At 38.3% G+C, this 144,179-nt stretch overlaps 2 protein-coding genes across 2 annotated transcripts; one reads left to right on the top strand and one right to left on the bottom strand.

The window, feature by feature from the left end:
- Positions 1–69,451: 69,451 nt before the first annotated feature.
- LRIG3 (leucine rich repeats and immunoglobulin like domains 3) lies at positions 69,452–113,069 on the bottom strand. The gene is made up of 19 exons (XM_054085287.1): positions 112,716–113,069; positions 105,066–105,137; positions 104,708–104,782; positions 91,254–91,388; positions 90,474–90,617; positions 88,514–88,657; positions 88,071–88,214; positions 87,509–87,652; positions 86,093–86,173; positions 85,365–85,436; positions 84,918–84,989; positions 82,204–82,367; positions 78,486–78,806; positions 77,657–77,938; positions 76,679–77,131; positions 76,311–76,469; positions 75,014–75,157; positions 74,652–74,927; positions 69,452–71,893 (listed from the first exon to the last, which is right to left on the bottom strand). The coding sequence occupies exons 1-19, from the start codon at positions 112,883–112,885 to the stop codon at positions 71,649–71,651; spliced, it is 3,297 nt and encodes a 1,098-aa protein (XP_053941262.1). The 5' UTR covers positions 112,886–113,069; the 3' UTR covers positions 69,452–71,648.
- A 121-nt stretch (positions 113,070–113,190) lies between these two features.
- On the top strand, positions 113,191–114,840 carry LOC128854189 (uncharacterized). Its single transcript, XM_054085295.1, has 3 exons — positions 113,191–113,367; positions 113,450–113,508; positions 113,661–114,840. Exons 2-3 carry the CDS (start codon positions 113,474–113,476, stop codon positions 114,298–114,300), a joined length of 675 nt encoding a protein of 224 aa, XP_053941270.1. The 5' UTR covers positions 113,191–113,367; positions 113,450–113,473; the 3' UTR covers positions 114,301–114,840.
- Positions 114,841–144,179: the final 29,339 nt, after the last annotated feature.

Below are 144,179 nucleotides of genomic sequence, written 5' to 3'. Positions count from 1 at the left end.
AAGAGTGACATCCTAAATTAGTGCTATCCTCCATATCTTCAGGCAACTGACCTAACCGAACTCTTCCCTAAGAGTTATGATGTTGGGTGAAAGGGTTAACAAGCATGAAACCAACACCTATACTTCCCCTCCTCTTCAGGTAATGTCTGTCATGCCGAGTAAGTCTGAAACACTTTAGGTGTCAAGTTCTGTCCTCCTGCAGTTCACAATTAGCAGCAAGCAATCTGTTAATTAAACCTTTAAAGCTATAAACTACAGTGGCTCAGAAGCAGCTCCTTTTTCTATACATTGCTGCTCTTCCAGACCCACTTCATCCACTCCAGGTCAGTTCACAAAAGGATATCAGCAGACACTTTGCTCTAAGCATGGTCTAAGATTCCTTTCCAACGAATGAAATAACAATACTCTCTTCTGCTCATTAATAAAATGATGAAAAATGTAAAATAATAGCTGATTTGTCACAAATAGCATGCATTTCTTAAAAGATATTTTGGAAATAGAATATTAAAATCTTTGCAGTAAGTGCTGCTAGCAGCTTGCGTTTCGTTAATGTTTTCATTTTACAACACTGGAAGTACTGTAGCTATGTACAAGGTCCAAAATAAAAAATGGGATTAACCCTATAGCTCAGGAACCAAGAGTGGGAGGGGAGAGACAAAGAGATGATTATAGAACGTATCATAACCTGTTACAGTGAGACAAAGCTCAACTTCGTTTCTTCCTTCAGTACGAGTGGATGCATATTCAAATGTCAGTTATATATATAGAACATAGAATGGTGTGCAAGAGTTAACAGCAAGTTAACATCAAGTTTCTTGTGAAACTAAAGATATCCAGGATGGAAACTTTTCAGTTATTAACTAAGGCTTATGGTTAAGAGATCCCAAAGATCAAGTTGGTGCTCAAAGGAACCCATTTTTTCATCAGTAGAAGATGTGAAAGCAAAACCGAAGCAGTCTCAAGATAGCAATAAAGCCATCAAGAAAAAAGAAATTAAGTTTTACTCTAGTACTGTGTGTTCAATGTATAGGATGGGGTTTTGGGAAGCAGGTATGGTTGTAGACTTTCTCTTGTTACCACCACCTGGTATATGGTGTATATCTTGAGGGGTTATATGATGAGGGAGTTACCATTGCCTTGAGCAACTTCTTCCTCATCCATATCATACCTGCCATAAGTGATGTTATTGGAATTACAGCTGCTTCCTGACCATGCCTGGCAAACATAATTTGAAGAAATAAAATAAACACTATGATGAGTAGCTCCTTTCAGGAGCAAGAAGCACATTTCAAATTGTAAAAGATGAGGTGTTATTTTGTTCAGGATATAAAAATCAATACCTGTGTTGTTTGCATCACAATGTCCATTAAGAGATCCCTGCAGAGATCAGAACTGCGGCATGTGTGGAGGACTGTGCATACGAAGGCAAGATCCATTTAACAAACACATAAAAACATGGGGTAGGTAAAATCCACATTCTCATGAAGGTGGGATTCATGTCCTCTAACCTCATGTCCTCTTAGCTGTGCAAGAATTAGGTGTCTCCTCCGAGGCAGTTACATGAATTTTCTTTATGGTCACCCCAAGAGTGATTTAGTCTGTTGTTAAATGAACCTCCAGTGCAGATGGAATGTTTTGCCTTATGGAGGAACCTGCTCTCTTCATTGCTTCTGAAGAAAGTCTAGTTTGCTAGCTTAAACTAGGCAAATTGCAATGCTCTAGTGCTGATTCACAGGATGGATGAAGATACAGGCAGGTTTGACTTGAGGCTGCCGTGAGAATCCTGCAATGAAATTGTTGTAGACAAAACCTTCTGACTGTTATTTCGTCAAATAAAACTATGTGATTGACTGGCCTTTGATTCACTATCTTCCTGAAAAATCTAAAAATCCCGCAAGGTTTGTTGAAGTAGCTGAAATCCATAGCAACAGCTCACTGAACTGAAAACTAAAGGAAAAAAAAATATCCCACATTTCTAGACTGGACCAAGTATTTTAATGGCCTCAAGATTCCTAACTTTTTTAACTAAAGATGGCAGGAGAAAGGGAAGGCCACAGGAAAAATGCTGAATTTGCACTCTTATTGGTGAAAGTGTTTCCAGAGAGAAAGCTGTGTTCCTATCTTCCTGCAAGCTCCCTTGAGCTGTGGAGTGCAGCACTGGAGACTGCACATCCTTTACCTTAACTATGTGTGCTCGGTATTTAGTAACAAAATGCATTACTGTTGTCCAGCAAATGTACTGCACTGAGTTAATCCTTACCCAACAAAAGAGTATGGAGCCAATATCTTTCCTTGCAAGAATTATTACGTTGCTTTCTAGAAGGAGGTAAAATAAGTACTATAGGTCTCCAGTCAAAACTCAGCCTAAAGCCACTGATCTATAAAAGGGCATCTTTGAAGGTGTTCGAGGTTTTAAACTAAGTAGACAGAGGACTGTCTCAGGAAAAGAGTGAAAAATTACTGTTTCTCTCACACAATAAAGCCTCAAAATCCCAGCAGTGAAAAAGAGACAAAAAGGCTGCAAAATAAACAAGAATCTGTGTGGAGACAAGACAAAAACCTTAGAGTTTAAGTGCCAACAGAACTAGGGTAGGAACTGTGAAGAAATATATGTTATCCTCTGTCACAATTTCCTCTTGGCTTCTAGAGAACATAATTTGTGCGTTCTTAGTAAATAAAGAAAGATTATGCCCCAAAGAAATAACTATCAATTTTTCCTGCTAAAGGAAATAGCCCATAGTAACCTAAATTCTGGCTAACCACATGGGTTAGACAAACTAAAGAGAAAAACCTCTAAAGACCTCAAATAATAAAGAATGAATTATTATTGTTCTTATATATATATAACGTAGTAATAATATAGATCTGTACATTTGGCCGTCCTCACTAAAAGACAAGCTGTCTATGAACTGAAGTGTAAGACATCAAGTGAAGAGGATTTAGAAATTTGCCTGCTTTAAGCTTCCCCGGCACCAAAAAATAGGTAACCACAGTTCTAGAGGACAAAATCCACTTGCTGCAGAAGATAATGGTTTAAGCAGGAACACTGTGAGGCTCTAAAAGCACTGACAGACATATCACTGGAAAACACATTTGAAAAACCACCAAAACCTGCAAGAGCAAAACCACTATCCCACCAGAAAGCTAAACAGAAATTGTTAGTCACGCAAAATATGGCACACTGTTTCAAAACAGGCTATTTTCATTATCATAAGACAAAAAGGAATTGAGACCATGACAATGTTATTTCTGATAGCCCTAAAAGTAAAAGAAGCATGACCAATTGAACCTTGGTTATCCAGGGAAAATGCACATCTGGGCTATCAAACTGTAGAACATGTTTCAATGACTCTATCATAAAAATTAATCTCTGTATGATCAACTAAGTCTGAGTAATTTTTCCTGTTGCATCTGTATTTTAACTCCTTGCAGTATGGGCATGAAATGAGAGGATGCACAATAATTAACCACTGTAATTTGTGTGCCTCTCTCTAATAAGACAGAAAAATCGTTCTCTGTTTCACAGCAGCTTTGAATATCAATCCAATATTTCTGTGAAAACTTTTCCGGGAGATGGGAATCATTTAACAAAGCTTCAGCCCAGAGTCCTTTATTTTGGTTATGAACATACGTGCCGCTAGTCTTCTCCAGCACATATTGCTTTCAAGCTTGTTTGCAGGAAGGCTTTATAGTCAATAAAGCAATGTTCTTCTCATTATAGTGAGGTTTGTAGGGCGCCTGTCCTTGGTAAGATCTCTTATGGGATAAAGCTGCAAAAAAGGGCCATCTGCCTTCAACAGTCTTTCTGATGATAGTGCTGGTAAAGTATGCTGTTACCATTAGTGGCCAGCTGGCCTCTTACATAGTTATATGTTACAAACGCTTTACAGCAAGACAGTGTAACATCAAATGAATTGTTTAAAAAAAACATAGCATGCTTTGAATTGTAAAAGTATCCTTAGAGAGCAGAATAAGCTACGATCCTCAAGGCAGCCCATCCAGGTTAGTATTTGTTAATGCGAGCCTTTTAATCCTAACTTTGAGTGTATTTCCCTTTTCCAAAAATGTAATGGTTACTTTTGTGTATCAAAAAAAAAGCTGATGAAAGAAAAATGTCTAACAGAAGTTATATTTTATGTTAGAATATAAGAATCACTGCTCACAGAGTTTGGCCCTTTGGGTCTTATTTTTGCTTAATGAAATCTGACTCTCTGTTTATGTGCCTTCATATGATACACCTGTATACAATGAAAAAAAGTAATCCTCACAATATTAGACGTTGACAGACACTGTGTTCCACTACCTACTAAAAAAAAATTACATCTGCCTCAAAGAGAAAATATTCTGTCTTTTCAATTACATGAATATAGCAAATATGCTATATTTTCAGTTACATTAAAGGTTTATCAGATAAGCAGTAGAAAAAAAGCTTTTGCAAAATTCAATATGAAAGTTTTAAGTAATAAAAAAAATACAAGGAATATTCTAAGTTCCCCCCAAAACAGAAAAAACAAAACTAAATAATGTTCAAGAAGAAAAGTCTTTGAAATCAACTGATCTTCAGCCATGCCAAAAAAAAGTGGCAAAAACAAAACTCTGTAAAATCAGAAAGAAAATTTCCCTCCAAAAGTGCAAGGAGAAAGTTGTTTTACATTGTTTTGCAAGAAATTAATAATTAATCTTGAGATATTATAGTGACTTTCAAATTATAGTACTGCTGCCCTCAAGAGAAAACAAGACAATTGTTAAGGAGAAAAGGAAGATAATTGAACTTATTTAACTTATTTTGTAACTTAATGAATTCATTTTGTAATTGTTGTCAAAACAGAAGAAATTTCGTGATTCCAGAAAAAAATCCTGTTTGGCAAACCAACTAAGATTTTCTTAATATTCAGGAAAAGTAATCCTACTTTGCACTGAAGAAATGTTGGAATTGTGCTGAAAGATGTGGGCTTAATATTTTAGCAGAGTCCTGTTTATGTTCTGGATAGCTGTTTCTGCACAATGTCTGTGATCAATAGTATTTTTTAATAAAAGACACCCATTTGTGGCTACTCAAACAGCTGAGCCATTCTTGAGCGTCCTGTAAGTACACAAGCGTATATGTTACTGTTTACTTTGGATATTGGAGGCTGCTCTCTATTTTTAAATAACACTGAAGTGCCTTTAGGAACAATATTTCCAACTAAGGCATTCATGAGCAGATATATTCAGCCACTTTACTCCACTGTGGTGAATTTTAGAGGTCATTGTTATTTATTTATCTTCAGAAGAGCTTATAATGCAGCAGGTACCATTCAGATATTTTAAAAAGCACATTTACAGCTTTTCTCTTTTGTTATTCTAAAAATTTCTACAGTTCTATGTCTGGAAATAATAGCAAGTGTAACAAAGACAATTTCTTTTTGAAAAAATATCATGGCTGGGAAGAAATTTCATTTTATTGTTATTTTTGCTCTGTTGTTTAAATAGTACTCTTTCTTCTAAAAAAAGAATATAGAGGTTGAAGTGGAAGGAGGAATACCTCTGAGAAGCAGAAAGCTTCCAAGAAATGCTAGTATCCCTTAGTTTCCTTACAAAGGAAACAAAACCCAACTTACAGGGGCACAGAAGAATATAGCCCCTTGAAAGTCAAACAATCAATTAGAACCAAATTGTCCTGGAAATGCTATGAAATGATGTCAGGGGGGTTTCTTTTTTTTTTTTTTTTTTACAGTATAGCTGATAAGAAATTCAGGGGGTTGAACAATAATTGTCCCCTGTATGCCTTTGTCTTCAAAAAAAGCCCAATTCATTTTCTTTAGAGTACATGCGACTAGTGATTCAATGTCATAATACATACACCATGAAAAACCCTTCCTCCTCTGAGTTTTTCTAATCCTACTCTTCATAATTTTATTTTGTTTCTTTTCTAGTTTATTTGTTGTAGTGAACTGAATCAGCACACATACAGGGATCAAACAAGGTTCAGTGCTGTATGTGAGGAAGCAGTGGCAATGAATGGGTATGAGGCTATGGGATCATTTCTCTTATTTCCCTTATTTCTTTTATTAATATTCATCATTCTACTATTCTCTGGATTTCTAGGCTTTTAATCAAATAGGAACATGGCCTTCCTTCTGCATCACACAATCCACAGATCACAGAAACTGACACAGAATTTTCTGAATCAAGTGTAAGTTTCTTATTGATTTGCTGCATGTGCAACTGAAAGATATACTAAAAATAACTAGTATTGATTAATACATGTCAAGTGTTAACATGAAATTATTCTGGCATTAAGTGCATATTCCCTATTCCTGGTGCAAACTCACCATCAGCTTTCAGCATTAGACTTCTGGGTTTTTGGATTGTAATAATCTATACTTTTCATAAAACATTACACAGGGATGCAAATTTATCTGTAAAATGGACCTGCCATTGTGAGTATCCAACAGTCTGTGGAAAGAGAATCCTCTTCCCATATTTTACAAGGGTAATTTTGATATTTCACTACCTTTAACAAAAATATTGATTAAATTTGAACCAGTTATAGATCCAAATGCAGTTCATTAGAAAGCTTCCTTATTGGTGATTACTTTTTATGATATATCGGATCAGTATAATTTGTATAAGTGGGATTTTTTCACATTAATACTCAATGGAAAGCTCTGTTGTGATGAAATTTCTCACAAGTGCCTACTATTTCAAAGCAGTTGTCTGGCAACCAAACTCATAATCCCATAAACATGTATTTAAAAGCTAATTGTAACAGAAACATAAAGAATCCTAATATTTATCTGACTTGATTTCGTAAGGTATTCATCAAATTTATGAGCATGCTAATAAAAAATCCTTGAATGCTTTCAATTCCTAGGGATACAGTTATTCATTTCATATCAGAAGCATTTAGAAAGTGTTTGCTTATGCTGGCATACGAGTCTTCTTGCAAACTTTTGTGCTGAAAACCGACTTTTAGCTTAAATAGTGCATGTTCTTGCTATAACAAAAGGCAAAAGATTTCAGTTTTTTTATTCTAATGAAAATCTTGCAATTAAATCCAATGTACCTCCAGCAGCTCATAAACGGATCAGAGTACATTTCTGCTATGTGAAATATCTCTGCAACATAACACTACTGAAAAGATGGAGAAGGAAATATTTGGTAAGATACTTCTCTTGAAAGTTTGAATAACTTCAGCACTGCTTTTTGCTAAACTTTGGGTTTAGTTTCATTTTCAATGACAACATTGCACTTCAAAATGTGTGTGTTCCTTTTATACTTGTACCCCTTTATGGCATACAAGAGAAGAGACTGACACAACTCAACGCAATGACTTGCAACCCCTAACATAAACTGGCAATTTTTAATTAAGAAAAACAAAACCGAAGCAGAATGCTCATGAAATTTAAGAAAAAAATAAAAATAAAAAAGTAAAAATATTTACATCACTACCCACTGCAAATAACAGATATTCATTAGCTGAAACTTTTTAGATGTAAGTTTGCAACAAGTCATATACCCACAAAAATCCTGTCTTGAAACATTTGTAGTTGATATGAACATATTGATACCATATGAAAAATAGCTAGACAGTTAACTAGAATATGAAAAGCTACACCCTCCAAATTCAGGATGTTGTTCTTCCCAGGAGGTACGGGTCATCCATTGAAAGTACAGAACAGTAAACACTGCAAAGCCTCTAAGTAGGCAATGGTCTCTTTTACCTCTGGGAAAAAGCATGGCTTGCAAATCACCCAGTTTTTCAGAACACATTGAAATTAGTTGACACTCAAAAAATTGTCAGAAGGAAGAGAGGAACATGTACAAGACAGAAGACATAGAGAAGCATCTGTTGAGAGGAACAAGGAAAAGTAGACCATGAAGAGCAATGGCAAACATAGCTGGAGCCTTAAGATTTGGGAGAGGGACAGAAATTAAAAGATCTTTTCTTTTTCTTTCTTCAGGACATGCTTTTCCAAAGATAGAAAAGCATCTAGGATCTTTCACGTGAGCTCTGCAAAGCTCTGGGTTGTAGTCTTCTGCTTTTTCCTCTTACTTTTCACCATAAACAAACAAACAAACAAACAAGCAAACCTTTGCAGGATGGAAAGTAAGGTAATCCCTCAAACACCTTCCAGACCATTTGCATCTCAAAGTAGTTCCAGGTTATCACCCACATACAGTGCATCACACCATATTTCTCATTCCACACAGGTGTGATATCTTTGTAATGATATTAATGCACTTTTCTACAAGTTATAATGCACTGTTCAAGGTAGATAACTCCTTTATGTGACAGCTTCAGGTACACAGACACAACCCATATTTCTGAGTAGATGCATGAGGAAATTATGGCTGATGTTTATGCTAGTAAATCAAACAAACTGAGGCTAATTATTCTGCCCTGATGACAACAGCTTCTGCAGGGCTGTAGCCACACAGTCACAATCTCTTACATTTCCCTTGGAAAACTGTAGGCATCCAAATGGCCCCCAGTGTTCTAAACCCAATGTTGTGCTCAAAAAGTGCTCACTCCAAACTGTGCCAAGGTTTATGTTAACTGTGTCACTGTAAGGATGGTTTGGGGCCAGTACGCAGTCCTAATCCTTGTGCTGTTTAGATTACCAGAGAAAATATGACTGTAGGATACTTTGAGACCACTTGGGAGAATTCATAGCCAAATTTTAAAATCAAGTCATCACAATATTAAAGTGAAAATAAACATATAAATGATGAGACTACCTGTGAGGGAAGAAGAGAGATTTGTACATATCACTTAGTCTGGCTGGTAACACCACAATTTTAGATCAATAAAATCTATTCTCTTATTACATCTGTAGCTAGCCTTACGTCTTCCCTTTCCAGAGAAAAAAAAAAACCAGCCCCTAGGCTGGTTTTCTTTGCCTTGCAGATCTCTGAAGATCCATTACTTAACTACTCATGTCAGCATTTTCCCATGATGTTTGAGTCTGTGGCTCCTCTGCAGCCATTTCTTCCCATCTGCTTCTAGAGGATGTCTATTATTTTTTCTGCAGCCTGGCCCTCACTGAGTCACAACTTTCCAGGAAATATGCAGAAAATATGTGAATCTTCACTAGAGATGAGAATTTTGGTGCATGTGCTCTGTCACTATGCTTATAGATATTGTCTTGTGGCCAGGAAGGCACTGAAGTTGTGTGATTCTTTATCAGAATATAAACTTTACACTTGCTGTCTCAATTTTTTTACATCAATATACACGTGCTGTTTCCAGCGTGGTATGCTTGGTCCAGAGTCAGTCCAACTTTCAGTCTCTACTGCTAGAACCTTCCCTTATCTAATTCTACTTTTGGCACTTGCCTAATCATGATATTTTAAGTCAGTTTATTAATTTGGTAAGATATTATCTCTGGTTTCCTACATTAGATTAGTTTTCCAATCAGATGAATGCCAGGTCAGGCACAACGGCTGTGGCAGGAGTGCAGGTCAGCCAAGAATGGGGATGGGGATGGGAAGGAGAATTAAGAAAGATGAGGCATGGGAAATAGGAAAAATATGTTTTTGTTTCCTGGTAATTGTTAATTTATTATTATGTGTTACAGAATCATGGAATCCTTAGACTGGAAAAGACCTTTAAGGTCATTCAGTCCAACTGTTAACCTAGCACTGCCAAGTTCACCACTAAACCATCTCCCTAAGTGCCACATCTACACATCCAGGGATGATGACTCAACCACTTCCCTTATGCAGTGTTATGAAATTGCTTTTGTAGGTTCAAGAGAGGAATGCTGTTTCTTGCCTATTATGTTATTATTGAAAATGTCAACACCTTTTTTCAGAATACTAAAAGATTTTGTGTGCCTTAGGTTCTACATAAATGTGTCTAAATCATAGAGGTTTTCAGAGTATTTAATCTAGTGGAAGTATAATTCTAACCCTTTACCTGTCATTATCATAGCAAGGATGTCATATCTCACAAATACAGATCTTATGAGATTATATGTCAGAGAGTCATTTTCTTTGATGATGATGTTTCTTGATGGTGAGAATAAGAAGCTAAAAACAGTATGAATTTTATCTGACGTATATAAAAACAAATGTGTACCAGTCCTGGAGAGGAGAGCCACAGTTTCATTAAACTTACCTACCTGCATAATATCGGGCTAGTAATTTTTTGCCATTTCATTCACATTCTTTAGCAATACCAATGTTTTTAGCTCACCATTTTCTATACGTCACTTTCATCTTTGAAGAATTTATCTTTTCCTTGCTATGTTTTCATTTCTTTTGCTTTAATTTCCATTTATCTACATTTTTCTTTTTGTCTTCAGGAGCTTTTCTATCTTACACATGGCATCTCTTTCAGTGACTTCTGTGAGGTAAGCTCACTTTGCCTCACTGTATCCCCAATATTGACATTTTAATCTGAACTGGTCCTCTAGGACATAGTTATTGTTAATGGAGAGAAACAGGCATATCCATTAATATAACCTTAACGATTGTTATATCTGCAGTGCAGTTATCTCAAAAGAAATCAAGATTTCAATTGTGTTCCAGTTTAAATCACTAATGATAACGATAGGTATTCTTACTTATATTTTGCTAATGATAGTTGTTCTTACATATGTTTTCTGTTCTTTTACAGATTTGTCCAAGGTCTGGAGAATGCTTAGTATATGTTTTCTTCCACACCTTCTGCTGTCTTCCATGTTGCCTGCCTTTGTAGTCTTCTCTTTTGTTTTGCTGACTGTTCCTATGATTTTGCTCTTTGGTAGCATAGCTGTGTCACACAATCTGGTCTGCCTCTGCTCTACAGTCTGGCAAATTGATAGGACCAGAGAGAATGGCAGGAATATGTGCCAGAGGTGTTTTAGGTTGAATATTAGGAAAAGATTCTTTAAACAGAGGGTAGTGGAGAACCGGAATAGGGTTCCAGTGAAGCAGTCATGGTGCCAAGCCTAACACTATTCAAGAAACAACACACTCGGATGCATGATGTGAATTTGGAGGTTGCCCTATACAGCAACAGGAGTTGGACTCAGATCATTCTATGATTCTAAACTTTCAAGAGGTTTCTGTATTTAATTCACTATTTTCTAATAGTATTTTTTCAGTTACTGGTCCTGATTTTACCTGATATCAGATTCCACAATACACTACAGACTGCACGTTTCATTTTACAGACTGAAGTCTTTTATAAATGTCTTCAGGTCTGCTCCATCATCCCTTTCTTTCACAGAAAGCTAACAACTTCCAAAGGTTCATTGCTGTAAGTGTGCAATATTTTTTAGATGATATGGCATTTAATGCCATCCTACCTTGCTATTTGCATGTACTTTATTATTAAAGAAGTCTGGAGTCTCTGCATCAGCAATATTAAAATAAAAATCTGCTGTCAGCATTCACTTTCATGAAGGGACAGAACTCTCTTTTGAACCTCTTCCAATTTTTGCGGAAGAAAGAGTTTTGTTCTTCCTACCAGATGTTCTTGCGTCTGCCTAAAGAATGATCTAGATTAGCATTAAAACTCTGAGGCATCTTCCTAGCAATAGAAGGTAAACAAAGCAGAGATGAAGGGGACAGAGGCAGAGAGAGTGACCTGTGTGTTGCTTATCACCTTCCAGCTTGAAATGCAGTTACTTCAAACCAGTATTTTCCATTTCCCTCGAAGAAATTGCCCAGGCTATATTTACCAAAGTGTCATTTCTTATACCAGTTTGGCTGCTCTATGAAATGATAAATAAAAAGATATGAAAAAGGTACGATCTCTATCCCATCTCCAATTCAGTGTTCAAATCACAATGGTGTTGAAATGCTAGACTGAGACAGAATTTAACCAGCCATCCTCCTGGAGACACCAACGGCTGTGCTGGGCATTGTGTCTTCAGCCCTGTCCTAAATCCCTGTTTTGTGAGCATATTGTATGTATATCATGAAAAGCTCACAGTTTTGGGTGATAATAAAGATTTTAGAACCCTGACCAGAATATCCCCCAGGGTATCACTGCCACCTTTGTTTTGCAACAAGAAAATTACAACTCAAATATCGTGGTTGACTTAGGTGAAGGTCATGTTTCTGACAGGAGCTAGGAAGAGTAAAACTCTTGCCAGCTAACACCATGCATTGGACCTTCCCTATCCCCTACCCATTAGTCTTTCATCATTCATTATTTTTCAGCTTTGGAATGATATTAGAGGGATGTGGCCCCTCAGAAGGCCCGGTTTCAGACACTGTATCATAGCGTGCACTAAATTAAATGTGTTCTCTCAATTTGTGTCCTTTCTATGCTACAGTGTCCCTGCCTGCCTTGCTGTCCTTGAAATGAAATGTGAAATTAGCTCTCGATAGTGCAGCGTGACAGAAATCAATAACCGAATTATGCCGGAGCGTAGGACAGGCTGCTAAACCTGGCAGCCCCAGCAGCATCTCAATGCATGTCATGAAGAACGCTGAACTCTGGAAAAGAGAGGTGTCTTTCTTGTTAACTGCTGTGGTTCTGGTTGATGCATTCCCAGAATGGCAGAGATATTGGAAAAGTACTGAAATACATCACCTGGTGATTTCTAGCTTCTGTAAGTACATTTCCTGACTATGTAAGCAGACTTTAACTCACAGAGAATACAAGCCTCTGCTTTATTACAACACTGAAAATGATCAGATAAAAGCTTCTAGAGATAAATATTTTGGAGCAAATATGTGTGTTCCTCCAAGGAAGCAGAATAATCTGTCACAGTAGATTGAACTTCAATCAAATTTGATGGTTTTTACATCAGTTTACTAAGTAATCTGATTAAAGCCTCAAAGTCTTCTCACTGTGATACTTAATGACTTGTGATGGAAAGAATGTAATACCGACTAAAAAGATGTGATTAGGACTTGTGGTTCTTTCTGGCTTCAAAATCCTCAAAGTGCAAGAATGAAGATGAATTTTAGTGATATAGAAAACAGAAGGTAATAATGAAATTATTTGATACTACTGTGTTATTGTAGCTACAGAAAGATATAAACTTAGCAGAACAGGTTGTTTCCAGGGGAATGAATTCTATAAAAAAGAAATAAATGTTTTAATTGTAATGCAGTGGGCTAAATTCTATCCTGGCAAGAATCCTTTGAGACAGAATCCCTGACCCTTCTCCAGTAATTTTGTGCCATGAAAAATGCACAAGTCATTTTAACAGGCCTAAGAGAATTTCAAACTACTGCAGAGATTGCAAAAGTAGATTACAATTTTTTTAACAAAATATTCATTCGCTGGAAGACATAATAAACTGAAGAATAAACTCTCAGAGGGAAATAATTGCTTTGGACAAATTACTTCAGTGCATTATATTATCTAAGTATAGAAGTCGCACAACTTTAGCGATGTTTGTTTCCTGATCTAGTCCTGTCTTCAAGGTAGGCACTTGTATTTCTCCATTTCTGCTTTCATCAAGGATTGCAGCCTGATATTCAGGGAATTTATTTGCAGGTGATTGTGTAGCTTAGGATGACATTTGGAGTGTAGTTATAATAAAACCCAAGGGTATCTGCAGGAACCTCATTTGTTGAAGTCTTAAACAGCCAAAGTATGAAAAGGAAAAGGAAAGGATTTCTTCTCTTGTTCCCCTGTCTCTTTTCCACCCTCTATTCCTACATGCAGCCCAATGCCATCCTTTGGTTGATTCAGTATAGCCCTACTTTGTAACTCAGCTTATAGAGGAAAACACAAGAAATTAAGGAAATGGACCGGTGAATGTCTCCTGAGGCAGGCAGGAGGCCACTTCAACGGCCTGACTTCTGCAGCTGCCAGGTTTTGAAGACTTCATCAAGTGGCATGTCCTGTAAAAGGAAAAGACACGAGCAACCTTGTCGGGATCAGGCACTGGTCAGAAATCCTCTCCAGGAAAAGTATAAGGCTACACTTACCCTATTACAACACCAGATTTTTGGTTGCCTTCTTTGAATCCTGTCATGCTGAACTGAGCCCTCCAATGAAAGGATCAACTTTTCTTATTTCTCCTCCCATTTTCTTTCTTTTTCCTGACCTAATTGCTATGAGGCACCCTGAAGTGACTCCTGATGGGTCTCTCTTCCCTGTTGGCTCCCTCCTGCCGAGTCAGTCTGTGGGTGAGAAGGAGTTGAGGTAAAGAGGCAGTGCTCCCATTCCTGTAGCCCTACTGTGCTAGGGCAGCTGTGGCAAGAATTCTGCTTGCCTCCGAGACCTCCACTTGCACACACCCCTTCCCCATAGGGCTGCCAAAAATGCTTCAGTGCAGAACAAACATCCCGGAGAGGAGGCAGGGATTCATCTAAATTATTTCCCTCAGAAAATACTCAAGATATTTAACTGTAGCAAATCAGTTGTGCTTACCACCAGGTGGACTTTAGATGGAAATTTACTTTGCTTTCTGCCAGCATATCCACCTCCCAGATCCCAAGGAAATTCTGCCAGAAACTCCCATCTCCTGGGAAGTCTACGAGGCACATGGCTAAAGAAGTCCTTTCGACTCTGGCTTCTAAGTTCTCCTGTTCTCCAATTCCCCAGACATTAAGGCTCCTGAGTCGCCCACCAGGAAAGCTTTCAGTGGCACAAGGGATTCACAGTCCTGTTGGTGGACTGCCAGGGAGATGAAATTACTAAATACATTGCAATTTGCACTTTTCCAAATATTTCTTTTTCCTTCTCCCCTCAATCTTCTTGGTTGAATTTGAACTAAAATGTAGTTGGAAATGCAAATTTCCCAGGGCTTGGAGATTCCAGTTTTTGCATAGACTAAGTTAAAAGCTTAGTTTTGGGATGCCATTTCAAGACACACATTAGGTTAGCTGCTGATTAGTTTGGCAGATGGAATGGTGTGAAATCCCCAGCACTGAGATTTTCCAGGGGAAGGAAATGCTGTAGAAAGACTAGGGAGACAGCCAAGAAAAATGTAGAGAATCAGAGACAGGAGTACAAGGAGTTAGAAGGCAAAGGAAAAATTCAGAGTGTGAGGGGGACATAGTTTTTGAACAGTATTATAAACTATAAATCTTTGATTTTGTTATTCTTTTCTGTTCCTACTATAAAACTTGGGGGTTTTTTTCATTTAGAAAAAAAATCTGGAAAAGAACCCTAAATGTATTTAAGACCGATTTGAAAAAGTTTTACTATTTAAACCAACTCTAATTAATGTCCCAAGGTGAGTCTGAATGAGTAAATAAAGTGTGAACAATAAAAATTAAAAAACTAGAAGTTCAGCTGCTGTTCAAAGACAATGGCCTCGATTACTATACAAGCCTCCTTTTGCTCTCAGTTGGAGAGATATGGTGGTAGATTCCTTTTATTCTAACATGTTGGGTTTATACCCCACTCCCAGATACAAATTGAGAAGAGAATCCTGCCTTTTTATAGAGTATTTTTGACTTCACTTACATAATTTAGTCAAAAGGAAGAAAAGGCTTTTAAACAGAGACTTTGTTTGTGCTTGAAAATTAAGGTGTGAAAAATGACGCCACACTTTAAAAATCTGTCTTTGTGCAGTCTTGGAGCCAAATTACAAATTGTTTTACATTCTCTCTTAACCTTGTGTCAGGAAACCACTTACAATTCGTGCAAATCTTTTTTTCTCTCTGAACAGTTCCAAGTGCTGTCTCTGATGATGTCACCCCGATTCCATTTCTCCAGCTGCAGATTTCCAGGGAGAAAGAAGCAGATTCAAAATAAATACAAGGGGAAAAGAAAGCGTTCAAGCTTTCTTCATTCATCAAAAATCGAGGTAGAGGAGGCTGCAGTGGGCCAAGGGATGCAAGTATAAACTGGGGGGGAGGGAGGGGTTGTGTGTTTCTCATTGACTATATTTTAAATATTTTTATTAAGTGTTTTCTGGTATATTCTATCTAAACACTCTTTAAATGTTTAAATGCACACCTTTAAGCCAAATGAAGATTTGACCTATACTTCCTAATAAGTTTTCTGAAAAGCAAAGAAAGATCTATATTTCTCTAAGTAACTGTTCCTTTTTCGTGGCTTAATATTGCACACATGTTTTCTCATTTAAACTTTGCCTCAATTGGCTTTGGATTTTTATGTAGCGTTTGAAACTATTTCTAATGGGAAAATGCAGCTGTTAGCAAGATTTACTAAAATGTACATGTAACTAATTTTCCAAACATTTCTCTCGAGGACTCTGACGTATCTACAGAAGAACTTATGCCAAAAGGATTTTTAATGTAACAAAATGAAGAAGGAGGGGGAAAAAAAAGAAGAAGAAAAAAAAAAGAAAAGAAGAGAGAGAAATCATCTACTTGCAAGGCTAACAAGAAGGAAAAATTGAATTTTAATAGTTCACATTTGCATACTTCCTTTAAAGTAAATCTTGAGATTCTCCACAATGACCAGCAAGGTTATTTTGCAGAAAATCAGTGAATCTTCTGTGTGAATTAAAATAACCTGAGATAAAAGCAGTAATGTGATGTGGTCTAGAATGGTATAAATGACTTCACCATGGAATGTGATTTTATATTTCGTTTCTACATCATGTTTTCGAAGGCACAAATGAGGAAGACTATACAGTCTTCAGCACATCACTCACTAAGAATAAGCAAGTACATTGTGAAGTGTCATGTTCTCAGCCTGTCTGGTAGCACAAGGCAAGGGGAGTCAAGAAATTCAGTCTGGGACAGAATAAGTTTTCAAGACAAGAGGAAGAAAGATTCAGCTCATGTATCCTTCCTGTCTCAGCCTCTTCTCTAAGACATCAATGCTGCAAATTTATCCATGCCTACCTCCACACAAATTGCAATATGAACTCAGTTATCACAGATTAAGTTAAACTGAATTGTTGGGGGAAATAGACACATTTTTAAATAACCCCATTAGAAAGAGATAGATGTGCAGTTAAATTTTAAAACCTTGGTCCACTCTTGGCTCTGAACTGGCTCACTACAACTTGGGAATGTGTCTAAATTTCTCTGGAACAGATCCTTTTTTGTCCTTGTTCTTCATTGTAGTTTACAGTTGTTAAAATTTCAAGCAACAGAACAGAAGTTAAACTGGAAAGCTCTAGTCCCTTCCTTAGATAAACTAGAAGATGCACCAGGAAGTAAAAAGTTGTAGAGAATCATAATTTCAGTTCTTTATTATCCCAGCAATAAAATATATTTAAGACACTGTCTGGTCTCTGTAACTGATACACATGAACACATCATGAATTTTAATATGTTTATCTTCATAACAACACAGAAAGGAAAGTGTTATTATTCCCATTCTATTGATAAGTAGTTGAGAGCATAGTTTCATGTTAACGGAAAACCAATTTGATCTTCAGTTGCTGTCAGAAGGTGTGGTCTTATTCTACCTTTTGCACCAGCTTGCTGTTTCTGATTCTGCTATGCAAGTCTAAGCATATAAGTCCCTTACACAGCTAAAGCTGCTGGAAGATTATCCAGCTGCAGGAACACTGAAGAAATTCTCCTTTCAGCATCATCTAGTCATTAGATCAGTTTAGCACTTTCATAAATGTACTGCACCCACTGCCAAGAAACCATTTTAGAATTAAGGAGCCAAATTCAGCTTGTCTCCAAATAAGTGGGACAAGAATGACACAGCAAAAAATTAAGCTTGAGATCTCACCACCTGTGCCACTTTTCTAATTACTTGGTTTTTCTGTATCTACTGGAGGAATGATATGATGAGATTAAAGGGAAGAGAAAACACGACAGTGAAAATCAGAATTATGAAGCTTAATGTGCTTTGTTACAAGAAGGAACAATTCCACTTATCTAAGGAATTAGACTCAAATAAATGAAATCAGTTCATGGATTTCGTGCTTTCTTCCTCCCTCTGGTGGCCTCCATTCAATAGCTCTTCACTATTATGTTTTACCACTGCAACTATTTGCAGGATCAAGTAGTAAATGGAATCAATGAAATGATCCAGGTTAAAGAAAAACCTTTTTCTATTTTTGAGGTCAGAAAAAGGTTACTTTTAAATTACCACATTTGCTGCATAATCCATAGTCATCTGTGTCAAAATAACCTGGAGGGAAGAAGAATAGCAGTGCTGATCAGGTTGGGAGTTGGAAAGCAATAGGATGGAAATTGTGTAAGTCGTATTTCCATTAAAATCAGAATATTGTCAAATGGTAGCTTTATACTATCAGAAGCAAAGGTGGCAAGTAGTATTTTTTTGGATTGTTTTAGAAGACTGAAAGCCTAAATATCAAAACAGATGTTAGATGCATATTATGTGTGAGTGCATATAGTAATAAATCTGAATGATTGCTGGCAATAATGGTTATTTCAGAATATAAAAATAAAACATAGAGAGAATGTCTAAAAGAGTATTGAAAAAATAAAAATGACATAATAATCGAAAAACATAGACAGAGTAAAATATTTGCTGCTAAGTGGTGACTACATGTTTATCGTGGCTTCTCAGTCATACACTTACCATTCTCTACGCATTCTCTATTCTAAATGACAACAGCTGGATGACTCCCTAAATACAACAGAGAACAAGTCATAGCATGGTGCTCTCTTTGAAACATATACAGTGAACCCAGGTAGTTAAAATACCAATAAATACTAAGTATGTTTGAGGAAAAGTCTGTACTAATAGTTTTAATGAGTTAAAGATACAATTATTGCAAACTAATTATCCAAGATTATGGAAATAAAATAGAATCAATTAAAATGTATTAAAGTACAAGCAATTACATTCATCAGTAATTAATATGAGTTTGACTGAACAATGAAAACTTTTAAGAAGCTCTGTTCATTGAATATTGATACATGCATTTACTATGCTTAGTACAAACTTAAGCAAAGAAAGCCGTTGTTCAAGGATTCTGTCATTCCATCAGAAGTGGGTTAGAAGCATTTCATGACTACATCAGCTCTATAAACAAATATTACTTTATGTTACCACAGAAAAAACAATACAGACTGTATGGCATGGGTGGGAACAAGTACTGGGTGTGGGAAGTAACATAAAACTCGTTATTGCCAAAAAGTAAATATTTCATTAATATTCATCCTGAAGTTCATTTCTCTACATTGAGAAACCAATGACAAATCCTCTCTGAAACTTGGGTCAGTGAAATTTTTCATTTTGTTCTCAAATTCTTGTTAGTTGCCTTGTTAAAAAAAAAGTTTATTTTAGGGGTGAAGATTTAGCTTGTGTTCATTGAGCAAAGAACTGCAGTGATTTAAGGCTTTATCACTGTTCAGTTTTTTGTTGCTACTCCACTGGTTGATCTCGACCAAGTAAGAAAACAGTGAGAGAGAAAGAGTACCTCTACTGCTAGGGGTAATGGTTGGACATGAGGTTTATTCCTTTGCTCCTCTTCTACTTAAAACTTAATTCAGCCTCTTTGCATTATTATAAATATTGTATTCACCAAAGAGTAGAGCAAAGAGACATTAAAATATTGTCAAGTGAAAGCAAGAATACCTCAATTCTGAAATAGATTACTTGGAAACAAAAATTTTGCTTTAGTTACACTATCCAAAGCATCATCTATAAAATGGGTTTATTGGTGTCAGGCATTCAGATTAGGAAATGATAACATTTGGAAAAAGGTCGTGCTAGTGTGAATGTAGAAAGAGAATTGGCAGGGCTCCTGATCTGACTGGTTAAAACTAGCAAGTATGAGTGCTTTGTCTGTTGGGAAATAAACATTATGCTTCCTCATTATTTTTCACAAGGAGTTTGAAGCAGAGATGGCTTCTAACTGCATAGTTTTCAACTAGTTACATGATATCGTAGTAGATTAGTGAATCTTTTGCATGAAAATAAAGATCTTTTTTAAGGAAAGAGAACAAACAAAAGAATTAGCTGTTGACATGGAATTATGACTCAAAACATTAGGCATTGAAAATGGAAGACTTGGAAGATGCTGTGGGAGATGGGGATGGATGGGGATGCCTCCTTTACCTGGCAGGTATTTTATCTGGCAAATAATTCCTGAGGTCTATGTGATCTCCAACTTTTTTATTCCCTTTCCCCATGTCCTGTTTAGTACTTCTGGTTTTTTTCCAATGGTATAGTTTAGGCAGCTGCAATATAGATGACACTATCTGATTTAGTCCTTTATGCTCCTTTTATAATGAAAGGAGGAGAAATACATTCTTACAGCAGATAACTCATCTGACATGTATTTTAGATGTCCATTTTGAAATTAGATTAATACTATGAGATGCAGGTGTCTGTCTTTGGGCAGATCAATTGTACTCACAGCCTCCAGGTGTTGACTTTAGCTCTTCTTAAGCATACACCATAGTGTTTTCTGAATTCAATTTAACATAAAGGCTAAGAAACAGAATAAAATCATGTAATAAGCAGATAAGAAGGTGACCGAAAACATTAGCAAAGCCTTTAGAGAAAGATAAATACCAACCAAATTATGTGCATTTTAAAATACACATGGCACAAAATGCAAAATACAAAATCCCAGCAGTTCATGTCCTCAAAAAATTCAGAGCTAGACACAATAGAGAACTTAAATTTTTATTGTTAGATGTCATAATGTTTACCTTGTAGGTTCCTATGCCTGGATTTGAATAGGAAAAAAAAAAACAACACAGAGTAAGGTACTTAAAATCTAATACCTCTAGGCATTTATGCTTGCGGTAAGCCTGCATTGAATGTGAGTGATTTGTACCATCTGAAAAAAAATGCAGTTGAACAAGATAGTAGAAAATGCTGAAAAGAGGAATGTACCAAAAAGTCGTATTTTCTAAGAGCCCATACATACAACTAAGGGTGCAGGAATATTTCTAAATCCAGTTTGAAACCAGACTTTTAGTCTTCTCAGAGAAGGTGTTTGATTATTCTTATCTTATGAAGGCCCATCTAATTAGTTTACACAGTGCCTAGAGGAGAAAAAAGTATTGCTGGTATGTACAGAATTTACAGATGTTTCATTTGCCTTACCATGATTATTTCAGTTTTTTAACCAATGACTATTGTATGTATAATGTCAGAACATTTCTGGGAGTAGAGGCAAGAACACAGGTCTCCTCCTTCCTAGATGAAAGCCTCAAAATATTGAATGACAGATTTATACTTGCTTCTTCATCTCCCCTTTTCCCTGTGTATAAATATCACATTTCATTCCACATAAGGGTGCAGCACAATAAAAGGGAGGGCACTGAACCTTCTGAGGATGTTATTGATCACAGATGTCTTTTTCTGGGTCATTGCTCTAACCATTAGATTATTAACCAAAAAAGACATCATTTTCTCCTCTAGATATATATTTGGAAGAAGCGTAACTATATCTACCATTTACTTCATCCTTCACCTGGTTAATGAGCATAATGAGCACATAAAACATTGGAACTCCAAGATTTTGCAGGGTTCAGGAATGAAGGACTTTAAATGGTAAAGAAAATGTGAACCTACAGACAAAGATATGGTTTCTTCTTCTTAACTTTACACTTAACTGAGGCACACAAGCACTGATCCCAATGTTCCAGACTCCTCTCCTTAGGCAGTCAAAAGAGACACAGGCATCATGACATATATTGTACTCTAGACTGGAATATTTCTCTCTGCAGATTAAAGTTGCCAAGTTTGGTGTCTCAGACACCAAATGCCTAAGTAAGGAAGGATGAAGATCGGCACACGTATATCTTAGCTTAGATGCCGAAGCCTTTATTTTTAGATCATCTGGTCTGTTTGATCCAGCCCTCGCAGAAAGAAAAAACAAAATAAAGAAAGCAGACAAAGTAGAAAGAATGAACTAACAGCAGCCAACAAAGATCTTATTAGTTTACATAAACCAGGTCTGCTTCTCCACTGGTGTATCCTGAGGCAACTATTCTATTGGAATTATATCAATATGCACGCACTGAGATGCAACCTTATATTTTCAATAGATTATTCTGTTCTTTGAGGTATCTGAGTCTTTGGACACAACTGTAATAAAAACAAAGAAATGACAAGAAAACACATTTTTAAATATGGTCAGTTATTGTATCAGTAGAATCTCCCTCCGTCAAAGCATGTAAAATCAAAAATCTGGCTTATTGAAACAATGAGTGTACAATTGGTTAGAGGAACAGTTGCACAACAAAACAATTGTTCCTCTATCATGTGATTGGATGCATGTCTGATTATGAACTTCAATATGTCCTTGATATGTTCATTCTCCATAGACACTCTTCTGGACTAAATCAATTACTGTTCTCAGCCTCTATAGGATTTCTGTATACATTTGCAGAGTTTTTTTCCCCCCTTGGTCTTGAATAAAAAGTAAACCTGTGAAATAAAGGCAGACAAAGATCAATGAAGTGTTAATGATTTCCAAACACTTTATCAAAATCTTAACTGAAAAATACTTTGAAACTTAAAATATGGAAAACTTGGAACGAGATGACAGCTTTGTCAGCCTCAAAAAATTAATTTAACCCATATCATCTCTGTGAATGACATACCTCTGTATGGATTTTAAGATGTCATCTGCACTTTTTACTCAAATCTCCATCATTCAACAATGTTTTTTCTTTGTTTTTTTTTCAATAGTCTCCTCATTTTTCCCACCATATCCCTCAGAATTGTCACTAAGACTTTAAATATATGTGCACTATAATTTTTTCTGGTAGATAAGATCAGAAAGAATAGACTTAGTTGGTGATTCAGGAAAGTATCAAGGGCTTTGAAAACTAGATCACCTTTTGTAGTCCATCCCAGACCCAGGTTTTTGCAACAGTGATAAAGCAGTGACAGCATGACATGTCAGTCTTGAGACGGATAGAATTTACACTCTGTGAAGTAAAACTCCAGCCTCCTGCAGAATATCTCATTTGACAATGAGAGATGTGACTGCTGGTTTTCTGTTCAACAGATCTGCAAATTCTCTGTTGGTTTTCATATATTGTAACAATCTGGAAGACAAAGTCCAGAATGAATGTTCATTTGGGCCTAGAGCTGACACATTCCAATTCAGTTCATGTAAAGAATAATATGTCACTGTTGTACAATTTCATGCCCTCAAAAATGACATATTGGATACTTTGCTTCAGGAAAGCTTCAGAAGATCTTTCCTCTACGTTGTCTGTTTTCTCTATCGTATGATAGAGCACTGCCCATTCTGCTCAGGAACTGAGAGCGTATCTCTCTCTTCTGTTCTTCCTACATTAAGACTGTAGCTATTTGGCTACTCGTGCACAGTCCTAAAGACAGGAGAGGGAATACCAGTTTGTTGTCAAAAAATTTCTCTCCTCTCTGATGATTTGACAAGTCCATATAGGGCAAGAAAACATAACCTTAACCTCCTTAAAGCTCCCTGCATGTGGTATCCTGAGCATAGTGTAGAATATTTTCAGGCACAAAAAGCTATGAGCATTTAGATCTTTCTGTTTTATTTGTGCTTACTTTACAAAGCTTGTTACCAGGCTGTTCTCCGCTCTCCAGCTGTTCACTGGATTCTCTTCAAGGAGAATTTTAAAGATCTCTCTCCTTTTCTTTTCTTTTCTTTTCTTTTCTTTTCTTTTCTTTTCTTTTCTTTTCTTTTCTTTTCTTTTCTTTTCTTTTCGTCTAGAATTAAAGCAAATTAATGAACTTTTACTTTTATTTTATGCTTTAAATTTAAACTGAGTCATGGGTCAACCATATTTCCACACCTGGGATTTGTTTTTCTTGGATTTAGTTTATATCTTTAATAAGTGTTAGACCAAATGTGCTAAGGAAATACTTTCCAGTTTTACTATTTATATGTTGTTACACTGAACTTAGTTTCATTTTTTGTTTTGAAGTCAGTTTTATTTTCTTAACAAGTATTTTTTAAAAGCAAAACTTCAGTTTCAGTGGTGGGCTTTTCTGCCCTTCAGGTTGCTTCTTGCCCCCAATTATTTTAACTCTGGTGGTAATGAATGAATTCACACACAGGTGGGCACAGAAAGTTAGCAGCTCCTATGGTTTATTTTTGATGTGGTTGGAATGGTGTTCCTTACACTCTCTTCTTGCCAAGCTGAGAGTGAGAGTGTTGAGGTGATCTCATTCACAGAAAGGTGTGTCTATATGCTCCCTTTCACAGGTGCAGCAATAGAAATCCTACCCATTCAGCAACTGAAAACCCATCATGTTTGCTCAGTATATTGCAGTCTCACTTCTGTTTTTCAGGTGAGTGCTGGAATTGGCTCAGAACCAACGTCAATATATTATTGTTGCTTTTTAAATTAAGAGACAACCCCAAATTTCTGGAATCTTGCATCAAAGCTTCATGTAACATCGCAAGGAGATTCCAGGAGGCTAACAAATACTTTCTCTTCCCAGGCACAATCTAATTTCCTATTTGTTTTTATATAATCTAATGCTATGCAGTTCATGTCTACGCCATTTCAGGCTTTCTCATTACTCTATCGTCAAGAAAATTCTTGTGTCCACTGTAATTTAAAATGCACCAAATACCCCCTCTGGGAGACGCTTATAATTTACAGATCCTACTCAGCTGAGAATTGTGCCCTCCTTTCTTTGATCTTATCACTTCTAGTTACAACCCTCTTAATGACATTAAATAATTCTTGATCATCGCTGGTGTTTACGCTTAACAAGTACACATAGCCTTTTATCCAACCTATTAAAGTGTTATAGCTCACACAAATTAGCTCATAGCTGTTAGGACTGGATAAGTAACAGGATACATTTTCAAACAACTATTTGTTTTTCTATTTGCATCCATTTACACAGCACATTTTATGAACATCAAGACAAATAAAATTCTATTTGCATAAATGTGAGTGGCAATGGAAATTCTTTTGGAATTTAGAGGCAAAACCCATTTCAAGAGGCTGCAGAAGTCAGGTGGTGACCTTATTGAGACCTGACTCAGCAAGGATAGTGCAAAAGGAGAAGCAGGAATGTCAAAACCAGTGCACAGCACGTTGTGTGCAGCATGAATTCTCTGGGAGAACCAAATTTGCTCAAGTATGACTGGAGACAGTGAGAGGACACCTGCAGTGGGGCTCAAGTTAGTTACATTTGACATACATGGTGGCACAGCTTTGTGGAAGGTTGAACAGGCTGTTTCAAAGGGAATCCAACTAATTGATGATCCACAGAGCAAGTGTATTGACTGTCATTCTCCCTTCGCTTTGAGGTTATACAGCTGCTTCGCTTGACAGGGAGAAGTAAGGAAAGGATATGTGCTAACCAAGACCTGCCCCTACAAGCAGTATGGACAGAATTGTCACAAGGCATCCCATTGTGGACTTGGGCAGGAGGTCAACTATCAAAAGCAGCATGGATCCACTACCCACTTCCACAGCGAGCACTAAGTAGAATGTCTTCATCAGTTACCGAATTTTGCCCAAACTGTTTTGGTCATGGACATAGGCAGACATGTAGCTTTGGGATGGTTTGCTTTCTAATTCATGAAGGTGTGATGTAGTACACATTCTTCTCCTTTTTGTCTAGGGAAAGTTAGGTTGGAAATTTTTCTTTCCAGTTTTACCTTCAGCCATGTACAAATCTCCTCCCAACATCTTTGGAGAGTACTTTGGAGAGGAACCAAAAGCAGAGTTTTAAAGAGCCAAGTGGAGAAGCCAGAATCAATAATCAGGAGAAACACAATCCAGAAAAGCAGATTTATTTCTCCATAATCAAGGCTTCACTGTACTTTCTCTTTCTCTAATCTCCAGCAAAAGCTTTGCCATTGGACTCCATTTCTGGATGCCAAATCTTTGTACCACCCTTGAACTGCATATATGAGACACAATATAGCATTTAACTGATAGCACAGAACCCAAAAGGTCAAAAGAGAAATGATATTAACTTAATTTCAACTTTTATGCTTTTGCTTAAGGACAAAGGTAATACAATTTTGGCAGAGACCCATTATCTTAAATCTGCTATCAAGCTGGAGGGGAAGAAAACTTTCAACAAATACTGTATTTTACAACGTGAAATAATATGAATGGTAGCACGTCAAATTTCTGTGTGTCTTGTTTACAGGAGTAGGTAGAAGGGAATTAATCAAAGGTTATTGTGATCAACTGCACTTCAGTGAAACATTACATGTGAATGTATTCGCCTATCTGCCCACCTACCTCTTAACTGAAAATTTGTATGCAGTGAAGGGAGAGAGGAGGAAAAAGTGGAAGCAGAAATTGCATGATGGAAAATTGTTTCTGCATGAAATGTGCAGGCCAAAACACCTGCATGATAAGCAGATCATTGTCCCAGCACTACAGGGAGATATATGAGACTTTTAAATACAACTTTGCTCCAGGCCCTTAATTAACACACAGATCTGTCTGAAACTAGAACTAAAAGGACAGATTAATCTGATCTCTAATTTCAAACATGGCTTTTCATGACCATCTACTGGTTGACAACACTTCCTTACCACAGGAAGACAAGGAAAAGTTATAGCTTATGAAAGCTCACTGTCTGGTTTAGTTTTCTTGGAGATCTCTATATATTCTTTATAGTCAAGGAAAAGAGGCACGTCTGTGTGGCAGTTCATCCCACCGGCATCAAGTACCTCTTTTGGGAAACAGAAATCTCTCTATAGAGGCGCCAGTCTTCTCCTATTCACTGCAGAGTAAGTTTAACACAAACATCTTAGATTAGATATAGCCTTTAGGATGATTAAGGTTAGTTGAGTTGCATCCTCAGGCATGAATTATGTGCATTCCTGTGTATGTTTGTATGTCAGGGTAATTTGAGGACACACACTACAGTGAACAAGTTTGGACATTTCCAAGGCTAGAAATTTTAATCCAGGCAATTTTACTCTGGAGTTAATTCGTTCTGTACTCCAGGGGTTTTCACCTAAATCCAGAAAAATCTTTGCCAGTTGTCACTAAGAGGAAGTACTTTGGTTATGAAGATCTGTATGGACAAATAACAGGTCTGGTCAGTAGGGTGGTTACAAATGAAGGGCTGCAGTTTGGGGTTCTGGACAAAAAGCTTCAAGTGGCAACAGCCTAGGAGAGGAAGAGTTAGAAAACCAAGAATCTTTATATATCAATATATACCTGTGCTTTTTCGTAGCAAGTAGTTTTGAAATATGTAGAATTATGTATAAGGGCAGGTAAAAGGCTGATTTCTGTTGCTCAAAGGTGCTGAAGACATGGCAATGAAGTGCAGTTTACTTTAGGATAATGAAAATGCACAGGGTGTGGAAGAAGAGGCAAGAACCAGCTGTTCTCTTGGGCCTTCTGAATACTCCCTTTTAGGTGACCTAAATATTCTTATTATCCAATATGACTTTTGTAAATACTGGCCTGAATTTGCATCATGAAAATGTTGTGCACCTTATCACCTACATAAGAAAAAACTAATCTATTTTGTCCTTTCTTTCTCCTTAGATGGCAAAACAAGAACAGGCTGAGGGGAAGGCAACCTGTATACTGTCAATCAGTGTTGTTTTCATTTAAATAAGTGCTGAAGGAAGGAGAGACCTTTCAAGCTTTGACGCTACTTGCAAGAGTTGTTGGATTGGTTGCATGTTTAAAAAGAATTAAGAAGGAAATTTCAAAAGGAAATAATAATGGAGTACGGTCTTACTCTTCCATAGATAGGCTTAGACGGTAATATGAAATACTAATCCTGCAAATACCTGGAATTTACTTTTCAGTGTAAAAGTGTAGCTGGACCAATTTTTAAAGTTCCTGCGGAAACATTAGATATTTGCTTGTAGCAGTTCACTTCTTGTAAAATAAAAAAAAAAAAAAGAAAGAAAGAAAAAAAAAAATATATCCAGCAAGGAAAAGAGCTTTTATTACATTAATTTCTTGCAGTGATAATTGGCATGAGACTCACATTAGGACAGGTGAATCCATTTTGGCTGCACTTAGACATCTCTAGGATACAAGTATATCTCTAATTTAAGCTAGTTGTTTAACTTCCACCACTACTCCAATGGAGTTGTCTCACTTATCCTTTCTTAGTCTCTGTCCCTCTCTACTGACTGTAGAAATAACTAATTTTAAGTCAGATGTTTAACCTACAGATAGCTAAGGTACATGTAATGTGTTTTGGAGTATGTTCATTTCTCCAGCCAACTGCAGACAAACTCAAAGTCTTAGAAATATCACCAATAAAAAAATGCCAAGGACAAACACATTAGAGAATAATTGTCATACTCCTTTGCATGACTTTGCAGCTTTCTTTTTCCTCTGGATTTTTAAATCCTCCTAAATGCTCTAGAAAGAACATAGAGGTCAGTGTTTTGTTATTTTAAATAATGTCATTATTTAGAAGTACCCGAAAAAGCAAAGAACTGCTTTTTTCTTATACCTTTCAGGGTATCCTATTACATTACATTTTACTGTAGAACAGAATCAAGAAATTTCAGGCATTTTCACAAAATGTAACTCTCAAAATTACCGTTTTATTTCTTTTTTAAAAGCAGGTACTTCCCTTTGTTGTTTTCTAACTGGTGAAAAAATGATTAAATAAGTCTGCACTACAAAAAATTTCAGTAACAAGTGTTGTTAAGAGTCATACATCTTCCCAAAATGTTTATGCTTTGCTAAAACAACCATCCTTCTTTAAGAGCAGGAGTTTTTATTCCAACCAGATTTACATATAAACAAATGAGCAGGAAATGTGTTTTATCTGAATAGAATTTGACAAGAAAAAGAGGAGTTTGCGGCTGGAGGCAATAACTAAAGATATGGATGATTTTAATTAAATTGTCAAAATTAACAGAAGCTTGTGTATCCTTAGATAAGGCCCTAATTGAAATGCATAACACTGTTCAGTTGGTGTTTCCTGGAATATCACACTGTTCAAAATTTTGATTTCAAAGATCTTTGGTGCTTTTGCTAATGTTTGTAAAACAACAGGAAGGTGAGATGATATCATGTGTTAACATCTTTTTAGATGGACTAACACTGGTCACAGTGCACAGGTTTCATGCACATGAAAAAGACCAAAATACCTGTTCTGGCCCTGGAGACTGCGTTGTCCAATTATGAGCTCATTTAAAAACCATGTTGTCCCAGCTCAGCTCCTGTTGCTCTCTGACCTAATTAAATAAAGCTTTCACTAAGTAGTAACGCATCTTTACTGTAAACATATCCCACACCTTCAGCCTGAGGGAAGTATTTTCTATCGGTGCAGCTGGGAGTCTGCGTACGTGTAAGGTGCAGTGAGCCTGAAAGGGCTGAAGGCAACGGAGTTGGCGCTTTCAGCAAGGCTATGGTAAAAGAAAAGATCAGGGATGAGCTTGAGGACATCATAGATAACACCTGACCTTCCTTTGTCTCCCTTTTGGCTTAACGCTAATTCAGATTGTGTTTTCCCACACTAATGCATTAGTATAAGGCATAGTTTGGGTAAGAGTGATAATATCTATCTTTCCTCCCTTTCCTTCCCCTGCACTGCCTTTCCGTAGGCAGCACATATGCCCTTTCTAGCCAATGAACAAATGACTGTTAATAGCCCGGGCTCCAGTTCTCCTGCCAAGGGATCAAATCCCACCTGGCCCATGGCTCTACTCCACAAGATGCAGCAAGTGCCTCCGGTGGGTCCACGTCCCCCTGGCAGCACAGCTGCTGGGGCACAAGGGTTCCTGGGATGGGGTCATGCATCACAGGAAGGTAGCCAGACAAACACAAGCTGATCTCAGGGTCTCAGGATGCAGATTATGACATATTCTCTTTAAGCGGCACTCGTGTAAATCAGGAAATGGTAGTGCCAGCCTGAATGGAATAAAATGTACAAAACAGCTTCTATGATTTTGGGTAAATGTCTCTGCATATTGGCTCATTCCTGAATATCACGAATATCTTTCATTGCCATTTACCTCAAGCTTTACAACAGGGTCAAGCAGGTGGTTACAAGAGCCATTTGATACCCGAACGTATATGGTGACCTGTTCATTTTTTTGTCTTTAGCATAGAACCACGGTAAAAGTTTTTCTTGCTTCACATGTTTAATATTTATGTTGGATAGCTGCAAGATATAATGAAAATTCATTTTCACAGCTGGTTTGAACCTGCTTATTTCTGCTCTTCAGAAAGGCAAGAAGACAGAGAGATGAGATATCTCACACGGGAAGATAAAAAAAGGAGCATAACAGTTAGAGAGAAAATAATGGAAGTGTTCTGCAGATTAAAATGAGAGAAAAGATTGATTTTTTTTCTCTGACATAAGACTTCTCCAAAGCATGCTCATTTATTTATCTAATGACAGGTTAGATCCCTTGATAGTGCTGTTTTGTACGTCACCAATGCATGTCCACAAGGACCTGTCAGCTTCATTAGAACCCATCGGTTACCTTCAACAGGCTTCAAATCAACCCCTGTGCTGCTTATTGGCTCTATTTCTCTATCAGATCTGTGTCAAGAAGTCTCCTGCCAGCAGGGGGTGGATCTGGTCTGGAAATACGGACAAACCAAACATGCATCTTAATACACCAGACACCACCTTGTTTTAATCATTATATTTATTTATAACAGTACAGTATAGAAAGCGCCAAGACATTATCTAATACGCTGATGGTGCCGCAACAGCTTTTCATCTTAGTCTGGGAACCATTAGGACATTTTGCTGCATAAATAACACAGTGAATTAAGTATCAGCACTATATGTTAATAACAAACATATTTATAATGTTTATTTGAATAGCTTCAAAAGGGGATATTACAATAGATCAGTTGAACTATAAACACTATTAGAACACTTAAACTTTGTCGCTAATGGCTCTTAGTAGATGGAGAAAAATACTGAAATGTCAGAAGTACTGGGGAAAATACAACATTACTACATATGAACTTTGAATTTCTAACTGTCTTTATTAGCTATATGAATTCACTGGTCTCAGTAACATGAATGCCTACAATTCTCTCTTAGATGAATAACTGCAAAGGCTGGGCTTTGTTATTAGCTTCAATGCTGACATTTATAAATTTCTGGACGATATATTACAGTTACCATAAATACAGCTGATAGTAGCAGTTGCTGTGGCCACAAATTAGGCTAGTAAATCAAATGTAAGTACTCACTGGCTATTTTTGAGAGAAAGCCACAAATTAGCAAATTATTCTATGCGAGTTCACATATCACAGAAAAATGTTAGTGAGTTCAATCCAAATGACAGTCTATTTTTTTTCCATTCTCTTTGTTTTATTAGTAGTACTGCCATCAGCACTTTTTTTTGCCTTTTTTCAAAGAGACTTCCCATTCGTCTCCGAAGGCAGTATCAAATAGCAGGTCAGCTGCATGGGGTTTGTGTGCTGTTTTCTTTAAATGCATTCCTTAGTGAACTTTGGTAGCTGTTAAGACAGTGATGGGACTACTCAGTGGGAAAGAATATTTAGCCTTCTGCAACACAGGGAGATGCTGATTTTTTGTATCTGTATCCAGCCAGGTTAGTCAGCAGAAAATCTGGCTGCACAATGAAAATGTTTTCAAAGTTTTCCACAGTGGATTAAAAATTATTGCCAGAGCTTCATGCATCCTGATCTGACTCTTTGAAAGAAAAAAGACAGTGACGCCAAAGCTTTGATTTACATTGGCTGGGATTCACTTGCCTAAACACAGGCATCTAACATCATTTAAAATGTGCTAACATATGTGAGACAGTTGTGTGTGCCTGGCATATATGATATAGAAGCTACGGAGGGCAGTTCAACAATATCATCTGGAGGTGGGATAGGATACCACAGAGCATCTGAAATGACGTTATGCTCCTATGCGTTGACAAATTAATCATACCCACACTGACAAAACCCTCAGTTGCAAATACGTACATTTAAATGTCTAAGTAGGTTCAACAGTTCCTTTCTGCTTATTCTCCAGAGACATGCCTCCATCCTTGGCTATTCCTTGCAATTTCAGTCAGTATGAGAAACTGGATTTTTTCTGCATAGTGAAAATGTCCCCATACACGTAACTGGTCTAATTATCTGTCCCAAATTTGAGGAACTAGCTTTTTGCCTGTTTCTGGCTACAGAACTGCTAGTCTTAACTTTGTAAAGGAGTCCAGGAAGGAGTGTATTGGCTAAGAGTTGAACTCATTAATCATGTTGTTCCACCATGCCTCACACAAAGTGTATATGTGAATCTCTAAAACAGCTGAGCCCTTCTGCAGTTTCCAGTCTTCTACAGTGAATCTTGTGTACATAAATGGAGAGCCAGTATTGAAATAATTCAGCTGGACTTAACAGTTTTGAATGTAGTTGCACAAGTATAGTATTTTCCATCCAAATCCCTGAAATTTCATAACCTACACATAGATGCTCACTGGTTGTTTCAGCACGTGCGGATGGAACTAGGGCACTGTGTTGTATCTTAGCACCAATAATATAGCTTAGAAATCAAACTTTTGAAATCAATGCAAACCCAGAATAACAGAAAAAAAACATTTTGACATATGATCCTTAAAAACAAACTGTCTGAAGAACATTAAAACAATACAGTATTGCAAAGCCAAAGACTCCAGAAGTTAGAAAATACCAAAATTGGTCTGGTACTGGCCATCTTCAACCCTAATTTCTTTTTCTTCAGTTATATGCACCACAGAGTGGTATGTAATTACATTCAAACGTGTCACAGAGCATGAGCAATTTCAGTGCAAAGGGCAGCACAGTTCTTAATGAGTATAAAAACACCAAATATCTACTCGTGCAGCAAGCACTCTCTCAGAGGCTGAAAAAAAAAAGAGCGATGTAAGGCTTTGTTTCAGTCTATTGGTTTTCTCTGTTCCCAGGCCAGAGATTTTAGTATGTAATATGAGCTATGAATGTAGGGTATAAATGAAGGTAATCACCAGCTGTAAACTGGATAAGAGGTCCATAATCAGTCCTTGCACCTTGTCTCTTAATAACCCCATAACTGTACTGCATGTGCACTCCCTTTTAACACACATGAAAGGTCAGTTATGTGCTCTTTGTCAAAGATGGCCTAAGATTTGTCAAGTATTTTTCATCATAGTTTCAGAGTGTGGAAAGAAAAGCTAATACAAAATACTGTGATTATGATTGCATTTCATATGGATTTTAATTCGTATTTCTTTTGTTGCAAATATTTTTCTGCTTTCAGAATGGTTCATGTCTTGTATCTCTAAACCAATAGAACAATACTTCTATATGTGCAGATGACACCATCTGCATGGTGCAGTTGATTCACTTGAGGGAAAGGATGTCAACCAGAGGGATGCCAACAAGTTTGAGGAGTGGGCCTATGTGAAACTCATGAATTTCAACAGGACCAAGTGCAAGGTTCTGAACCTGGGTGAAAGTGATCCCCATTATCAGTACAGACTGGGGGATGAATTGATCCAGAACAGCCTTGTGGAGAAATACTTGGGGATGCTGGTGGATGAAAAAAATCCACCTGTGCTGATATTGTGTGCTTCTAGCACAGAAGGCAAATCATATCCTGGGCTGCATGGCCAGCAGGTCAAGGGATGTGATTTTCCTACTCTATTGCACTCTTGTGAGACATCACCTGGAGTAGTACATCTGGTTCTGGAACCCTCAGCCCAAGACTTAGACCTGTTAGAGCGGGCCCAGGGGAAGGCCACAAAAGTGGTCAAGGAGATGGAACACTTCTCTTATGAGGAAAGGCTGAGAGAGTTGTGTTTTTTCAGTCTGGAGAAGGCTCCAGGGAGACTTTATTGAAGCCTTTGAATACTTAAAGGGGATTTAAAAGACTTGGACTTTTTACCAAGACCTGTAGTGACAAGACAGAGTAATGACAAGTGAGTAATGATTTTAAATGGAAGGAGGATAGGTTTAGATTGGATGTAAGGAAGATATTTTTTATTAGTGAGACCTTGGAACAGATTGCCCAGAGAAGTTGTGGGTGCTCCATCATTGAAATTGGTCAAGGTCAAGTTGGATGGGGCTTTGAGCAACCCGGCCTAGTGGAAGATATGGCGAGGGGTGCTGGTCAAGATGATCTTTAATGGTCCATTCCAACCCAAAATGTTCAGTGAGTCTACAAATATAACAATGTCTAAACTAGCACCTGGTTTCTGTCACTCCTTTCAACTTCCCCTTAGAACAGCAGCAATACATTTGCAAATGGCGTCCTTGCTTTGGGGGCATGCAACAGCTACGTGCTTCAACCAAACCACAGTAAAACAAACATCCACATTGATTTGAAATCCAGGAGCCTGCAGTCTGAGACCTCAGCTTCTGAGCTGTGCCACTTAGTTGTGACACTTACGCGTGAAATACTGTAGTCGTGCTGGACTCTTGGATCATTGGAAAAAACAGGTCAAGCTCCAGGGTGTACAGGAGGGGTTCAATTCCTTAACTTGCCTCTTCCCATGCAGTATTGGACAAGAAAGAACATATGCTGTGTCTACAATGGGATTATTTTCTTAACATAGCAGGATCAAATTGCTGTTTTGAAATATTTTTTGCTGTATTAGACATGCTAACATGTGGAAGGAAGGTACAGCTCATATGAGTACTCAGATCATCCTCCAAGATACAGGAATGGCACCAGCTTTCACTTTTGTTATTTTCTGTAGTCTTATAGCCTCTCATGCACTTGTGGTGTGATTGCCAGAATAAATTTCAAGTGCTTTGGGGAAGTCCACAGGATACATGGCCAAACTCTACAATGGCAGAGATTATGCTGAATAAAGCTCTTAAACATGATATTATTTTAATAGTTTTTCATTATATTCTTTGAAGTGGAGCCATTTAGTCTGCCTGGTGCAGTCTGCCAATTCTTAATCATGAACTGAAATTTTAAATGCTTATTTTATTAGAGTAAAAAATTTCAACATTGAAAAATATTATTAATTATGAAAAAATAATTATTAATTACAAAAAATAACTATTAATTACAAAAAAGTTTTATTTATTTTACCTCCAAAAATAGTCAAATTTTCTATTCATGAATTTAGAAATTCATGTAACTTGTTTTTGCCTGTTTCTCTAAAAACATAAAACCTGTTTTTTCAATAAAATGTGTACATGATTAGACAGACTGTCCAGTCATGTGTTATACTCACAAACAAGGTGGATACATGTGCTATTTAGCCCATATTAACCAGTTATGTCAAAACATTTAACAGTTGTCTGCTTTTCATTTTTGTTCTTCAGTTCAATGGAAATTCCTCCTGCTAATTTCTTTGCTATGCAGACATTTTCCATTACACACTTTTCTGCTATTGCTCTTTAGAAGGATTCTTTTTACCAGTGCTGCTTATTGATATTTAATGATGGACAAACCACCAAAAGTTCAAGTCTCAGAATGACCTCATTTATTAATTTTGGCTCTACTTCCATATTTGAGGTTGAAACAAAAGACAAGTGAGTAAAGAATTATCTGTCTACATGACCCAGAAAGCTGTATTTTTCCCCTTCATGTCCACCACTCTTACTTTTCATGCAAATAGACTGCTTTAATGACTTTGCTTGTTGTTTGCTCAGTAAGATACTTGACTAGGTCTATCTCATTGTCATATTTTCTGCCACATTTTAGTCCACTGCTATGACTCTATGAATCACATTTCTTCAGTAAAGTTTTAATGATCCTGGTAATTATACGATAGGCTATACTCCTGACAAGGCACATCTTAAATATTTTAAGGGTTCTCACAGAACTTTGTTACTGCCTGAAAACCATTACTTATCTAATGATACAGAGTATCTATTTGCATTATAAACACTTTAAGTTTTGGCTTACCATGATAATTTTTCACTCAGGGTTAAGTGCAACCCATTACTTCAGCTTATTGGTATTCTTAGCTCAGGATATGCCTAAAGGAAGTCACAAAAGTGATATACCCCTGGATTTCCTTATGCAATTTCTTCTCAGTCCTCCCAGACTTTGAAAAAGAAAACTCAAACAGACCAAAAGTAAAATTCAGTTTCACAGGTAGCATTTTGCAACTGATGCAGATTAATTTGTAAGAAGTAACATACACTTTCATGTGAAAAGTACACCTTCACAATAAAAATGGGAATCCCAGTGCCATGGGATTCAACAGTGCTTACCATGCCAACATACCTGAGTTAGTTCCTACAGAATAATTGTACCAGGGCATCCCTCTATTCAGGTCATGGGGATAGAAAAAGAGGCATCTCAGAGTGAAGCTGACAACTGCAAGAGGCAGAGGAAGCATCCACCAGCAGGAAAAGAGTAAGGAATGCCGTGCATAGATCCTTGTCAGTATGTGTGCATACTAGTATTTCCCAGGGTCTTAGCTACACAGGACAAAGAGTCCAGCATCCTCTCTTGAGATAAGTCCTTATGTGCTTCATCTCGTAATGGATTTAAGCTGAAACAGGGGAGGTTTAGTTTAAATATTAAGAAGAAATATTTCACTGTGAGGGTGGTTAGGGATTAGAACTGATTGTCCGGAGGAGGTGTGGATTCCCCATCCCTGGAGGTGTTCAAGGCCAGATCGGCTTGAGGAACCTAATCTAGTAGAAGGTGTCCCTGCCCATAGCAGGGTGGATGGAAATATATGATCTTTAAGGTAGATACCTTCCAACCCAAATCATTCTATGATTCTATGAAAATAATTTTCAAAGTGCATTTAGTTCATGCAGCTTGCAATAAAAATAATCCATAATTATGAATCTGTTTTTATCAAACAGACAAGAATATCTTGTTAGAAATATTTCTAAAGTTCTTTGTACAATCCGCTCAAGTCGATTATATTCTTGACAATGGAAGGATGCAAAGTGTTTAAGTAGGTATCCCTTTTGGGACAGAAATTAAATGTAAAGCCTTTTTTTTTTTTTAAAATGAATCATTAATGCTCAGCATTCCTGAGCTGTGCTGGATTCAGTTCAGGCTTGTGTAGTAAAATGAGTTGTTAATACCCATTATCAGTATGCCACTTGCTAACCTGAGGACCTGAGAATCCATCATTGACTACAGGAGCAGCTCCTCATCCCCTCTGAACAGGTTTAAATGTAGAATTGTATCCTTCGAGAGAATTTGGAGTAATTCTCTCAACGTCCTCCCTTGGAGCCCCCCACTGACCCTATTTCTTGTCAGGAACATACTGTTCAAAGGTCAGTATGCTCCTGCCTTTTTCTTCCTTTTGCTTCTATTTCATGTGTTTAAAAAAAAACAGAAATTTTTTCTTGGTTTGAATTTATGGTGTTGCCTTTATATAAAGAATTGTGTTAAAATAACTAAGAATGAATAAGTGTTAAACTATGTTAAAGCATGCGTTCTATAATCCTCAAGCTTGTAAAGACCAATACTTTAATCAGTTCGTAGGGATCAGTCATTGTAACAATGTAAGTAAGACTTTTGTATATGGAATGAGAAATAATGGGGCTATGATTTTAGCTCCTACAATGTGGGAAAAGTCAAAAAATTCATGGGTAATGATCTCAAGTATAAAGTATATGGATATCACCCAAACTTGTGACTAATTAGTCATGATTATGCTCTCACACAGATAAGCCAGATAGTTCGTTTTTTGTGTAATTGTGAACAGACATTGTTTTCAGACATTGCAAATCTTTTGCAGTCCTCTTTTTTTTGTCTAAACAATAAATCAGGACCAGGAAAACAGAAAATACTAAAGTGGGAGAAGTTAATCTATGAAAAAAATAACAATTTAAAGCATACTTTACTTGGGAAAGGCAATCTCTGGTTGCTGAATCATAGAATCACAGAATTAGTTGGTTGGAAAAGACCTTTGAGATCATTGAGTCCAACTTTACCTGTCCATTAGTAAACGGTATCCCTGAGAACCTCATCTACCCATCTTTTAAATACCTCCAGGGATGGTGACTCAACCACCTCCCTGGGCAGCCTATTCCAGTGCCTGATAAACCTCCAGTGAAGAAATTTTTGCTGATGTCTAATCTGAACCTGCCCTGGTGCAACTTGAGGCCATTTCCTCTTGTCCTATACTAATTGCCTGGGAGAAGAGACCAACATCCACCTCACTACAACCTCCTTTCAGGTAGTTACAGACAGCGACAAGGTCTCCCCTCAGCTTCCTTTTCTCCAGGATAAACAACCCCAGTTCCCCCAGCTGCTCCTCATAAGGCTTGTTCTCCAGCCCCTTCACCTGCTCTATTGCCCTTCTCAGAAGCAGCATCTAAATTGATATCTGCATAACGATTTAAGTTACTTATTGGTGGAATTTTTAAAAGTAATTTTCCCTATTTCATTCCTCTGGAATAGGTTGGGTCTTCTTCACACATATTCCAGATGCAAAAGGTGCCAGAGCAGGCCAAGCCCCAGACACTGGGCACTTCCATGGGATGGGCAAGGTCTTGCCAAGGTGAGTCTGGCTCAGCAGGACCCACGGTCAGGAAAGGAAGGTCCTGGGCCATGGGTGGGATTAGATCCCAGGGGAGGGTATCAACGACAATTAGGGCTGGCTGTCCGTAAAACTGAGAAAGTTAAATGCCACAGCTAGTAAATGAGCTCACTGGTAATGCCCCAGACACATGTTTCTGCAGTGCTAAGAAAAAACAGGTCAGGATCCATAAAAGTGCATTTAGTACATATTAAAGGCTTCTGCAATAGCTTTACTTTCCCTAGACTCCTAAACAACGTTTGTAGTACAGCAGCCACTCCAGCAGCAAACTGGGCTCAGGAGAGTAGGTCCTTCGTGATGGTAGGTCATGCTGCTAATTTAGCATGTCGCGCTTGCCACAGCCCTGCCCTGACAGAGATCTCTTCCTCTGCTGCTGCCTCTGCAGACACAGTAAATCATTTTCACCAGCTACTGTTCAGGAGAATGAAGCCAGGGGAAAACTTTAAGTTGTTATGGGGGTGACAATTCCTGGCAAAGATGAGTTATTGCACAGTAAGAAGAGCCAAGGAGCTGGTTTATGTGCCATTCTGAACAGTGATGGATATTCTGCACTAAGTTGGGTTTAGGAGCTGAAGAGAAAGTATTTGCCATTTTCTCCTCTTAATTCTTCTTCATTTGAAAGTCTCTTCAAATTAAAACTCATGTATAACATACATGAGGTACGTACATCTGTGTTGTACTGTATAGAAAACCTTACTTTGCATGTGTATTTGTTCCCTTAGAATTAGTTTAATATTTTTTTTCTACATTAACATTTTTTATCTTCAGACTGATTTAAAGTTCTAGAAATATTCAAGCAAGTAGCAAAAGAAGAGTTGCACAAGTTATTAACGCATTACATTTGCTTTATTAAAGGGGCTCTGGAGACACAGACCAAAAACATATGTGTCTATACTGAGCAGTTAAGAGTGGGCTGAAAGTCTTTTTTTTACTAGATCTGGTTGTTATGATTCACCTTCTTAACCTTGTAGTCCACTTTGTCCGTGATAATCGTGACAAATTGTACTCACTTGGACCTAGAAGTCCCATTCTCAGTCCTTGCTCTGGAGCTGCTTGTCATTGGTTTGACAGAATAGCCTTAATTTAAGTCAGAGAGTAAGAATGGCCCCCAAAGAGACTTTAAGTATGAATGGCCAATATGAGAGGAAATGCAAAAAACTGTAAACTCATTTCTCTCGCTTGGCAGGTAAGAAGCTAAAGTGCAGTGACTGAGTGGCTCAGTTTTCAACCATATTTTCTACCAAGCACCTCCTCTCTTGAGCACCATCCAAATCAAGTACTCTAACACCTAGCATAACTTTATTCCTTTATAGCAGAGCATCTTCCCCTATTTTGATTTATTGTAGAACTATAAAATGCAGTTGAATCTTGGTTACTTGAAATTCAATGATGCAAAATCATTCCTTATTTGAAACAGATTCCTGTTTCCTGAATACAGCAGTGTATTACTAAATCCTTGTTTACCTGGGGTTATGAATATCCCTAAGCTTACTGATAATTCTAAATCTAACATAAGAAACACATAGTAAAATTTAGAATATCAATAATAAAAACATCTAGCAAAGTACTGCCTTAATCCTCTGAAGGAAAGCCATGACTTTGTTGCAGCTAATGCCACACTTTATCACCCACCTACCCACTCTCTGATATGACGGGTGAAAAAATAATGGCCCCTATTTAAAAATTTCTTTCTGGCTCTTTATGTATTTGGTGCCACCCATCTTACTTTGCACTTAGCATCAAGAAGAAGAGTGAGTAGACTTTAAAATTTATCCAGCAGGGAGTGAAAAATGTGAGGAAAAATCTAGAGACTTCAAGTTCTTAAAGTAATTTACCTGCCCTTGAACAAACTGACTGTAAACCCTCACTTGGAGATTACATTACACAGATAAATTACCTTACATCACGTGCACACAGGGACTTTGTCTGGTGTATGTTTGTGTATTAGTTTTTCTTTGTTAATAAAATCAATCACTTCTATCTGATTTCAGAAAATTGTAGCAACCCACCTGTGCAGTGAAACAGCTGTAGAGTCACAGAAAGGAAGAAAAATGGTCAGTGTCTTAAGCTACATGCTGGCTCACTTAATTACTATTGATATAAAGAAAAGCATGTTAGTTTTGTCACAAAAATCACAATATTCTCAAGAATGGTATTCAATGCATTTCATGTGCCTTCAAGAGAAAGGAAGAAGTGAAAATAAGGCCACAGTAATGACTATTCCCTTAAACATTTGCCAAAATTTGGGATGCAAACATGGTTTGAATTTTGCACAGGAAATTATTTCTAGTTTTAAAGGTTATTTCCTTTTAGGACTACTTTAAATTTTCCTTCTTGTCTTGTGGGTAGTTGTCTTTAGCACGTTACCTTAATTTTAAAGATCATTAAGCTAATTTCTATTATAGCGTTCTAATTATTTACCTTAATTGCACTATTCCTAAATTTACAACTACGGAGTCACTGAAAAGGAATTAAACAAAAAGGTAGTTGGTGGGTTTGTGTGTGTGGTTTTTTTAAATTTCAGTTTCTTGATATTCTCATGCAACTGCCCTCCCTTGGCCAACTGCCTCACAAATATCAGAAAAAGAATATTCCTTTCTCTTTCCCCTCAAGCTCTCAAGAAATTGAATCAGCAAGCCTCAAACAGATTATAACTTTTTAATATCTCTTTCAATCATTCTAAAAAACCCTCATGCTCACTTGTCACTGACAATTTTGCTACTTCTGTCAAAGAAAACAGACTTGAGTAACAATTTTTTTTATTCTTTATCCAAAGAAAAGTTATACTTTATATTTCTTTCTTCGTCTGCGTTGAACACACTTTCACCAGTTTGGTATAGGACCTCTACAACTGATTATTTAATTCCCTAAGCTCTAGCAAAATATCTTCAAGTCTTCATATTTGTAATATCAGTAAGATTATTTTGTGAATATGAAATTACCAGTATGACAAGAACAGAGGGAACAGCAGTTTGTGTGACCAAAAGTGCCTGTGACTTGCTCACTCTATAGGGAGACATTAGCAACAACTAGAACAATATCACCCTTCACTGATGTTTCGATATTTAAGTATCTTCTTTAAATTATTCATCTAGACTAATAAGATAAATAAAATATTCCTTTTGGAGAGGCAGGCACTCTCAGAACTGATTCATTTAATTTGCTTCAAATGTATGGTTTTGGTTCGATGTGTCATGCTTTGAAGGCATTTATAAGACAGAAAGACAGACTTTCATACAAGTCTAGACAAGAAGAGCCCTCGTTTTCAGAGGGTTTTGTAGATTACATGAACTTTACCTTGCTGATTCGAGCAATGCCTTGAAGCTTTTCTCATGCATCCAGACAGAGTCAACATAATCATTCCTTCTTGTTGACTTGTGTCTGAAATTTTTGTTGTGGCATAATTTCTAAATGTCTATAATAGCGCGGACTAACCAGGATGACATAAGTAGTCACTTCAAGTTCAAAATTTTTATATTTACAGTATTTTGGTCATGATTGAGAATTAAAAAAAGAAAAGTGTTACATATCTGTCCTTAGGGACCAAACAAATCATGATATATGCAAGAAATTTAAACCTGCTGGCTTTGTTGGCATTATCTCAACAAAAGTGCTTTCACAGATAAAACTTTATGCTTTTCTGCCGAGGAAGAAGAAAAGGAGAGGAAAAACACAAAGTAAGGACAAGAAAGGAAACAATATCATGAAACATTATGGCCACTGTTGTCATGCTGAAAGAACTGAGACCAGAATCATAAAAGAATCACAGAATGGGAAGGGGTGGAAAGGACCTCTGGAGGTCATCCTGTCCAACCCTGGTAAAACAGGTAACTTATAGGAACCAGAAAGCTGGAACTGTGGAGGGCGTTAGAGGTTGTTTAGGGTGAAAGGAAACCTTGAGAAAGAATCAGAGAAAAAAGAAAACAGCTAAAGATGACAAAAAGATGACAATCTTAAGATAAAACTGTGTGTGGGCTCTTTAGAAATAGCTTGATGTTTCTTACGAAGGCCAGAAGTGAACAAGCAGTAAGAATCGACTCAAGAAGAAAGTAGAAAATGTTGAGTTTAACCATTTTATGTGTGATGAGTCAGAAGAATTTAGTGACAGTCAGAATGTGGGAATGCCTGACCTGATTACTGGCTTGAATAAACCTAGTACAATTGCTGGGGATTGCAGGATTGAACCCATAATCACAGGTTTCATCATCAGGATTACAGTCTAGAAAGTGCTTCTTCAAATTAGTCTTGCATTTATGTGGTTGTGTTTGTTTTGGCACTGCAAGATCCAAGTACAGTGTACTACATATTGCTGCCTTTAAGTCTTTCTAACAAATACATTATTCGTGGTTATATTGAAACATTATTCTAATTGAGCCCAATTCTTTGTTAAACTGCATACTTCTTTATTACAAGCATATCTAGCATTGTGATTTATCCATGCTATAATTGTGTTGATGAGTTGTAAAGGATGATGAAACTCTCATTTTAAACTGTTTTTCTTTTATTTCTCTAGGCCTTTCATTCAGATGATATAGAATGTTGTCTATTTTTGTACTTCCTGCATTTCAAATTGACACTCTGAAATGTGTGAAGTTGTTGCATTTTAGAATTATTACTAAATTAAATCATATTTCTTGTTGTTTTATTGTAACTGGCGATAAGAATATTTACCGTCTGCTTATAGATAGTGACCAAAAAAGAAAGCAAGTTAAACACATGTATTTAGTATATATCTTGGAGTGTTTAGTCTAAGTCTAATCTGTAGTTAATAAATTGTGGTACAGATGCTATTAGAAAAGTAAAATATGTATTCAAAACCTGCTAGTATGTTCTTATTTTGTTTTCCCCAGCTGTTCTGTTATAAAACATGCTGGTTTGATTTGGTTTGATTTGATTTTTAATGGCTAAACTGCATATAACACCTCATTTCCAAGTAGAATAGTCCTCATTTGTTCGGTTTTGCCATATTTTCATTTTTTCTCCTGCCTTCTCTGGAGAGTCTTCTCCTTCCCTGCCTTTGCTCATTAGCTTGGAATCTTTTTCTGGTCAATGTTATGCCATTTCTTTTATCTGAATTGACTACCGGTGAAATCAGATGAGAAGAAGAAATAGTTCATGGAAGCAGCAGTTGAAATCCAACAAGAGAGAACAAGCGTAGGTGATAGCAACAAAAGTGAGACCTGACTATTTTAGCCGAAGTTTGACCAATATTCCTCCAGTTGCAGTGTGAAATCATGGCCAGACTGCACTCACCAACTCCTCCTTCCTGGTTTCATAGCGTGTATTCCTCCAGATCTTCTACACTATTATCTTGTTTGTGCATAAGTGATAAAATATTTAGAAAACTGGGATATCTGCATCCAAGACATCATTTGGCCAGGAGAGATCTGGCAAAACATGTCATATTTCCATTAATGTTAACTGACTCTAAATTATTTATGCAAGCATTTATACTGAGAGACCGTCAGCCGAGAATATCAATAATGCTGTAACCAGGAATTTAGGAGACCTAGTTACAAGTCTCTTCTCTTGTACCATCCAAAGTAAGTGCCTTAACTGCAGATATCATCCTTTTTAAATATGTCAGAAGGTTGTTGGTTTGTCCTATTAATAAAACCTTCGACTGTGTATCTCTGATTTTTTTATTAAATTTTTATTAATTTTGATTAATTTTTGATTAATTTTGATTAAAAATACAGAATACTATAATGCAAAGTTAACACAGTGAACGGTACATATATTATCCATTAAATAAGTCACAGATGTCAGAGAAATCATCATCAAGCAGGTGTGGTTTTAGTCTAATCCCATATGTAATGCACTGATAATGAATTTTAATGAATTTTTATCAATGACCTGGAAGATAACATAAAAATGTCATTAACAAAGTTTGCAGTTATCATGAAGTGTTAGAGCTTGTCAAATAATAAAGATGAAATGTTACAGACAACAAGAAATCTTGATTGTCTGGTAAGCTAGAAGGTTGCAAACAGTGCGCATTTTAATTTGAACAAGAAAACAAAAAATGTCAAGTGAGAGAGATATTGAAAAATAAACAACATAAATGATACTAACAAAAGAGAAGACATTAACATGGGAAACTAATTCTGGGAAGACCCATTGTGGTGCTCCGAACTGATCTGATATTCAGGTATGATCCTGTGTTTTGAAAGACTAAAAAGATTCTTTAATTTATTAGCAAGGGACTACTGAGCAAGTGTAAAGAGTCAATAACACTTACATATTTGTCCAGAAGTAAACATCACTGAAATACTCAAGTACATTCCTATGCTTGCAGTTCTAGAACGATTGTTTGGAAAGAGTTCAGAGAAGACTTGTGAGAATAAATGGATTATAAGAAAACATGACTCATACAAAAAAAATCAGGAAATTTAATGGCTTTATCAAATATAAAATGAAGGTATGAGGGGATCTTAGTCTACATATGCCTATGTGACAAAAAAAAACCAAAAAGTGAAAAGGGGTTAGCGTGAAAGACATGGTCTGGCTACAGTAATAACTAATTCAGGGTAGCCTGATGTCCTGCGTCACAGATCAAGGTAGTTAACCACATTGGTCCTTTTTGGACATGTAATCTATGACTCATGCCCAGCTACTCATTTCAAAGCAAGCAGAATTACAAGTTGGATTTGAGTAACTTGAAGTAAGGTTATGTATGGTTATATTGTTAAGACAGACTTCTGTAAGAGATTGTATGTTAAAAGATTTGTCTTGACTGACATAGGACTTACCAAACAGGAATGAAAATTGAAAGATTTGTTACTGTACAGGAATAACAAGGCTTAATTATGGATGCCATACCTTAAATATAAGGTGCAAAGGACTAATACTTTTTTGAGGAAGCAGTAGAATGTCTATGAAAAAGATACAGAATTCTTTTCTATCTTTTAATAAAACTGACTGGTTTTTTTTTCAGTTAAGATTCAGTACTTAATTCTTTAAGAAAATCAGGAATGACAAAACCAATTCAGATAGAATATGAAATCAACCACCTATGTCCCACCTGGTCTGGAATGACCATGTGAAGAATGGAGTTATGGTGAATGCTTCCTTAATTTAAGGAGAACAAGTAATTCGTATTCTTAGCTCGGATCTGAAAAAATAGAGAGAAAATAACGGTCCCAGCTGCTGCCTGAACTGCAAGCGCAGTGCATGCAGATACACAGAGATAGCTTCAAAGACAAATGCAGCATCACTTCTGCAACAAAAGATAAATGGTTAATCATATTACTCAGTAAGCTGCAACCACTGTATCAAAGAGGATACGTATTGATATTCAAAATGCTGCAGTGCCCAAAACAAACTGAGAGGAAGGACAATGTCACCACTAACTCTTCCTCAGTTATAGGATGTTATGTAACAGCGTTTCTATTTTACCATGTTTTGCTTTAGGATTAGAAAAGCTAAATTCTGTTCTTTAAACTGCCTGAACTCTATGAGTGGAGAACCAGTCAGAGATGTCTGCAGAGGGAAGTGCTACAACCATGAGAGCTGATGTTGAGTCTGGACTCTCTTTTAGGTGGTGAGAAGCAAAAGGAAGAAGCAGCTGATAAGGATTCAAACTTCTGAATGCCTTATACAAGCCTCTCTGGTCTGGTAGCAAGACTGGAAATAAACAGGATTTCTTGAAAGATTTCCAGAAGCACTTGGTTTTGGCTGCATCAGTACAGCAAGAATAGACTTTCTGGGATATTTTGGTCTTGCAGTTTCCTGTCTCGAACACAAACAGAACATTTGGTCTTTTTTCTCTCTTCTCTGTTCTGCTCTGCCCTTGTTTTTCTGACGTCCTCTCTTCCCTCTCTCTCTCTTGCTTCTTTTAACATTTCCAAACAGTTCAGGCTGTGGTTCAGCTGAAGGTTAGGAAAAAAGCTTGGATCAATCTTATTGTTTTGGTTGAAATAGAGTCACAAAATGCCGTACATGTTTCCTAAAGAAGGCTGCTACACCCTCAAGCCCAGGACTTTACAGAGAAATAAGAACACATGGTACAGAAAGGAAATGGGAAGCTGATGAAAAATATCATTCAGAAAAAATGTATTTCTCTTCCTTCTTATAAATGCTGTATATACACACACGCATATGTATAACTATATGTACATATACAGAGCCAAATTCTCTCCTCAGCTACACATACACTGCTCCCATTGAAGCACAGAAGCCACACACATGCATTTGAAGGCAAAACGTGGACCCGACAGCTGGAAGTTGTAACATAGCCACATTGATTAGGTCAATGATGACTGCACACAACAAAAAACTGACTGCACTGAGGAGATCAGCCTTGTAGTGCCATTCGCAGCTCCTGGGTGGCAGACAGTGCAGTCTGAGAGAAGGGAAGCAACACAATTCGAAAATTCTCACCTGTTCTTTCCTCCCTTGCACACTCACACTGGTACTCATCCTTCCTTCGCCAAGGACTGATTGTTAGCTACATGGCCACACACAGCACCTGCCTGGAAGCCAAATTGCTCATAAACCAAGCACTGTAATTTACTTTCCTGGCACTACTTAGTGTTATGGATACAAGCGGGATAGTGGTGTTGCTGACTGGGCAAACTGCATTTATTGAGCTGAAAGCATTCTGTCCATACATATTCTTACCAAGAATTAAGCAAACGAAAACCAATTTCCAACATGTGATAATAAAAAATAAAATATTTTAAAATTATAAAAATTATGCGATACTATTAAGCACTGGGCAAAAAAAATATAATGAATCTGCAACATAAAATTAACACACAATAAGTGTTCTGTATTTCTGGGTGTTGTACAAGACCTTAGGAATTATTCACCTCAAAAAAAAGCAATGTGCTTTCTTGGCATAGTAAAGAAGAGGGTGTCATACATTCGATTCTAGCCCTACCTTTGGTGTCTTTGAGAAAAAACATGCATCTTGGTCTGAAAGTGTAATGGAATCACTGCAAATTGAATTTTGATCCCTGTGATTCATTAACTGCTTGTTTACCTCTTCCTTTTCTTAATGCAGAACAAAATAAAAAGGGTCATTCCTTGGGTGCATATCCTTAAAAATAAAGGTAACACAAATTACTATTCCCCTAAGAATCTGCACCACTGCACAGAAGCTGAAATGTTACCTTCTAACAGTGCACCATTAATTTTGCTTTATTTGCCCAATACTGAATACACCTTTGGAAGGTGAAAAGCAAGGTCAAAGTGCCTTTTGAATATAAATAATTAGTTTGGCTGATTACTTCACAGACACAATTAAGAGTCAGAAAGAGTGATTGTAGTTTACCAGCTGGAAACCCTACCCTACAGAGATGGAAAGAAGTAACACTGCTAGCATCAAGTCGAATGAGACAGCAAGAGAAAACATTGCTGCTGCAAAACCATACCACATCAGGGGACATCTGCAACTGTTAACAGCTTTTAGGGGTAGTTAATTCAGCTCTGCACTAGCTGATTTTTATTTTTCTCCTTGAAAGTATTTTTTATATTTTCAATCTTGTTCTTCCTGCATTGAATATTTGCAAACTTTTTTGATTTGCTGACTCTGAGGAATACTCAGTGAATGCATAGACTCCACTACAGGAGATTCTGTGGCCCCAGGTTGAAAACCTTGCTCTATTTTGTAAATTAAAAATAAATTCTAGCTCCCTAATGTGTTATGAAATTAAAAAGTAGAACAACCTACTCCACAGAAACAGTGGTATTCCAGAAAGAAAAAAGATGTGGTTTTCAGAGCAAAGTGCAATAGCCAGTGAACCTAAAGCAAAATGAATAATAATAAAAGAATGGAGGATATCTGTGAAGTACTTGCAGCTGAGATATTTCCATTTGCTTAATGTAGACCTTGTATTCCAGATGCTCACTTGGCCCTCACCCTCAGTCTCTACTCTTTCAAGGGTGAGATTCACTCATTGACTTCTGTTCTGTATACTGTTAATGGAAACTGTCATCCCTTGAGACCATCTTTGCGTAGCTAAAGTTCTCTATTTCCTTTTGCCCTCTTAATATAACACCCAGCCGTTGATGAGTACACCTAGATTCTTCATCTCTTCACACCTCCTTCACTGTTCTTTAGACAAGGTATTTGTACTTGTTGATTTGAAAAGAGAAATGAACAGAATCTACAGAGCAAATCTCCTTCTTTTTGCTGATATTAATCAGATATAATATAGATTTTTTTTAAGTTATATTACTTTTTAAAGATGTAGCTCCTAAATATTTTCTCAGGCATGTCACAGCACAGATTCATTAAATACACTTTCCTCAAAATTATAATTTCCAGGATATGAGAACCTTTGTTCAGAGTCTATAATCTTATCATTAGAAACCTGATAATAATGTTTGATCTCTGATATAGCTCTGTAAAAAAGATAGTTGCTGGCACTGTAACAAAATATTTTAAAATATTGCAATGACGTCTCTTTTTAATAAAACGGTAAACTGTATTTTGAAAAAATGTATGCAGATATACTTAATGTATATAGAAATACCAAGAATATTCACTTTAAAAAGAACATCATTGCGATTTTTAATTTTGGTAGGGGAAGCTAGGTTAAAAATAGCTAAGCATTTACAGTTAAATTCTTTTGCTTGCCTTCTTGACTTACATTTCTCTATGGAATATTCTTCTGTTGCAGTGATTACACATGTATATAAACATTGTCTGCTACAGTTTGGATAGATCTGCTGAAAACATGGTTATATGTGAGCAGGGTGAAACCTTGTAGAAATACTCATGTTAACTTTAAATTAACTATCTTAGAGGCTTGGGGTAAGAGTTTCTTTAGTGAAATCAAACACTGGAGTAAAAAACCCACATCACTCTCTTCCAATACATAGACTAGCTCATTTAGGACTGGCTACTATATTTTAGCTTTGCACTGCCTACTGTGAGTTTACATTTAGTGAGTTTAATGCTTCAATAAACAGCCCTTGAGGGGTAACATCCAGTGGCTTGGTCCAAGTCTGGTCTCTTTAATTTTGATTCAGAGTGTGTGAAGCTTGGACTGCATCAAATACCTTGATGCAGAAGAGAGGACACATCACTTTTAATAGGACAAAAGGGAGGATACTACCTGCTTTGCAACCTGGTCAAAAAGATGAAAGAGCAGATGGCAAGGAGATTTGCTGCTCTGATCTCACTCTCCAATAGTGATGGGTTCATACTATACTGCTTTATTTCACTACCTCAGCTGCTCCGTTTACCTATAAATTGTGCAGCTAGGTAGACATTAGGGTTTTTCAGTTCAATATTTCGTAACACTGTTAATTAAATTAAGTGAATTTTAATTCAGCAGTTGAGGTGGTCAGGAAGAGTGCAACCAGCCCTCTGACATTTTTGACCAATTACCAATGTTCTCATCACCTGCTGAGTCACAGATGCAAGTCTGCCTCTGAGATATACCCATGAGCAGACATACATAGATATATTAACTATTAATTTTAACTCCATGAGAAAAATTCTATTTCTCTTTTTAAATTATTTTCATGTGTATCTTGCTACCTTATTTGTAATCTTCATTGATTCAGTTCCATAAATGTTTGATGATCATTCCCAAGCATATGATTAAATCCCATGTCTGTATTCAAGCATGCTGGTCAATATTGATTCTCACTCCCCGCAGAACTGTTAGGTATTAGGGATCCTGAATGCACAACATGTGCACCCTTTTCATCAAAAGGCGTACCGTGCTTTGGGACACATCTCTATTGCAATATCAAAAAACAGTCCAAGACTTCAAAGTCTCTAAAATTACAAGTGGGATTCATCTCAGTGAACTTTTAAGAACTGGTGCAGCAGGCAGCTATACCAGAGTTAGCTACATTATTTATATTTTTGTTGGAGAAAGGCAAAAGACAATACTAAATTACATTTTATCTGACATTTTAAATCTGTGAATCAGGATGAGATGAGGTTCTTTTAAGGGGTAGCTATTTTCTATAGCGGTCTGTAAAAGGAGACTGGAATACCCTGTTCAGCAGAGATTTCTACAGCGCAGGTATGTACACTAAAGACAATTTGAAAGCTACCATTGTTGTGTCTGACAGTACAGGGATCTTCTGAAATATAGCCCTTCAGAGAGAGCTGTATGGGATCTTATGTACATACTTCAGGTTGTTAAGTTTAATTACTGATTTTCCACATGATTTCCTTTGATTCACTAGATGTACCTCTTGGCCATATTTTTTTCCCTGTGAATAATGCAGGTCACATCCCCCTTTCCTCTACTTGTAAAAAACCCCACAGTTATATCTCCATATAGAAGGACTAAAGAAGAGAAAACTAAAAATAGTATGTTCTATGTAGCAGAGATGTTCTATTAATATATGTAGGATAAATAGCAAGATAGACAGATGAATGAACTTCTTGTAACCATTAACCTTCTTCAGGTGTAATCTGTTGCTAGTATAGCATTGACTTGTGATAAGAGCGTCTGCTGTCCAAGTAAGATAGGAGCTGAGAAAGAAAATAAATGAATTTGATTTATGCTCTCAAGACCAGCTGCCAGCCCACAATGTATTATGCCAGTACCCAATGGTATGTGAAATGGCTCATGTTAATTCAACAGAAACTTAATCCAAAGGCCTTTGCCTGTATCTTTTTCAAGCTGCACTACTAAAACATTCAGATAAAAATAAATAGAAAAATAGATCATAAAGGAATTACAATCCCAAAGGTAGTTGATTCAGTCTCAGATGTTCTTGGCAGCACTACAAATGATGTACATATGATCAGCAAAAAGCATGGAAAAGATGCAAAGGAAAATGACATATTTTGCTGTTGTGTTTGTTTTTCTTCTGTTTTGTTCATTATGTATAAAATTAGAGGTGGAAACCATAGCCAGAAAGCACAGCTCAATGCAAAGTGAAAAATTAAGCTTATCCAAATAGCTGGCTGCAATAAACTGACAACAATAAGAAGAGCAGCAATAGCTCAGAAGAGAGACCTAGTTAGGGAAAAACTCCAAAACCCAATCAACAAGCAAACAACAGAACAAAACGAAATTAAGAGAACCCTCATCTTACCATTGCTGTCACCAGTGAGGGAAAAATTGAGAAAACATGTTTAAAAAAAAAATTCAGTAATACTCAGTGTTTAATGCCCACATCAGCTTCAAGACAAATTCCAACCAGATATCTCCAGGAGAATACTGCAGCTTTCCTGGAGTCCTGGTTGTTCCCACCTTCACTTGACTTCTCAGCCACCCTTGTATCATCACCACCTGCCAAACATGATGGTAGGCCCTGACGAGGAACTATGGCCAGGTACATAGGATACAAATTTCACTGCCAAATAGTGACTCCTGATAACACTATGAGACAGCACATAACAGAATACGAATGCTACATAGCATAATTTGGCACTAGAGGTAGATAAACATAGGTACTAAGATTCTAGTACTAGATATTGTTTATCAGTCTCATTTTCTCTACACTACAGTGGCTTCAAAGTCCCACAAAATAACCTATAATAGCATCATATAAATTACTGTAGCCATAAAGAACAAAGACGTATAATTTCAAATAACTATAGATATACCAAGACTTAAAGAGTTTCACTTCAACCCTTGCACTACAGTTTCCACTTTGATTAACTGCAACTGTCTTCCACTATCAGTCCTGCATTAAAATGCTGAAAGCATATACATAATCATTCACGCAGAGTGGAAAATTTGCTGGTCCAGCTTTAGTTATTGTGAAAACACAGGATCGTGGTGCCAATCACTCCTAGGAGAGGTGGGAAGTCCTGTTCTCTCTATAAGCGTTGCCGTGGACTGAGGATCTCGGGGAGGGGCTTGGAAGGAAAGTTTTTCTTGAAAAATATTTGAAGGATGAAGATTTTCCACCTTGGGATCTCCTCCTCCTATTCATATGCAATTTTGAGTAATCGCTCCCAAAGAAGCCTCGCCATAGTATGCCATTAATGAAGCATTTTTACCACTCTTCTGGCCGGAATGTTTTAAGTTGTTGGGGAAAAAATAGTTTTCTTCCTTAAACTCAAAACCAACAGGAATCCTACAAAATTACTTCTTATTTTTATAGAAAATGTCTTTACAATGTGAAAACAACATAAAAATTCAGGTTTTGTGACCAAAAATTTTAAAGTTTGTTAAGAAATACTCTAAAGGAAAAAGGATATTTTAAGGGAAAAAAAATCCAACTTGTTGTTTCTGTGATCATTTTACACTTATCTTTACAAGATGTTTTGTACTCTTTAAATTCCCCCAGCCTCTTCTGTGTGCTGTGAAGGAGGGTTCACTGCATACAGGAGCCTCACGCAGAAATGTTCATGTCAGCTTTTGTGTTTTGATTATAAGGAGGTATCTTGGAAGCTGTACTTGTGACAGAGTGTCTCTGAAAACTGTTTTTTTGCATAAATTAATTAAGAAAAAGCCAAACATAAGCAGCATTTTGTCTTGTTCTTGTGAACCCCTGCAAAATAACAGCCTCAAGAGCTATCATTCTGATGAACTTGAGAAATACACGGCAGAGTAAGCACCTCAAGTGCTACCATCTACCCTTCCACTTTGCTTTCTGGGATTCTCTCTTTATTTCAAAGCTCCTCTGAGAGCGCCCTACAGCAGATTAGAGAGTGGAAATAATTAAATCGTGTTATTTTTAATTCGTTTTGCATTTTAAGCGATTTTCTTGTGTCTCTGTTTGTGTTCTTCATTCCCTTATCTGGAATAGGTGTCTCTGAGATTTGTGCGCTTCTCTCCGGATTTTTTTGGTTCTGACTTTCCACATCACCTTGGATAAGTCCATATGCAGTTATCTGACTTAGTTACCCTACCATCATAATTTTTATACATTATTTTCCTGTCTCTGATGTATGGATATCACAAACTGAAACTACACTATTGACCGAAAGCCTGTCACAGGACTTGGGCAAACTTACAGAAAGGGATGAGAGACTGAATCCCTATAAAAATCCCTTAAAATAGCATTGGGGAACATTCCAGTTTAGGGAATATTGTACTTACTAGTGCTTGTGATATCCTTGTTATGCATGCAAAGAGGGAAAATTTCTGTCTAGAATTGACAAAGTCACAAGATATAAATTCGCTCCATAAAGAAATAAAATGTTAAACCACGCTTTTCCTTTCTCAGTACGGATTGCATTTGTAGCTTTCTTATATCAGTTCAGCACTCTCCATAAACACGCATACAAAAAATTAAGGTGGTTGGTAAAGACTTATAGGTTAAAAACACGAATAAACTATAGTCAGTCAATAGCTGCAATGTATGCGATCTTTTTCTTTTATCAGCCAAGTGTGAAACACAGGCACAGCCATTGAACATTGGTTTAATTGAATCACAGTTGCTTAAGTGCTCTCAAGAAGTGATAAATTAAAAAGTGTTATGCATGAAAGAAATAGGTTTCTGCAAGTTGGAGAAGAAATATGGCATGAACCTAGTAATAAATTGTTGGTTATCCACTAACACCAAATTGCTACCAATAAAAATTATCTGTAAGCATTATAAGAAGGAATGTAGGAAGTCAAAAAAAAGAAGATTCTACTCCAGGCATGATTTTGTTTTGCTCTTTTTTCTGTCAAATTCATGCCAAGTTAACTGGAGAGTTGGTCTAATTACATCTGGAAGACAATTATTATTTCAGTGAATTTAATCTATTTTCTCTTGACTAAATGTTCCCCAGAAGATCACTCATTAGATTATTTTATGGCTGTTTTCTAAATTTTGAGATCATTATTTTTTTTTTTCTGAATATTTTTTTCTGAAAAAAAATCTTGTCAATTTTTAAACAAAATCCACACTACTGCATTTGTTTTCCCACATCATACAGTACAGGTTATGTAAAGCCATGGAATATGTTAAAAGCTTATAGGCTTACCTCCAAAAATCTTTTCTGCATTTTGGTGGTTTTTGGTTGTTGTTCTTCAAAGCTTTTAAGCTTTTAATTCTGACTTGTCTAAAGATAGTTGATTTCAGTAAGGGAAAGATGTCATATTGCATGTCTTGTAAGTAATTTAGAAAAAGGGGGGGAAACAAAACAGGAAAGGCACTTAGGACATAATCAAAAAAGGACATTATCAGGTAACATCAGGTAATAACATATTAATACCATTCCCCAACATTATCTTCTACTGCATTTTCCCCTGTACTGCTTTTGGCTGGGATAAGGTTAATTTTCTTCGTTGTAGCTTGTATATTGCTGGTTTGGATTTGTGATGCAAACGACATTGATAACATAGGGATGTTTTAGTTAATGTTGAACAGTGCTTACTCACATTCAAAGTTTTTGAGATTCTCATGCTGTCCCATCAGTGAATAGGCTGCGCATGCGCAAGAAATTGGGAGGGGACACAGCTGGGACAGCTGGTTGTCCAAAGGGATTTCCCACACCTTATGACATCATGCTCAGCAATAAAAAGGAGGGAGGAAGGAGGGAGGGAAGGAAGGAGCAAAGGAGGGAGGGAAAGAAGGAAGGAAGGAGGGAGGGATGGAGGGAAGGAGGGACGGAGGGAAGGAGGGAGGGAAGGAAGGAAGGAAGGAAGGAAGGAAGGAAGGAAGGAAGCAAGCAAGCAAGCAAGCAAGCTTGGAGTTGTGACATTTATTTTCTCAAGTAACCATTGAGAAACCTTTATACATAATGGAGCCCTCCTTTCCTGGAAGTGGCTGAACACCTGCTTTCCAATAGGAAGCAGTGAGCAAATTTCTTATATTGCTTTGCTTGTGCACGCAGCTTTCAGTTTACCTGTTAAACAGTCTTTATCTCATCAGTTTTCTCACTTTTACCCTTCTGATTCCCTCCTCTATTCCACTGAGGGGGGCGAGCGAGTGACTGGGTGGGGCTCAGTTGTCCACTGGGTTTAAGCCATGACTCCTTTAAAATATGAAGCATTAAGGCTTCGTATTTGGCTAACAGTCAGAGCAAAGTAGGAGAAGATATTCAGTGCTGATGGAATTAAATGGAAAAACTTCCCATGAGCATGTATACTGTAGAAATACTGTACAGGGTAGAACAGGACACTAGAGGAAAAAAAAAATCCACCCTTTGAGTCAATGATGTATTGACTCCTCAGATTCCAGTTCAAGCCAACTTGGTACTTCAGCTGCAATCCTGTCTGGACTCAGTAAACCTCAAAAACAACCAATCTCCCTTTGTCTTTTTTAATATATTGGATCCTATAGATGTATTTTTTCATCTTTTTTTTTTTCCACAACCCTCTCCCTCTGTTTTCACATTTCATATGTGAATAGAAGTCTTTGTTATGGAGGTAAAGAACAAAGTCACAGCTTTATTAAACATAAAGTGTAATAATATAGTTTCTTCAGAGGCCTTCTTGAATAAGTGAAAACAAACAGATACAAACACATGCCAAATAATCCCAAACTGATGGATGCTCAGAGCTATTCCTCCTTCTCCCATGCCTGCATAAGGAGACTAATGCTGTTGTAGCTTTCAACATAGATCAGGCTGAGAATTCATCCAGCCAAAGGTCTTAATTGCACTTACAAGGTGCCAGTACTTGTTTCACACCACACAGAGCCATCCACCCAAGAGACCAGTGCCTGGCACCCAATCAAGTCATACAGGCTGGCTTTTGTGCGTGCTGTTCAGAACAAGCACTGCTAAAAAAACGCTGTTAGCAGCACTATGGAGTAGCTCTGAGCCTGGGTTACCTCTAGGCTCCATTTTATACCTCTGTGAATTTAAGAAATCATTATTTCTAGGGCTTTTCTTTCTTTTGTTTTTCTTTCCTTTTCCTTCCTTTCCTTTTCTTTCTCTTTCCTTTCTCTTCCCTTGCTTTCCTTTTCCTTCTTTTTCTTCCCTTTCTTTCTCCCCCTTGGCTTTTTTCTTTCCATATATAATGCCCTGAAATTATATAAGAACTGTGTTACAGCTATCAAGCCAATGGTTGTACATCATGATACTAAGGGTGTGTGTTTCACACCCTGAACCTTGATTTGAAGGCGTATAAGAAGATTCTGCAGGGAAGAACAGTGGCCCTACTCCTTTCCCAGCTCACCACCAGGAACAACCACAAAGTCATGCCCAGAGATATGTTTTAATTGCATCCCAGAAAGAACTGGTTGATTCACTCAGACTAGATTTAGATTAGATATTAGGAAGAAACTTTTTACTGGGAGAGCTGAGAGGCACTGGAACAGGTTGCTCAGAGAAGTCATGGATGCCCCATCCCTGGACGTGTTCAAAGCTAGGTTGGATGGGACTTTGAACAACTTGATTGATTGGAAGGTGTCCCTGCCTATTGCAGAGGGGTTGGAACTAAGTGATTTTTAAGGTCCCTTCCAACCTGAACTATTCCATGATTCTGATTTGGAAAAGAGAGATCCAATCTGGACAGGGAAACAGAGATGTTAAGACAGTGAAGATATCCTCATACCTCTGTAGACTTCAAGGGTCTTTGTTTGGCTGTGCAAGTTTACCGATGCTGGAAGTGAATTTTTCTGATATATGAATGACAAGCTTTTGGTATATCAGAGCATTAGAAATTGCTGTTTCATCAGACAAACTATTAATAATGATTGCACATTTCTTAAAACCTGAAGACACTGCTTGCGAAACATTAAATTTTCATTAAGGGAAACAAAAATTGAAAGATTCAAAGTTAAGAAAAAGGCAAAGAAGGTAAAATAAAATTACTTTTTTTCAGTCTGCAGCTATTTCAGAAGATCAACACTTTTTCAGTATTTTATTGATAGAGAAAAATATTTTCTATGGACAAAAACAATTATTCATCTCTCTTTCCATTCTCTATCTTAAGAAACACCTTAGCTTTTGTATATTTAGCTGGGTGGTATAATGGTATGAGTTTTAAAGAAGCAAAAGACAGTTTTTCCATTCAAACTTACAAAGCAAATACTTACATAGTGGGACATTTTATAACAAAAGAGTAAATTAAATACAAAACTGCTTCATGCTCTTAGGGCTCACCTCTCAGGATTCATAATCAGTGAATATATTAGGCCTTTGTGTAGTGTGTGATAAAAACTATATCTGTTTTCATATTTCTGACCTTAAACAAAGAGTTTATACTTATTAGATGATCTTTAAGTTCCCTTCCAACCCAAACCATCCAGCTTAATAATGAAATCCTACTTATTAGTACCTCATATGCGTATACAATATTTTCCGATGTATGTTAGTGATAAAGTAGTCTCTTCATCATGTGTGAGAAGAGAACCAAAAAGCAAAAGGCCAGGACCAACTCTTGCTAACCCAAGGTGTTTCTCTAGGTGTCTGCCCCATGCACACTTCATTGTCACTAAAGAACTGCAGGCATTTCCATCCAGACCTGATGGGCTCATCCAGTCTCTGCAAGGCAAGGATGACAATGTTTACCCTGAAGCACTCTTGTCAAGTATGTCAGGAATGATAAAATAAATAAAAAAGAAGAAAGTAATTACATTTTCATTCTCAGTCAATACGATTTCTTGTATCTTTATGTGCTTTTGTGCTCGGATGATGAGAAGTTTGAACAACATTTTCAATTAAGTAAGTATTAATAGAAAACTCTAAGCATGCTGTTGTGAGAAAACTAATTCCCTTTAGATGATGTTGGCTGCACAATATACAAGGACAAAACCTTCCACCAAATACACAAAAACAAAAATCAAACCCGTGTGGAGCTAATGCAGATTAATCACGAAGCGGCAGAGCTATGCACCTGCCCTATTTGTGAAATCACCATGAGTGCAAGGAAGACAGAAAAAAGAAGCATCTGGTGCACAAAGCTGTAACTGAAGACTGAAATAACCTGGAATTGGGAAATGCTCTGCTTGTGGAAGGCATAACACTTTCAAGGAATAACCTGCCTTTGCCTGCTTGGCCTTAGCTTCTTGTCAGGACACAAATATAGACAGAGACACCTTTAATAAATATCTGAGCATGGTAATGTGGCAACCACTTCCACCTGAGGTTTCTAATCCAGGTGACTGTAAACTTCCATAAAAGATTGTTTCTTTTGTATGCATCTCAGCTGAAAGCAAAAGGGAGATAAACATGAAAAATAAGATCACAAGGTTTCAAGAGCCTTTAACTCTGTGAAAATGCATTGAGAAAAAAAACATCTTTCCTGCTAATCACAACTTGAATTCGTACTAATGCATCTCTCAGGCTGCATCTGGTAGGTGCTGGTTTCAGGCAACTTTCAATAATCTACCACTTGTTTCAGGATTTTGTTCACCCAGCTTTACCATCTAGCTGCTACATATCCACTCTCTGTGGTCATGAAGGTTGCCTGTGAGGGAAGAGAGACTGATGAACCAAATCTCCTCCTGGAAACACTGGTTCTACAAAAGGCCCAGGGGAGTACCAATGATTCCTCCACACCATTGTCACTGATGTAAGGCTAGATGGATACACAAATGCCTTACTTTTAGGCAACAGAAGCACCACGAGGTAAATTCGAACCATATACAAGTTTAGGATAAAACATGTCAATCAGTAATATACTGCCTGCACAGACAGAAAGGTTTCTGCAGCTCTGGATAGTCTTCAGCTGAAATGCTTTGTTGCATTCTTGACCTTAGATGCAGGAGCTATTGAAGCAGCAACTTTGGATATGTGGGTGGTCTGAATTTGACTTTATTTGCTTAGCTAGTTACTTTCTGGGCAAAGTTGAGGCTTTGCTTTTTTCCTTTCGCTGTCACCATATTTATATATTATTTCAGGTTTAAGGCTAGAATGTTAAATTGATACAGTGTAATTAAAATTATTCACATGCTTTAAACAACTAATATTCAATGTGAACAGAACGGAGACAAGACAAGCTAAAGTGTCAGGGCATGTTCTTGCTTTTCATTAAAATTCAGGTTTCTAAGAAATGACACATTTTGAGTGACGATCAAATTGATTTATTTCCATTAGTTGTAATTGCTACTTAATTCCTGGCTGCATTAATGAGAAATCAGATTATTTTAATAGAAAGATCTACACCCAGTGTTCCATTGCACGAGTACCAGTAGTCCTACATTTAACTCCTAGAACACTAATAAAATCTTTATGTAAATGGGAATATTACCATTGGCTTCAAACAAGGCCAACTTGCATCGTGTAACATGACCTGTCTCAGAACAAGGCAGCATTTTCTTGTGATTCTGCTGAATAAAAAAATCATCTCTTTCCCTCTGATGACATCAGTCAGTTCTTGTAGGTCTGCAGAATTTGTTACAGCCGTATTATAGATTTGGTGGAACCCACAAGGGGGCTTGAATCAAACATAAAGGATACACCTAGATTAACTTTTTTATTCTGCTTCGAGGTAGGGTTCAATGTTTATCTCAATATTTAGAATAAAGATAATTTTTCAAATGATTGTCATTGTTGGTTTACAGTGATGTTTGGTTGGATTAATAAATTTAGGAGAAAGAAATGCCAAAAATGAGTACTAAACTGATTGAGAAAAAGACCAGTCATTTCAAGGAGAAGAACAGAAATTTGGCTTCTTTAGCCCAGCAAAAGAGAGGATGAGAGATAATGTTTAGTCTTTATAAAAACACTGGAGTCTAAATATTGGGTGCTATTTCCCCTACTTTCAGCAAATGAAAAATGTTATTCCAAAGAGCAAAAGCCTGTCTCAAGTAAACTTGGGCTGAATATCAGAAAGAAAAAACCCAGATGGCTTCTATGGAGGAACATTTTCTGCAATAATTTATTTGTCATAGCATTGGCAAAATGGGCTGAATTTTTACTATCTCTAGTCCTCTTTCCCTCTTATCTTCCATTCCTATTACGAGCATTTAAAGTCAGCAGAAAAAGAGTTCCATGTTAATTATTTCAGCTTCAGCATCAGATGCATGACAGTTTACAATTAAATGTGTTTTCTTGTTTGCAACTTTTACAAACCTGTTTGGGGCTTTCTGAAGCCATCTGAACTGTGCTCTTTTTTCTCATTCTTAGTGATGAATAAATAGTGTTACAGCACAGGATTTAATCACCTACCCGAACATGACCTGAAGTTAGGCTTTTCAATCGATCTGGTTTTCTAAGGCAGTCAGCAGAGTTGTCGGCAGCCTTGGACTGCAGTGCGAATCCTTCTCAGATGGTTTTCCGAGACATGGAGAGAAGCATCTCCTGAGATGCCTATTGCTTATCCACTCAGTCCAGAGCAAGCCAAAAGAGTTACCAGAGGCTAGTAGCCCAGCTTTCCATGAGCTAAAATGAAGCAGGCAGAAACTGAGCCCTCATGACGACTTGTATAGGTCAAAATCTCCACTAAACTCAATGGACTTAACAGTGTGATCTCATCACGGTGCACATGAAGACATGACAGTGGTTTTCAGGTGCATATACAAGACAGTTTTTCATAATGATCTATGGCAGGGCAGTTTGAATTAATTTTGTTCAGAAGAGCTCCAAATATGCAGAGTAGATCCTCCTTGTGGCAGTAAGACAAATGTCCAACTTTCTGTACACCTTTCTCCCAGTCCACCCTTCAGGCTACAAAGACAGTTGCAGGAAGAAGTCAGTCAGACTTTTTCTGCTGTTCAGGTTTTCTCAGGTTTTTTTTGGTAGCTGATCATCACTATTCCTCCCAGTCCATGCACGTCTATAAGGCCCTCTCCTCCCACACACACTCCTCCCTGGTCACTGTCTTTCTCTATTCCTGTATTTACTACTCTCCCCATTTACTGAGTCTTCCCACCCCAACTTCCTGACAAAAACAAAGAAGCCACGACACAATGCCACATCTATATTTTTAGCCCTGAACTTCTTTGTACAAGCTGGAGGTCCAAGGCAGAAGCCTCACCAGGCGGGAGCTAGTCTTGCATGGCTTCTCAGTGCAGACACAAAAGAGGGACTGGGAACAGTAGCAGTGACAAGGAACAACCATTTTACCACTTAAGGGGAATTATACTATTTTTTGACTACATTTAAGACTAATTTGTTTTAAGTTACAAAGGACCTAGTTTTTAAATATGTAGTTTTGCAACATACAGGGTAATAATAATTCTTAAAAGCAGGCTGATTTTGAAGTTTGCTGTGAATAGAATTATAAATTTTCCCTTAAATCAAATATTTTGATAGATGAGAGGACCAAGGTTTAAGCGTGCTCTGCTTGGGAAATGCTGGTATAAATGCAGATAACCATAAAACTACAGTAGACACCAGAAAAAAATAGAATACTTACTGTTTTGTCTTCCAATTAAGTTAGCTGATTTATTCTGCAAATTTTAAAGTCTAATAATACTTGTCAGTTCATGATCCTGTTGCATATTAATGAGAAGACTGTATTTCAAATAAATTTAAGAAGTGAAAATACAATATACATATATTACCATATTTAAGAAATTGCTTGTTTATAAGCAGCTAAAGACAGAAAGTGCATGAAGACATTGATAAGGCCAAATACTCATTTTTACTTTACTTCACTGATTTTAAAGTCTGTAACTGTGAAAATAAATATTCTTCTAATGCTAGTTTTGTGTGCAGCTCAATGTGAGTCACTGTATCTGCGGATTATAAATACTGTCACGTACCATGTATTTAGTTCCAAATCATGTTTCTCTAGTGATAAGTGAAGTAACAGCTAAGAAAGAGGTTCTTAGGCTAAGCTTATTCTTTTGTTGTTTATCAGTAATAGGTGCTAGCATTGATCATAAAATCAGAGAATCATAGAATCACCACGTTGGAAATGACCACTTGGATCATCGAGTCCAACCATTTCTATCTGCCACTAAACCATGTCCCTGAGCACCTCGTCTACTCGTCTTTTAAATAACTCCAGGGATGGGGATTCCACCACCTCCCTGGGCAGCCTCTGCCAGTGCTCAGTGACCCTTTCTGTGAAAATTTTTTTCCTGATATCAAGTCTGAACCTCCCCTGGTGCAGCTTGAGGCCATTCCCCCTTGTCCTGTCCTCAGTCACTTGGGAGAAGAGGCCAGCTCCCTCCTCTCCACAACCCCCTTTCAGGTAGTTGTAGAGAGCAATAAGGTCTCCCCTCAGCCTCCTCTTCTCCAGGATAAACAACCCCAGCTCTCTCAGCCGCTCCTCGTAAGACTTGTTCTCCAGCCCCCTCACCAGCTTCGTTGCTCTTCTCTGGACACGCTCCAGAGCCTCAACATCCTTCTTGTGGTGAGGGGCCCAGAACTGAACACAGTACTCAAGGTTCGGTCTCACCAGTGCCGAGTACAGAGGGAGAATCACCTCCCTGGACCTGCTGGTCACACCGTTTCTGATACAAGCCAAGATGCCATTGGCCTTCTTGGCCCCCTGGGCCACTGCTGGCTCATGTTCATGATTGTAAGAAGAGATGAAATTCAAGGTGTTCCCAGAGCCTCAATTTCCTCTCAGGTAGTTCAGCAGAACTAGCTCATCAAATTCCCTCTGAGATACCGTCAAATATTTTCCCCTCAGCTACTTTATAACAACTCCGGAGTAGTCCTAAACTCATGGATTCAAAAGGAAAAGCCAGAAACTATTTATTTCGGGGGAAAGGATGGTCTAAATCCTTGTCAGGCTCAGCACCTGTTCAGGTGAAAGCCAGTTCCCGCAGGGGAGGCAGAAGGATTGGCGTGGCCGGGCAGGCTGGCTGGGGACTGCCTTGTCAGCACAGAACCTTCAGTAGGATTAGCTGTATTCCAAAATATGACCCTACCTTTAAGTGGCTTAAAAAACTGTGGGATTAGAAACTGATCGACTCTGACAAAAAGGATATATCCAAACGCCTTCCTCTCTGAAGTGATCACACAAGGGAGTGGGAAAGAAAAAGACGTTGAGACAATGCACTGTCCTTGCCCAGCGCTGCAAACCATCGGCATAGTGCTCCAGCTCAACTGTTGATTTCTGATGGGCAGCTCAGTGCTCTGAGAAGCAGAAGCTTATGGCTGGTAACTGAAACGGCTCTGTCATCATTATCTCAAGCGCTGCTGTGAAGCTTGGCATGGCTTAGCAGTGCCAGCTCATACCCACAGCAGCAACTTCCTACTTCTTCAATGTTCATGCACAGCTTTATCTCTAAAACTTTCTTAGAAATATTATTTTGATTCTAATGAAGGGATTTCTTTTTTTTAATTCACTTCCAGTAGCTGAATTAAATCATGGCAGCAGTGAACCACCAAAGGAGCTCTTTAGGAAGATTAAGTACACGTAACCTCTACTCCTCACACTCTACATACACACGTGCATACGCTCACACACAAATTATTTATGGTTTTCTTTCCACCTGCGCTGACATAGCCGGGAATTTACAATAGCATTGAAAAAGTTACAAGCAGTACTTCAGAAATTCCACATTTTACTGAACTGTGTTATTATGGCACATCTGTCAGGCAGCCAAATACTATGTCAGCCCCATAACTGATTTCCAGCAACATCTGTAAGAATATTTGAGGAAGAGGAGGAAACCAATGTCCACCTTTGAATCCAGTGTTTCAATGAAACTAATAATGTTGGGAGATTCACAAACATAAGACACAGAAACAAGCAACATGTTTAAAGAGATACATGCTAAATGTTACAAAAAGGGTGGGGGAGGAGAACAGATCAAAAAAGTGCTTTACTTTTCAGACAGAAAAACTACAGTCTTTCTAGGCATGTTTTAACTTCGCTATATAAAACACCTGGCCCTAAAACAGCAGACCATTTTCTTCTTTTTTTTTTTTTCCTGAGGAAAATATGAAGCTTAAACAGGAAGCCCACATAAGCTCAAAACTCCTTTGTGAAAGACCTCATTTTTAAAAAAATAAAAATCCCACCAAATTTATATAATACTTACTTTGTGACTACTACGAGTTATATGAATAAATCCCTACTTTTCCATTTAAGAATGTTTTGTGAGGAGAAAATAGGTCCAACACTATCAGAGAGCTGGAAAGTTTTGGGTGGAGGAAAGAGGTGGGAATGCCTCTCCCAGATCCCTTTCTTCAGCCTCTGCACCTACAATAACTTGCTTTTCTGTTTGCATATTGAATAATTTCTCTGCAAGACAGAAACTATAAAGTAATGAGGGAAGGTGTCTGATATATTTGCAAACACTGAATATGATTTCCCTCATCCTGCAAAACAGTGCTGTTTAAGTTGTTGAGTTTTTAAAAGCAAATGAAGTTGATCAAGTATTATAGACTTCAATGAGTTTTCTCACCTGCCTTGTCCGAGAGATGACCTTGTGATGCAGCCTTTTATTTGCACTTTATTTTAACAGGAGTAATGATTTTGGAAGTGACAACACAGCTCCTGAATCCAAGGTGCTGTTTGAGATCTGCTGGAGGAAGGCATCCCCAGGGGTTGGGGTCACTGCTGTCACCGCGGCTCCTCCGGCTGCAGCACTCACAGTGGTAACTCAGAAGAGTCCACTCGGTGTTTGTTTCGAATAAAACCAGTTTAGGTTTTGCAGAAAGAGTACAGACCAGCTTCCTACAGTTCTCAAAGCGTACAGAGAACAGAACATTTCCAATCATGCAGAAAAATATTAATCCTGACTTTTTATAACTACAGAAAATTGTTGAGTCAGAACCACTAAAAAGAAACGAGGAAGAGAATCAATCTACAGGGATTTGCCAAACTTGGATCAAATGGATTTGGGAAGAGGGATGAATGATGGGGAAAGAACAAGCAACAGCTCTGCCCACAACAGCTTCTGTGTCTGGTCTGTGTCACCCTGATAACCTGGAGTGTGCTACACTCAGTATTCCAGTTCTCAGTGAAAAAGTGAGAATTCAAAACCGATTTTGCAACAAGTAATTTAAAAGTGAAAAATCAATTTCCATTTTTTTCAGAATTTTGATGTTCTGATTTAAGCAATTTAATAAAACTAGTTCAGTGGCTGTCACAGAGCTGCTTTTTTATTTCATCCTTTTCTCGAAAAAACTGCTTTGAAAATGCTATTTCAGATGTCACTGCTAGAGAGTGCTGGTAGGTGAAACAACAGTCCTTACAAACTACAGAGCAATAAACAAACACTACAGAGCAATAAATAAACATTTTTAAAATGAGGCACTTCAGAACCTCAGTTTACATTAAAGCATAGTTTTATTTCTTAAGTTAACACAACTTTCTGATTAGTCATATTTTCCATCACTGCCATCATTTTATACTTTGCCCACTGTGTGGTTACAGTTACATGAAATTTAATTCATTCAAAGTACTATTTTACACTAGCTTTTTGTCCCCTTGCCAAAATCCGAGAGCAGATTAATTTTTCCTTGCTTACAGCAACTACCTATGAGGCTGCTGCAAGCACCCCTGACACTTTCCATTCTTTAGTTTACATGGAAAGCTGTGTAAGCTAATTACGACAGAGGCCATGTTTCCCCTTTCCTGAGGGAAGGTTAATAAAGAAAGAAGTTTACACTAATAAAGAATACGATCAGTGAGTGGCAAAAGCCAGGCTCTGGGCAGTTGGCTGCTGCAGCACTAATGCTTTCTAAATGCTGTTGGCTCGTACACCCACAGCAGGCAGCAGTGCAGTACAGTTTATTTTAAGCTAGGAGAGTAGCTACCTTCAGTTATAAGAGCTGTCTTTTTTTATATGTTTTCTACCACTTACTCAAAGAGGAGCTTCTTCGTTGTTGTGCTAGTAATCCACAGCTATTAAAAAACTATTGAACAAAAGCCTCATTTGAGGAAGCGTTACAATTACTATGTGGTACCCGTGGATCAAGTATTTTTTTGCTTGAGCTCTCTAGTTTTCAACTCTTTCCGTTGATAGTCTGCAAAATTCTTCTGCATGCAGTAAGGCGGGTCATGAGGGATCAAACAAAGGACCAAGACTTTCTGGGTATTTCTATGAGTCTAGAATCACAATGAGATTGAAAAGCAGTTTCAAAATGCCCCTAACATTTTTGGGGAAAATGCGTTTATTTCTTCAGATACAGTTCTCTACTTCACCTGGAGAGCTCTTTGTCAGCACCAACTCTGCCATACACCGACCAAGCATCAGACAAGTATTTTGCCAAGTAGCTCCAGCTGCAATGTACTTTGTGTCCTGTAGAAAACAGCACAGCTGCCTCATTCAAGGACTATTAAGAGTAGCAGCTCAAATATCTTGATAAGATTATTGAACTGTTATGAGGAGTAAATGTTAAAACCTGCACAAGTTATTCTCTTGGAACAAGGGGATTACTCAAAACCACTTTGTGATACGACAGGAACTCCAGCCTTCCTCCCCTGCATTCACTTTACAGTATCTCTGTAGCTCTGACTTACATTAGCTTCGACAGCTTCTCTTAAATGTGGTGCGCCAGCAAGTTAGCAGCAGAATAGGATTAAATTTGGCTGTTAAGTGCTGGCCCATCTAAGAAAATCAGCATGAAGTCCCACCATCTGTTGAGGAATGGAGGCCAAACCCCCCAATTCTCCCTGTTATAGCAATGCAAAATAGAAGAAGAGGCATAAACAAAATCTAAGGGTATCAATGTAAATATCTCCATTACAGTCTTTTTCTGTAGATTTCTAAAATAAACTAGCTTAACACCAGGATTAGTGTCAAAGGCAGTTCCTTTAACCGGGTAGAAACTTACTTGGTTTTGCATCATTTTGCCATAAGAGAGGCTGAAGCTTCACTGTTCCAGATGTTATTTCAAGTGGTTATGTAATCAATACCTGAATTGTCATTTTCCAGCTGTGGACCCAAATCATAAGTCATAGCTTCTCCATGCACACCTACAAAGAAGTGCTGAAAATAAGTAAGATGCACATTGCTATGGAAATGGAAGGATCTTTAGACCATGCTGTACACAAGTCTTTCAAAGTAAGGGCCTAAAAAGTTGCCAAAGCCTGTCTTATTTTCTGCCAAGTAAACAAAATCTTAATTTCCAGTTCCATTATGTTTGAAATTCACAGGGCTTAAAATTTACCACCATTTATTTCAGAACATAGTATACTTAAGCGCTCAGATAGCAAACCCCTGCATTGCATTTGTTGGTGAACAGCCCATGGTCAACAGTCAAACTGAATGGATATAACATGAAAGCATTTGCTGATGGCTGAAGAAAAGTGATCATGCTGAAATGCTATCGGTAGTCCCTAACTATAAGTTACTCTAGCTTATGTTCTGTTGTGTGGGAAATAAAATCCTGAACTTGACTCACAAAGACTAAATTTGTTTTACAAACGGTGAACTTAAGTTACTACCGACTTCACTTTTGGATCCTGTTGTCCCATGGCATTCTTGAGTCATATTGTTCACAGGCATTCCGACACAACGACCTCAAAGACCACACAACTCTGGGAAACTATGCATTGCACCAGCAATATTTAGTCTTGAACACAAACACTGAATAACAAATGGATCGTTTTTTTGCTTTCCAGAAAAAGAGATTTTAGATGCATTACTCTCCAGATGACAAGTTCTTTGGTGCACAGCTGCTTTTGGCATTTTAGAGAATGCAGGATATGCAGAGTTAGTATTGTAAAGAGCATAGGCATGCATGCATTGCATTATAAATATTTTATATTTTTCTTCTCAAACACTGCATATTCACACCAAGAGCCTCCTAAAGCTGTGGCTGGCCTGTCTTCCCCTCCCCTGCTCCAACACTCACTCCCCACCGACTTATTGCCTTCCAGTACACTGTGCACTGTAAACTGAATACACTTGTTCTAGACTGTAACCGTAATGACAGGGCATGTGAAGAAACTGGAAACAAGAGGGTTCCGAAAGGACATGGGAGCAGTAGTGAGCTATAAGAGAAAAAGCTGCATGGGAAACAGGAGAGGGCTCCTGCGCCTTTCACTACAGGATGTGGACAGACATTGTTTCAGTAGAACTACTGAACATTAATACTTAGACAACAACCACAAGAAGCACTTTTTGCCACAGGTAAGCGAGCAGAGACATTATGGCTTTTTATCCTCTGCTGTAACACTCCCCTAAAATATAATAAAAGAAGCTATCTGGTGAGCTCTTCGTCTGAGTAAAACCACATGCAAAAGAATTGCATCTTATTATACACAGGTTTTTCCCCTTCACTAAACAGGCTCAGTCTCTCCCCTCCCCTTTACTTTCCTAATTAAGGAATTTAAGAAAGCTGCTGGACATCCAACTAGTCAGACACCTTGTCTATGACAATACAGCAATACACAAAGCTAAGAAAAAAGGGAGAAGACTTCACTGAGCCAAAAGAATTTTAAGATGTGTTACACCTGCAACAAGAAGCCTTGCAAGTCATATGTAAAATTTCTGTCTAAATTTATACTCTGAAAAAAAAAAAAATAGTCGCCAATTATGGTCCTAGCAGAGCACAATTGTTTGCAGGATAAATCTTCACAAACGTTTATAGATCTTGAATTTTAAATCTTAGTTCTAAGCTTCATTGAAGCAGTACATGGTATAAGACCCAAGTGCTGAAGACCAAAATAAGAAATGTTTGGTGACATGAAGTCCTCAGGTGGGAAAATAGAAAAATTCTTCAGCGGAAAGTTTGGGCCCAACCTTGCAATTATTGAACTGTCAAGATACACTTTAGGAAAGAAAGAATAATTCTAAACTAAAGCATTTGGTCCTGAAATACTATAACATTTCTTAAGGTTTTGTGTTTTAAATAGCAACATACAGCCTTCAGTTAAGAAACTCCATGGGTATCCCCCAGCGTCACCTTGGACACACCATTCAGATAGGAAATGTTTGCTCCACAGAGATTCTGGTATAAAGATAATTCTGTTTATCTGTCTAAAATATTTTTTTCCAGGGCTTTCAGAAACTATGCCTCATTGCTACATACTAGTTCATTGGGTAAAACATTTTGTTGTTCAAAGCATTAAGAGGATACTGAACTTTTTACAGGTTTTAAGGGAGCTCATGACAAGATTCAGGTTGCTGCTGGCCGTAAAAAAGCCCGTGTCACTCAGCAATGCTTTTTTTCCTCATTCTAGGGCTCTGAGACGCAGTGTAAGCTTTTTTTAGTCTTGGACGCAATTTATTTCCCCATCACATTGACTTACGATTTAGCTTTCAGCTCTGTAAATATCAAACTACCAGCTCCCTAATGCCTGCATCTTCAGAGGGACAAAGGAAAAAGAAAATAAATTAAAAATAAAAAATAAAAAAGAGACAGGATGAGGGAAACATTTGCACACCTTTAAAAAAGACACTCAAAGTATCATGCAATTTATAGATTGCCACTGTATTTAAGTACAAACAACTTACTAAACATGAAAACTACTGGTAGAAAGAGAGTAGTTGGAAGCAGTTACTTCCATTTCTGGGTATTTAAGTAATCAAATAAAATTCTAGTCATTTGTATTTTTAGGATGCTAAATGAAACTTGATGGGAAGCATGTAAAATTCTGTCACTGACCCTGAAATGTTAATTTAGGTACAGAGATCCATGTCCTTGGGAGATTAGGATCTTCATACTCTCCAAGAGCCAGTCCAAAAAAAAAAAAAAAGTATTTAAGGGAGAAGACGAAAATAGAATGAAATTACACTGCCACCATTCCTAACCTCCCCCTGCTACAGAAAACAAATTTAAAGCTGTTTTTTCATGATGGACCTTTAACATGCAGTCTTGAGCATAAACATTAATTCTGGAATGAAAGACATACTTACCGTTTTCAACTTTTGTTTTGTTATGTAAAAAGCATGGTCTGGTCACAAACACAGGCTATGAGGCACCCCAGCTCTCCTTCCCCTACAAAAGCTACTGCGGGAGGATAGAAGGGGGGAAAGACGAGGGGACAGGACACGTGAAAATGCAGAATTATTCAGTTAATCCAATTTAAGATTTCTTGCCTTATTGACTTATAGTATGTGCTTAACTCAGGGAAAAATTCATCTCTTTCAAAGTGCACTTAATTATAATCAAATATCCATATCAATGTCTGCCACCACATCAGCACATCTGGCAGCAATGAAGATAAATTAAGAGTCAGAAAATCTGGCAATACAATCAACTAAAGCACGCAAAATCCATTCTCTACCCTTAGACCACCAGTGACTAAGGAAGGATTAACTTCCTGTCTCTAATACTGGTGCCTAAATTCAAGGGAAATTGCATTGCAATCTGGGTACCAGGTTTCTGCCTACAAACAACAAAAAAACCCTTAGCTCAGCTACACCAGGCGGAGAAATCTTTACTCTAGCTTTAGCCATGACAACTGTGATGGCCTGCTTTAACAGCTGCTTTTAATTTAGTTTAAAAGAAGCAATTTGGCAACCCTGCAAGTTTGCACCTTCAAAGTAGACACATGTAAAAAGCCAATGTCCTGTAACATTAACCATTTTGGAGTCTTGCTGTTTTAGTGCAGTGATGACAACAGGATTCACAGCTTTTTAAAATAGTAGGCAGATGTACACAGAAAAACAAAAAAAGCGTTTCCCCTTAGTTTTAATTAACATTTTATAGTAAGAAATCCTCTCTGACTTCATATAAAGGCATTGAATTCATTACTGCAAATTCAATCTAGCAAGAATTTATAATCGCTCAACTTGAATGAGCAACTGAAAAAAGCACAGATCTCATCTATAAGCAGAAAAGCACAGCTAAATAAGGAACACAAGCATGGGTTAAACCAAGAAAACATTATCTTGTATTTGGATTACCTTCTCATGTTGAGCATGGACGTGCTTGGAGAAGGAAAAAAAAGAGGGAGAAAGAGTATGGGAAAGCAAAGACTTAGGCATGCACTGCATACCTGGCAAACACTTAAAACTAAGCCACTTAGAAAAGAGTGGTGCTATCAGGCAGACATCCAGTGCCTTTCTTCTTTTACTTAATAACTTGATACAGATTTGTGTATATACTGTGCATATCCTCCACCAGATGCATGCACACTATTTGCACAGAGGCATGGGCAGACTGTTGGTACTAAAGCCTTGCATGCATGAAAACTGAGAACGTTTGCATACATATCCGCGAGTGGGAATTCCCAAAGTGGAAGATTTGCATACTTACTTTGGCACAAATAGCTCTAACGCTCCTTACCAGCCACCAGTAGTTGTGGTAGGACCACACCTGCTCATAGAAGCTGAACATATTTAACACAGTAAATCCAGAGACACAAGTTTTAGTCAAACAAAGGTGCAGACATGCAAAAGAGGGCATCTACATATGCAACGTTCTTCTATATACAAACATAATTCACACTTTTCCATCTTCATACACTAATGTAGGTCAGAGACCACATTGCAGCATATTTTATTAAAAGTAATGTGCAAATAAGATGCATGATACCTGCAAATAGCATGGAGTTTCCATTTGTAAAAAGGTACAAGTAACAGTACAAAATTCGAATGACTACTATTCATTTCAACAAAATGAAGTCTGATGTAGAAATACATATGCTGTATTATTTACACCGTTAATTTACAAAAGATATTATTTGCATAAAACAAAGCTATAAAATAATTAGAAATATAGTATTTTTATAAGGAATGTTTTTCCCTGTATAAAACATAGAGCATTTTGGCAATTATGCTTTATTTGATTAAAAATGCATTTATGTGTTCTGAATTCATAGCATCACATAGTTTCTTTCTTCTCTTCTTCCTTTCCTTATTCCCTTTTTAAATAGAATTCCACACTGAGGTAGTAGTATGTCAAAGTATTTCTTTGGTTCCAGAAATCAATGGCAGATACAAATGGAGCTATGTATCCGCATCACAGGATTGGAAAGTAGAAGTCCTAAAGTTTTCAAAGGACTGTTTGTAAGTATATATGCTATTTTCTCCACTAGAAACTGTCCTTTCCTTTCCATCTTCGTCTGCCTCTGCATAAAAGTCCAGCGAGGCATGAGGATTATTATGGGAGGGCTTTGGTTGGCAATTTGCTGGCTGTCTACAACTTGAAAGAGAGTCCAGCTGAGGCCTCCATAAAGGCTTTCCAAATGTTCCTAAAAGACAATAATTGAGTATATAAGTACAGAAAAGGATAATAATAGTTTTGTTTCTCACCAAGGGCTGCACACTACAATGCAAGCCAGGGATCAACACAGCAAAAGTTCATCACAGTTAGATTTTACTGAACTGTTATTTTACCCCTTAAAAGAAAATATCCATATGATATCAAGCGTAAGGCAGGATTCTGCCACACAAGATACTACAAATATTTCAGAAGTAAATGTATAGCCACATGCAACTTCATTGCTTTTGTTTTCATGAATACTCCCATTTTTCTTTGGGGAGGGTGGTGAGGGGGGAGGTGGGCACACAGACCAAACTGCAAACATATCACAGGACACTTTCTAATGCAAAAGTCAGAATGGTCTCCTTGTTTTGCTCTTCAGCGAATGAATGGCACATGAAATATGCCATGCAGTTCAGCACAATTAAAAAAAAACAACAAAAAAAACCCCCAACATGTAGTCTTACACAACATTCTCCCACTGCACCATCTGAATGCTAAAACAATCTTTTTTCTGGCTAGCATATCCCATTAATAAAAAAGGGCCCAGCCAGCCAAATTCTCCACTCACAGCTCTTTGCCCACAATTGGCTAGAACAGATGTAGCCCAAAGAGAACTGGGCATTTCAGTTGAATCTTTATTAATAATTATCTGGATTCACCAGCCAGGAAATAATTAGTATGCCTGTCACCCTTCACCATCTGGAAGGCATCAAACCCTCTGCAAGAAGGGTCTTCTCTTTTTTCAATGAAGAAAGATTTGGCCATTGCAAGTCATGTTGTCTTTAAGTGACAATTGAAAGTCTTATTTTCAGAGGACAACCTACCACAGTCTGATTTTTAAGAACTCCATTTTTATTAATAACTTATCACTACAGCCATTAATAAATTTTGCACCCAGAAAGCCATACTTCTTGGTTTGCTTAGTTGCTAGAAGCAAAGTTTTCAAGTACAACCGTAATCTGAGAAGTTACTAAAAATGGATTTGGGCAAGGTCCATATTTGCATCAGTGATTTGCAGAGCAATTTTGCTACTAACACAATATGAAAGGATATGCCTTACAGCACCAAAGCTGCAAATGAACCCCGTTAAAAAAAAAAAATCCAAGCTGTGAAGTTTCTGGCGCATGCACAAACAGCAATGTTAGTGCCAGCTGTTGCCTTCATTGCAATGGTAGAGGCAAAAATGAGGGGGAAGACAATGAGACTGAAGAAGCAAATGCACAACTAGAGACAAGAAATCTATCGAGACTTCTCCCACAGCCACTACCTCCAAAATTCAACTACAGGCTCTTTGAGTGAAGAGGGCTAATGATTATGAAGTGTGCAAGGCATGATGAAGCTCCTTGGGTGGGGGTAGTAGGTTAGAGAAATAAGTAGCTCTACACAGATTTTTACGGCAGAAAGGGGAATATGACCCCTTGAGGTTGCATTAACTCCTCGGTGTACTTACATAAAGTAGAACTACTTTCTGCAGGAGATATATGGTAAAGCCCTGTCTGCACAGCCCCACCACAGCAATAGTGGCAGGCAGCCAGGAGGACGTGTGTAGTCTCAAGGCTTCTGCCAGATGTCATGGCATCTGCAAAGTTTTACAGTCCAAGCATCTGGCTTTCAAAGGGGGAAAACTTCAGAGATTGTACCTCCCTCCTCACCCCCTGAGAACAAAGAGCTCAGTGATGCACATTTCTCTAGGTCCCGTCACAGAGCCAGCAGACCAAGCATTGATAAACCATGCTGACACACCAGCTGGGAGATGATCCATGGTACCTGGGCCGTACTTGGCGTTCAGATACCACAGGGATCAAAGCGGTATGTGGATTTACATGCATTTTAAACAAACGAACCAAACCAACACCCAAAATTTAGGGAGCTTCAAAGGTCAAGAAACGCTTTTCTCTTTTCCCCCATCTCTCCCTGCAATCTGGGTTATAACTGTAAACCCTGAATTAAGTTTCAGTGTGTATGACAAAAGAGTTCCTATGAGAAAAGAAGATAAAGGAGGGTTTAGAGAGGGCGTATTCCACGGTGTCTTACTTTGAAGGGTTCTGGGGTTCTGTCTCACTGTGTTACACCAAGAAGTTACTGTCTCACAGTTACACCAAGAAGTAAACTACGTCACTGAACTAACGCGTTTGATCTGAGGACTCTTTCGATATATGCCAGTTTTGCTTCTGACCAAGCCCTAAGCTGCTCCCTTTGTAACACAGGGTAGGACCTATCTCCTGGCTAACTCCTGCTAGGATCTAGAGCCACTCAGAGTTGTGGGACATCCAACTGTCCTCATGCACTGCAGTGGAGGGAGAGCAAGCCCACATATACAGTTCAGTTGTCCGAGCCCTAAGAAAACAGATAGTGCAGTTTTCCATGTTACTCAGGGAGGAAGCGGGGGCGGGGGGGGGGGGGGAACAAAAAAGACAAGAACACAGGCAAAATGTCAAGGACAACTCTCAAACTGCCCTTCCTCAGCTATTTCCTGTCTCTCCTTTCTAAAGTATTTATATTCCACATGCTATATTATTTTACAAAATTCAAAGACATCTGCAAAGAGAATCCCACACAAAATTGCACAAAATTAGCTTTTTCACAATGCTTGCTATATGAGCATCCAAACACTACTACAAAACTACCTGTTGTAGGAGTGGGAAAGAAAAAGCTGAGAAATCAGTTTTGCTTGGTGTTAGAAGTAGGAAATGAGACAGCAAGGATATCAGCAGCTTGAATAAAAAGCAATAGGTAGAACATACTCATAAAAGTGCTGTGACTGATAACAGATGAGGGGTCCAAACTTCTGTTACAATCAAATGTGTCTGAGTTTAGACTTCTGCTTTTTAGTCCAGTTCCTTCATTTTGAGTATAAATGGAGTTAGTCAACTTGCTGCTTGTAGTCTGCATCCCAATTATGCCAACACATGGATCAAAAGGATCTTCCAGTGGAGGTGAGTACTGATAGCATTCTTTTCTCTTCAGATATCCAGGCTCGTAAGGGTCCAGGCATGCTGTTCTTTGGTCAGGGCTACAACCTAAGAAAATGAAAAATTGTTTCTACACAGATTCATCATATCACAACATCAAATTAGAACTAAGACTTCCTGCCCCTCCAACTTACTTGCACTGTATGCTTCAAAGGCCTCAGAGCCGTATGTGCTTCCTTTTAAATACAAAGTCCCTGAAGTTCCCAGATAGTGGGATAGGAATGGATCTGCACCACCATCCAAGTCTGTTTCACTGCTGTTATCTAGATGGCAAATACCTTAAAAAAAATTGACATGTCAGCATATGGTCTTTTTGTAAGAACCCCATCTCTTCAACTGTATCTCATGATGTATTTAGAGTTGGTTGAAGTTCAACCTAACCTTTTGATGAGAATTCCACTTCTAGCAAGTGTGCAATTTATTAGCTCAACAGAGAACATATCGCACTTTGCTTCATTATACAGTCCCTGGATAACAGAACAAATTCTGTCACGAGGATCAGAACCAGCGACTTCACTCCTCTAAAGCACTCGAAATTAGGCTCATGCTTTATCACATAGCCACTTTTTGGAGCAGCGTGCTAATGAGAAAGTCAGAGGAATCGCTGGCTGCTTGAACAGCTGTACTGACTTTCAGCTCAGTTGTACTCAAAAGCTGTGGACATGGTCTGTGGTTCTTGCTCCACAAAGAGGCTCCTTCTCTTGTTACCTTACAGCTGCAGAACTATCTCACCACTGCTGCATTCGCATCTGCCCCAACTTCTGACTGAATTGCAACCCCAACCACTTCCTCCCTAACCTAGGTATGTTTTGAATTCAGGGGCCAGATGTATAAATATTAAGTACTACAGCTCTTAACTTGCAGTCACCTTAAATCCTTTATTGACTCTGATCCTAACAACTTTTCTAACAGGAAAGTTTGAGGTGGTCAAGTCACCGTCCCTGGAGGTGTTTAAGGAACGGGTTGATGAAGTGCTTAGGGACATGGTTGAAGGGAGTGTTAGGAATGGTTGGACTCAATGATCCAGTGGGTCCTTTCCAACCTGGTGATTCTATGATTCTATATTATATACAAGTTACACTGGTATTACCACCCACCCCTGTATTCCACTCAAAGCACCCTTTTTAAGTCATAACAGAGGAAGACATGCTGCTGTAATTCCTTTTGGACATTCTTGCTTTTGAAATTTGAGTGTCAGTATAAATTTATCCTTGAGACTAGAGAAAAAATTCATGATTTAAGCAAAACCATAACGTCATTTGCATATTTCTGTTATTATCTTATTAAAGCAGTTCCAAGCAATAAATTTCACAATCTTTCAAACTTCAGTGAAGATGTTTCTTTAGTGTTATTACTATTAGTTACAAAGACAATAGCCAAACTGCAGATACTCAAGCAACATGGAAAATCTGCTTAACATTTTACACCTACCATTACTGTCCCTCTGCTGCAAGAAATACCCTCCCATGGAAGACGTGAAGAACTGATGATGACTGCCATTTTCAGATGAACCATATCCATCCTGCCTTTCAGCCAGCGTCCCCTGGGATGACAGGTAACTTGGAATGTCAGCAGGCAAATTTGTTTCATCTGTGGGGAAGCATACACACAAATGCCATCAGCATACTTCAGAGTTTGTAGAAGTATTTTTAAACTTGTCAGCAAAGCGCTGAACATAACAAGCAATTCACTCTTCTGACTAAGTCAAAGCACACAAATGTTCCTACAACAAAGTCACTGCAAAGCAACCACAGACATTTTTTTCTTTCCTTTCCAAGGCAAATCTTCAGTTTACACACCTGTATTTGTGATGCTGCAATCTTCATTTCTCCTTCTGGTGTGGTAGATGATGACCACCCACACCAAGGAAGTGCCCACCACACAGCAAACCACAGCTATGATCACAATGCCAACTGTGGCCCACCCATCATCATCCAGTGATGGGGCAATGTTTTGAGGAGAATCACAGGTGGGAGTAGGAATTACGTTAAGACGGATGTTGCCTCGTTCTGTTCCAAGCGTATTAGACATTTCACAAGTATATTTCCCAGCATCTTCTACATCTGTATCCACAATAATTAGTAACTGATTCCCTGCAGCAAAGAAATGCCTTTCTGTTACAATAAGAGGGCTGTCATCCTTAGTCCAGTTCAGTCGGGGTGGAGGGCTACCACCAGCAATACACTGCAAGACTGCGGTTTCACCTTTAGTTACAGTTCGATCCAGCAACGGCCGTAAAAATGATGGTGTTTCTGAAAAGAAAGCATAAGCCTTATATTTTAAATGACCTCGCGTGAATGGCAACATGTCCCTTTCCTTCACAGCTCAAGAGGAGAAGTTAAATTAAATGCATCAGTAAGGTCTAATGAAGCTTAACCTCATTCTCAAAAAAAAATGCTTGATTACTTTAGGAAGTTAAAAAGCCAAACCGTACATGCTCAAGACTGTGGAGAACTAGATTAAAAATGGTTAACAAAACATCAGAAAATTAAAAATTAAACAAAATCTTTAGTCTAAACAAAAATAAGTGTATTGACATTGTGTACACAACAAGAAACATAACTAGCTTTTATTATTTTGCATCATAATAGTGATTGGGGGTTAGGAATACATATTTCTAATCTGTGCGTCAATACAAATTAGTTCAGAATTATTTTTATTTCTATAGAGCACTTTCATAACAATGCCATGTCTAATCAGTTGGTGATTTTAAAAGTGCTCTGTAATAGTTCTGTTCTTCAAGAGGACCACGCCATTAAGGACTGCCAACGTCTTACCTAGTACTGTTAGCGTTGCATTAGCTGAAATGCTTCCAGCAGTGTTTTGAGCTGTACAGCTATAAACACCCGTGTCCTCAATCTTTACATCAACAATGAAGAATACATCGTCTTCAGGCATGACATGCATGCGCCTCTTGCGTGCTGCAGGAAAGTCTGTTCCACCATCTTTCTGCCAAGCAATCTGTGGGACTGGATGACCTACTGCAGCACATTCCAAACGTGCCATTGCCCCAGCACGGATGGTTAAGTCCATGGGGATCTTTGTAAATGAAGGCAGCACTGAAGAAAAGTTAGTGACACCAAAATGAGTAAGTGAAACATACTTTTCAACTTTTTGCACAGCATATTCTTAACACCCTTTTTGGGCCCAAAAAAGTGGGAGAAGCATAAAACCTAAATTTATCAGTAGCCAGCAGAAAAGAAAGGGAAGAAGCTGGGAAGTATGTGAGACCCCCCTAGATCAAAATCTCATTTCTGGTTAACAGCCTCCTCCATGACCTTTCCACAGTACCTTGAAACAGAGTATACACTTCCCTCCCCTGCAGATAAGATTAAATGTTTTTCCATCTCATTACATAGCTTTTGTCAGATTTACTATGAATTGGGCACGTTATTTGGGTTTTTCCTGTACTACAGTTCAGCACAATGGGGCCAGATGTAAAACCGAATGGTGACCTTGGAACTAGAAACATTTTAAAAAATAACGTCAGTTTATTAAAGGATCTTCTAAAAGACACAGATGATGACAATGGAAAGAACTGTGTTTACATATCTTGATTAAAATCATTCTACTTTTAAGTCCACAAGCAAAAAGTAACATACTTACTGTTTACTGTAAGTTTAGCTTTGACAGAGTAGGATGAACCAAAATGATTTGAAATAACACACTGGTATTTCCCTTCATTACTGAATTCAACATTGCGCAGTCGAAGGACAGTAGTGTACTCCATCACTTCACCGCCCTGTGCCCGGAGGTGTGCATAATTCTCCATTTCAGCATCTTGCAGTAATTCATTGTCTTTCTTCCATGCAAAAGTCATTGGGGAATCACTGCTGCTGGCTGCTGAACATACAAAACTCAAATTGGAGCCTTTGATTGCTGACTGAGTTTCTGGCTGGACAGTGATCTGTGGTTTAGGAAAATCATCTGCACAGAAAGGAGAAAAAGTAACACAGAGGAAGAGGAAAAAAAAATACATGTGAGGCCCAAGGACTCAGGAAGAGTTTGTAAGACTTGTTCTACAGGTTTGAGACAAGTCAGGTAAGTATTTATAAAATGGATACACAATACTTTCATTTAAACTTTTGCCAGCCTTAGGGCACTTAAAGATGCCATATTTATGATATCTTCTATTGAAGAGAAAGCACATTTAAAAGCAGACTTTGTGTACAGTTTGTTCAACAACAGCACTAAAGAGAAGATAACTACCCCCTGACATTTGTAAGAACTGTTCTGAATGCCAGTCATGAAGCCTACCCTTCATCTTTACAACACTTCAGGCTGCTATAAGTTTTACTTTATTGAAAGCATAGCTCTTCTGCCATCAGAAACTAGAAGTTAAAAGTTGAGGGGTTTCCTCAAATTCACAAAACCCAATCATGTACAAAAGTCGTTCCAGTGATCTGTGGCTGTTCAGTTCACCTTACGAACACAGCAGTGCTGAAAATTCCTTGAGCAGGACTGCACAAAAGAATTTCAAGAGTTAAGTTTCTGGAGGCTCCTTTTCTATTGTAAAGCTATCTTAAAGGTGCCATTTTGTGAGTTTGCAGATTTAGTTGTCTTCCGAAGTATCTATTCTGTTAATTACATGTACATCACACGGACAAAAGGAGTGGGCAATTAAATACTTGGTCTCTCAAAAGCAAAAGCCTTAGTGTATTCCTAATTTTCAAGATACCTTCTACCCCCCCGACAAAGACACACGCCCAAACTTCATAGGCACTGCAGAGTCAGGTTTTACCTAGCCCCTTTGCCTCCTTATATCTCATTCACTTGCAAACATGCTAAGGTCAAAGTGTAATTTCGTTGAGGAATCTCTACACTTCACGTTACAAAAGAAAATGTGATGTGCAGACAGTCTGAACTTGAGCTGCCTGCAGAACACTTGAAATTCTGGAGCTGCACTCAAGTGACAGGGCAACATGGATTCTCCCACCTGGGACCCTAAGCATGTGCTCCCTGACCATTTGGTTTTCATGCTTCATAGCTATGCTCCAAGTCCTTCATGACAAACTACACCTTTTGCAAACTGAGTTGATAGCTATCCCTGTGCAAAGTCAGTGAAAGCAAGTAAAACACTGTAAATACTTAAGTTTGCCTTGTGAAAGGACAGGAGAACACACTTCATTTTGGTTTAATTGTACTATTAATGGAATAACAGAATATTTTAAAATTTTACTTATTCAGCAGGAATGGGGGCATGAAAAGGTCACTCACATAAGTATGGAACACAATGATAAGACTGGCAATATGTTTTGTCAGAACAGAATAATTTGAGTGCGTATTTGAATACGCACGTCATAGAGGTACACAGATATATACACACAGATACATAAACATGTATATGCACAGACATACACACTCTGAGAAATATATTTCTCATTTTATAGAAGCCTCTTGACCATTATGTGATAGAAAACAAGCTATCACTTAGATAGTACCCTTAGGATCATTCTGTTAACTTGAAGCAATTGATGCAGGTCAAAAAACATCTATTCTATTTTTTCTTCCATAGTTATCTTTAGTTCAGAAATGTCTCATGATTTATTTCAGCTTGAAAGACATGAGATTAGCAAGCCCAAATTACACAGATTTTCTGTATTTTTAGTTTCATAGATATGGAACCCCTGCCTAACATATGCTTTCCTTTAATAAAATTAGAATGACTCCCTCCTATATCCTAGATGTTTTCAAAAATGTACCTTAGCATGATTTCATATAAATTATAAGCAATAGATTATTTAATTTCAGACAGGACTCAACACACTCCTCCTGAAAATTCAATAAAAGCAACGGTGGCCATTTTAAACTCATAAGGCAAGTTGTGTACACCAAACATCTGGTGATGATACACTTTCAAGATTTAATAAACAGTAAAACACTCACCGACTGTACTAAGAGGTTCTAGTTCCTTCCGCATGACAAGTACTTTCTGTATTAACTATAGCACTCAGTATATCCCTTTTTGCTAATGTATCTTAAAGGTTTTGGAATTAATTCATTAAAAATGGCATTCAGTAGCTCAAAGAAAGATCATGATACCCCATGGTTTAACAAATAAAGAGATGTATATTTAAATCCTACCAATTTAATTTCTTGCCAAAATGAGTTTCACATAAATAAGGATGTCTATTTCACATACACTCCATTAGCTATCCATTAAACTGTAATTTCCTGCATTATGTCAAATTTTCCTTTTCATCAGTAGCTAGATTATGCATGATATACTCTTTATTTAACATTAATATATTAAACATTAAACTGCTAATAGGATGGGAGAAAACATTTTTGTACACTATTTTATATTCTGTGCCTGCTTTCCCACTGAAAAAAATATTATTGAGTAGCAACAGTAAAAATTAAGCAGTCATATATGCTATGAGAGGAAAGTTACTGAGAAGATAAATATGGCCAGTGTTTTGTCTCCAAAGAATGTGAGGTATGAATTTTCTTTAGAAAGAAGAATAGCATGTATGCAACAAAATAATTTAAATCCAGCTAGCTTTTAGTTTCTCAATAATTTCAAAATTTGCACCTTATGTATCAAAGTACTGTAAGATACATCTTTACTCTGAATGCTAAGCTACACTTTGCTTTAAAGAGAGAACATAATATGTGATAATGAATGTTACTAAACACAGAGAAATTTCATTTTTAAAAGGCAGATACTACCACTTCTAATTCTCAAGTCTTAAAGTAAAAACATTTACTATCCTGCACACTGAAATACAAAGTATCAGTAGCATAACTGTGGTAACCAGATATTTTAAAATACAGTTTACATATAGGCAGTAACTTACACGTCCAGATAATTTTTAAGAAGACAACAAGCACACATTAAAAATGTCAGAGCTGAGGCCAGTATGGCTCTTCTACCTTGAAATTTTCTCAGTTCTGGAACAACCTCAAGACTGATGAAATATGAAAATAATTTACAAATCATCCACGCAAAAAATTTCATTTGTAAGTTTGCCAAAATACATTTCAAAAATTATAGTTACCTAAGGAATATCCATCTTTTAAATCCAGAGGCATATAAATGTACCACTACAAACTACTGAGCTTTCTCTTGCATGCTATGCTATGTACTATGTAAGCAAGCTGTACATGAAATTGAAGTCAGAACAGTCACTCCCCATCTTGTACAAAGCCCTAAGCTCTGAGGATCCACATCACAGTTTGGGAACAGAGAAGAGAATGTTAACAAATATTAAATCCTCTCCATTTTATTACAGAAATCAAAACACATAAAAGAGCCCACAACAAAAATCAAAGCAGTCAGCAACATTTATTCTATGGAATGAAGAAGAGAGGCTATACTCACCACAGACAAACCCATCGAGGCTGACAGCAAAAATACTTCTCCCTTTTAGCAGCTGAGGATGGGCACAACTGGCATTTACAAAGCTCTGGAAGTTGTTCTCTGACATCCACTGTGGTAGCCATTTTAACTGGCAGTCACACAAGAGACTCGACGTGTTTAAGTGCCTAAGAAAAAGCAATTACATTGAAAGCCTGTTTGCTTGTTTTTTTCTGTTTGTAATACAGATCTATACGATCAAACGACAGTAACAACAGTATATTTTTAGGCTAAACACATATCACAAGACAGCAATGTTATTTAGCTCACATGTGATGACACCATCATGACTCCTACATTCTGCAAACCAAATATGTTACCCTGAACTTGTGGCTTCTGCTATGAATATAAGGCCAGATAGTCAGACATGTTAGTAGCGTCCTGGGTACAAAACTACAGTCAGCAGCAGGACACACAGAATGGGTAGGTAGGAGAACAGTCCAGAATGGGAGGCACTTGGGAAGCCAACATCAAAAAAATCTGAGACAATTTCATTCCCTCATTTCCTTTTCAGTCAGATTTTATCCTGAGAAGATATTTAAGAAGGTGATTAGAGAGACTAAGAATAGTCAACTGTTCAAATAAATGCAGAACTGGTTACCAGCCTGCCTAACCTATGTCAATATCTACATTCATAGAGAGGAAACGAGAGTAAGAAAGCAAATTACATTCTATGAAGCATCTAGAAGCAGAAGTTGAAGTAAGAACAGATTTCAGTTTTGGCTGAAAACTCAGAATCACCCTTAAAACCCCATACTGAAAAACACAGTCAGTAATGAAATTCCCCTCTTCAAATCTTACCTGTTCTTGGAGGAAACACAAAAATAAGAGAGAAAGAGCTTTAAAGATAAATGAAGATGTACGAATTCTTCATTTTTTCTTGAAGAAAAGGAAGAGCATCTCTGCGCTCTTTTTTCACACTGACACTGCATAGATAAAAGCCAGTGATACCAGCTCACTGGTTCACAATGACATGAAATGAGTCATCTTTCACTGAGATTCTGGGGTCATTCTTGTTTTTCTTAGAAGGCAGAGAAACTACAGCCTTTTTTGCTAGCCCTATGCAGTGGGTATCTGTGATATTATTTTCAGATTTACTCTAGGGGCTTCAGAATAAAATTACTAGATGAGAATTTATACTAGGTAATCGTACTTCTGGAAAATTACTTTCTACCATCTGTCTACATATTCCTCAGAAATAATGGATGTCTATCAAGTGTGTCAAGAAAAGTACAGAAAAAAATCCCAATGAATCTTGAATAGTTATTTCGTTGAAGTGTTTCACAGTCTGGTGTTATCTTGTGGTATCTTACATCTCCTGTAAGTTTGTCATGCCATCATATCTGATCACTCTTCAAATCATCTGCATCAATCTCTAATTGTCAACACTGTGCTTCCACTGCTTCTCCTGTGCCAAATCCAACAAGTGTCCCAGAGCTAGCTGAGTGAGTTTAGCATACTAACCAAAAAATACAATCAGATCCAACTCAAAGAAAAGGAGAGGCCAAAAATCCCTGGCTATAGGTAGAAGCATGGTTACTGCTTTCTAGAGCAGATGCAGCTACACCAGGATATGGATTACACCAAACTGCACCTCGAATGGGCCAAATATTGTCTAGATACAATAAAGAAATATTATGCAGAGTGAACAATTATAAACTGGAACAACATCCCCAGGGATGTGGTGGAGTCAGCACTGGTTGGTTTTCAAGACACGACTGAGGAATGTGCAAGATAATCTCATTCTTTTCCACAAAAGGTTGGACCAGACAACTTTTTGAGGTCCTTTCCAACCTGAGCTGTTCGATGATTTTATGAAAATGCAAGGCTCCTTGTTACTTTCTGTATGGCACTCAACATGGAGTAACATCATAAGATGAGGTAGAGAGCTATCCACTGGAGTAATACTTGATAGGAGTCTGGAAAATGCAAATTAAAAGCTCCAAACAAGCTCCAGGAAGTTTCTACTTATAACGACAACAGCATGTTTTTGCTGTTCACTAGTTTCTTGACAGATTAACCACAAGAGCAGCTCAAGACAACACATGTGACTAGAGAAGGCTGATATGAATAGGATAGATATAAGATATATGAAAGAGGAAGAATTAGCTGTGCTTAAAACATAGGCCACATAATCAGTGTTTTTCCACACTGATCAACAGAAGAAGAGGATAAGGGGACAAAAAGCCCCACCAAAATATCACTAAAAGAATACATTCTTCTCAGTGACCGCTTCATGACTTCCCTTAAGATCTGCTCCTTTGCTATTACAGGATACAAGGATTCAATTACAAGCACGGACAAGCAGGTCTTTCCAAAAGAATTACAGCACTGCATTTCACTGGTCTGGTAAGCTTTAGCTTATGATAGCACTGCTGATCATATAGAACATTACATCAAAGTCTCCCTCATCTAATACCTATTAGAGGTCAGCCAATTCAAAATAAGGACTCAAGATACCAAATGAATTTCTCCTATCCTACAGTACCTCACTTAAATGCAGTCATCACATAAAAAAATAAAAAACACAAAACACTGACATACACTTTTTACGTGCCTTCAGAAAGACTACAGTACAAGTTTATCACTGCATTAGGCAATAATTTCTAAGGGTTTTACTTATATAATTACATGGATTATATATATAACAGAGGTGATGTCTTTAGAAAGAAACTTACAGTTCTTTCAGTTTCTTCATTTGTGAAAATGCATTTCCTTGAACTGACATAATTGCATTATTACTTAGATCTCTAGGGGGGGAAAAAACAAACAGAAAAATAACATTAGAGAAGGAAAGAGTAATTCATTAAACTGAATGTGTTTAAGACTCAAGGAATAGTGTTCTACCTTAGTGATATAAAAAGCATGCCCTAGTTCAAAAATTAAAGAGATAGGATTAAGAACTTTTATAGCACGCTTAACATACAACACTCCCTGCATTAAATCCAAAATTAATAATCAGCATAACTCCACAATAAAAGAAACTTCTGAACATCACAGTAGCAACCAGGGTAAGTGTACTTCATTCAAAGCCACGTGAATGCTTGTTAGTGCTACTTTTATTTTAATTATTATCAAAATTCACTTTTCCAATGTCAGGTTAAATGTGAAACGCTACAACTTACAGGTGTTCAAGTGCATCCAAACCAGAAAATGCTTTCTTTGTAATGGATCTAATCCTGTTTCCTTGGAGTAACCTGAAAAATATAAGTACATGATGCAAAAGAGACGCAATAAAATATAAGCGTTTTTTGAGCTGAACTACTGCTTTTTTGGCATTTATTTCTAAACTGTGACCAATATCCACCATTCAACCTTCCCCAACGCAGCGAAATGTCTCACTTCTAAAAGACATCCACTTATTCCCCTTGAATAAATACCTAGATTATATAATGATTTGAGAAGACGTTTAATGAATAGAGTTCATTGACACGGATTATTCTAAATGCACACACACAAGCATCTCTATTTCATCGATGTGCATTTGAAAATTTCAGTGCAATGATGCTACTTCCCTTGGATGTTGCTTTATCAAAGACTATCCCTGGAACTATTCCTTTGTCATATGATGCACTGATTACTTCCTATTACGAGACACTCATTCTCTGAAGAAATGTTTCCATAAATATTAGTAATGTCTAAAATATTCAAGATTAGGTTGACTTAAAAAATCTGGAATTTCTTTTCTAGAAAAGGAATGTTTTATAGAGAACAAAAGGATAAGGTAGAAAAAAAAAATCTCAACTGTATAAAACACAACATCATTAACTGTTTGGCTTGTCCCTTGAAACAAACATAATCTAAGCTATTTTTTTAAGGAATGATGAAAGAAAAATATTGTAGCAATACTCACAGCTTCCTAAGTTTATCAAGGCCAGAGAAGGCACCATTCATATCTTCAATAGTCCATGATATTTCATTGTTTTTCAGATCCCTGTTTAAGGAGACAAGGGAAATCAAATCACAAGAGCTATTAAAAAGAACAAGGTATAGTCTCCTTCAAGCGCATGTATTATTTAAAACAATTTATATGTTTGCTTTTTGTTTAAGGTTTGTTTGTTTGGGGTTTTTTTAAGAGAAGCTTTTCCTGATTAGCTATTTCATTTCAATTTTTACTGCAAAGCCTTGAAGGCTACTAGTACTTTTTCCACTCATAATTAAAAACCCAACAATTTTAAGAACTGTTGGAAAACGAACCAACATTCCCCTAGAGGGGTACTGAGATACAGGACTACCATAAAAGGAGCATCATAGGAAGGGAAGGGATCAACTGTTGCCTCTTTCAAAATACACTCATGTCTTTGTAAACTTATAATACGAATTCACAGAGAACAGCGATTTATTAATAAGTGAATCACTTTTACATCCTACAACACCCACAACATTAGCTTAATTATCTGCAAAGCATAAAGATATTGGAGATCTGTGAAGAAAATAGTGTGTCAACTAAAGAATCAACATGGTAGCACTAGAGGAGGGGGAAAAAAAAAATCTAGGAGAAGTCTAACACTTAATTCCTAGGCACTTCACAAGTCTCTGACTTCCTCTCTTTATGATCTACATCTCTCAGTATACTTAAAAAACATAGCATACACTCCTCTGAATTGCAACTTCTTCGGGCACTGCCAGATGCTCAAAGTCTAAGTACATGAACAAACTCCTGAAAGAAAAATGATGACATACTTTTCAAAGCCCAGAGGGAAAGGCAACCATTTCATTCATCTGGCTAACACATGGGTCAATGGTACACAGCTGGAAAATTTTAATGAAGCAGAAGACATTTAGATTAGTTTACTTCTTTCTTCCCCTTCCATTAAGAAATGCTATTTCAAAAATGCCCAAACGCTTAAAGCAATCACTCGGTCACAAAACAAGCATCAGTATCCATAGTAATACAATTCTGAGTTTTGCCTTCTTATTTCTACCATGAGGGAAAATGTCGACGCAGTTAAGACAGAACTGTGACCCAGACCCCTAAAGCTGAGGGCAGCAGTGCTGCTTGCTGCCTTCAAATGAAGGCATGCCTTTCCCATACTAATGCTACAGAAAGTTCATATCATAATTACCATCGTCCATTGTGCACAGCCTTAACGAAAGAGGAATTTGTCCCTCTCCCAACTATTCTGAAAAAAACCCTACTTCAAGAATAACATATTCTGATCCAGGAAGGTTAACAAAAGGTTCTTGTATATTTCATTTAAAAAAAGTTATAAACACTAAGAGGTTTTCTTACAGCTTTTGACCTTAAAAAATGAATTTGTCAACTTACAAAGTCTGTAGACTGGAAAGTCCCCGGAAGGCACAATCGGCAATGTAATTCACTTTGTTGTTTCCAATGTATAGTCCAACCAGCACACTTAAACCAACGAAGCTTGAATCATCTAACCTTGCTAAGTGATTGAACGTCAAGTCTCTGCATATTCAAGAAGAAAATCTATTTTAATGTTTGTGCTGCAGCGCTTACTATTCAGTTCAACTCTGATGAATCTTCAGGGGGAGAGGGGAAGTTTTTTCCCCTTAAAACTATCACAAACTACTACACCATTTTTGATCAAAAAACTTGTGTATTGCTTCTGATAATTCACAAATTAATGCAAAATTAATTTCTTTCTTTTGAAAATGACCATGTCACAGTTTCAGTACAACTGCCACAGTGAAATGAAGCAGTCACAGTTGGCTTTAACTTCTTTCAACAAAATACAACTGTCACACATACAAAAAAAGTTGTTGTCACCTTGGAAACTTTGTTATGAAAAATTTACAGTGGTAAGAAGCTCAGGCTTTGGTTTGTACCTGGCTTTCAAAACTCGAATAGAATAAAAGCTACTCACAGCTCACTGAGTTTTTGGCAAAATTCCCAGGCATCGGGACTGATCCTGCTGATGGCATTTTGGCTGAGATGGAGTTGCTGCAGCATCAGCAAGCCATAAAGCCAGCCTTTGGTTACCTCTGTTAAGTTGTTATGGTCCAGCTGCCTAAAAACACATATAAACAGACATAAGGTTCAGAAACTCATTGGCATGTGTCCTTTGCCACAGGTCCACATCTGACTCCATCATACTGGCTAGATAGCTGCAGCCCCTATTTACATTTAGAATTGTAGGCACGCATTCAGAATGTCCTGTCCTACATATTCCCTAATGACCGCTTACTGCTTTTCAAACCATACTACCACAATTCAATTCAAAAACACCTTTAAGTTTTATCAAGCAATTCTGTTCATTCCAGTTAATGTGTCACCAGCAGAAGCTACTAGCAGAAAGTTGATACTTACAATACTTCCATGTTGGTTAATCCCCAGAAAGCACCATCCATGAGCCTAGTCACCCCGTTTCTCTGTAGTTTTAATGATTTCAAAGCTGGAAGTCCTTGGAAAGTAAGCCCATCTATTTTTTTAATTCTGTTGCGATTCAGTTCCCTGCATCAATAAAATTTACAGTTACAGCAGAATAAGTTTACCTGCATGCCAACAAACTTTCTTCCCCCTCTGGAAACAAACCTTACTTAAATGCTTTTCTTGCAAACAAAAGAGCAGAGACAATACGTAATAAAAATGAAACATTTTACTGTAATGCATTATGTTTAATGATAATTCCCTCCTTCTCAAGAGGTCTTGGTAGTTCTGCCACTATGCACACCTCTTGCAGGTCAGAAGCTGGGATCCATGCGTATACTGGGAGTTAAAACATAAGTAGCTGGAGGGCAAGGACTCAATATTTTCTATTTTCCTGTTCTCCATAACACTTTCTTGGCTTGGGTCTTCAGTAACTCCAAACCCTGCACCAAATCCAAGTAGCTTTCTGAGCTACATGAAAAGGGAAATCTAGCCTTGTACAGGTACAAAGAACAATGTTAACTAGTTTTATAACCGCGAATTTTGAACTAGCTCTAGTTCCCTAAATTGACACATTTATCAGCAATGACTGATATATAGTATAAAGTGACAGGATTAGACAATACTATGAAAAGGCCCTCATATAACAAGTGATCACCTGCCCTTTCAAGATGTTAGATCTATCAACCTGTATCCTAGCAAATCAAGAAGAATCCTCTCCTTCCAGAACTTACTTCTGCATAGGATGTAAAGGCCTAACTATTTCTCTCTCCATAATTATACCAATTATTTTTCAGAGCCTCAGACTTGTAAGAACTTAAGTTTTGCTCCAGTAGCCTGGTATGAACCCTACCCAACAGCAGATATATGATAGAGAAACCTCCTCCTGTGTTTAAGTGTGCATAAGCAGTGAAGAACTTTCAGTAAGAACAGCCTTTATTTTTTCCACATGCCTCCTCTGAACACTTGATAATGCAAATTTTTTACCTTCACTGCAGATTAGTACCTAACTTGGTCAGCCAACCAATTACATTGTGAATGAGTAGAATTCTTTTTAGACAAGAATATCACTGACTCCCAAAATCTGATCTCCAGATTCAATTGAAAAAGTCTACTAAAGATCATTAACAAATCCTGAGCTTTGCAGGACTGTTTTCACAGTTCTCTACTGGTGTTTGAGTCAAACTTCCTCCATTTGTATACAGAAAAGACACAAGTGACCATCTTCACATCTGTCACTTCACTGTTCTTACGACCTTTCACTTTGAAAATCCATCATTTTTAAGTCTCAACTATCCAATACGGAATAACTATTCAGGATTTGAAAAACTGCAGTTCTAGCCCATCCTCTTCTCAACTTCCCGCACTCTAAATAGTTTTTTTAAAATAAAATAGAAAGGAAAAAAGATATTTCCCTATCCTCTTCCATATTAAATAACTTTATTACTTCTTAGGTAAAACATTTATAGGCAGCATTGTATGAGTGAAGCTGATGGAGGTCTATTTACTCAAGCATATTGCTTATTGCCATACTTCTGAAAGCCAATTATTTCTCTTCACTATGAAAGCACAAAATAAATAAGAGATCTCTGCAGTTATCTACATCACTTCACTTAGTATTTTTCCAATGCTTTCTTACAGGAATACTGCTATTAACCCTCCTCCAGGCTTTTTTTTTCTTTAATTTAAATAAGCAAACAAAATTTCAAACATAAAGACTATTCACATCCCGCCAACACATAAGACTAGTTTTGTTCAGTACAAAGCTGCAGTTAGTAAGGGTTGTAGTAATACGTTTTTTGTGTCTGTCTCACTCTGCCCCTGGTTAAATTAAAGGCTAAAGTTCAAGCACTGCTTTGGAAAACCTGAAAACAATTAGTCAATTGTAGGTTGCACTTACAGGTGCTGCAGATGGGAGAGTTTAAACATCTTCTGAGGAACTGCCGAAATTTTGTTCCTGTTCAATTTCAATACTTGAAGTGTGGTAGACAAATTGTCAAAGGTACCAGGCTCCATGGAGGTTATTCGGTTACTGTTAATGTACCTGTTGAAACAACCTCTAGAAAGTTAAATTTACAGTTATTTAATATAATCTTAATACCAAGTAGTGAAACACAAAGCTCTTGTGCTGCCTACTCCTCAATAAATGGAATTTCATTTATCATATTAATTAGAGTTCTTGACAGCTCAGTCTATGGTCAAATGGTATTTCACCACCAATATTTTGCTCTGCTCTACAGGAGCAAATTACTGGCAGCAGACAGCTTGCTGCAACCCCATTGTTTTATTCTTTCTCAGTCCAGCTCTGGTATTGCAGTATTACTGAATAAGGGTTAAGGTAGATTCAAAAAAGTTCACCAAACTCCACGTTAACTCCAGACTAGCCAGTCATGGGAAAACTAAATTCATTATGCAACATAATTATTTCTCTCAAGAGACATATCTATTTGTTTCATCTCAAGATAATGACCGTCACAATTTATGAACTAAAACATTGCAACAACTCGTGTGTTCAAATTAGCAGCCTATGTTAAATGCAACAGTCGAAAGTAGGAATAAATATTTAATGTGTCTAATTGACAGATTTACCACCTTAACAAACAGCTGCCAATCTAAGTTTTCCAAGGAGTTTTTTGAAAGTAACTTGAAAGCAAAACAAGTAATACCAAGTTTTACTTACAGATTCTTGAGTGGTAACGATGGAAATGATGATATTTTTAGCTCTGATATGTTGTTGTTGCTCAAGTCCAAAGTTTCTAGACTCTGAAATGGCTTTAGATGTTCAGATGAGATGCTGGCAATCTTGTTACCGGCCCTGAAATTTAGGACAGTAGTCAAAAGACTGTCATTTCCAGAGTAAACACTTGTTAACTACACATGACTGACGAAAGTTAGTTCTTAATTCCGTGCCTTGAAAATAATTTCTAGTTAAAGAAAACCAATAAACTATGTTCCCTGGACATAACACTCATTTCTAGCCATCCCAAATAGGAATGCTTTAAATAAATGTGTTAATCAACACTTCTTAAAACATATTCCCAGGAAACAATATGCAAAAAAATATGCATTATAATCCAATTACCACAATTCAGGGCTTTTAAAACAAGATGTAAAACTCTATAATAATCAATTTCTGAACAGTTTAAATATCTAGTATACAGTTTAAGTATCTAGTATTTGCACCGAACACTGTCACAGTACTATAAAGAAATCAGATAAGAGTTGTTTTCTATTTTAATCAAATTAACATCACAGTGGCTAGACACTGCACTTTGTTTTTCTGAGAACTCCTATAAAGTGGAAGTCAGACTGAATTTCCATAAAAACAGAGCTAGGTTAGAGGAGATGAATGGTAGTGCACCCTCTCAGAAAGATATTCTGTAACTTTGCAATTAAACCTAGTATTTCATCTATATTTCATCTACAGTATTTCAGTTTGCAAAGAATAAAATTTGTGTTTATTATAGCTCATCACAGAGCTTCTTGACTTCATGTCTGGTCAAACTTCAGCTAAACATCACACCCAGCTCCACAACAAAAAATATGCAACCGTCCAAAGATTTGGGTATCCCACTGTACTATAATCAAAACCTCTTCTTTTACATCCAATCAAATGTACTTATTCCAGCGATCACGTTTCATATTTATACCCAGCAACCTACCAGTTTTTCCGGTTGCATAATGTACAGAATCATACATGCACATCAGCAATGTTAGTCAGGTTATTGGTTTGGGGTTAATGGTACAGCGGGGAAAACAGATCACAAGTGATAAAATGACTGCAACCTGAAATGACCTTTGCTAGCTTCAAGTCAGTTCTTGCTGTGGTACATTCTCTACCTAGTATAATGAATGATCAAAATTTAAGAGCTCTCCCCAGCTCCTAGAGATTGTAGGCAAGGCAATTGCAGCAAAACTATCAACAAGAACTTTGATTCTGGGAGGGAGGTGTTTTCCTTTATTGGAAATACTTGCTCTGGATTGAATAGTAAGCCAAACACTTGGGACAGCACAGGCAACCCTCACATATTTAAAGTGTATGGAAGGATTACTGCTCCAGACAAAAAAATCCTGACTCAAAAATCGAACCAGAAGTTAGATTAATGGACCTTCTGACCACATGTGGGAAGGGGTAAGTGATCTTGCAGCCCCTCCAACAGTGTGCTTGTATCATGTTTCAGTCCTCAGGCTGTCTGGGAGAGGTAACACTGCATTTTTTTTAACTTTTAACTGTAAGTATTTATAATAAGTGGAAACAAATTACTTCAATAAAAAAAACCCAACAAACATCACCACCATGTGTCAGTTCCATCGGCCAAATAACACTGCGAGTTAGATAACAGGTCATAATGCCTTTATGCGTTAGTTTGTTTATAAGGTAATTACTAACAAGGTATAAAAACTGCCAATTACTTGAATGATGAATAAAATTTTCCTTGCAGTAAAAGTGTGCTCCAGCAGAAGCCAGCAATTTCCTGAACTGCACGCCTCCTAAATTGCAGCGTGAAAGTGTTCAGTTAGAGATGCCTTGCACAGTGCTGTCTTTGTGTCAGCACTGCTCCTTAAAACAGAAATTCCTCACAACTGGCAGGATAATAGCCACTGTATTACAAAGTTTAGCTGGACCTAATAAAACTCTTATACAGCGTTCAGGTTAGCACTTTAACTGTCAAATTACCTGAGACAGACCAAGGTACAACAAAAACAAATAAACAAAAAAACCCAGTTTGTTTGTTTTGGTGAATGTTTTCCTTTTTGGAGAGGGTAAGGTCATATTGTGGAGAGAACTTTTGTTCACTGAAACAGAGCTATACATCGAAATACTAGTCTATCTTACAATGAAAATCACACCAGCCCTTGCTGCATCTTCCTGCCTATTCACATTTGTAAAAGCTACTCAAACTCAAAATATCTAAATGCTTCGCTCCTTACTGTCCCAAACTCCTAGTCCAGTTTTGTCTTCCAAAAGAATGTTCTGCAATTTGCACCTGGAAGATTACTTGGTTCTGAATATATCCAAGTAGTTCTGCTCTGAGGCCCAACTTTATCTAAAATGAGGAAATTCAATTCTAATTTTTCTTCATAATCATCATTTAAGAAAATCAAATAAAAACAATGCATTGGTTTAATTTTAACTGCCAAATCACCTTCAAAAATTAGCCAAGAATGACATGTTTGAAAATGCAAACCTATCTAAATGTCAAGGCAGAATTGAACAGTACCCACTGTGTCGGCATGAGGACATAGAAAACTACTTTCCAGCAAGTGCTGTTATTGCAGTGCTCAGACAAAAGGAGTTGTACACACTGCACAGACCCTCGAGGGGACGTCAGAGCAACCAGAGATCCCCTGCAACAAGAGAACCAGCATATCAAGTTCTCACAGAATGCAGCAGTCTGACCATAACTTCATTTGCAAGAACAGCCATACACTGCAGCTTCCTTACAACTTCTCCCGTTACAGCTAAAGAAGCAGGAGCACCAAGGAACACAGACAAAACCACCAAAAACACCTGCATGAATCTGTACATGCCTTTTGCAATTTGAGTGCCTACACATTGACTTGCAGCTAAAAAAGCCCCCTGAAAACAAGAAGCGCATGCAGACTAACTAAATTATTTTTACATAAACCTGTGTGAATACCAGCTTAAGAGAGGGTATCAGTTTTTCAATACAGGTATGAAAAAAATACTTTGCCTCTCAGCAGTCATGACTAACCACAGCACTAGGCCAAAACATCTACAACAGCCTTACCAATCACGATCTCAAGATTCATTCTACAGCTACAAGCTATCTGACATATTGACTTGTACCGTCTTTGCCTCTGGAGAATACAACGCAGGGCAGCAAATTCTGTTTCCATTTTGTTAAAGATCTAGTTAACATCATTTAGACATGACAGTTCTTATATTCTGTAAAAAACCTGCAATTTTCAAAGATCTGAGATAGCATGACTACGTATCTCTTGATAAAGATTGTCATTATTATCTACCCAAGAGAAATATCTCTGTAAGCTTCATTACACTGATCCTGTAACATGAAAGCCCCAACTTGGAAACAGATTAAGACCAAAAATCCTATCTTTTGTTTCTATTCAAAACCTCATCAGGAAAAAAAAAAGAGTCTTGCACTTCCAGCATAACTCCTCCTTCGAGGTAGACCTCAGTCTGTTGTGTTTTGAGAACCTCTTCATCTAATCTTCCACCACAACCCCGACAAGGAGCACGTGTAGGAGGAGCCTGGAGTGGAGCAACCTGGTAAAAAACAAGTTGTCTAGGAAAACAGTTTTGGAGAGCTGTGTCTGTGTGGACTGTTCTCCAAAGATGTTAAGTGCAAAGCAACTGTTCTAACATCTGTGTGATTCTAGACTAAGAAAGTATCTCCTGTCCCTGAACTAAGCCCTGTGAGGCAGGACGTACTGAATTTGCCTCAGAGGCAAATGAAATCATAGTAGATACTGTTGCTAGAGACTGAGAGGATATGTAAAGAGAAAAAAAAATTTCGGCTAAATCTAACTTTTTGAGTAATGTTGAAGCCAAGACATGGGTTCACAGATGTTTAGTTTGACCATCTTGTGTTTACACGGCTTCCAGATTAGAGCTGGCTTGGACGCAGCCATGTCAGAGCACAGGCAAAGCAGACACGACTGTCCACGTCCAAGCACGTACCAGGTGGTCTCCATCATGTGCCACAACAGCTTACAGCCTCCTTTTTCACATTTCCTACAATCTCTGTGGATGCTTCACCTGTTCTTCTCTCCACTCACCCACTGCCACTATACGACTCCTGACTCACCATCTATGGTTTCTTGTACCCCCTCTTTCTGCCCCCCAAACTTCTCTGGGCTTTTGGAGCTCTTTTAAGAGACAACGGTGTCAAAACCCTAAGGAAAAAAAAAAGTTGATAGTAAAAACAAAAGATTAAGAATGTAATAAACTCTTCCAGAAAGCACTGGTCATGTTTTGTTGCTTTTAGGATAAGACTGGACAACTTTAAGGAGCACATACCAGAAGAAACAATCTCGGTATCTCCAAGAAGAGAGAGAGAAAATACTTTTTTTTTTTCCTTCAATTTCCATTTATTTGACTACTAAAATTATCCAGATTGTAATGAACAATCACCTAATTTAAAATATTGTTAATTATGGTTTCAAACTGTACACTGCCCTTACAACAAAACCTGACATGAATGGGACTACATGCTTTCCTCACTGTTTGACATCCAATTAAGAACCTCCACTTTTTTTTATTTTAATCTTTGCAACTGTTAGATACAGAAATATTTCAAGTGAAACTGCTTTTCTCCAAGGTCAAGATGCCACTTCCAGTCCCCTGGGAAGTCTGATGCCTCCTTCACACTCGGGCTTCTCACACTTGTCGTGGCAAGCAGTACTTTGTTCTTTTGAAGGTCTCCTTCACTCCACGATCCATGCCCGTCATTATTCTTTCAAGCCAGGTGTCAGCAAGTCTCTGTTCTTATTTTTTAGGCTTTTTGTGGTATACAGGCATGGAGTAGAAAATGAAACCGAGGGCTACTGACACCTTGTCCAAAACTTGAAACCAAAGGTTTACTGATTCCTAAACACAGTCAAAGTGGAAGAAAAAGATGCAGAATGAAACAGATCTGAGATGAGAAATGTTTTCATCATTGAAAAGACAGAGGCAAATCCAAAATTCCAAACACATGATACTTCCATAGCAATTTTCTCCTGATTCCAGTCACAGTATCAACATGTAATTAAACTTTTCTTCCAAACTTTCTTCTTGATACCCTGGAGTCTGTTTCCCATTACAGTTTCTGACCTTTCCAAAATAATCACAAGTTACTTAGAACACAATAGCCAAGTGAATGTGTAAGTTCATTACTTTCAAAGTAAGCACAAGCAATGCAGGCATAGCTATTTCAGCATGAACTGACAACAGGAATAATAATCCATTGCAGACTTGGTGCATGCTGTGACTTTTAGTTAATGCTGAAGTCTTGGACAACTTTAAGTATGACCCAGATTAAACCCATTGTAATGCCCTCAAATATTAAAAATCCTATTTCTAATCCAATGTGTGGAATTATTAAGTAAAAATACCTAGCCTTTATTGTTACAGAATCAACCCTTCTTTGTGGAGGGTGCAGACCAAAGCCTAGGCACTTCCGACTGCACACCCTTCTAGACCTACTCTTAATCTCAGCTGCTAGTATAAGTTGAGGGATGTTCTCCTGACCACTTCAATTTCACTCAAGACACTGAGTCATTACATTTCACTGTTCCACTGAAATAACTACCTACCCCTTCTCCAAGATATAACCCCAATACTTATCCCTGACCTCTTAACTTCATTCTGGTTTGTCATTCTCTGTAATCTATGCCCTACATTCTGGCATCTCCTTCTTGGTAAAATTTCCTACCGTTCTTCCATTTTGTCACATAGGAACAGTGCTCTGTGCTTTTCTGATTATTCTTTAAAATTTGTATTTGTCTTTTACACTGTTGATCAGAAAATCATGTCTTTTTTCCACTGCAAACAGCTCATAAAATCTGCATTCTTTTCCACTCTCATTGCAAAAGCATTCATCTGGGTTCTCACTACTTTATACTTTCACTACAACAAACTCTGGGTTTCTACATACTTCTTCCCCTTCCCATCATTCAGCCTAAATTGCTGCCATAAAAATCTAGTTTCCATGTCTGTAAGTCTGACTAAGACAGGTTCCTTTTCAAATTTTCATTTACTTCCTCTCAGTAATGTCAAAGACTGCCAAATGTCAAAGACTGCAAGAACTAGTTCCAGTAAGTTTCTTCACTCTAGCTTTTTGCTCACAACTTCAGCCCAAGTCACACATGGTTTACCATCACACTCATTTTTGGGACTTTCTCCAAATTGCCTTATGCCTGAAGCCCAGTGTGGCATTCCTCCATCCTTTCTTTCAATCCTTCTTCAAAACAAACTCTTCCAGGCAGCATCCAAATCTTAATCCTTCCCATAATAAAGTGGTAGCTGAAGAGATGACAAGGATGTAAAATATTTGACCAACATTTTCTTACTATTGGGAGCCAGACTTCAGTTTAGTATGCTAGCTTTACAAACACACAATAACACTTTCTCTGGCAAGTGTAGAAGGGAAAGGCATTCACTCCTACTGAACATAAGCTTTCGTTTTCAGGAGTTGCATCTAAACTTCTTTCTTGTGAGTGTAGTTCTCTAAATGTAAACTGAGACAGCGTTCTCCTGGATTTTACACGCGACTTCCACTCCCAGCCTACTGTGAGATGACAGAGGCAAACTTCCCACACCTATCCCAATTCCAAATAAACTTGCAAACAAGGATTATTAAAAAAAAAAAAAGTTCTGTCTTTGCAGAATGCCCTTCACGAGAGTCCTCCTCACTAAGATACTGCCACACAGTGCAAACTATCACTTGTATTTCCGTATTGCCAGCTGGGGCAAATGTATAATCTATTTCGCATGTCTGCTTCAATTAATGGAATTTTACTTTTCAAGATGACTATCTAAAGTATGATCTGGGATGCCCATAATCACAAACATATTTAGATGTACTTTTCCACATCTTAAACAGAAATGGACACACAACACTAAAACAAAATCCATTCTAAACAGTATAAGGGATTAATCATCAGTTTTCTTCACTAACTGTGTTTGCATATGAGTTAGATAGGCACTGAAGTTGTATGATTAATCAAAGCTAGGATGTGACACTGCACAGTAAAATCTTGTAAAAGTATATTTTTGGCAACACAGACTTTTTTAACCAATAATGAAAATCAGTGACCAATATATGCTCCATTATTCCCCCTCAAAGTGAAGAAGATTAGATTATTTTCTTCTCCCTGGTAAGGAGAATGGAAGCAAGCATTAACCTCCCTAAAACACAGATGAATTTACAAATATTTAGTCATAAGCTCAGAATCTCGTTTAGTAAAGATCTACGAGAAGCCACTTCAACTTAAAGAGTTAGTTTAGTCTGAAAAAAGGATTTTTCTTTATAGTTCTTAAAACTATCTGTGTACGTTAGGTAGCATGACCAATTCCATTCACTCCAAAAACCTTGTAAGACACTGCAGTATCATAAGCTCCACATACTGAAGGTTTGTATCACATCAGACTTTGCACTTTCAGTATAGCAATTCACTTTTAACTTTTCTTTTTGCTTCTCAGAAGTGCTCATTGAATACCAAAGGCCCCAGATGAATAATGAAATAATTGGAGTAATTTTAGAGTGTCTGATCAGAAAGCTACATTTAAAGCTGGAACAATTTTGCTTACTCTGAGAACTTGCAACACCTGCAGTCAGTTAAGACTGGCTACTATCCCATCCCTTGGCCAGGAGAAAAAAAAAAAAGAATGACAATTTTTTTGTTAATATTTTTTGCTCACATTTTATTTTCATTTACCTTTTCAAACATCCAGGACACAAGACACATGTCTTCAAAGCCAATGCATGTAAACTCAGCATATACCAACAGAAAGACATTGCAAACCAAAGCAGTAGAAAGCCTTCACAAAAGCAACTTGTGGATTCAGTCCAGCACCTAACAAACAAGTGGGCACATATTGATAAACATCCTCAATACTGGCAACACTTTCCATCATCTCAACTCAAAACTGAACGGCTGTGCAATTCCCTAGTTTAACTGTGTTAAAGACTTCCTGAGCAGATTGAGTTGGAGGATCCTTCTCAGAGTAGCAGAGGAAAACGTGTACCATGTTGCATACGTCTCTTATGATAAGATTTTGCATTCTGAAAGTGGGAACCTAATACCACATTCATGCAAAACTTGAAAAACATTACTGAGTTGTGAATCATCCGTGCTCCTTTTATTTTTGTATCACAAACTCTGTGTTTTCCAGTCCGGCTTTACTAAGACTGAATATTTGTTTGTGCTTGAGACTAACATGATCTGTTTTTACAAAATAAACTACAAGGATATTTCCATCAAAATCACCTGCCATAAAAGTACTAGTGCTTTTTAAAAAAGTAACTTCCATTCAATAAAATTTAAGTCACAGATTTATTTAAAACACTCCATCATTTAAAGCTTGTCTAATGTCAGAATTCCAGTATACACACTAGAGACTCTGGCACGTATAGCTTTTCTAGTCCCTACAGACAGCAAGATGATTACAGTACTACATATCCTGGATGTAGTTAATAAGAAACATGTTTTTTAAAATATTAATTCTAGTTCTACACATACATTTTGTTAAGAACAATAACATTTAGTTGGAGGGGGAGGATGTTTTAATATTCAAAGTTGTTTTGTCTCTCTAAAGTCACTGCTACCTTCCATCTTCCACAGTACTCAAGGACACAGTGCACTGATGATATTGGATGGCGTCTACAGTTAGGCATTTTTAACAATTCTGCAAGTAAATTAGTAATGGTTTCTTATTTAAATGATATCCTTGAACAAAATCTTAATTAATGTTAGAGTTTTTCCATATCAGTGTCTTTCTTCCATATTAAGTATTTCTAGTGTGATTAGTGCTTTACATTTCCTGAAGAGTTTTTATCACAATTTAGCCCCAGCCCAGCCAATTCTGGCAGCTAGAACCAAGCTATTGGGCTCCCAATTCCCTTCCTTCCTCAACCCCAGGGAAAACGGAAAGGGAAATGAGAGGAAAAAGACTTCTGGGTTGGAAACTAAACTAAAACAACTTTAAAGTAAACAGTAATAAAAATAATAATAAAGAAAACAATAAAATGTATACAAATACATGAAATTGCACCCCCACCCCTCGGTGACTAAATGTCACCACAAATGCTGCAGAATAAGCTGGAGAAGGGGTCAGCAGGAAAGAGCTGGACACAAGAACTGGATTCAGGAACACACGGATCTGGAATCAGGGGAAAACAGACAAGGTCCCCAATGGACGTCAGCCACTGAAGAAGAGAGCAAGACCCTCGTGACCTCTCAAGTTTATACCAAGTATGATGCATATGGAATGGAATACTCTTTTGGTCAGTTTGGGGTTACCTGCCCTGTCTGCCCCTCCCTGTAGGACAGACCTTTTTCGCCTCTGGCTTATGGCACTCCCCTGGCTCAGAAGGCCTTGCTTACTATAGGAATAAGCTTAAGCAATGGCATTTCTGCATACCAATGTCCCATGTGATTACTGCTAGAGAGAAACACCGTCTGAAAAACATGCAGTTAACTTTTAGAAAATGAAGTTACTTAGACAAGACTAGCTGAACTTAGAAAACTGATTCTACTTCAGCTCAAACCACAGAAATTTTACTTTAAAACCCCTATGCAAATGGTAATTGGTCTTTAAAACACCATGTAGTACTTCTATGGAATACTACTGTACTTATATTATTTGAATCAATAATTAGATTGAAACCAATCTAGGTACAAAACTTTATAGCAATTACAAGATGTAAAAGACAATACTAGTTTTCCTCTCCTGTATCATCACAGATTGTAGCAGATTTTCAGGATAAATAGGACAGGACTGGCATTATCTTGGCTAGGGAATGCCATTAGAATGAGAATCAACTTCAGAAACTTTGCTTGTTATTGGGGAACAAAGGCATAAGTGCCTCTTCCTCTACCTAAAATAGAAGTGATCCACCTACCTACAAACAACAAAAAACATTCTGTTTATTCTCTGAGAGCTGCTGAAAAGCTTATGCATCAAGCACCTGGTGTGACCTGGCCTCCTGGCTAGAGCCACTGTGCTGACTGAAGAGCTGGCAAACTCTAGCAAATAAGAGATCACAAAGAAACCCTCCTGGCTTTAGACTGGAATAGATCTACAGTTGGTAACTCAAACTTTCAAGAATTTTGGGTAGGGAAGATTACTCCTACTCTCTGCTCTGTCTGGAATACATTACATCTGTTAATGTCAGACAAGCAATCACAGCTTCACAGCCTAAGGCCTCTTGACCAGATTTAGCCCCAACTACCACCCATTAAGTTCACACCAGTTTCCAGATTCTCAGGAGATTCAGAAGCTCTCCTATGCCATGTGACAAGATACATATTCATCACATGAATAAAATCATAGATGCATCTCCAGCCATGCAATGAGAGTGTGCCTGCATATATTTGCATACTCCTTCATGCAGATGTAAGGTCTTCCCAAGGGTGTAGGAGGTGGGTGCCTGCCTCGTAATTTTCTCCCCCACAGTGTTCAACTCTCAACTGACATGCACAAAAACAAAATATCGGCATTGTTGTTCCATGTTACAGACAGACCATGACCGTGAGACTGGGAACATCTACTGCTCTGTTTGCCCTGCATTATTTAACAGTGTGTAAACAACTAAGCTAGATAAGTATCAATTAGATAGCTAGAAATGATGTAGCTCCAGAAATAGAAACTCCACTAACATGATAATCCATCCATGTTTGTTTATACTGCTCGAAGAATTCAGACATGCAGTGCTGCACAGAGATACCAGCTCTTTTATTCACTGTAGACATACCACAATGTAATTTCCTTTGCAGAGAAAGAAAATTCTTGGAGAACAGGTAGAATTCTAAGGCTCCAAAGCTAAATGACAAGTACTACGAGGCAGGGGGTGGAAATCTTGCAAAAAGTGTTTCTTCAACAATGAAGATTTTGGCAAGAAAGGAAGGCATCACTTCCACAGCACTGCTTGAAGACTCCTCGGAAAAACAACTGGCTTTTCAACTGACAGTAATGAACCAATGCGTAAGTATCTCTTAAGAAATCAAATAAAGTTTCAGAAGGCTAGCATCCTTTTTTCTGCTGTTATTTGAAATTCAGAACAAAGACTCAACAAGGAAACAGTGGTTTGTTTTGGAAAGGCTCTACAAACTCCTTTCATATAAAAGTTTCAAATCCTGTAGAAAGTCATCAGATGTTTCAAGTACAGCTTTTCTTTGAAGACTGGTTCTAAAATTTAGAATATAATTGTTCCATATGTGATCTCCTTGCATGATTTAGCTATCATATTAACTCAGTTTAATTCAACCCCTCCAAATAACAAAGAGGAAAAAAGTGAACATTTTTTCACTTGTAAAAAAGTATCATTAGAGTATTTGTCCATCTACAATATCACTATATTACACATATTTTATGCTAGACAACTGCTGTACATTTATCTCTATTTGTAGTCTTGTCTGTGAAATGAGATTACTACCTTTACATAAATAATTTCCGACTTGTTAGATGCTTCAAAGATGAACCTTTGTAAAACAAACATGATTTTTTATTTTTTGAACAATGCAATACCACTCTCTAATTTTATGTTCTGTGTACATCCACATTGATACGGAAGAAAAGTGCCTTAACTATAATACACTGACATTTGTAAGTTAATATAAAACCTTTAAATTACTTAATGGATTATTTCTACCATACTAATCTCAAGAAATCTCTGCTGTGGTCATAGAATATTAAATTTCAGGTAGAGCACACAGTCAGTAATCTCCCAACACCACACAGAAGTAATGGAAATTTGAACAAGAACAAGCCAGCACCCAACCACTAAGAAAACACCTTCTAGAAATATTTTTTTTCCCTTTTAAGTGTCAGTATATATAGTGCAGAGCACCAATCTAACAAAGGTTTTTCCATGTTTGACCACCTGAGTAAACGAACCAAGCTAGTGACCTAAGGATATGGAAAAAACAATCCAGCAGTGACTGTTTTCCATGTATTCTCTCAAAGGAATAGAAAAATCTTTACACAGCTGCAGAAGGATGATTTTAGGTTTATCTAAACTAGTTAAGTTTCTGTGAGAAGGACTAGAGGAGATGCTAAGACAAATTCTCAAATTTCTATTAACCAGAAGTAATGAAAGTATTTCCAACCTTGTGTTAGAAAGAACCTTGGCAAGGTAAAAACCCCAACACACTCTTTAGATCAATTAGATGCTTAAACTACAGAAAACTATGCCAGTGTAGAAATAACATCAACACTAATGCAAAATACAAAACTTGCTTAAATTTAAACAATCATTTGCCATACAACATCTGCTTTTCTTTCATTCTTTTCCGATTCTGACCTGTGAGAAACCACATCAGTATCAAATGTCACTTAGTTCTTATTCAAACAGAGCAGTCCAGACACAGCGGCTGCACCAGCTGACTTAGCTGACCTGGGCCTAGAGTAAAAACAAACCTCTATAAATCACCAGATGTAAGCAATTGAATAGTGATCAATTTAATTAACTGAACAGCTTTGCAAAGTTTACTGTATTGCTTTAACCCTTCAGGCTTCTTCAAAAAAGGTAACTTGCAGTTCGTATTCAAGGGCAGGATTTGACAAGAGAGGTATGTGCCTCCCGCTTCAGACACTTTAGATTCCCGTTGATAAAACTCAAACCCACAAATGAAAAATGTCTTTTCTTCTTTTCCAATTAAGAGTAGGACAGTAACTGTTTTAGTTAGCAGCTCCTTGAGTACTTTAGAGAAACTACATCACAGGAAAAAGATCAAATCAATTTGATGTGAAACCCTCAGGAATAAAATTGCCTTTAAAATCAGCTGTTTTGGTTATGGGCCCTATTTACCCTTTACAACTTTGTACCCGTATAACAGATGCCACATCAAATAACCTGCTGATTTCTTCCAAACAAAACAATTAACACAGACATAATATATATAATTGTGACACACAATTAATTGCAATCAATAAAAAAAAAATTGTGCCACACATTAAAACGGGCTCAGAAAGATACTTCTAACTTAGATACTTGTCCTGAAGCTGTCTCTCAAGCGGATTTCCCCATGTTGCCCACTGAAAATCATGGCAGAATTCCATTAATTATACAAGTGTTATTTCAGCCAAGACGCATAACGATAGAGTATAACTCTTGCTTTAAAGCCTGCATTGTACAAGTTTGTACAACGTTTACTAATGTTTGTGCAGTGCCTAGCACAGCAAGGCTAAGGCTTCTGGGCACTCCCACAACATAAATTAATCCTAATGCAGTCTTTGTATCTGAGGGAAGCAAAAAAACTACATGGATTAAGCTCAATTATACACATTTTAAACAACCTGCTAAATAATATGACATAATCAACTTACTAACCACAAGCTGCTCTATTCCCAATTATTTCACTTTAATCTCTGTAAAGCATGTATTTCCATGAGCCCTTTAGAGTTGGTTCCACTAACTAAGGACAAGAGTAAGATCTACTTACAAAGACAGAAGAGTTATATTTGCAGAGACTGGCCCCAGATCTGGAACGATCTCCAGTTCATTGTTGTTCAATTTCCTATTAATATTAGAAAACCAACAGTCAGCTTTGATGTTAATCAGAAGTACATACATTGGATTTGGTAAGCTGTTGAACAGGGTCACCCCGAAATTAAAAAAATAATTCTGGCCTCACTTAATGTAAAATATCAGAACAGCAAATATCTTTGTTGCTCAACAAATTATCCCCAGAGAAACAGCTATACAGTTAGCATGCTGAAACACGGGCTAGTGGGTTTTGGTTAGGTTCTTTTAAGGTGGATTTTTTTTTTTTTTTTTTAAATTAAGACAAATTAACTTACACTTCCCGAAGATTATGAAGGTGATCCAAGAGACTGGTCTTGATTGAAGATAATTTGTTGTGACTTAAGTCCCTACAAAATTACAAAAATAAACAGCCTGTCAGTTTTGCCATGAAATCCGAGGTAAAGCAGTACAATTTCAGTCCAAACCATGCTATCATTTGTTTCCAACTACATAAAAAGGTTTTATTCAATACTAGTAAACTCAGAATAGAAAATAATTTGAGTATACAAGGTATAAGTAAGTGTAAATACCTTGACCGCTGCCAGAAACGTCAAAGAATTTTCTATACCTCTGAACAATTTACAGCTATTCATTGGGATTTTCATGTGTGAAGACTCATGAATAACATCTTAAGATATTGACTCATATACATCATCAACCACCTCTCTTCCCCATTCTGTCACAACAGATCCAGCTAAAGCAACCTCTTTGCTTTAGCCTATGAAAGGAAATTCATAAACCAAGAACCACAGCAGTTTCATTCCTTCACTCAATTGCAGGTTTTGTATCATTCGCTCTTCTCACTTGCTTCTCTAAAGCAACACACAGATCTCAAGTACACAATGAGGACTGTCCATAAATCTCAACTGTATTTTCATGCTTTCACTCTAAATCACAGCTCCATTCCTTCACAATCAAAATTAACAGAGATCTTAAACAAGTGATAATAGAAGAAAACAGACATAGGAAGGCCTAATTCTGTTCTGAGTTTTAAGATGTCTATATACTAGTTACATTAGTATCGCATTTAATCACACTTGAAGGAGCAGCTGAAGCACTTGGTATGTGCTATTGTGTACCAAAGATCCCAAACATATATTGATGCGGTTTATAAGAAACCTTGCTAATGTCTTTGCAGTGCTGGCTACAAAACAAGCCAGGGTACTAAGAATGCAACACGTTTTCTTGACCAGTGTTGAGAAATTATTTTCCCTAGAGACAGCAGGAATCTTTACCATATGTCCTCCTCTTAAAGATTTAACACCACCATAAAACACAGTCCTAAGAAACTTTTTACATAGCCTCAGAAGTACAGGAAATACCACAGAAACTAAAGAGTGTCCATGATAATAGAAGGCTGAGAAGGTAATTAGAGGAACTCAAACTTGCACATCTATAGATATCTACCTAAGTGGCACAGATTCACAACTGATCTTTAAACCCTGGCCAGCCTTGTCGAAGACCTCCCCTTCCTAGTCACTCATCCAACACCATATGCACCTTTCTGCTCCCGAACTACAGCCTGGTGCTACCTCACCTGCAAAGTGCTTGCTGGACATTATAACGTTGGGTTTATCCAAGTCAGCAAACAAAACCTGCAATATTTTTAAGTTCTTAAACTCACTCCACTGATACTCCGCAATGCAGTCATAAACAATTGCATCAACACTCTTCAGTAGTGAGCTGTTATAGGATCAGGCAAAGGCAAAGAAATTTCTCACTCATCATGACACTTTTCCCTGTGCTAATTAAGCACTGAACAGTCACCCAGCATGCCTGGTGTTCTCATCAAGCCACGTGCACATTAAGTGTATTTCAGATTGAATCTATGAGGAAACTCTGAGACAGTATAGTCACATATACTGAGCATCCCAAACACAGGCCTGACTCTCCATCTACAGTTCTGGAAGTAAAAAAACCTGATGACCACTCTATCCTTGCTGCACACAGATCAGAACGGGCTTAAAATCAGGCCAAGGTCAGGGGCTGTGTTTGGTGTTATCTGTGACTAACCCGTGAACAACTGTGAATCCAGAGAACTCCCATTTCTCTGCACCCACTGCTGCGTATCCTCAGACACGGGTATAATGCTGCAACCCAGCCAGGCACCTAGGCTCCTTCAACAGCAGATGGCGAAACCACAGTTTAGACTCCCCCAACTGTTTGGTGCTTTACACAGTACTCATTCAATGTTGTCACGACAGTTCCATCACCCCTTTTGTCCTCTCCCACAGTGGATTAAAAAAAATAAAATAAAATAAAACATTAAAAATAATCCCAGGCACACAGAGACATTATGGGGGGTACCACCAGTACTCAGTTATGCGGCATGCTCTGGGCGGCAGCTGAATCAGGCCAAGCAGGCTGCAGAGCTGTGGCACTGGCACCTGGTTCAGGGCCACGGGCAGCTAATGCACACTATATTTCCCAAGCCAGGGCTGCAGAGGAGTATGTACAGGGTAGACCCACAGGTGTGAAAGGCATTTTCCAGCACAAAAAAAAAAAAAAAAAACCAAAAAAAAGAGGAGGCAAGGGCTGGCAAAGTGGGGTGGTAGGGAGCCACTTAGAAAAGAGGACCACCTTCCACCACATTCAGGTGGTCACAGAGAGGATGTTTTCCAAGACTCAGCTCTGGACTCAAGCACCTAACACATATCCACGCCTTCTTCCAGGTGTCTAAACTTCTACAGATCAGATTTTCCTCTTAAAGATGGAAAACCAGTACAGTGTTGACATTTTCAAAAACCCACAAATGTTAAGTTTCGCCATTATGATTTTGAATTCTCCTGTAAGTTAGGTTAACCAGATGAGTTAGTAGACTGCATCATATTCACTGCTTAAAAATCCAGTGCAAACATTTGTCTGGCCATAGACTAGAGAAAAATCCCTTTGTTTAACACCTGGAGACATCAGATACATAGATCTGAAATTCTCATACTGCATTCTTATGTAAAGACTGAAAAAGTTTGCTGTTACAAAGAACTAGATGGGAATCAAACTTGGTCCTCTAAAGCAGACAGCAGAGACAGTTTTTACCCTTAAACTTAATTCAATATTTGGCTTTAGACTGTAGGGATTATAACAACTATGCAAATAAACGGCCAAAATTCAGTGTAGTTATGGCTGTTAGTGCCTAATATGTTACTGTTTTCATGCTTCAGACAAGACTTAGGAATCAGTAATTATTTCAACTAAGAGCTTTCAACATTAGTGCTAAAAACCTGCATTTCTTCATTTCATCTAAAATTCCTGCAAAAGGTTTATTTAAAATATGTTTGCCTAAAGGACCTACCAGACAGTAACAGACGAGAGTAGATTTGTTCTGCTGGAGTTATAACATGTTAAAAAAAAAAAGTCTGGCAGAGTGCTTAAACTATAAAAATCCTGCAATTACAACCACTGCTGTGCATGATCACCACACTGGAGCCAGACACTTTCACTCATAGCTCAAGTTTACATCCATCTGGAGTCTATCAAGGCAACCATGAGCGTAACAACTTACACTAGGCTTCAAACTATTTTTTTGGTGTTTGTTTTTTAACGCTAAAGATACCCTCAGACTTCCCATGTAGCACCTACTTTGAAAAAATATATGCATACAAAAATCCTCATTCCTGGTTTACTTACAGCAGGTTGTCAAACAAGCTGCAAGATAGCCGAAGCAAACCAACAACCACACCCTTCCCAGACACTACTGCACTGCCGGTTTCACATGGCTATATGCATGCTTGCCTACTTCTGGATAAAATACAAATTATAAATATTTTATTAAATACTATTTCAGTGCTACTGTCATGAGAAGTTTCACAAAAAAAGGCTTGCAAGTTACATTTTTAAGTTAAATCAGAGTGGTTGGAAGTGAACCAAGTGTTAAAATAGTTCTCCCTTACTAATATTCTAAGTGAAGCTTAAACCTACAGAGGTTTCTGAAACTTGGTATCACTGGATCCGAGGCACTTTTTACCTATAAAAAAAATCTACCATCGCTGTCACAAAGCTGCACCTACATTTCAATCCAATACATTTCTTAACGTATCTTAAAACAAGTAAGAAAGGGTTTAAAAATTAATCAGTATTTTTCCTTCACAGAAATGGAATTGACAACATTAAAACACATATTATTACTATGCATTTTCCATTTCTGCATTTTCCTTGTCTGTTAAAACCACATTACAAGTGGGGAGAAAATCTCCCTTTTTGCTACTAGAATTTCAAGAGCCATGAAAGATAGAACAGTGAAAGCACTCAAATTTTAGAAATCAGATTTCTATTAGAAATACTTTATAACAATAGAAGTATATATACCTGTTCTTCACCTCAGATTTCCAATAAAAGTGACTGAACGTTTAAGTAGAATCGCACCCCCTTGAAAAAGCATGCCATTGGTTTTGAGGCCCTTTAAGAACCCATTTTATGGAAGAAACTACTTTCTATGTTCCATTGATGGCCATACAAATTTTTTTAACTCGCAAGTCTCTGCATTAGAAAGCCAAAACATAACTCTGAACATCAGTGTGCGTGTGATAAAAAAAATTAAAGAAAGGCCAAATGCATAAAAACAGTGAGCATTTCTTCACACATTTCGTAAATATAACTTTTAGACTCTAACTTAATTTACAACAGTTAGTCACAATTATCATCTTCTTCCTTAGAGAACTCAGAAACCTGAGCCCCAAGTCAAATTTTAAAATGCAAATCCAACAACAGCTTCTTAATCAGTCCCACTGGGGCCTACAGAGCTGCTAATTCAGCAGAAATCAGGAGAGCTGAAAAACAAAAAGCCAGGCTGTAGCCGTTTTAAGACACTGATCCAAAGTGACTCATAAATCAGCCTGCTATGTTCAAGTTTTAGTCTGGAAAATATTGAAAAACAGCTGTGAAAACCATACGGCCCTTTTTTCTGGCAATTCTAGTAGAGAACTAGAGGATTTTTAAAATGTAAGTACTAAAGATGTAATGCAAACACAAGTGAAAACCACCTTTCAGACTTTCCCTCCTGCTTCACCAACAGTTTTAGCATTCCTCAGTGAACTCAGTGAGGGGTACAGCAGTGCCACCGGGAGTCTGCACACATGGAGGAGGACAGTGGCCAATGCTCAACATGCTTCCACTCTCCTTCCCTCCCTTCACCTCTGGTTCTGCCATACCAGCTCTAACAAAGACACATTCTTGCAATCTCAGGACACAAATCCTGGAAGTAAATCAAAATCTAACTTTAAAACTATTTCTATCCAAAGCCATAACAAATGTTTATCAGTTCTCAGTGGACTGTTGTCTTCAACAAAAGCAGCATCAGAAAATATGGTATTTTGGGCTAAAATCACAGCAAAGCTGGCAAGTATACACTACTTACACCCCCTTTCTGTACAAAGTAGGAGCCTCACACTTGCCACCAAAACCAGGGTGACTCAACTCCACATTTAAAACCATTTTCTTATTTCCCTCCCTGTTCACTCCGAGGTCACTCAGCCTTCCCACATTAGACACATTTTACTGCAGTGGGGGATTTGAACACAAAAGGAATGAAGAGAGTCCAACAGTGCTTCAGAAAGACAACTTCACCCAACCCGCCGTCCACCTGGGAGAGCACACAGACTGGCAGAGGAAGGTGTAAAGCCTAATGCAGGCCTAGACATTCTTAGGCACAAGAGCTTTCCCTCTCCTGCTTGGGAGATATCGCCTGCATATGTTGAGAACACGGTGTAACAGTTGTTGTTTTCCAAAAGAGGATTGGAAAGCCTGCAATTAAAACTACTAGCCTTTGGCTATATCCACCATGGACTTGCATGGAAAACACAGTAAACATAGACCAATAAAATTCATAAACAGTCTTTCACAATTTGTAAATGCACAGTTTGTTGCAACAATAATCCAGACGATTCAAACCTGAATGTATGTAAAACTGAAACGCATTATAATCTTAAACATTACGCAACCCTAGCTCCAAGCACTGGAGCACGGGGAGGTAACAGACAACTCTACGGTCTTCCTTGCTCTCTGACTAAAGAGGAGAAGGAAGAAAGAGCAGGGCACTTCTAAGGCATTTGACACAAACAAAAGAAATATTTACACAAAAGCGGCCAGACCACATGGTTTGGTGACACCTACAAAGATGTACTCCTGTGAGTTTAAGGGTGAGTGACACAGCTGTCCAATGAGTAATCACAGCAGGGTTTCTTACAACATACCAAAGCTTATTTATTCAAGTGGAACTTATTTTCTCACACTTTTAAAGGAATGTGAACTTACATAAGGACAATTTACACTACCAAGGGAATTCTAATTAGAAAAGCCTCTCTTGGGCTAACAAAAAAAAGCCCTACAATGTGTTTTATTGTCCCTCGGTAACACAAGTGGAAAAGACAAATTTGGATTACTGCTAATGCAAACTGCTTTTTAAAACAACTCCAAAAATTAGAGTTCTGTAATTAACCCGCTTGTTCTTTTGTTTAGCATGCTGTCATACCTGACTTTTAAATTAAAAACTCTAAAGAAAAGTATGCTAAGAAACTAATCTATGAAGCCTAGCTTAGTATTTTAAAAAAAAAAAAAAGCCTTAGGTTTCGTCAGAAAACTTACATTAGCTCATTTAAAAAGTTCAAAAGCACAGGCAGGATGAAATTTAATCTGAGGCAAAGCCATTTGTTGAATGCAAAGCAGATCCAGTATTTGATTCGTATGCTTCAATCACATAAGCCAAAAGAAAAAAAAAACCCCAAACTTTCTTTCCCCACACTTTCCTATACCTCTCCTGGAAATATTCACCTCCTAGAGCCATTCCTATGTTCAGTTCCATATGGTGTCAATACAACCATCCACATTTCATGAGTAAAGCAGCATGACCTCCAGACAAGGCAATTGAACGGAATTAGCCACAACTAATTGAAAGTCTTCCTGTTTACTTTAAAGTCTTTATCTCAATCTGCTTTGGAAATGTAATAGAAAATTAATACGACTAATAGAGAATCTTTGAGTGACAAGAGATTAAAGACAAATGTGAACAGTCCCTCAGGTATTTTCGGGCTTTTAGAAAGCATAATTTATGCTTTGTCTATAAAAAGTTTGTCACTAGAAGTAAATTTTCTCCAGATGGCATTTTGGGCCGCGCTACTGCGGGCTCGGGGACTCGGGGACACCGGACCGAGCGGGACCGGCTCCGCTGTTAACAAAACCATTAGACCCAAAACAACCGGTGAATGAAGAGTCATACAAGAGTTTGGGTTGGAAGAGACCTTAAAGATCATCAAGTTCCAACCCCCTGCCATGGGCAGGGACACCTCCCACTAGATCAGGCTGCCCAAGGTCCCATCCAACCTGGCCTGGAACACCTCCAGGGATGGAGCAGCCATAGAATCATACAATAGTTTGTGTTGGAAGGGACCTTAAAGACCATCTAGCTCCAACCCCCTGTGACGGGCAGGGACGCTTTCCACTGGATCACGTTGCTCAAAGCCCCATCCAACCTGGCCTTGAACACCTCCAGGGATGAGGCAGACATGGAATGGTAGAGTAGTTGGGGTTTGGAAGGGACCTCAAAGATCATCCAGTTCCAACCCCTCCGCAAAGGACAGGGACATCCCACCAGACCAGGCTGCCCAAAGCCCCATCCAACCTGGCCTTGAACACCTCCAGGGACGGGGCAGCCACAACTTCCCTGGGCAACCTGTGCCTCACCACTCTCGTCGTGAACCGCACAAACAAACCCGAGACCAGTTTCCCGACACGCAAACTAATATTAACCAGCTGATTAACGCACATTCTCCAAGACAGCCCTCAGGACCCTGTTCCCTCCCCCCCCTCCAGCCCCCCAGCAGCACCTCCGATCCCCCTCACTGACAGCCCCACGGCCGCCCCGCGTCTCCCTGGCCGGCGCGGCGTCCTCCCGGGGCTATGGGTGCCTCGGCCGGTCCCCCCGCCGTACTCACAGCTGCACGGCGCCCCGCGGCAGGCGCTGGGGCAGGCGGCTCGGCTCCAGGCGGCTGCAGGCGACGAGGCGTGCGGCGCAGCGGCAGGGCGCGGGGCAGCGCGCGCGACCCCCCGCCCCGAGCAGCGGCAGCAGCAGCGCCAGGAGGGCGGCGGGCGCCGCGCGGGGCATGGCGGGCTCCGAGCTCCGCGCGCGCCGACACCTCCCGCCTGCTCAGCGCGGGTGGCGGCTCATGGCCCGCAGCCGCCGCCGAGGGGGAAAGGCGGTGGGAGTTAGGAGGGAGGTGGATGGGGGGCCGGAGGCGGGGGGGGAAGAAAGTAATGGGAGAGAGCGCGCGAGGGGAGGGTCCCGCAGCGCCGCCGCCCGCCGGCCGCTCCGAACGCTTCCCTCCGCCCCTCGCAGCCCCCTCCCCCCGCCGCGGGGGAGCGGCCGCGGGCGGTGCCGCGCGCACGTGCGGGCGCTGGTGCGGCGGCGGCTTCGGCAGTGTCGCTGAGGCGTGTACGGAGCGCGGCCCCCGCACCCCGTGCCTTTCCCTCTCCACCCGCCAAACCCTGTGCCTTTCCCTTTCCATCGCGCCGCTTAAGCGCGAGTCGGGGCAATCCAAAAGCCCCGACAGGTTCCCAGCGAAGCTTGGGGTCACTGGCATGTAAAAGGTGAGGTGAGGTTAACCCCTGCCTTCCGGGTCCTGCGCGGCTGGTCCAGACACCGTAATTAAGCGCATTATGTTCCCCACAGGATCCCAGCTCCAGAGGTTCAGGGATGTGGGCAGGGCGTACGGATTCCACATCTCTGAGGTAATGTATGTAATTTAAGTAAATACCTATTGTTCAAGTTCCATATGTGAGCCCAGACCGTGCGATGGATTCAATTACCGTCAGCTTCGCAGACGGCGGCCTGGCAGGAGCAGACATCAAGCCGCTCACGCACACTGCTCCTTCTCTCCTAGTCCTTTACAGATGCGGGGAAGAATGGCTGGAAAGCTGCCTGGAGGAGAAGGACCTGGGGGTGTTGGTTGCAGGCGACTGAACATGAGCCAGCAGTGTGCCCAGGTGGCCAAGAAGGCCAATGGTATCTTGGTTTGTATCAGAAACGGTGTGACCAGCAGGTCCAGGGAGGTTATTCTGCCCCTGGACTCAGCACTGGTGAGACCGCACTTCGAATACTGTGTTCGGTTCTGGGCCCCTCACCACAAGAAGGATGTTGAGGCTCTGGAGTGTGTCCAGAGAAGAGCAGTGAAGCTGGTGATGGGGCTGGAGAACAAGTCTTACGAGGAGCAGCTGAGAGAGCTGGGGTTATTTAGCCTGGAGAAGAGGAGGCTGAGAGGAAACCTTATTGCTCTCTACAACTATCTGAAAAGAGGTTGTAGAGAGGAGGGTGCTGACCTCTTCTCCCAATTGATAGGGTACAGGACAAGGGGGAATGGCCTCAAGATGCGCCAGGGCATGTTCAGTCTGGATATCAGAAAGAAAATTTTCATAGAAAGGGTCATTGGGCACTGGAACAGGCTGCCCAGGGAGGTGGTTGAGTGCCCATCCCTGGAGGTATTTAAAAGATGTGTAGATGAGGTGCTCAGGGACATGATTTAGTGGCAGATAGGAATGGCTGGACTCATGATCCAAGAGGTCTTTTCTAGCTTGGTGATTCTATGATTTAATGCTGCCAAGAGAGTTTTCATTTGCAACAAATAAATGCAAGCAACTTGTAAATATATACTTATTAATTTGTGTATTTTTTTCTTCACTTGCTTACACTTGCCTGTAGAACTACTAAGGTATATTCCTGTAGTGCTTGTTTTCCTGCAGTAATTTCCTTAAGGAACACTGGCAGTCAATGAAGCAGGAGCCGATGACATACCGCACAGCATCACAGACCCTACACAACCGAAACTGTTGGAGTGACAGAAACACATGGATATTTGTAGTTCTTCAAGACTTGTCTGCTTGGCTTGCAAATTTGTGATTCCCGATTAAAACCAAAATATAGTTTCATTTCTCTGACTTCACCAGTGTCCTGAGATACACGTGGCAACAATAAAGACAGGGACAAAGTTTCAACCTTCCAAATCTTGATATCAGAGCTGTCAGGCTTTTGAGGGGTCCAGGCTCCCAGTGTCTTAAAATATCTAATCTTTGAGGTCAAATATATAGATTTAGAGGTGTGAGAGAACTATAGAATCACTTCTCTTCTCCTGGCTAAACACCAGGAATCATAGAATCGCTCCTCCAGGGTAAACAACCCCAGTTCCCTCAGCTGCTCCTCATAAGACTTGTTCTCCAGCCCCTTGAACATCTTTGTTGCTCATTGACTTGTCATAGTTGTTCAGCCTCTTTGCAGCCTGTTCTTTAGAAAGGTTAGGATGGCATTAGATCAAGGAAGCCTGTGAAACACTGAGCTGCTTTAAATAGCCAGTGGGATACCATGCCAAATTTTGAAAGCTATCCATCATTAGCCAGTAACCTGTTCCTATTGAAGCTAGAAGAGGGAAACCTTCCTTCTGTTTCAAAAGCATCAGCATCTGTTTGAACTGTCCAGTTGTTTCACACCATTATCTTAAGATTCAGGGACACTTGAAGGTATTACATTCGTATTTAGGTGAAATACTTGCTTCTTTGGCAAAGTAATCAAAAATTCAAGAAGACCTTCATGTTTATGCTGCCCCAGAGAATTATTGAGCAACTTACTAAAATTAAAATGAATATAAAATAACGATGCCTTGTACTACAGTTCCCAGAGTGCACAGAAAAGGGCCTCTTATTTAGGAAATGTGAGCTTGTCGTATCTTGAGTGTTGGCAAGGGTGGTGATTCACTGGTTAAGTAGCAACAGACTCATCAAGCTGTCAGTTCTAACATCCAAGTTAAAGAAAAAATAGAAACAAAGCATTTTGAACTTCTTTTATCATACTAGTCAATAATGTATACAGTACATATGTGAATTATGGAACAAGAGAGAATCTGAGAAAAGAAAGCACAAAAAAAAAAAAGTGTTGAAAAGGGCAAGAACTTCTGGTTTTGTAATTTTGAAAACCACTCATGCAGTCATGGAATACTGTGCCCTTAGAAGAAACTAATGCATATTTAGTGGTAATAATATATGAAGCTGTTTTAAATTAAGCAAGGTAAATCAATTCAGAAAATTAATCCATTTGTCTTTGCAGCTTCCTTTCTCAAAATACTCAATAAAACATTTTAAAACTGATTGTATTATGAATTCTAAAATGCTTATATGCAGTACTTCTGAGTCCAGGACAGAAAGCATTTCTACCCAGAGGGAGATTTGCTCTCTTCAGAAGTTTCAGGGACCAGTTCTGCACCTGAGATGAATGCTGCAAGTGCTGGCAACCTCCAAGCCCCTACCCTTCCCTGGTGACTCTTCATCATGGGTTTTAGGCTGAAAGTGCATCATGACTGTATATGAGCAAATGCAAACATCTTCACAGGTCTGGCTGGGCTATAGTAAGTACCCCAAGTAAGCTTATAGCAAAATGAGAGGTCTCACATTCCTATGCCCTGTTATCTCCACATGTAGCAAGAGATTTTTGCAGGCCCTTGTTTGGCATCAGCATTCGTGTAAATGAATATTCAACAGGATTGAGGGACTGATTTGACTGAAACCCCATCAAAAATAATAACACCACCCCCTCCTGCTTTAGTTCTGAGTTGGAATAATTCCCCCATCCCATTTTCCATGCAGCTGCACAAGGAAGAGGGCTTATTCATGGTGGTTACGCAAAGACAGGGTCTTTCAATGGCAGCCTGAATATAGGTCAGCCTAAGGGGATGATGTTGCGGAGGGGGAAGCAAGCTGCAGACAAAAATTCTTGTAAAACTACACCCTCAAGCTCTCTCTTTGGCTAGTAAATTTATTTTCCTCCACAAGACTCCCAAACACAGTAATCTGAGTTGGGAATGGAGGTAAAGAGGTTGTATAGTGAACTGTAGCCCCTTCATTGGGATGTGTTGATTCTAATGGTGTCTTTTTCAGTCCCAGATTATTTTAAATCAAACACGAGTTTACAGATTCAAGTCCAAACACGTTGTTTAAAATATGCATTCACTTCAGGCAAAAGACACACCCAGAAGCTGTGTAAGTATAATTTTTTTACATATTATTAAGGCATTGAAATAAGGCACTGCTTTCAAGTAAACTACCTTCAGGAAAGGTCAACCTCAAATCAGGCTGGTTTTAGCAAACTACTGGAAGTAATTTACCTATTGCTAAGTTAAGCAACACCAAATTAAGACACTGTACGGTTTCTGTTCTGAGTTACATTTAGAACTTATTTTATAACTTTAGTAATTTCAATAGCTTGAGTAATCTAAATTCAGGTGGGTTTAACAGTTTTCAAAGGAGTCTCCAGGCACTACAAGAGACAATTCCATATAATTGTATGTAGTTCTATATAGTTAAATTTGCAAGATTCGTGTCAGAAGGCAAAAAGGAGTGAACAGTTATATCTATGAAATTGTTATGTCCATTAAGGCCATCCAGATAATGGATCACCAGGTAATCCAGATCTGTGTCGAGTACTCATTTCAGATTTTCCACTTTTCATGGATGAATAAAGTGGTTTAGGTAGTGCTTAGCAACAAAAAGCAGAAGCAAAGCAGAACAACATTGCTTATGCTCTTACATATATCAGTTCTGAGAGAGCAAGATACAGATCTTCCCAATTCCTTTTTATTTCTAGTTCAAAGAGATAAGTTTAAGACTCTTTCAGGAAATGAAGAGTTCATCCACTCAAGATCATCCCTATTGCAGATTACTCAATTTAATCCATTAAAAAAAAAATTCTTAAGGCTAACAAAACTTTTTCTAAAGCCACAGATGGAGAGAGATGAACCAGTGAGACCCATCCTGCTTAAAAAAAACAAAAGTGGACCTGAACATACATTTTTTTTGGAGACTGCTTGTGTACACAAGATAGGTTGCAATGGGCAATAGAAGATTTTGCCTCAGGCATCTATCTGAAAAATAGAGTTCCATGAAAACTTCCCTGTTGGAGGCAGAAGACTGTTGTCATTTCTTTGCTTTGTGAGTCTAAACAAGAATCTCATCCAAAATCATGGAACATTTTTCATGGAAATTACTCTAAATGCAAAGGTTTCCCACCCTCCTTTTGTTCTGCCAATTTGGTTTAGCAATACTCCTAATTTTATAATAACACTAAGACTTCATGACTATTTATTTCAATTCCTGTGATTAACCATTGCAATTTCACTTGCATTTGAGGAAAGTACTAATATGTTCTTAAATAATTTCCTAGTAATTGTGTATCTCCTACTAGTGTGTCATAAGTCCATGGTGAACATCACAATGTGTATACAGAAATTTATGTTTTGTAGTAATTATACTTGACTTCATGTGATCCAACACTGAAACCATGAAAACCAAATTATGCATAATTTGAATGCACTGATTACAACCAGGAAAACCATATGAACTCTTTCTGAGAACTTTGCCTAGAGCAGAAAATATTCAGCTTTTATAGAATTCATCCAAACACTGAGTGTTTGCCCCCATTACAAATAAACATCCTAAGGCAATCCACATTAGTGACGACTGTTAATGTCTTCAAGTCATGTCCTGCATGGGGCTAAGTGGGAAGTCAAGTGCATGATTGGAAGGACAATTAAACAATCAACATCCACAATGAGGTAACTTCAAAGAGGAAAAAAGAAGAGTTAGTTTTATGTCATTAAGGAACACTCAAGCTGAAATGTTGGCAATTTGAATAAAAATAAGTAGTCGTAATTTCAGGATAGTGCTACTGTAATAAAACACCTTCCAGGTCGGTTCTACTTGGTGATTTAATTTGTTGTTGTTTTTTTTTTTAAATAATCCTTTCAAATAGGTAAACATTTTGTGGTTAAGATCAAGAAGGGCCTAAAAAGGGAATCCAGAAGAGTTGCTGCGTCGAATCTAGCAGTGGCTCCTGTATACAGTAGGGTCTCCAGCTCTTCTAGCCTCCCCTTCCTTAGGTTGGAGGGTTACTGCACCTGAAGCGCAATCATATGTTCCCTTCTGCAACAGGGATAGAAACTACTACCAGAGAAGTGCGGGTGCTTGATGGCTGTATTTGCTTAAATCTTCACAGGCAGATTTGATAAGATTTTTATCAGTGTTTTGAGCCCCTTCCCCCCTCCAAGTATTCATCATGTTTAGGTGTTTAACTCTGATTGAAGTCAATGGCTAAAAGAATTTCACAGTTAAGAAATCAATGAGAGTTAAGGCCTAAATCTTTGAAGAATTTAGGTCGAATTGCCTATTCCAAGGGGTGAATGAGCTGCAGCTGGGACTAATTTTGTATAATTTTAGCAATTTGGAAGTTTGGTATCTATTCTAAAGCCCTGTTCTTAGATTCTCCTGTAGTCAGAGGAGAAAGACACATTCAGAGAGTGATTATTACCTTGCTAAAATAAGGCATTTGGAATGAATAAGCTTCTAGAGGTTTTTATTCTTTTCCATTGACCAGAAAGAACCTTACAATGAGTTTAGACTGGACCCTGGATTTTTAGATGATTCCCACTCTGCACGTTCAAACACACATTAAATCGCCTAACAGACTATTTCTTAAATATATTTCTCAAACTTTTTCAATGATCAGTACCTTAAATGTTGTTGTAATAGTAATAAGCAAAATTTCCCACAAATGTGAATTGTAGTTTTAGATTTTATTTATTAACAGATTAAATCTTACAAGATTTAGTAAAACAGAAGGGAAGTGCTATGCTTAAGTGAAGTATCATGTATAAACACAAAATGAGGACCTGATGGAAAATGACCTAGTAGTTTATCACAGACTAAATAAGTCTGTGTCAATAATGAAGTATCAAATAAAACCTTTGGGGTATATCAGTTAGAGTTTTATATGTGAGAGAAAGAAATAATGTTCTCTTGAGCACTGAGATGAAGTACTATATCACATTTGGAGGTCAGATATAAAAGGTGAGGAGTGGAGAGAAATGGAGTGAAGAGATACACAGAAAACTGGTAACAGGCTCAGGAGGACAGTTTACAGCTCTCACAGAATGAATACCCAGTGTCACAGTGCAGCAACCAGCACTGGAGATTTTGCAGAAAACTATCCTATTGCCATCACTGGGAAACCAGTGAGTCATAGTAGACTGCAGTGTCGTCTGGACTTGCTCCCCTCTTTCTGCTGCCTGTTGCTTATCAAGTTATTATGTAAGACAAAATAAGCAATCAGTATCCCAGTAAGGAGTTGGCCAAACACACATTGCACCACTTCCACAGCTGCTCAAGTGGTTGCTTGCAATAGCCGTGTTTGCCAACGAAGTCTGACTTTCTGAGCTACAGCATCAAAGAGCAGGCTGGATCAGAGGGCAGCAAACAGCCTGCTGATCTGGGTGGGCTGGGCTCCAGCTATGGCCCAGCAGGAGCTGCAGCAAACACCAGCCCTGTGCACCAGCTGGCCAGATCCATGAACAATAGTTTGCAACATTCTCTTTGTATTGATCTTGTTAATATGGAACTGCAGGGGATATTGGTATGAATCCTGTTCACGGCTCTGACACTTTGGGGGAATCTTATACAAGCAAACCTTTCTATGGGCTCTTTTACATCTCTCGCATTCAGGCAACATGGTTTGGGGAGCCTCTGAAATGCAGATGTCACCTTCCAAACAGTTCTGCTAGCTGCCAGCTAACACTAGGAGACTGAGATTTATCCATTTCTTAATGGCCATGACACTTCTCTTGGCCCTCAGTGACTTTCTTAAGTGGGTTTTCTGCTAGGGTAAGCTAAGACAACCATCAGTACGCATTTCCATGCCTGTTTTGTTGTGAAGTTTTTCCTTGGCTGTTTTACCTCCCAGGATAGCAGCCAAGTCATCTCCTTTCAGTCACTGCTGTCTCTCACAGGCCTCTCTACAAGTCTCCAGCCTATCAAAGGAAATATTTAGCAGCGTGTAGAGTTGCATGTGTCAAATCATGAAATACTCTTCTGTTTGTGTGCTATCATCTCCAAACAAGAAACTTCTGGTTCAGGGACTTTCCTTACACTTGTTTTTTCCATTGCTGTTGCAGCTTATAGAGAGGAAGTAGTTTAAAAGGTTGCAACGCTACATGGAAAATACTCTGGGCTGTACTGACCTTAGCAGAAAAAGCAACTTTCTAGAGAGACACCAACAATATTGTCAGCATTCTACCATATCCTAGCTGGATAAGAAGACATAGGGCCACAATGTGGGTTATTTGATACCTAGTCCCACCTATACAGTGTCAAAATCAAAGCAGTCATGTTCAGGCCAGGCACAAGTCTGGCAACTGTGACTAAGAAACCATGGCTTTCATCAAATTGCAGGCACTCAGTGGCTGAGTTATCCTTTGAGTGATTTATAATCAGAAAAGTTTCCATAAGGTTGGCTAAGCTTGTTCTACAGTATGAATTTCCCAATTTTTTGGGGGGTGGACAAAAAAAGCTGAAAACTAAAGTAAACAGGAAGAGGTTTGCTGATCATTTTAAACTTACATCTTATTTTAATCACGGTGAGAAAAACATCCACCACTAATACACCTCATTATCCACGCTAGAATTTTTCATTTTGATTTTTGTTAGAACAAAAACTGCTAATGATAAACACAAAATTACTTTCCTAGAATTTTGATAAAATCATACACGCACTCACCAATTCCTACATGTGAGTAATGTTTCAGTTATCCCACTGATGTCACTGAGATGGAATTAAAAGTGCTGAAATTTTCAGTGATGGATATTTCACTGCAGCTGTGAGCAATGTGTTCCTCAGAGACTGTAATTCTCCCAGGGCAATGTTAAACCCTTGGATTTGCATCTTATAAGAAATAATACTATTTAAAAATAGTATCGAAAGAGATCTAGCCAAGAGACTTAGTCTTGTGTGTACTTCAGTTAGTATATAAATTTAATCTCTTAAATTATAAATAAATGTGCTTTTTACACACATATATGGTTGTGTGTCATAAAAAATAAATCATAAAGTATGTTGAAATAAGATCAACAAGAAAAAGGGCATTCAGAGTTAAAGCTAAAACCATGATCTTTTACATGGGTTTTGAATGTATGTCATTGTCTAAAAAGTGGTAACAGTTAAATATGAAGTGATAGGATTTTTTTTTTATTTTAAGTACAGCTGCCTGACTTCTTTTGCGTTTTAAGTCTCTTAAACTTACTCTAATGCTTTCCAATGCTTCATTCTCTAATTTATTTTCTTAAACAAATGTTTTCAAATTAAGTGTGTATTTAATTATAAAACGTTAGAGCAGCTCATACAAATGAATAATTCTGCCAAAGAAGCTACTACTGACTACTTTGCAAGCGAAAACAACCCTTTGTTTTTGTCCTCATTTAGTGGCATACACTGATCTCCAGAGCTGTGATAGACTATTGTAAAAAGCCGTGATTCAGAAGAGCACTCAGCGTGTACTTAAGAAGAATGTTTGGACACAAAAGGGAAAGCCTGGTGGGGTTTCATTGGATGAAGTGCTGAGGGACATGGTTTAGGGAGTGTTAGGAATGGTTGGACTCGATGATGCAATGGGTCCTTTCCAACCTTGTGATTCTGTGATTATGTGGGGTGGATGGTGAGAACCCTTCCTGACCAGGACCCCTTCATAAACTGCAAGTGTTTGGTAACCGTGAGTAGCCCGTAGCCGTCTCTAGCACTAAACCTTTAGCAGATCAGATGTGCCTGAATAGCCTTTAGCCTCTGGTCCGAGTACATTAACATACCTATGGACTACTTTTCAAGTGGGGAGGATGAGGGAGAGCAGTGCAAACAGAGTATCCCTGTGAATGGTTCTTCATACCATTTTCTCAAGCAGTGGTGGCTACAGATTTTCCCATCCAGCGCGCTGCCTGCTCAGACCTGCCTCTTCCACCCTTTCCACGGTGTGAGCACAGCTGCTCGTGGTGCCTTGCAGGAAGACAGACCATGATTTTTTGTTTCTTTTTAACCTGGGTTTGTTCGTTTGTTCCGTTTGTCATCTGGCCCCACAAATTATGCCAGATGCCATGATGTAGACCAGGGAACAAGTGGTCAGGAATTAGAGATCCTGGGTGCACCTTAAACTGTTGTTACCAATGAAACCTACATTAAAAAAGTGTTGCTTGAAGAACCTCATTTAATGTGATGGTAAATCCAGGGTTTGAGCACTGAGTGACATTAGAAGCAACACAGTCCCTTGAATTTAGGAAATCTCACTCTCCTTTACAAATTAATTATATTTTTTCTGTAGGTATCTTTGTCCTTGAAGGTGTGCTGGCTCAAATGTTGCCTCTCTCCACTGGTTTAACTTTATGCTAGATCAGATCTGACCTATCTGTAGCTCAAACAAAACTAGTATAAGGTACTAAAGATAGCATTTAACATCATATTGCCCAGTTTATCAGGATATAATTGCATAGTCATACCTGATATGGCTCCGCTTCCATTTATTCCGGTAATGTGTTGGTCTGGTATTAATGTTCGTGGGACCTGCAGTACAAGAAAAACAAGCTCATTTTCATAAGCCGGACAGACATTCATATTGCCAGTAAAAAATGAATAGGGGCTCAAGAACTGAAAAATAGTTGAAAGCAAACCAGACAGCATGCATCAGTGTATGTACATTCTTCTTCCATTTCCAATGCTGTAGAAGCTTGTCTAAAGCCACAAAGTTTGCATGTGTGCTACGGTTCTTTAATGCACATTTTTTACCCTGCTTTCTGAGTTTGAATTTTGTGCAGTTCATGCTCAGGCCCTCTTTTCTTATTGTACATCTAAATTTATACACACACATATATACATGCATACCGATTTATTATATAGATGCTGGAACTTTCTGCACAAGTGATATTTAACTTCATGTACTGCATGCATTTTTGTCAGGGGGAGTAGAGTAGGTTCCAGCACAGCTAACGCAGCCTTCAACTGAGACTTGTCTATGGCAGCCTGAGGCTCAATGGCCTGGCAGGAAAACCTGCAAATCCTGCTGCACCCCACAGGTTTCTGTGACTTGCAGTGCTGATAGAAACAGTCTCTCTGCTGAGGCATTAGATGCTCCCAAATAAGGAACTTTTGCTTCACTCTTTTGAACTCACCAAAGTGTTACACAACTGCAATTTTTAGTCTTTTTGATGCTAACCTTGGAATATGTGTTATTGCCACACATACAATAAATCAGCATCAAGTAAGGGGAATAAAAATGGAGCTAGTGGGAGATTTATTGCATGACTTTAAAGAGACTGGCATTTCTCTCCATAAAAGAAAAGGCTGGGAATTTCTCCTCATCAGAAGGATGCTGGCTGTCCTACGGTTAACAGTGCAGTTGCTATCTCATAGTGTCTGGCAGTAACCTTAAACACAGTCCTCCAGCTGCCATGGGTTTGGTAAATTATTTTGGGAATGCATTTGGTCCATTCTAGGAACTGAAGTAGAGCACTCAATATACAGCATCATGAAATCTAATTTACTTATTTATTAATTGATCTGTCACGTCAGCTGGCAACTTCAGGGAAGACCAACAAGGGATCTGGAGAGACACTGAAGAGAAATGTCCTGCAGAATCACAGAATCACAGAATCACAAGGTTGGAAAGGACCCATTGGATCATCGAGTCCAACCGTTCCTAACACTCCCTAAACCATGTCCCTAAGTACTTCATCCACCCGTTCCTTAAACACCTCCAGGGAAGGCAACTCGACCACCTCCCTGGGCAGCTGTTCCAGTACCCAATGACTCTTACTGTGAAGAATTTTTTTCTGATATCCAACCTGAACCTCCCCTGACGGAGCTTCAGGCCATTCCCTCTTGTCCTGTCCCCTGTCACTTGGAATATCAAGGCTTGTATTCTTTTTCATTTGTGGTCTCAAGGAATGGGCAAAAAGTGGGTTTTTTGTGTATTTGTAATTAGTAGATAATATAAACACATCAAAGGACAGCACATAATAAATGTAACCTGGAGGTACTAGAAATAGAGACAAGAGGTAACTGAGGCCTCTGTTCTGCAAACAGGTGAACAAGTGCTCAGCTTCAAAAGAGTGGTCTTTTAATTCCAGCAGACTACTCCCGTATGTAAATTCACACAAAGACATAGGAGCTGTGGGTGTGTTTTCTGAAGGAGATTAATAGTATAAAAAGTTAAATCAATATATATGGTGATTTGCAGTATGGAATTTAATCTGCGGTAAAGGAGAATACTTAGCAGGTAAGAAAATTAACACAAAGTAGGTGTACAAGTGGAAGATGAGGGAAGTACACTCCTGAGCTTGCCGTGAAGCAAAGACGAAAGACACAATCCTCTTTTCACCCAGCGGGACATCTGACATTTTCCTTTCATTAAATTCCTATAAAAGCGTGGGTGTAGCAAGCCACTTAAAAGTTTAGAAGCCTTTGCAAATAATTATGTTCACTTCTAAGAAAGAGGCAGACCATTCCTATGTTATATTGAGTAATAATTATAACCGCGTTTTTAAAAAGCGTGTTTATCTGCCGTTTATTTGCTCTTTGAGGTTGCCTTCGAGTGAAAGATCACCAAGAAGCTTTCAGGAGCCATTTCCAATGCATAGCACTAATTACAGCTGGAAAAAAGCACGCCTACTAGCACTTATTTTCGCAAATTGCAGGCTGTTCGGCATAGTGAATGCTCCCGCTAACTTGCGGTTTAGGGGCATGATGAGCCCCAGTCCAAAGCGCCTCTCGGGATTGGTGTGGGATGTCGGGGGCGACAAGCTGCCGGCCCCACTCTTCTTCAAATCCATGGGGTGTTTGTTGCCTGCTCTTGGGAGATTAAGAAAACTGCTAAATCAAGTGTTCAGCCAGACAGTACAGGTGAACTATAAAAGTGTTACTAAGCACTTTTTCGTTTCTGAGAATAATTATATCTGTGCAATTACACACTTCAGGTATTAAGTACTTCTGCTTTCTCAAACATCATTGTAATATACAAGTAAAGACATTCCCTTTACTTGGAAAGGCCTTCACGGACCTCACTATTTAAAAGCTGATTAATCAGCATATTAAAGGACACTAATCCTTCTAGAATGCCCCTTGGTAATTAGTTTTTCAGGCCATCACTGGCAGCTTCAAGTCTGTTTATTCCTCTGAGCTCGGCATACCAGAAAGCTTTTAGTATGGCGAAATTTTTGCACCTTTTTTTTGCGTGAGATGGAAGAGGTAATAAAGATGTGTTTTAGCTAAGCAAATGAGAGACTTGTTGTAAAGTCTCAAGAAGTTTATTGCCTAAGAAAGAAAAAGAAAAAAACAAACTCTTATCACTTCTCATTAGGTGCTGTTTCAAGTTTAAATTAATTTGGGATCACTACAAAGTATTGAAAGGAAATAGAATGAGGAAATTAGATCAAGAGAAATTGTGAAGTCAGTGGGATGATTGTCGCTGTTAGGATTTTTACAAACTGTAAACTTGTAAAAAACTTTTTTTCTCCTTAAGGAATAGAGCAAAATGGAATAAAACCAACTGTATTTACATACTGAGTGGAGGCATGATAAAACCTATTGGACTTGAGGATTGCAAGGGCTTGACCCTGGTAGGTTTAAAGGAACATCTAGTAAGGGATATTGAGGGAAAGTATTGTTATGAAAACCAGTCCTATTGCTGGTTGTGCTGGTGAGAAATTGCAGAGGAATGTATTAATCAAATGTTTTACTTTCCAGCACTTTACGACTAAAAGGGGACAACCTTGTTTAGGGGAACAAAGTTTTGTATTTAAATAATGAGAAGAGAGCATGGCAGGACTAAGGCCCATGTGCTTTAGAGCCAGTGATTTCATAGGAAACTTGTCAAAGCTGAACAAAATAAATGTAATTCCTCCATGAAACTTTTTTTTTCCCCCTTCTTAGAGAAATAAGCAAGAAAAGTAACTTCCTTTACAGTTTCTGAGTTGAAATTCGGAATCTGAAATGCTAGGACATATTTTTTCCAAACTAAGTAAGACCTATTCCCCATTGCCTGTAAATTAAGTTTTTAAGCCAAGTCAAGTCGAAGGTATAAAACAGCTAAAAAAAAAGGCTTCATAATGGATGCAAACCTAATTACAGATAGTCTATTGCCTCTCCAAAATAAACACGTAATAAAATAACAAGTATTAAATATGCAGTAATTACCTCATACCTGTGTATAATAAATCGGGTATTTCAGTGCAGTGACTGATGGCACTTTCTGGGAATCATGTAGCCCGTGGAGGTGTAAGTTAATTTCTGGAACAGTTTGGTCAAATTTCAGCAACAACAGGAGGTTGTGCTTTGTTTGTATTTAGATGTAGGTAGGTATTTTGTGATTTTTTATTTTTTTATTTTTTTTTTGGCAGGAATGAGGAAAGCCAGCGTCCAGCTAAGAGCCTGTTTCATGCTGTGGCCAGCACAGTCCCTGCAGCACTGCTATGCAAGCTGTCTGCCACATGCTAAGATCCCCAACAGCTCTGGGTTTCAGCCAGGTAGAGTGGAAGTGAAATTTGTGCCTCAGGCTTTTGAAGCAGACATTAACTCTTCCTTGGATTTCCAAGTGGAAATATGTGTGGTCAGCAGGGGAAGCTCCTGTGGCTAGCAGATGGGCTCCCTAGCAGATGGGCTCCCTCGCCTCCTGCTTTCCGTCTCTAAAACTTTGTGTTATCCAAAGGCAGAAACATCTGTAGAGTAAAGAGACATAAGATGATGGAGAGACTATAGGTATCTGTAGACAGATGCAATAGGTCTCAGTTCCCTCCCTTACCTAAGCAAAAAAGACTGTCTTAGCAAAATGGATGTTACAAGTTGATCAAAATTTTGTGTATGGAAAAGTAAAACCTATATTTGCAAAATAATTTTGAAAGGGAACGAAACTACTGATGTCCTTATCTTCCCTCCCTCCCTCTCTCTCTCTTTTCCAGAAAACCCTTAAAAAAAACCCCGAAGCACATACTTAAAGAATATATAGAGAATGAAGTCACTTTCAGAAAAAGAGGCAAAGAGAGTTTATCACTGCTTTAAGTTAATCAAGGACACTATTCTACATATATTTTCTAGATTATAAACTTGGTAAATTGAGCTTCTGTTTAGTCACATAAAAGTTCTGGCATATAAGTCAAAACTCAGTTGCCAACTCTGCCATTGATTTCAAATGCACATTTGAATAAGCGATTTAGGTCCAAAGAAGCAATCAAGTACCAGAAATTAAAATTAAGTTCCTAATATTGACTACTGTTATCAAAATCCTGCCTAGGTTTTGGTTGCTGGCTTTCGCTAGTGCGCACTGTTCACTACCTGAAGCTGCATACTAGAAACAGTTACTTATTTTGCAAGCAACTAATTCACCAAGCAATAATTCAGATATTTTTAAATAATATAGTTACATATAAAAAAATATCTGCAGACAACATTTAAAAAAACATGTGATGATTTTCTTAACCATTTCCTTGTACCTATCAGCACTTTTTTTTTATTGATTTCTTTATTTTGTTGCTGTAAAGTTGCTGCAATGTTATGTAAATCCTAATACATATATAAATGCTTTACTCTGTTTTAATAAGTGGTGCTCTCACACTATTTGTTTTCACCTATGGATGAGGAAGATTTCTGGATTACAGAGAAATATAAACAGTCTTCATTGCACGTGATTTATAATGTATTCCCATTGAGTTAGTACAAGCTCAGCATATACTTCTTGAACAGCTTCACCATAAGAGAACACCTCTCCACAGCTTAAGAAGCAACTAATGAACAATTCCAGCCATATCCCTTCATTTAAGTTGTACGTGTGAGTTCCCTTTGTATCTACTTTGTCCATTCTGTGAAAGCCTTTTTTGACGGGCTGGGGCCAGACTTCAGCAGTGTGTAGATGTTCTGGAAAGCTATCCTTTCTGTTCATGCTATCATGGTTCTACTGATCTTTTCTATGTGCTTGCTTCAGTTCTATTTAATGTAGCCTCCAGCTTGCTCCTGGTATTGTTTGCTGTTATCTGGTGTTGTCTGTAAGTCTTGCAGAAAAATCAGAAGCCTTGGCTGTCACTGATCATTAAGATTCTTGTTAAGTTCAGATCCTGGTCTTGGCCTAACTACATATGAGAAGATCAAACGCTGATAACAGTTGATTGCTTATCTTGTCTACTGCGGGGCAATCTGACATGTGTCTCCCAAGTTCTCTGTTCCATTCCAGCTCTGGCTTTTGCATTTTTCCATTCCTTGAGGACTGTACCCAGATCTGCTGACCTGAGTACATTTGCCTTGGATCTTTGGATCATTATTCTCCCTTATCATTTACTACTTTTTTGATCTGTCATTCATTCTTCTGCAAGAGTGTGAAACAAAAACATTATTCTTTGATACATCCTTATCTGAGGTCCTCCTTGTACAGTTGATAGCTACTGTGACACTCTAAGATGTCTTGCAACTCTGTCTTCGTTTGCTTTCAGAGCACCTACATGTGCTTAAGGTCCCAATTGACACTGACTGAGTTATGTCGAGGAGGACTGTTTAGTCAGGTTTGCTAAACATCTTTCGAAGATCAAAAAGAGTCTCTGTCTGAAATTGTGGGTAAGCTGAGAATCAGTGGACACCAGTAGAAATTATGATAGGGAAGTGTGGAGGAGAAATAAGAAACCCTTGGCCAGCATGCTGTTAGTGGTCTCAACACAATTAAAGCCAGCAGTTGACTGGCTTTATAAGCATCACAGACATTTTTGACTGTGACTTTAGTTTTGCCCTCCATTCAGCCCACTTCCTAGGAAATGAGGTAATAATCCACTGTTATCTTGTAATGTCTATAACTTTTAATAATGAAGAGATCTATTACAGATCTTCTGGTTCTGTTGATTGCTGGACTATGAATATCTTTTTCACGGATCTACCTCTGCTTGATTTAGCATTTCTGCTTGTGAAGTAGCTGTTCCCCCAGCTCATGTCCAACATATCTCTTTCTCCAAACACGATGAATGCATTTGTGCCAACTTGCAAATCCTCTGGAACCATTGCTTTATCCTTGCCTTTTTAAGCAAAACTTCATTTTGTAAGTTTGTCTATAATAGGGACTAATTTCCTGAGGCATTTGCTCCTTGAAACACAGCTAGCTCTAGAGTATGAACTTTTCTACTGTTTGTCATTCTCGACACTCTCAAGAGACAAAGATTTTGCATTTTGCATATGTTTTTATTTTATAGAGCTGGAAGGATACTTGTCTCCAGAAGACATTCTTTAGTATGTATCTCTGTCATTAGTAATGCTGTTAGTGAGTTGTTTCTTACTCTCTCAGCGTAACTCTAGCATCTCAGTAACATGAATTGTGCTCAGTCTTGCTGCATGCAGTGGTTTTTTTGTGATGGTTACTGGTGATGAGACATGCATCCCACTAACTCGTCTCTTGCAGAGAACATTGCCTCAGGTTTTCATGTGGTGCTGTTGCAGCTTCGGGCAGTGCAGTACTACTGTCCTGTAGGGATTGTATACTTTGGGACTAACATTTTGCCTGAGTTCTCTGCTTTTACACTGCATAATTAATTGCCTGAAGGATGCATTGATTACTCATAGGTAATTGCAGTACCTGAAAAGATACATCACCACAGTTTGTTTTCATTTTTTCTTCTAGGCAGTGTACTCGTGGCTTTCTGCTCCTCCCTTTCTAACTGGAGTCTTATTTCTAAATAGGGAAAATCTTTTCCCCACCAGTTTGCTTTCAGCCCAGTATTTCTATTTGGCACCTTGTAGGCATCTGTTGAAGCTTGATGCTGTGATCATCGGTTGTTTCTCTCCACACCTTTGTCCTCTACTAATGAAAATGTTCCCAGCTGCTGTCTCAATTCGTGGGACTGCCCTTCATGCCTACTTCAGTTTACAGCGAACACCTTCTGGGGCTGGTATTATGCCCACTGGCATTCATACCTAGTGCTACCGGCCAAAAACTGTGGGAAAGATTGCCAGGTGGTGAGGTGGCTCATCTGGCCTGACAAACAGGAGCCCATTCTTGATAAGAGCTGGTTGGGAATTTTCCAGTGGAACTTACTTTATTGGAAAATACAGAAACTGGTATGAGTTGACCAAGTGGCATGTATGGTTTGAACCAAAGGCAAGAGACCCCCCACGGAATAGTCTGTCTCTCAATGCAGCGATGTAGAATATAATTTATACCCACGCTTTGCATAACCAGTTCTTTGCACAACCACATGGATGTCTTAGCTACAGATTCACTGAGTACTCAGTCACACCCCTCAGCATCTTGTGGTGCAGCTGCTCATATTTGCATAAGCAGTTCAGGAACTTAAATCCAGAACTCTTATGCCATACTTACCTCTTGCAGTTACTGGCTGTTCTGCTATCTTTATGCTTGCTTTGATCAAAAACTACATGCTGAAAATCTCCCTTTTAGAAGCTGTATGTTAAAACTTCATTTTGTCTCAATATCTGAAACCGTGTGATATTTTCTGAAAATAATCTAAAAATTGTAAAGATCTAAAAATCCTGGATTAAGTCTATCAGTGCCTTCATCTCTGGAGACATTGCTCCATTCTAAGTTCTTAATATGACATTAAGACATAACGGAGTTCTGGTTTTCATACTTTTAATATAGGTCATTTTTTTCTGCCTTTGTTTTGGTTTCCACAGTATGGAATTGTGCCATCCTAGATAAGACATTTGTAGTCAGACTCTCTCTTGTGTTGCTGTAACCTTGCTTCTTCACTAGGAATAACCTCAAACTGGAAAATGAGGAAGGAAAGTTTTCTCATTGATTGAAACAATTTGTGTTGTTTTCACAGGTATATCAATAAATCATCTCATTCAGTTACAGTAATATTTGTTAATGTCATCACTTCTAGACAGATCCATAATATGTTATTGTTACATATATGATGTATTTATAAAATATACTTTCTCTATCATCTTTTATAATACAAACTGCTCAGGGAAACCAAATACAGTGAAACTTTTGAGTCATGCTGTAACATATTTTCTAATTCCAGAGAAAGAGAGAGAAGTGCCTTTACTGTGGTGTATGAAATTGTAACATACAGTAGTAACGATTCCATTTTCCATGCAGGATGTTTCCAGGACTTTGCTCTTTCTGAGGGTAGCGCAGTTCTCGGATAGGACTGGCAATGTTATTTTTTTTTTTACGTTTTTCTAGTTTTGTTGTTTCACTTAATGTAATACGACCTTTTCCAGAAAAGAAAACATTGTCTCTTTCTTTGTGGAAAATATAACACTTCACATTTTCTTTAAGTTTGGAAACAGTTAGCTGTTATTTGAACTTGTTTAATAAGGGCAAATTTCTGATACTGGCAGGGAATAACTCTATGGAAGTAAGTTCCTCTCTGCAGTAATCTTAAAGGATTTAAATTACCCAACACACTCAATGCTTTTGAAGCATCATTAGCATTTTCAGTGTTCAGATTTCCATTTGTGCAAATATGAGAAAATGAAGGAATGCCTTTTTCTGGTTTGTTCCTTTGCAGAATTTCAGTGCCTCTTCACTTCATCGCTGTTACTGTAGCTCTATTTGCCCATGTAACTTAAAACCAAAATGGAACTGAATGGTTTGAAGAAAGATATTTGCTTAACAGCTAGTGGCTCCAGCTGAAAAAATCTACAGCGTCCCATTGCTCTCACACATGGGGTGAGGCAGCCTGGGTTTCACTGCTTGTAAAGCATTGGGTATTTCTTGTTTAAAGTAGTTACTTTCTTGAGTCTTCTGTGATTTTGGTAATATTTTTGATGCTGTAGCTTATGTTTTCCTAAAGAAATGAAATTTAGAGAATCCTCCTGCATTTTTGTCTGCTAGATCTTTCCCTATCATTTTCGAACCTACTCTAAGTTTCAACTGAGACAGTGGGCCAGGGAGTTATGTGCTACTAAGTTTCCAGAAAACAGAGGGAAGAAGAGGAGGGGGACCAGTCTCAGTGTAACAAAGACAAGAGTTGAGGGTGTGGTTTAATTTTAGTCAGGGGAAAACTCACAGAGGGCAATGCTGTTAGACACTGTTAGGCAGATACTCATCTTCTGCGGTGGAGAACCTGGAATTTGCCTCCATCAGTTTAGAAAGATATAATATGCTCATCGTGTCAAACTCTCACTGCAGTCAACCGGGAAAAAATAAGCACTTATGGAGCTAGACTCCATTGATTTTGTTCGACTAGATCTTCACTAATCATAAAGAATGTACTTTTGTCCCCACTTTCCCATCTTTATTTAACATTGCAGATTTATTTCAGGAGTGCACTGAGAAGGTTCCAATTGTTTAATGGGCATTTGGTCCACAGGACCAGAGTAGAAGTAGTCCAAAATAAACACCTCTGAAATATGTACAGCACCAGCTTGCATCTACTGGTCCATACTACTGGCTCATGTAGCATGAGTGTAGAACACAGTGTTTTCTTTAATAAATGATTGCAAAGGCATTCTTTTTGTGCTGCCTTTATGGCTAGATCATGTCAATTTATGAGCAAGGTGTAATAGTGTTCTGCCCTGTTCATTATACCTACTGTCAAGCAAATCAGTTACAGTTGCAGTCTTAGTATTGGGTAATTTTGCCATTTTCTGTAGCTTTGCTGCAATTTCTATAGCAACAGAGGGTATGTTAAAGTAGCCCAATTAAAAAGATTTTAACCACTTTCTTTTGTCAAAATTAATTTCATGGTTACAAGTGTGAGATCCATGTACTATAACTCTTCCGCTATTGCTATTGTAACCGAATAAAACTAAATTGTTCCAGTGTCAGCAGTCTTTGGTTATGTATTGTAAGAAACCTTTCCACAGTAAAAAAGTCTGAGATTTGTTATCTTTTACTTTCAAAAAGACACTCTAGGGGGGTTTGGCAGAGCTGATTTTTGACTGTTTGAAGTATCTAGCTTGGGTGTGATTCAAAGCTACACCCTCAAAGTAGCTTATATTGGCCTCCATTCTAATACAACGGACATATGATGAAGGACCATCTGGCTCTTGAAGTCTATTCCCTTGCATACAGCTGAATATAGGTTTACTCAGTTTTTAGTTTCTGACTCCTCACTGTTTACGTTCTTGAGAAACTGGTGACCTGGACTTTCTCTTCTTTCTATGAGAGAGATGCAGTTGCATAGTTGCTTATATATATATATTCACAAGTCTTGCGTGATCCAGGCATGGGTCACCAAAGCTTTTCTTGTTGGTTGCCAGCGCTGGCAGCAGCATGATGTCAGGGTATATGACAGTGTAGCAGTGGCAGCTCTGTGCTGTGCCCGCATATGTACTGACTTCAACATGTGTAACTCATGGATCATGTCCACACTGCACCTTAATTTATACTGTACATTGGGAAACCCCCTACTTTTAGGTTCTCAAGTGCAAATTTATAATGTCTCCACACATGTCAAGGGTGTTGTGGTTTGAGCTAAATTAGTCAGTTTCCTGCAAAGAGGAACAGATGGGACAGGTGACCCTAAACTGACCAACAGAGTATTCCATCCCATATATGTCATACTCAAGTTTAAAACTGAGAGATCATGAGGGTCTCATCCCTCTTCTGAAGTGAGGACCTCATCTGTTTGTTGCTCCTGATCCCAGATCCATGCATTCCTGAATCCAGTTCCTGAGTCCAGCTCCCTCCTAGCCATGGATCCATTCTGTTGTGTCGGCCCTACAGTATTTGTGGGGTGGGGGGTACGATCTCATGTATTTCTATATATTTCATTACTTCCTAATTATTTTCATTATTATTGTTGTTATAATTTCATTAAAACTGTAGTTTTACTTTTCAGCCCGCAGGTCTTTTTTCTCTCTTTTTCCTTTCGCATTTCCCCGGGGTCAAGGGGAAGGGAACAGAGAGTCCAACTGCACAGCTTTAGAGGCTGAAATTAGCCAGGTCAGGGCTAAACCGTGACAAAGGGAGGAAAAGAGCTGCCAAAGAAATCTAGAGCAAATTCTAGTTCCTTGCACTTAGACTAATAACAGAATGGCTGTTTATAAACTGTGCATTTGGAAAAGTGTGTTGCATTAAAGATGAAGTTACATACAGTGTGAGTAATGTTCTGCATATACCGAATACCCCTGTGGGCTAGTTAAGGAAAACTAACCAGTAACTCAAGCAACACATTATTTTGACAAAGAAGATCCATTGGTAGGAATGACAAAGAGATAAATAGCTACACAATACATTTTTTTCATCAGCGAGCTTTTATATAAATTTCCCCTGATTAAAGTACAGAGAAAGTAAATGAGACATCATTTAGGGAGAAAATTATGCAAATAAATTATTTCTGTTGTCTGTTCAGAAATCTTTATATGTTTCCCTATTAATTTTCCAGTTTGCACTGCTTTTACTACTTTCTCCTGGAATAAGTTCTCTTGACTCTATAACTCTGATAAGCCTATATTGCTCTCAATGATACAATGCAAGGTCAGAAATATTGTAGACCAAATGAATCATTTGGCTTGTTTGGTTCACGTGCCCAGTCCATTTATGTGGCAATCTCAACACATGCACATTGTGTGGTTACAGGTAAACAAACAAGCTCCTTTCTAGGTCAAAACATAGGTTCAACTAATCTCACATTTCCAAATAAATGATGTGTTAATCTTTTATAGCTGTTTAATTTATGTGAGTTTAGTCAGATAATAGCTTCAGTAGTAAAAAAAGAGATAAATATACATAGCAAAACTGGTTAATGTGAAGTGGTGAATACTTTTGGAAACTGGCATCCAAAATGAGTAGTTAGTAAATGAAAATTGTTCTTGTGTCACTCACGTCATTTTCTGTGAAAATGAAAGCCTTAAAACCCCTCAAAATATAGTAGTTCCTCTTGCATGAATAAAATAGACTTAATCTTAATCTCTGAACGTCTTCTGGTACAACCCTAAAAAATGGTCTGTGAAGCTGTTCCTGCATTCTTCATCTCAGGAGGCAATGCAGTTACGATGAGTTAGAGTTGGCCATGTCATAAAAACTAGTTCTGGACTCTGCATTTTGAACTGGAGTAAAAGACTTAAACTATTGGAAAAAAAAAAACACTGAAGAGGTATAATAAAAAATCTTTCCTCCTATTCTGTGTTGATTTGCCATCCTAATTTTGAGTCTGTAATCTACCATGTTTCTCTTGCCCTTATGTCTCCTAAAATCCAACTCCTCCTATCAGGATGACCCTATCTCCCTATATGTCATTACCACACTTCTTTACTTATCTCCTATCAGGAAAATAACATTGTGGTTAGCTTCTGAAGGGTAGAACCTCTTAAGACAGGTATTCTCTGTAGACACTTCGTACTGGATGCTGCTTGTGGGCTCCTTTGTGTTCCTTTTGGTTTCAAGTACTGCACTGTTCTATTTCAGAATATTGAAAGATGATGTCTGATTCCATCCCTTTTCACTTGGGGAAAAAATTTAGGAAGTGGAGTTTTGTAGTTACTCTATATCCAGTGTCAGAGAAGCGCTTAAGTCACAAACTCTTCAAAATCCAAATATCCAGTTTGCAGGCGGTTAATGGAATGCCAGCTGAGAAAGAAACAGGCTGAGTTGAAAGATCATTTACTTTATATGGTAATTTTCACAACATCTAGTGCTTCTCATTTCAATGTGTACAGAAGTATCTGGATTTCTGAAGATTTCCCACATGCCAAAGACCTTACTGACAATAGTCAGAGAGAGTAGGGACTAACCTATCGGGATGATTTTTTTCTGTTCCTCTCAGCACCTTAAGATTTTGGAAATTTGAATTCACATCTTCCAGTAAAACACATTTGTCCATATGGCTATTGGGTTATATCATTGTAAACTGGCAAAAATATTTAAAATATTGTTTGCAGTATTTTTAAGGGAACTAGAGTGTGTAAATCAATGTTTCAGTGCTCAGTGTTCTCAATGTTTGGAATTATTACCAGGACCAAAAATGCACACTTAGAAATGCAACCTCAGATTCGTATCAGAGCCTAGGCTCCGTGTCAAATATTCTGAGTACTTGGAGAATATTGAAGAGACTTTCTTGTTCTTTGTAGTAAAATATATTTATATTTCTTTCTCAGTCAATGCAACAATGTTATTTTAAAAGAAGAACAACCAGAGATTCACCAATAACACGAAGGGAACATGAAATATGAACTGGCAAAGTCTGTTAAACAGATGATAGAGCAACCATATCTTTTACTTAAAATACTGTCATTGTATGTAGTAGACTCCAGTGTTTAATTCATGGAAACATTAATTACAGTACTAAACTTCTCCTGACAGGCAAAGTATAACAAGTTTTCAAATAACAAAACACACCTAATTTTATCTCAACTCCTTTTTCTATAAACAAATGCAAGAATGTCTCCAGAAGTACACAGTCTCTTCTACATGGAAACCTAAATATTTAAAATTAGACTCTCTGGTGAGGGGGAGGGTTACCATGGAGGGACTTGGTCTACAGCTGCTGTTTAATACCAGCCAACTTAAATCTTGTGCCAAAAATGTCTAGTGTTTGTTTTCTTTTGTGAAGAAGCAGATGATTGTCCAGATGATATCCAGATGATTAAAAGGAAGCTGAATCTGTATCCTATAAAAGCGCCTCTGAAGCTCATCCATAATTTCTCCTTTCTCCTTCTACATGTACTTCTTTCATGTGCAAAAAGTTACAGAAGTTTCAGACAAACTAGAGACCATTCATTAAACAAAAGAATACCATAGTGCACAAAAACTAAATCTCTACAGTACATTGCTAGGTGATCACTCTCTGATACAGTAAATATCTTCCTTGCAATGACAGTTATCTTGTGCTTTATCCTACTTCATAAATGACCCTGGAAATAGCTGCTGATATAAATATCTTTTTGATCTAGGCCAACGTTTTTATTATTTTACCATTAACCAAGTAATAGTGCAGTTTTACTTAGTTTGCCGAGAGTTGTTTTTTTTATGAGGCCTGTTCTCAAAGAATGAAACCTTCAAATCTTGTTGTGCCAAAATCATATGATTTCTGCAGTTAAGAACAGATATTTTGAAAAATTATTTAAAAGTTATTTTTAGGGACCATAACACTAATTTAACACCTTAGAATTCCCCTTGCATACCTTCTGTACAGAGTAAGCACACATCAGTTGTATTTTTATTTTATAAATTTTAACAAATTCCACTATAGAGTTTTATGTAACTTGGAGGAGACACTAAGTTTGTCCAAATTTAGTCTCCTACAATGTAAATAACTATAGTATGCTTCCTTAATTGAAACAGGCAATTTCAGAGCATGATTCATCTCACCTGTTTTAGCCAGTTTCTTTAGAACAGTTCAAATCACTCTTTAGACTCCATTTATAAAGACAAGATTTCAAATTATTATAAAGGGAACTTAAGCATACAGATGTTCCATAGACACCTCAGTATGATCAAATGTAAATTTTAATGCTCACTGCATCCCATCTTCTGTTACTTGATCTTACAGGAGAAGGAATATAAAACATTTTCCTTGCTGAATTTTATGAGCGTTTCTCAAACGGGTAAAGGCTGAGAGAGCTGGAACTGTTCAGCCTGGAGAAGAAAAGGCTCAGGGGGATCTTGTTAATTGGTATAACTATCTGAAGGGAGGGTACAATGAAGTGGGAGCGAGGCTCCTTTCAGTGGTCCTCAGTGACAGGACAAGAGGCAATGGACACAAACTGAGACACAGGACATTGGCCCTGAACGTCAGGAAACACTGTTTACTGTGAGAGTGACAGAGAACTGGCAGAGGTTGCCCAGGGAGGTTGTGGAGTCTCCTTCCTTGGAGACATGGTCCTGTGCAAGTGGCTCTAGGTGGCTCTGCTCGAGCAGAGGGGTTGGACCAAATGAGTTTCAGAGGTCCCTACCAACTTCAACCATTCTGCATTTGGTTAACTGTATTTAAAGATGTTTCTAATTTCACGCTATTTAAATAATATGTAGGATTTTTGAGGGTGCAATTTTGCTTTACAGAAAATTCTGCTGTCCCTCCACTTATACTCCTTCTGCTCCTCTTGCATAATTGCTGGAGTTTTGTCTGACTTGAGTGAGGTTTTTTTTGTCTCTTAAATGCTCTGGTTCAGCTTTCTGGATCAGGAGCACGTTAAACCTGTGAAAAAACCAAATCATGTTCTTCTTGTTTATCTTCTTGAACTGGCTTGTGCGCATCACTGTAGTGTCAATGATTTAAGGGACTACACAGCCAATGGTGAAAGTCATGGTGCCCTTCATTTTGCTGTTGTCTGCAATGTCAGACTTCATCCTGGAACACAAACAGCTTAAGGAGCAACTGCATAATTTTCCTGTGCACGCAACAAGATTCTGCATGGTCAACAGCGCTGATGGCAGCATATGGATCTAGCAAATGGTTGTCAGCATTTTATTCTACCCACTGGTAAAAGACCATGAGGTCCTTGTGATCAGGTACTTGTGTTTTGGCTTAATGTCTCAATGTGGACCCAGGTACTCCAAATCTCAGCTCAGTTTGGCTGGAATTTTCTTAGAAACCTCATTTGGGTAACTTCATTAATTGCCTTCTCTAAAAATAACGTGTCTGGTTTTGCATGATTTCAGCATGAAACCTAGTGAAACTCCATGGCTGCAATTTCGTTTTGCGTAGCACCTCTGGGTGTGTGTGGGTCTGTGAGCAGGAGGTGGGGCCGGCAGAGCAGGGAGCAGGACTGAACGGAACAAGCAAATGAACCAAATAGGCAGTTCTAGTCTTGCAAAGGGAAACTGCGACTTCACAGGCAATTTAGCTAGTACAATTTATTCTAATTTATTACAGTAAACTACATATTAGCAAACATTAACAAATCAGGGGCAGATTTATGACAGGGAAGGCTACGGTGCTAATGAGTGGCCCCCTCGTTAGCATTGCCTGGAGCAGCATATGCTCACTCTCAGCCTTTCCTTCCCACATTTTCCCATTACCATCACAGCAGAAACAAGCCTTTCACATCCCGTGATCTCTGACTGGGAGGAACCTTGTTTGGAAGCTAAAGAAGGGAACTGGCAGACAGCATTTATATGAATTAAAACTCCCATTGTTTTCATTTGGGCATTTACTTGAAGAAGCAGAGGAGTTACTGGGTACTGGGCAGGTCTCAAAATCTGGGTCCCAGTTGTGGGTACTGCTAGAGTGATTTTACGGGTCACATTTCTGCTAGCTGGCTGTGACTATGAACTTCTCTATTGTTTTATTCCTCTGTATACAAAATAAGATTCCTAACACTTACCTATGGTAGCAAAAGATTATTATTTTGTAAGAATTTTTTCGTTATTATGTATTTTTTTCTTTAGTGAGTATCAAATATTTGCATGTCAGCGTTATTGTATCTGGTTAAAGAAGGAGGAAGGGTATGTGAGTTTCACTGATTAATTACTGTAAAGCATTTGAGGTCTGGACAGGCAGGTGCTGTCAAAGCACAAAATATGATCAACATACCTTTAAAGCAATGAAAGACATGGAGTATCAAAATTCAGAGAGCAAACAACCCTAATTGTTTACTCTCTACTCTGCTGCAGTCTGTAAGTGCAGACTTAAAATTAATGCAGTATACTTTGGCCACCCAGATAAAACCCACAAAAATCCATATAAAACACCTTCCAAATTCTTCAGCCGCTGATTGTACTAGTTGTACTAGTTTAAGAAAACTTTTTCTATGATGTCTTTTCTCCCTTTAAATTCTTGGTCTTTATTAAGAACACAGCAGTTTGAAGGGTTTGGAATGATTTTTCTGACACAAGTTCATAATTCAGACGTTGATAAAATTACTAATAAGTGTCTCTAGTAGTAAGTAGGCTCTGCATTTACGCCGCCTCTTCCCCGAAACAGCCCTGAAGAAAAATTTCCATTCTGAATATCAGCAAACAGTCTGAAGACTGTGGTCTGAAGACCACACTGTTTTTTTTCTGTAACCTGCGAGAACATGATTAAGTCCTGATTTATAACAATCATTTAATTAATTGTTGGTCTTTTCATCAGGCAGTCTGGATTTCACTCTACAGACATGTGCGAGGTTCCTATTTTTTTTCTCCTGTTCAAGACAATTTACTTTTGCAATGTAACACTTCATCGAAGACAGGCAAAAGGAGAGCCATGCAAATGCCCAGATTTTCCAAACTGCTCTGGCCCCTTTGAATCACCCCATAAAACTTCCAGATCCCTCTTCCTTGGGGAAAAGTGCAGGTGGTGGATGGCTGCAGGAGTTGCTCCTAAGCTAAGCTCACCCGCCGGCCACCAGCAGAGAGGGTGCGGAGGGGATGGAGAAGGTGTTGCTGGGGCTGTGGGTGTTCGGCTGCTGCCTGCCGGTTCCCGTGTGGTTCTTGGCAGCTGGTGAGAGGCTGAGCTGCTTGGAGCAGTGCTTGGGGAAAACAGCCAGGGCCTGCCAGATTGGAGACCTTCAGTTTTCCTTGAACTATTCTGTAACGTTTTCAAAACTAAGGAATTTCTGAAAATAACAGAGAGAGAAGGGAGGGAAGGAAAATAAAAGGACTAGAAATGGAGTGAAGAGAGGAGGGAGCTGGCCTCTTCTCCCAAGCGACAGGGGACAGCACAACAGGGAATGGCCTCAAGCTGCATCAGGGGAGGTTCAGGCTGGACATCTGAAAAAAAAAAAATTCACAGAAAGGGTCATTGGGCACTGGCAGAGGCTGCCCAGGGAGGGGGTTGAGTCACCTTCCCTGGAGGTATTTAAAAGACAGGTGGATGAGATGCTCAGGGACATGGTTTAATGGTTGATAGGAATCGTTGGACTTGATGATCCTGGAGGTCTTTTCCAACCTGGTGATTCTGTGATTCTGTGAAACCCACGAACAGCATTCATCCCCTGGTAGAAGGCAGGGGGGAAGGGAAAACACACGAATGCAGTTTTAAACAGTTGACATTTTGATATGTCCAGCTGGGAATCCTTCAATTATCTGAAAAATTCTCGAGATTTGTTTGTAATTTTCTTGTGAAAATAATAACTAGAAGAAACTTAATTACTATTCCTTGTGTGCTCCACTGATCCTCTTGGGATGGATAAAGCTATAGTGAGGGTATCCCCCCCGTACATAAATGAATATATTTTAAGACCAGAAGGGACTGGTCATCTGACCTCACACATAACAAAGGCAGTATATTAATTCCTGCTTCAAGTCACACAGCTAATTCAGCTACAGCATACCACACAGACTTCTTCCCACTTCAAACCCATTATCCCCTTGTTTATACGGCAACGAGCTCCACTACCCTTTTAGGTACCATCATCAGTTTGGGAAGCCAAATCCACCAGAGACCCTGAGATGCAGTGGAGAGCCTCTCCTTTTGGTTTTCCTACCCCAGTCCCGGGAGAATGGTCTTTACTCTGTGATTAAGTACATGAGCTTACTTTTGACTGTGACAAAACTCACATTATTACCTAGGCAACCAAAATAATATGATGTCAGTAAATCATGGAATCATAGTATCACCAGGTTGGAAAAGACCTCTTGGATCATCGAGTCCAACCATTCAATCTGCCATTGTGGATTTTTTTTCACCACTCCTCTCACCTCTTACAAGCTGTGGTGATATCTGGTTTGTTTGGTTTGTTGGTTTTTTTTCTCCTTTAATTCATTAATTAAAATATAAATTAAAATTAGGGTCAAAGATTGTCCCTGTGGAACTTTACTCAACTCCTTGTTTATAGTTGTGTCTCAAGACCTGCTTGTTTGAAATCTATTTTCTGTGTGCCCTGTTGAATTTATGGCATTCTACTTCATTTTTCAAAACATTCTGTGGTGTCTTGCCAAAAGATATTTGATTTATTTACATTGTTACCTTTATCAAATCCATAATTTAATTTGTTATTAAATAATTAATTGCTGTTGCATACAAATTGCCTCTTGGCATTTTTTCTGTAAAGAGGAGGGAAAGCAGAAGTGACAGCCAGGAGCTGTGACTAGACAGGAACCCAGGGAAGATTCAAAGAAAAGAAATTGGTGGAAGGAAGTATGGGCGATGAAGGGGTTTAACGGGAACACTTTAAACACTGGCCCAAGTTAATAGTCTGCCCCCCTGGGAAAAGCAAGAAAGGAAGCGCTGTGGTGCTGATAAGAGTGTGGAGGCAACAACTGCACCTGGCAGGCAGGGATGAACACCTGCAGGCATTAGCATCTGCAAGTAATTCCTGTGGATCTAAGAGATGTCTGTATGACTCCTCAACTTTATCTCCTGTGTTCAGTCTGTCCTCCTCTAATGACCTCTTAATAAATGCATTACAGCAGAACCATAAGATTTCTCCAGTTTCATATTTTCTGTAAGTTATCATGTCTACCATGTGATGGGATTATATAGCTGGTTATTTTCTACATATTCAGTTCATAAACTCAGTTTGTGCTCTTGGAACAGCAGCTGTATCAGTTTCTCCAGTAATGCATTCCTCTTCCAGTCTAGAGAAACATAAGTTGTCAAGAATGCCATTTAGGTTGTATCACAATCAACACACCCTGATTTCATGAACCTTTGATAACAGTCTCAATAAAATCGCCTGCTGCTTTTTTGAAAATGACATTTTGCAAAATCCCTACTAATAGTAACTAAACAGAGGTCATCCACATAAATACGTTTATTAAATGGAAACTCTGATATAAATCTTCTATATTTATCCAGTAATCTCAAAAGAACACAGTACACTGGAAAAAAAATCTGTTTTCTTTGAGTGGGTTATTTTTACTGGCTTCACTAATGTACTTCAATATATATTCTTTGTTCAGTTTACCCACAAGCAACTTTTGGTAGATTTTTTTTTCTGTGAAGAAAGGAGAGATAAGAAGCCACAGCAGCGAAGCATTGAAGTTTGTCTCACTTTGATTTACTTCATCTAGAGGGAGTAGATCCAGTAGTGTGGCAGCCTAAGCGTGCCAAGTTGTGCACATTAGAAACTACACCAGAGCACTGGAGCAATACATTGGCTTCCCTAATCATAAGAATGATCCTACAATGTGTTCGTGTAGAGAGGGAGGAGGAAAAAGATGAAGGAGATGAAATATTGTCTTCTACTGTGAGCAGCCTGATCAGAAAATACAGTATTTTCTGAACAAGTAGACCCAAGTCTACAAAGCCTTTTGAAAGCGCCAGCTATGTAGAAAAATGAAAACTATGTTCATTCTACCAGTGCACAGTCAATATTTAAAGGTTTATAACTATGAAAATGTGGGCTTTTTTTTCACTCAATTTATCCCCCACTTTTTAAGAGGGTATTGTTCTTAGAAGCTGGAATTAGTGAAATAGTATGTCTCTCCAAACATACACATATGTGAAGGGCAAATCGTGCAGATCTTTCACATGTCACTCTCCAAGTGAGAAGCTCCTGGACACAAAGGCATGGGCTCCTATTCTAAGAAGATCCTCGGAGTCCGTATGTAATTGAGCCCATGACAGACATGCTGTGTCAGGCAGTCATGGCATCCATGGATGGCAAGACTCACTCTTTAGACCTTCTCTTCCTACAGGTAGTGGCTATAAGTGCAGGTACCAGATGAATATTAAATGTAATCTCATGTGCGTATTCATGAAATGTCTCTAGAGTGCCTAAACTCCTGTAGGTTTTACAATTAATT

Source organism: Cuculus canorus, chromosome 1 (genome assembly GCF_017976375.1).
Source record: "Cuculus canorus isolate bCucCan1 chromosome 1, bCucCan1.pri, whole genome shotgun sequence".
NCBI classification, from domain to species: Eukaryota; Metazoa; Chordata; class Aves; order Cuculiformes; family Cuculidae; genus Cuculus; species Cuculus canorus.
Note: the sequence above shows the minus strand (reverse complement) of the source record. Positions and strands in the feature narration are given on the sequence as shown.

What these genes read in the sequence shown, in the direction of transcription:
- LRIG3 (XM_054085287.1), bottom strand. Translation starts at nt 112,885, where the DNA reads ATGCCCCGCGCGGCGCCCGCCGCCCTCCTGGCGCTGCTGCTGCCGCTG. An exon ending in AATATAACTCTTCTGTCTTT is followed by an intron (nt 91,389 to 104,707) that starts GTAAGTAGATCT and finishes CCTAAATTTCAG; the next exon opens with GGCCGGTAACAAGATTGCCA. An exon ending in TTGCAGCATCACAAATACAG is followed by an intron (nt 76,470 to 76,678) that starts GTGTGTAAACTG and finishes GCTTCCCCACAG; the next exon opens with ATGAAACAAATTTGCCTGCT.
- LOC128854189 (XM_054085295.1), top strand. Translation starts at nt 113,474, where the DNA reads ATGTGGGCAGGGCGTACGGATTCCACATCTCTGAG. An exon ending in ACGGATTCCACATCTCTGAG is followed by an intron (nt 113,509 to 113,660) that starts GTAATGTATGTA and finishes CTTCTCTCCTAG; the next exon opens with TCCTTTACAGATGCGGGGAA.